This window comes from Elgaria multicarinata, chromosome 2 (assembly GCF_023053635.1).
Source record: "Elgaria multicarinata webbii isolate HBS135686 ecotype San Diego chromosome 2, rElgMul1.1.pri, whole genome shotgun sequence".
Taxonomy (NCBI): Eukaryota; Metazoa; Chordata; class Lepidosauria; order Squamata; family Anguidae; genus Elgaria; species Elgaria multicarinata.
The window spans coordinates 178,412,696-178,534,591 of NC_086172.1; the positions used below are offsets into that span (position 1 = coordinate 178,412,696).

Below are 121,896 nucleotides of genomic sequence, written 5' to 3' on the forward strand. Positions count from 1 at the left end.
CCCACATCCTTTTCTCCTCAAGCACACGGGAAAGGGAAGCGCATGAGAGCGACGCAAGACGCATCGACCGGCCGCTTTTCTCCAAAGACGGTGGAAATCCCAACGTCTAAACATGGAACGTTAAATGAGAACATCTGGAGAGCCGGCAGGCTGTCCGTTGTCGAAGACCCACATCAAAGAGCCTTGGATAACGTGCAAATACGTCCCGGAGGGGACCGCGGCCTTACAGCCCATATGCACCAGGAGACTCGTGATTTAGACGGAAGATAATGCAGCCTCCATCTGTCGGTGAGCCTGACAAGGAGGCCTTGGGAGAGCATTAACACAGAATTAACACGCTGAGTCAAATGCAAAGTGAAGGATTTCTCCCAGCGAGCGCGTGAGGCCCATGATATATCAGTTTGGGAAGTTACAATCCAAGTGGGGCCATGTATCAAAATCGGGGAGTATGAAAACACAGAAATATCAACGCAGGATCCAGTTGCAATGCAAGATAGGATGCCTGGGTTTCTTTGTCTTCTTCTCGCTCTGCCTGCTTCCAGGCAGGTGACCCCTTGGGAGTGGAATCATTGCTTCCACGCTGCAAACTACACCTGGGATTGCAGCTCACTTTCCACACTTATTGGAGATCTTGTACTTTTTCTGTACATGCATCCCGCTATGTTCTGTCTACACCACTGGGCGTGACAAACTAGGGGTGTGCACGGACCCCCCGCTCCGCTTCACTTGCAGATCCGCCATTTTCCAGATCGGGCCGCTCCGCCCCGCCCCCGCTCCGCCCACTTCCGCTCCGCTCCGCTCGGAGCTCCGGATCCGGATCCGGAGCTCCGTTTCCCCCCCCCCATAGGCTTGCATTGAAAGCTAAAAAATTATACAACTTTTTTTCTGTTCAAGTTAGAAACCTCACGTTTGGCACCATGACACCTCATGGGGGTATACACACGCATGCCAAGTTTCAAAGCAATCCCATCATCCCCTGATTTTTGGGGAATTTTTGAAAATCGGGCACCCCATTCACACCCCTTTCCATAGCTCCGTCAATTTGCACGTTAGAAACCTCAAACTCGCCACCATGAAAGCTTATCCAGGGATACATACGCACGCCGAGACTCAAGGCAGTCCCATCATCCCCTGATTTTTGGGGAATTTATGAAAATCCAACACCCCTTTCCATAGCTCCGTCAATTTTGCACGTTAAAAAAGAACCTCAAACTCACCACCATGAAAGCTTATCCAGGGATACATACGCACGCCGAGACTCAAGGCAGTCCCATCATCCCCTGTTTTTTGGCGGGGCTTAAACCTGCAAAATTTGGAACTTCCAAAACTCCAAGTGAGCGCAGGAAGGACTTCTCCCCTGAGTCAAAGCCACACACACACAACATCCCTGCGAGGTGGGCAGGGGAGGAGGGAGGGAAGGCAGGCAGGCATGCAGCTGGCATTTCTGGGGGCATAAGGAAGTGAGCCAAGGATAAGCCAGTAATGCATATAAAATGGAATAAATCAATAAATAAACAAAGGAGGGGTGGAATTAAAAGCAGCAGTGTTGCTCAATAAACAGCAAGAAGATTTTTTTTAAAAAGGCTATATCTGTCTTTTACCAGCAATAGGGGGACGTGCCCGGGGGAGGGGGAAGCAGCTGCCAGTTCAACTCAAGACAGCCACCAACAGCTCTGAGATTAAGAAGTAAACGCTCACTTCAACTCATAACAGGCATCGCTCCACCACTAAAAAGTGAACATTCACTTCAACTCATGATAGGCATTGCTCCACCGTTTTACTCTCTTTGGAAGGCTCTAATGGCCTTCCAGTGCAGGAGAGAGTGGGGGCACGTCCACAATGAGATGCCCTAGGGGAGCTCATCCCCTTGCACCACATCGATTCAGTTGTTCCCCAAAGTTAGGGTGGGTAGCAGTGCTCTCTTATTCTTGGCTTAGTATATGATTTCAGGTTGTGTTTGTGCATTTGGTGGGGCTACTGTGTTAAAAAACACGGGGAAAAGCCCGTTCAGATGAAGAAAGAGAAGTTTCCCAGAATCCCAAGTTACCTGTTTTGCCTATGCCCTCCTCTAACTTTGGGATCATCATGACAGGGAGCTGACTCTGCCCCTCAGCCCTTTGAAAAAGGTATTTTTCCCGCCGATTTTTTAAAAACTTCTAGCGCGCGACCCGTACGATGCAGAAAGTTGAGAGTAGTCTCAAAATGACCCCCATCCACGACTCTCTGTGCACAAGAATTTTCAGAACGATAGCTTAACCCCCCCCAGTTATCCCCGATTCTTTCCCTCAATGCAATCCTATGGGCGAAAAGCCGAAAACGCCGTTTGAGCCGCGCGGTTGACCCGATTTTCAAAAAAATATAGCACGCGACCCACATGACGCAGAGAGGTGAGAGTGGTCTCAAAATGACCCCCATCCACGACTCTCTGAGCACAAGAATTTCCAGAACGATAGCTTCAAAAACAACCTAGTTATGCGCGATTATTTGCCGCAATGCAATCCTATGGCGAAATGTTTTCAAGATGGCGACCGGAGCGCTCCGCCTGAACTAGGAGCTCCGAAAAATGGTCGCTTCTCTTCGCCTTGCTTCTAGGGGTCCGCGGTCCGCTCCTACTCTGCCTCTGGGTAAGGCGGAGCAGGCCAATCCGCTACTGCTTCTACGCTCCTAATCGGAGCGGATCACACCCCTATGACAAACCATATTTTTTCGGTTGTAAGACGCCATCGATTGTAAGACACACACTAATTTCAGTACCACCAACAGGAAAAAAAAAAACCCTAAGACACACCCGCGATTCTAAGAAGCACCCCATTTTTAGAGATGTTTATAGGGGGAAAAAAGTGTGTCTTAGGGCCTTGCTAGACCTACCAGATAATCCGTCTGGGAGGAGGGGTGACGGCGCGCTACAGCTAGCGTGCGCCGTCGCCCTTTTCTAGACGTCAACACGCGACGGGGCAAGGGAAAACCCCGTCGCATGCTCCGGTTTTCCCCCCCTTAAAGGGCCATGTGTGCAGGAGCACACCGCCGAAGAAGGTAGGTTTTTTTTTAAAAAAATAAAGGGTTCCCCGTTCCCCCTGCCCGTCCCCCATCCCTGCTCGCCAGGCCCTGTCCCCCCCATCTGCCAGGGGGGCCCCGGTCCCCGATGCCCGTTGCTGCTTGCCAGGCCCTGTCCCCCCCATCCGCCAGGGGGCCCCCAGTCCCCAATGCCAGTTGCTGCTCGCCAGGCCCTGTCCCCTTCCTTCTTCCCCACCCTGGTCCCTGATGCCCGTCACCGCTCACCAGGCCCTGTCCCCATCCTTATATTTATTTATTTATTTATTTATTTATTACACTTATATACCGCTCCCATAGCCAGGGCTCTCTGGGCAGTTTACAGAAATTCTAAAATTGAGATAAAAACAAGTATACCAAATTTAAAACTCTAAAACACAGAACATACACACATAAAGCATTAAAAACCGATTAAAAACTAAACATGTGGGTAATTAGGATTCCTTCTGCCCCCCCCCGGTCCCCGATGCCCTTCGCCGCTCACCAGGCCCTGTCCCCGTCCTTCTCCCCCCCACCCCCCGGTCCCCGATGCCGTGTCCAACAGGGGTTTACCAGACTCCTCCTTCAGGCTGCTATATAAATAATAATAATAATAATAATAATAATAATAATAATAACAACAACAACAACAACAACAACAACAACAACAACAACAACAACAACTTCTGACCTGTGGCTAGCCTGGTGGAATGCCTCCCTCCCACTTCCTCTCAACTCCGCCTGCTTGACCCTGTGGCAGACTCCTGGGTCTATCAGTTCTGACGTTCCCCCCACCCTGCCCCGGGGAGGAAGATCTCTGAGCTTGGGCCTCCTGTCTGATAAGCTCCTGGGAAGATTACTCCTTGACTCCTGGAGAGTCTTAGAGAATTTCCTTCCCCACTTTCTGTCTTGTCTCTTCTTCTTCTTCTTCTTCTTCTTCTTCTTCTTCTTCTTCTTCTTCTTCTTCTTCTTCTTCTTCTTCTTCTTCTTCTTCCTCCAAGTCTGTTTCATGACACACACCAGGGAGACTGATCCTGATCCTGACAACACCCTGCATTATTCTGATAGATGGGGAACATGGAACAGGGCCCCAAAGTACACGTAAGGGTACGGGCAGCTTCATAGGAGAAGGGACTATAAGGATGGTGGGAGTTTTAGTCCAACACATCTCTATTTAATATATAGACGATCATAGTTTACTTTATCTATGAAATATTAAATGCCACTGGTTATCAGCTATGACTGATTTTAAAATACAGGTGATGAAATACCGCTCCTTCAAATATGAATGATAAATGACTTGATTTCTTTATAATCAATCAATTTCTGTAACTAATTCACTTCTCCATTTTTGTACCCTAATATTTGGCCCTTCTTTTCTTTTTTGGGCAACCCATAAGTGGCCATGCTAACTGAACCGGGGATGCAGGACTTTCTTAAATGGAAAACTGAGAACAGTGATCCGCTACAACACTGTAGCGGGACACACTGTAGCGCAGACATGCCTTGGTGCATCGAGTCACATTCCATGGCAGTTATCGATGCTATACAAATTGGGGGAAGAGCATTACATACAAGCATCTGCAACACAATGGCCTCATCTACACCCAGCAGGATATTCCACTATGAAAGTGGTAGGGTAGTGGTATATAAGAGGCAGGAGCCACACGACTGCTTTATCAGAGAATCAGAGAATAGCAGAGTTGGAAGGGGCCTATAAGGCCATCAAGTCCAACCCCCTGCTCAATGCAGGAATCCACCCTAAAGCATCCCTGACAGATGGTTGTCCAGCTGCCTCTTGAAGGCCTCTAGTGTGGGAGAGCCCACTGTTGGGTTATTGTGCCAGAACTTTTCTCTTTCTGGAACTCTGTTTGTGCTCAGAAAACAAACACACATCACGCAGGTCTTACACAGCAGAGCTGGTTTATTTCCTTCAGGCTTCTGTGCAGTCCAATTCAGATCAGTTCAGATCAGCACACTGAGGCATACACAGAGAGCAGTGATCAGAGAGCAGTGATCAGTAAGCAGTGATCAGTAAGCAGTGATCAGTAAGCAGTGATCAGTTCCATTTTACACAAGTGAGAAACTATATACAGATCTACACAATTCTTATCTACATTACATACAGCTGTGATGAGGCTAACTTAGAATCTTGGCAAGGTTCCCAGAACAGCCTCTATCTCAAGGTAATTGCCCACAGACAGTCTTTCTCTGTTTAACCCTGAGATAGCCATACACACACAATTTTAATGACTAAGCAAGTATTTCTTTTCATATACTTAACAGTCCTCCTCTTGCGCATGTTGTTTAAATTGTGTTACAATCTGAGACCCAGCTTTAAAAGCATCTCTTTGTGTTTTACCATTGATACTGGTTTTGTGAATAAATCAGCCAACATCATTTCAGATGGACAATATTCAAGCTTAATCCAGCCCTTCTGAATTATATCTTTCACATGAGAATAACGAACATCCACATGTTTAGTTCTTGGTTTACACTTTTCAGATGTAGCCATACTAATACATGCCTGATTATCCTCAAATATGGTTACTGGTGTCTCAATTTCCAACCTTAGGTCATCAAATAATTGTTTATACCACTCAATCTCATTACAAGCCAGAGATAAGCTGATATATTCTGTTTCTGCACTAGAGGTTGCTACACAATTTTGTTTTCTTGTAATGTTCCACCTGTCCTTTCTCATTTTGTTTTACTTTGAATACCCATTTACAGGTAATGGCTTTACGACCTTCAGGTAAAGGTACTGGCTCCCACGTTTCATTTTTTTCCATTGCTCTGATTTCCTCTGACATTGCTTCATGCCAGCCCTGAGCTTCTGTAGGTTCCATTTCCTGAATTTCCTCAAATGAAGTTTGTTTGTGTATCATATCCCAACAGTTTACATTCCAAACCTCTTTGAGCTAGTTTTCCTGGTCTGTTTTCTTTCTGAACATGAGCAAAACATTTACTTCCAAAAACCCTTATATGTGACACTCTAGGTTTTCTTTTGTAAAACATTTCATATGGGGTTTTTTCATGTACAGAGTGGTAAAGCCTGTTTAACAAATAATTTGAGGTGGACAAAGCTTCTGCCCAGAACAGATTAGACAATCCTGACTCTTTCAATAGAGCTCTTAACATGTTCTGCAAGGTTCTGTTTTTCCTTTCTGCAACTCCATTTTGAAATGGTGAATATGGAGCAGTAAGGTCATGTTGTATACCCTCATCACTGAGGAATTTTTTAAATTGGTTGCTAAGAAATTCACCTCCCCGGTCCGTTCTTAGATTAGCTATAGGTTCTTTAAATCTATTTTTACTCCACTTAACAAAGGCTTTGAACTTTCCAAAAGTTTCACTCTTCTGTTTTAACACATACACAAATCCAAATCTACTGTAATCATCAACAATAGACAAGAAAAATCTGTTTCCTCCTTGACTTGTCTCAAAAGGACCTGCAAGATCTGCATGAATTAATTCAAAAATTCTTTTTGTTGTTCTCTCACTATGTTTTGGAATGTTTGACTTATGACACTTGGTTTCACTGCATACATTACATTCTACATAGTTAGAACATGGTTTGATTTTCACCCCTTCACACAATTCTGGAATCTTAGAAATTATTTTATAGTTGGCGTGACCAAACCTTTTATGAGTTAAATGGATACACTCTTGGTGTGGTTTGCAATTGGCTATTGTTTTTGTTGTGACTTTGCTGGCTACAACTTCATTTTCTGTACAAGTATTAATTACATACAAAGATTCTTTCATTATTCCCTGCACACACACCTTGTTTCCCTGTTTTATAGTACAATTTTCTTCAGTAAAACAAACCTCATACCCCATTTCTGTTAACTGAAACACACTTAGAAGGTTTGTTTCCAATTCTGGTACATATAAAACACTTTGTAGTTCAACTCCCAGACAATCAAAATATACATTACCCACACCACAAATCTGGATTTTTGTTCCATTTGCAAGGGTAACACACTTTTGCTCTGAAGTAGAAGTTTCCAAGGTTACAAATGAAAGTTTGTCTTTTGCCATACTTATTGAAGCCCCAGAGTCCAAAAACCAAGGATTCATTGTCTCTTTGACTCTTGCTAGAAGACACTTCTTTGTTGATTCAGCTTCATTCATGTTGTTTTCTTCTCTCCACTTTGCTGTCAACAGCTTCTTCTTCTTCTTGTTGCAATCCTGCCTTAAGTGTCCTGTGGAACCACAATTAAAGCATTTCCTTGCCTTTAATGCAGCCACCACGTCAGAAGATTTATGGCTTTGTTGAAATTCAGCCACAGGATGTTTAAAGCTCTGTTGTTTTGAAGCTTGTCTTCTTTCATAGGTTTCCAGTAGTTTTCCAGCTACATACTCGAGGGTTAAATTTTTCTCCTCTTGACTTTCCATCATGGTGACAACCGCGTCGTATGATGAATCAAGACTTGACAAAATCACATAGACTTGGTGTATAGTTGTAAACGCCATCCCTCGTGCCCTGAGTTGATTGAAGATTTCTCTCATGCTTTTCAAATGGTTTGACATAGACTCCCCTGGTTTTAGCTTCATTCCATACAGTTTCCGGGTTAGAATTATTTTACTGCCCGCTGTTTCTCTTTGATATACAGCTTGTAGCGCATTCCAGCACTCTTTTGATGTATTCAAAAACTGAATGAAGGAAATTTGAGAGTCTTCCACAGCTAATGCAATAACTGCCATTGCTTTTGCATCGTCCTTAAACCATTTAGCATTCTGTGGATCTGCTCTATCTGGTGGATCCTCTGTGACTACATACCACAGTTCAGCCTGAATCAGATACATTTGCATTTTGTAAGACCATAATGCATAGTTAGAGTCATTCAGCTTTTCTAACAATTGATGCAAACCAGACATATTAGCTCCTGCCATTTCCTCTGCTTTAGGAATTTGTATCTCACCGTCCTCCTGCTCAGAGTCCTCCTCAGAGTCAGCCGACTGAGATTCTTCCTCACTTTGCAGCACTGGCTTTAGCTTGATGTCTTCCTCCATCAACAGTCTTCTTTTTTTTTTTTTTTTTTTTTTTTTTACCAGACTCCTGGTTCTAGTTCTGATACTGCACCGTTCCCACCAAGTTCTGGTTCTTCTGCCTGGATTAGGCTGGCGTAGGCTGGTCTAGGCTAGACTGGGCCCATAACCTTTGTTGGGTTATTGTGCCAGAACTTTTCTCTTTCTGGAACTCTGTTTGTGCTCAGAAAACAAACACACATCACGCAGGTCTTACACAGCAGAGCTGGTTTATTTCCTTCAGGCTTCTGTGCAGTCCAATTCAGATCAGTTCAGATCAGCACACTGAGGCATACACAGAGAGCAGTGATCAGTAAGCAGTGATCAGTAAGCAGTGATCAGTTCCATTTTACACAAGTGAGAAACTATATACAGATCTACACAATTCTTATCTACATTACATACAGCTGTGATGAGGCTAACTTAGAATCTTGGCAAGGTTCCCAGAACAGCCTCTATCTCAAGGTAATTGCCCACAGACAGTCTTTCTCTGTTTAACCCTGAGATAGCCATACACACACAATTTTAATGACTAAGCAAGTATTTCTTTTCATATACTTAACACCCACCACCTCCCTAGGTAACTGGTTCCACCGTTGCACTGCTCTAACAGTCAGGAAGTTTTTCCTGATGTCCAGCTGGAATCTGGCTTCCTGTAACTTGAGCCCGTTATTCCGTGTCCTGCACTCTGGGAGGATCGAGAAGAGATCCTGGCCCTCCTCTGTGTGACAACATTTTAAGTATTTTTATTCACTCAGTATTTTAATACTTAATTTTAACTTAAATTTAAATTTTACTGTTTTAACTCTGTATTTTAATCTTATATCAACTTTGCTGTGTGGTTTTATCCTGGTTGCGCTTTTTATACTGTATTTCGTAATTGTGTTTTTAACCTGTTGGGTGTTTTATTGTGGTTTTAATTTTTGTGAACCGCCCAGAGAGCTTCAGCTATTGGGCGGTATAAAAATGTAATAAATAAATAAATAAATAAATAAGTATTTGAAGACTGCTCTCATGTCTCCCCTCCATCTTCTCTTCTCCAGGCTAAACAGGCCCAGTTCTTTCAGTCTCTCTTCATAGGGCTTTGTTTCCAGACCCCTGATCATCCTGGTTGCCCTCCTCTGAACCCCCTCCAGCTTGTCTGCGCCCTTCTTGAATTGTGGAGCCCAGAACTGGACACAATACTCTAGATGAGGCCTAACAAAGGCTGAATAGTGGTACTGTTATAGTGGTACTGAAGTGCACTGACAACTGTTGGGGCCCATTGACACATCTACACCCAGCAGGATATTCCACTATGAAAGTGGTATGAAGGTGGTATATGGTCTGTGTCAATGGGCCCTAACAGGTGTCAGTGCACTTCAATACCAGCATAAAGCAGTCGTGTGGCTCCTGCCTTTTATATACCGCTTTCATACTGCTTTCATAGTGGAATATCCTGCTTGGTGTAGATGAGCCCAATGTCATTTGGGCTGGGGAATATTTAAAACACTAAGATTAGGAGGGTACGTGGAGAAAGATGAAATATGTGTGTGTGAAAGTAGCAGGTAGCTTTGCTCCAATAAGGGTTCTGTTACAAATGTCGTAGTGGGTCCTGGTTGGCCTCGCTGGCCCTATAACATTGAGAATGCTCCATGACTTGCCAGGAAAGAGTTCCCCATGTTCCAGAACAGCCTTCTCTGTCCAGCAGAGCCAACACATCCGTAGGGCACCAGCCTTCAGGAAAGCTGTTCTAGAACTTTCACCTTGGGAACACTGGGGAACGCTCCGTGGAGAGCGGCAGAGGAGTCCGCAAAACTGTCTTTAGCAGAAGGAAGAAAACTGGATCTGGGGTCTTTGACAAGCCTAGACCGGTCACTTAACTTTTCATATCGTTAGCACACAGGCACTACTCACAAATGGATACATATATGGATATTTGGGCCATAGCTAGACCTAAGGTTTATCCCTGGATTGTCCAGGGGTCAAACCTGTTCATCTAGGTGACACACAGGGGATCCAGTGCTCAGGCAGGGGCGAACCCTGGATGATCCCAGGAGAAACCTTAGGTCTAGCTGTGGCCTTGGTCCCCTTTTGTTGAAGTTTATTATAATCCACTTTTTATAGAATTTTATAGAATCAGAAGAGCCCTGCTAGATCAGATTGAGGGTCTGTTCACACAGTAGCCAACCAGCTGTTGACCAAGGACCCACAAGCAGGACATGGTGCAACAGCACCCTCCCACCCATGTTCCCCACCAACTGGTGCACACAGGCTTACTGCCTCTGATACTGGCGGTAGCACATAGCCATCAGGGCTAGTAGCCATGGATAGCCTTCTCCTCCAAGAATATATCCAACCCCCTTTGAAAGCCATCCAAATTATTGACCCTTACCACATCTTGTGGTCATGAATTCCATATGCACTGTGTGAAGAAGTCCTTCCTTTTATTTGTCCTGGATTTTCCACCAATCAGCTTCATGGGATGACCACCCCCCCCCCCCATTGGCTTCTAGTATTATGAGAGAGGGAGAAAAATGTCTCCCAATCCACATTCTCCACATCGTGCATGATTTTGTACAAATCTATCATGTCTCCCTTCAGCCTCCCTTTTTCCAAGCTAAACAAGCCTAGATGTTGCAACCTTCTCTCATGTTGCAAACTCCTTATTTATTTATTTATTTATTTATATAGCACCATCAGTGTACATGGTGCTGTACAGAGTAAAACAATAAAATAGCAGAACCCTGCCGCGTAGGCTTACATTCTAATAGAACCATAATAAAACAATAAGAAGGGGAAGAGAATGCACCAAATAGGCACAGGGGAGAGTAAAACTGACAGTATAAAAGTAAGATCAAAATCAAGTTCTAAAAGCTTTAGAAAAAAGAAAAGTTTTTAGCTGAGCTTTAAAAGCTGCGATTGAACTTGTAGTTCTCAAATGTTCTGGAAGAGCGTTCCAGGCGTAAGGGGCAACGGAAGAAAATGGACGAAGCCGAGCAAGGGAAGTAGAGACTAGGGCTGTGCTCCGCTTCTCCTCGGACCGGAGAAGCAGAAGCGGATTGGGGTGCTTCGCCTCCGCTTAAGGCGGAGGCGAAGAGGATCGGGGGAGCAGCGGAGCATCACGGAGCGGATCGAGGTGAAGGCGGATTCTTTGCCTCGATCCGGAGCTCCGCAAAAAAGGTAAGGGGGGTTTACTTGGCCCTGCTGCTGCCGCTGCCGCTCATGTGGCGACAGCAGCAGAGCCAGGTAAGGGAGCAAGGGGGAGGGGGCCTTACCTGCATCCGTCCGTGGTCCCACGGCTGCTTCAACTGAGCCCGAGGACTCAAACAGGAAGACTGCAGCCTGGTCTTCCTGTTTGAGTCCTCGGGCTCAGTTGAAGCAGCCACGGGTCTGCAGACGGACGCAGGTAAGGGGGCAAAGGGGAGGGGGGGTCTTACCTACGTCCGTTGCGGCCCGTCACTGGCTTCACTAGAGTCCGCGGCTAAACCAGTTAGTGTAGGCCGTAAGCGGGGCCTACAGTTCCTGGTTGAGCTGCGGGCTCTAGTGAAGCTGACGATGGGCCAGGATGGACACAGGTAAGGGGGAGGAGGGAGGGGGCCTTACCTGGCACCGCCCCCCACCGCTGCGGAGCTCCAATCCAGAGCTGGAGCTCCGCAGCGGAGCGGAGCGGACCCTAGGCGGATCGAGGCAGGGCAGAGTGGGCCTGATCCACAATTTGCGGATCGGGAGCGGAGAGGATCGGGGGGGGGGGCGTGCACAGCCCTAGTAGAGACCATTGGGTGGGTAAGAAACATGGCATCTGAGGAGCGAAGAGCATGAGCGGGGCAGTAGTGTGAGATGAGAGAGGAAAGATAGGAAGGAGCTAGGTGGTGAAAAGCTGTGTAGGTCAACAGGAGAAGTTTATATTGGATTCTGAGGTGAATTGGAAGCCCATGAAGAGATTTCAGAAGTGGGGTAACATCCTCTGATGCTCCAGCCTCCTGATCATTTTTGTTGCCCTTTTCTGCACTTTTTCCAGAATGCTGTAAAGTTCTGTTTTGTTTTGTTGAAATTTACAAACACACACACACACACACACACTTTTTTCATCAGCTAACATGATCAACTTTTGTGTGGCTTGAATTTTTCAACTGCACAAATGCCTTCCTTTCCTGGAACTGCAATTTTTGTGTCTGCTTGCATGTTTTTATTTTTTATTTTAAAAAGTCCTGCTGAGACCTTATTCATGCCAAGCATGTGCTCAGGTCTTGAGCTGTGTTCCAAGACCAAGTTTGGCTTCAAAACGGCGTCTCATGAACCAGGCCCTTAATCATCCCAGTTGGCAGTGTGGACAGAAAAGGACCTTCCCAAGCTGAAGGTGCCAGGGTGGGTGGACCTCAGAAGTCAGATGCTTACACTGAAGATTAGCAATTCACAATTTTGAGTTGAACATAACTGTTTCAGCAGGATACATATCCTTTCCAAAAACCACACTGATGGTGTAAAAATTCACATTTTTTAAATCCTGTCCTGTCCCAATATTTTCCCTGTCTGCTGCTGCTTCCTCCTTCCTGAAACTGTCACATGGGTGGTCCCACACCATCAGGAATCACATAGTGGATAGCATAACCTCTATCAAAATACTAGAACCCAATGGGGTCATCCCATGAAGCTGATTGGTAGGAGATTCAGAAAGTCCTTTATAGAATAATAGACTCATAGAATAGCAGAGTTGGAAGGGGACTACGAGGCCATCTAGTCCAACCCCCTGCTCAATGCAGGAATCCACCCTAAAGCATCCCTGACAGATGGTTGTCCAGCTGCCTCTTGAAGGCCTCTAGTGTGGGAGAGCCCACAACCTCACCAGGCAACTGATTCCATTGTCATACTGCTCTAACAGTCAGGAAGTTTTTCCTGATGTCCAGCCGGAATCTGGCTTCCTTTCTTCACACAGCGCATAGTTAATTTATGGAATTCACTTCCACAAGGTGTCATCACGGCCACCTATTTGGATGGCTTTAAAAGGGGGGTGGATAAATTCCTGGAGGAGGAGGCTATCAATGGCTACTAGCCCTATGTGCTACCTCCAGTATAAGAGGCAGTAAGCCTGTGTGCACCAGTTGCTGGGGAACATGGGTGGGAGGGTGCTGTCCCTGGTCGACAGCTGGTTGGCCACTCTGTAAACAGTGCTGGACTTGATGGACCCTTGGTCTGATCCAGCACGGCAGTTCTTATGTTCTTAAGTTCATTCTGTCACAACACTAATGACTACAAGCGAAAAACCACACTTGTCCTTAACAGAAAACACTGAATGACTGCAACAGAATTAAGAAAAACAGCATAAATGGCACCAGCAGTTACAAGCAGATTGCTATGTCGACAAATATGTGTACAAAAATATTTATTACATTAAAATAATTAAAAACAAATTACAAGGAGGCCAACAGCGTTTTGACAATTTTGTCTTCCTCAGTGGTCTACAAAGACGCAATAAAATAAAAAACACAATGCCCATTGAAATCAAGGTTTAAACAAAAAGGGTAAGTTTTCATTTGGTCAAAACAGCTATGATAACATGACAAAAGATACACAGATATTGTGTCACTGGTTGTATTTATTTTTTCTTTATCGTTTCATTGTGTCTCTGTAGGCCACTGAGGAAATTTGCAGATGACACAAAATTGGGAGGGATAGCTAATACCCTAGAAGACAGAAGCAAACTTCAACGTGATCTTGATAGGCTGGAGTGCTGGGCTGAAAACAACAGAATGAAATTTAATAGAGATAAATGCCAAGTTCTACACCTAGGAAATAGAAACCAAATGCACAATTACAAGATGGGGGATACTTGGCTCAGCAATACTGCAAATGAGAAGGAATTGGAATTGTTGTAGATCACAAGCTGAATAGGAGCCAACAGTGCGATAGGGCTGCAAGAAAGGCAAATGCTATTTTGGGCTGCATTAATAGAAGTATAGCTTCCAAATCGTGTGAGGTACTTGTTCCTCTCTATTCAGCCCTGGTCAGGCCTCATCTAGAGTATTGCATGCAGTTCTGGGCTCCACAGTTCAAGAAGGATGCAGACAAGCTGGAGCGTGTTCAGAGGAGGGCAACCAGGATGATCAGGGGTCTGGAAACAAAGCCCTATGAAGAGAGACTGAAAGAAATGGGCATGTTTAGCCTGGAGAAGAGAAGATGGAGGGGAGACATGAGAGCACTCTTCAAATACTTAAAAGGTTGTCACACAGAGGAGAGCCAGGATCTCTTCTCGATCCTCCCAGAGTGCAGGACACGGAATAATGGGCTCAAGTAACAGGAAGCCAGTCAGGAAAAACTACCTGACTCTTAGAGCAGTACGACAATGGAATCAGTTACCTAGGGAGGTTGTGGGCTCTCCCACACTAGAGGCCTTCAAGAGGCAGCTGGACAACCTTCCGTCAGGGATGCTTTAGGGTGGATTCCTGCATTGACCAGGGGGTTGGGCTCGATGGCCTTGTAGGCCCCTTCCAACTCTGCTATTGTATGATTCTATGAAGACAAGATTGTCAAAATGCATTTGGCCTCCTTGTGATTTGTTTATCATTCTTTTAATGTAATAAATATTTTTGTACGTGTATTTGGTGACATAATCATCAAGTCGTAACCACTGGTGCCCTTTATGTTGTTTCCACGACACTAACAACTGACTTGATGACATCACTGGAGCTCAGCAAATCAAAGCAGGCGGACCAACGCAACCAATCCAATTTGTCTGCGGGATGCCATCACTTAAGGCAAGTGAGGGCGCTTTAAAAGAACACCTGAACATTTTTTTTCTCCTGAAGAGTGTCAAAAGTCACAGAGAAGGGGGGGGGGAAATGTGTAAGGTGTTTGGGGGCGCTGCCAAGAAATGCGAACGAAAAACATTGAGTGAATTTTGGTTCACTCCTGGTATTGAATCTCCATCTGAAGGAACTCTCCTCCCCTTCCTAACCACCCTGCAGATGTGGCCTCAGCGTTTTATTTGCTGCGTCCCATCTGCTTTATTTCTCTTTGTGTGTGAGCACACGTGCAGCAACCCCCCCAACTGCGCTTTCTCAACGTGGCGCCCAGCCAACGTCTTCCTTTTCGCATCTCGCTTCCAATTTCCATCTTATTAAAGACATGTCCTAACTTTAATGTGTGTAACATAAACAGTATCGCAAAGAGGAAGAATTAAAGCAGGCTGGGGCTGAATGTAGCTGCAAGGGCTGGGAGGGGGGGGGTGGTAGTGGGTAGTGGGGGGGGCGAGGGAAAGGAATTTCACCACATACTTATTTCATGGGGGGGGGGGGGTAATGTTTGAGCAGATCGCCTATGTGATCTTTTCTCCGCGATGCTTTCAGGCCCTTTGGCCCAAGTCGTCGGGGAAATTTTCGCTTTTTGTTATTCTTCTTGGAAAGTTTGCAATATTTATCCAACTGCTTCCCCCACCCCGATAATCCTCCTTGTCAAGTGCGTCTTGTCCATCGAAAGAGAAAGTTGGAGCGGAGCTGTGGCGGACATCTGGAGAAGGTTCATTCACTTGAAACAGCGAGCCTCTCTCCTTAATGTACCCCTGAGAAAGGGCTGACGGGCCCACATATTTCTGCAAGCGTTCCCAGAAAGACCTAATTTCCTGACTTCCATGTGGTGTCAATAATGGAGCCGTAAGATGGTGCAACACTTAGGCGATATTAAATCTCCTCCGTGGACTCAGGTCTACGCAAATTCGGACCACCTGTGAGCAAGGGACCGACCGTGGGTCTTCAGGCTTCGGAAAACCTGTGGCATATTTGACTGATAAGAAATAACCTCCGTCTTTCGGCTCATTTGGCACAAACGCTTCCTGACAGTAGTACGGGAATCTGGGGGGCGTGGGAGGGAGGGGGGCGGGCAGGCTACGCGGGGAACTTTCGAACACATTGCTTCATTTTGAGGATTCAAAGAGTATCACATCACGGACGTTATTAAATTTACTGTCCTTGGCTGCTAAAAGGCCTTATTATTTATCCATCAAGGGGGGAACCAGAAATGACTAGAATTTCATGGCATTCGAATTAGATCACATTGGCCTCCGCCAATAAAAACAGCATCGCACTGTTTTCATGTAATGATTTAATTCGTTCATTGATACTGGAAGGCCAACGCGAAGAGCCCTGCAAAAATGCTTCAACCAGAACTTAAATGACTTGGCTGCCTCAACCTCCTGTGGTACTGCAGACATTACAGGGCTGTGACCTGCAACAGTGGTCTCCGGTTCTCTGTGCATCCATGTTTTTACATTGCAAGACCTGCGATGATGATGATGATGATGATGATGATAATAATAATACATTTGAGAGTTTGCCTAAGCAAATCAGAAAAATGTCTGGATTCTTTTCTGCTGACAAATGTCAGTGGACGCTTGACCTCGGAGTGGATTCCAAGATTGAAGTGTTAATGAACAGGGCGGTTTTACAATTCCAAGCCCAATTTGCAAATATTCGGATGTGTGGGAAAGGCACATCCTGGAAGATGGAGATGCTGACGCAACATTTGGGGGAAATCTTAAGTGCTTAAGAAATGTTAGGAGTCAACCCTGCTTAGCCACAAAGTATCAGGGGATGGAGTTTCCCAGCCAGCTTTGCAACATAACGTGTGCCTTGCTGGATCAGACCAAGTTCAAGCCAGTTCAGTTTTCTGTCTCCGGCAGTGGTCAGCCTTGAGAAGCTGATGGACAGGACAGCTAATTCCATTTGCTTCCCAGCATACAGAAATCAGAGTTAAACAGTGCTTAATTATGGAGGATCTATTTGGCTTTGTTGTAGCCAAGATCTGTTGATAGATATATCTTCCATGAATATTTCTAGTTCTTTTATCTTCCTTTTATTTTATTTTATTTTCTTACTTCTCTGTGGGCATTACTCTATAGAAGTTCTATCTCATTAACCAACTGCTCCTTCCTGAGCTAGCTGAGGTGACCTTGGGGCTCGCACCAGTTCATCCCACACTTCTTGTTCTGAGACATCTCAGGGTTTACTTTAACACCGATCAGTCATGAGACATTCAAGATTTCATGTCCGCCATGTTGGGACAGAAGAACCTATCCAGCTTGGTTTCTCATTTTCCCAATCTTACATTCGGTTCACTTTGAACTTTGAGAATGTTCATAAAGTTCTCGTGAAAATACGCAAGTATTTTTTGTGCACATTTCTCCTGCTACATGCAGTTTTGTATGCCATCAGGGGCAGATCCACACATAGCCTTCGGGACGCCCTGAAGGCGCTTTGGGGCGTCCCGAAATCGATGATGTGTACCCTACCTTAAGCGTCCCAAGAAGAGGCAGAGGAGGAGGAGGAGGAGGAGGAGGAGGAGGGTCGGGATGAAGACTTACTGCGCCCGGCGCCTTCACCAGGCAATCAGCTGCCGGCCTCCTTTTGCCAGCGAAAGAACCACCCGGGCCCACCCGGGTCAGAGAGCTTGGCGGAAGAAGCCGCCTTGAGGCTATGTAGCAGAAAAGCAGGAAAAGAAAAACTCCTTGTGTAGTGCTCGGATCTCAGTTCTGCGAAGGAACCGGAAGTTGATGCAGCCGATTAACAGCTTTGTGCAGAAAAGCAAAAAGCCCGGGTGGCTCTTTCGCCGGCAAAAGGAGGCCGGCGGGTAGGTGGGCGGCAGTGAACATCTCACCCAGGCAAACAGCGGGGGGGGGGCAGCTGATTGCCCGGCGAAGGCGCCGGGCGTGGCAAGTCTTCATCCCGTCCCCGCGAGGAGCCTCCTCCTCCTCCTCCTCCGCCGCCGCCTCTTCTTGGGACGCTTAAGGTAGGGTACACATCATCGATTTCACCTCCAGGGCATCCCGAAGGCTATGTGTGGATCTGCCCCTGCTATATGCTTCTTTTGCAAACAAATTTCCTAATATAATGCATTTTTGAACATTGTTTTCAGAAATATTGCTATTTGTGTGGGCACTTCTGTTAGCAGAACCACCTCCATTTTTAACAGGAAACTGTAAAATCTCCATTGCACTCCAAGCAAAATGTCAAAATGCCCTGTATGAGAATGTCTCCTTGTGTGCGTCCTTGCATCCTTGATTACTAATATAAACAAGAGTCCTGGCTCCAGCTGTCTGTGTTGAAGTTAACTCTCTGTAACTTACTGTCAGGCCAAAGGTATTGTTTACAGGACTGTTTAGCATAATTAGCTATGCCTCAGTGTTATGTTCTGATTGGTTAATGCTGCTACTGGGCCCTGCCCCTTGAAAGCTTTAATACTGTACCATATTCCCTATGTCTTTTGTCTGATTGCTCCCTTTGAAGAGACCAGGCCTTGATTACTAATCAATAAAGCGCTTTTGAACCCTCTGTCGCTGGAATGGTGGAGTCGTGCTTAAGGGCTGTTTGGATCTCGTCCTTGGGTGAAAAGAACATTGATCTAACACTTCCCCCTAACATGTACATATTTGTACACCATTGCAATGTTTGATTGGAGAACTCCCAGCATGCACTGCCTGGGAGGGAAGAACTTACCAGGGCCCGGGAATGGCAGGCGTTTGTGGCTTTGCCACCGCTGCAATCACCCGGCCACTAGTGCGATTGCCCACCTGCCCACATGCTGCAGGATGTGCAAGTCCCTGGATGGGGTGCCAGATGTTCTGCAAATGCACTGCAGCCACTTGCATCCCTTGAGAGCCACCTGCTTGTGTAACGTCTACTCGTGTGCGTTCTATGGGCCTTAATTAGAATAAACTTGCAAAAATATATATATAACTTGAACAAAATGGCCCCGTTCAGAAGACACCTTAAACCACGGCTTTGACAAAGGTTGTTAAGCCAGAAAGCCAGGCTGTGTTCAGAAGATACCTTAAACCAGCCTTCCTCAACCTGGGGCGCTCCAGATGTGTTGGACTACAACTCCCAGAATGCCCCAGCCATTCTGGGAGATGCAGTCCAACACATCTGGAGCGTCCCAGGTTGAGGAAGGCTGCCTTAAACCATGACTGGCCATAGGTGAAGACCTTTTTATTCTCCCAGCATTTTAACAGTCTATAAATAATTTTTAACTTGGTGTTTAAATTCGTAATTTTGCATTGCTGCTGTTTTTATCTGGTTGAGCTTTTAGATTGTATTTTATAGTATGGTTTTATACTGTGGTTTTATACTTTGAATGTTTTTAATTTTTGTGAACCGCCCAGAGAGCTCCGGCTATTGGGCGGTATAGAAATGTAATAAATAAATAAATAAATAAATAAATAAATTTATCCCTGGGCGAACCCCGGGTTCGTCCCTGTGCGTCCACATGACACACAGGGGATCCCCGGATCAGGGAGGGATGATTCCTCCCTTGCCCCGGGATATAGCCCTCCCCTTTGGCTCTGGTTTTTCCGCGGTCCTGGGCTGAGCCCAAGACTGTGGAACGTTTGGCCAGTTGCCGCAGGTTGACCCGGCTCCGCGTGATTCCTCGCGAGGAGCCGGCAGCCGCGCATGGGGTGCAGTGCTCCTCAGGAGCGCTGCACCCATCGGGGGTAGGGTGGGGGAAGCAGAGAAAGTAAGTTAAATTTTAAAAAGGACTTACCTTTTGTGCACGAGCGCTCATGCGCTGCTGGCCCTTTAAAAATAAAAATGGCGGATGCGACGCCTCTCCTTCTGAGGTCATCATGCATCGCGTGTAAACAGAGGAGGGATCTCACGTTAAACACAACGTGAGATCTTCCCTCCTCCATCGCGGGATAGCAGGTAGGTCTAGCTAAGGCCTATAACCATGATGGTTAAAGTCATGGTTTAAGCTGTCTTCTGAACACAGCCTGGCTTTCTGGCTTAACCACTGTGGTTAAAGCCGTGGTTTAAGGTGTCTTCTGAACAGGGCCAATACGTCTTTAGTAAGACCTGTATGCATATTCCATAGGGCATATCTGAGAACAATCAGAGGGTTCAGCAGACAGCTCTCTTAAGGAAACAGTTGATCATTCTAGTCCCTTTACAACTTAGCATGAAAGCCAGGTCTACTCTGTGGCATTGGAAAATATTTGGATAAAAAAAGGCTAACATCTCCTTGACATTAATTGAGAAAATAATGTACTATTTATTAGATATATTTACCCCAGTTCCTAGTTACAAGTTCCTAGGCTGCTTATAAAAGAATATTATAAGAATATTATGTTGAGTTTTATTTGGGTTGTGCTTTTATATTGTTCTTCTGTACTGTGTTTTTATACTTTTGTTTGTTTTATCCTTTGAATTGTCTTCACGGTTTTAATTTTTGTGAACCACCCAGAGAGCTCCTGCTATAGAAATGTAATAAATAAATAAATAAATAAAAATAGTAAGCGTTAGTTTACAGAAATATGCCACAAATTGTCCTTCTATGTGCAAACAAACCAAAAAATACGGCTCTCCTACTTGTAACCCAGTCCCACGTGGTTCCGTATCTCCAGGAGCTGAGTTTTTCTGAAGTCCCTTTTGTAGATTTTTCTTAACTTTAATTTCACAGGGCAATCCCCAATCAGTAACTCAACATTGCAGTTTAAGTATTAGCCCTGCAATACTATAATCAAGACAAATATCAAGGATGCAAAAAAAAAGAAAGAAAGAAAGATTTCCCATCCCCTTGAAATTCTACTGTACACCATTAACAGTTCAATTTACCTTATACAAGGTGATAAGAGCTAGGGCTGTGCTCCGCTTCTCTTCAGATCGGAGAAGCGGAAGCGGATCGGGGTGCTTCACCTCCCCTTAAGGTGGAGGTGAAGAGGATCGGGGGGCAGCGGAGCATCGCGGATCGGATCGAGATGAAGGCGGATCCTTCGCCTCGATCTACAGCTCCGAAAAAAGGTAAGGGGGACTTACCTGGCACTGCTGCTGCCGGTGCGGCGACGGCGGCAGAGCCAGGTAAGGGGGCAGGGGGATCTTACCTGGTCCATTGTGGCCCGTCGCTGGGTTCACTAGAGCCTGTGGCTCAATCCGGAAGTGTAGGCCCCAAGCAGGCTCTAGTGAAGCTGGCGACGGGCCGCGATGGAACAGGTAAGTGGTCCATGCCACTTACCCTGCCACCGCCGCCCGTTACACTTGCACATCCTGGAGCAAATGGGCAGGCCAGCGATTGCACCGGTAGGCGGGCGATCATGGCAGCAAAGAGGCCATGAGTGCCTGCCATTCCTGGGCCCTGGTAAATCCATCCCTCTACTGTGGGGTCCTGGGGCTGTGGTCTAATATGGCAGTTTGGTCAGAAAATGGCCGCCTCGGCTTCGGAAATCCAAAGCCAAAGTTGAGGCTCACACATCCTATTGTGGACCAGTTCTTTTCTCCTTTTTTTTACTTTCTGGAAATACTTCCTTTTATCTGTCCTGAATCTCCCACCAATCAGCTTCATGGGATGAGCCCGTTGAATTCTAGTATTTTGAGAGAGGGAGAAAAGTGTAATTTGTATGTAGTGCACTTTGTCCAGAGATGTGCCACTCAGGGCCTTGCTAGACCTACCTGATAATCCGGTGGGGAGTAGGGGCGATGCAGCGCTACAGCTAGCGCGGGCCATCGCCCTTTTCCACACGTAACACGCGACGGGGTAAGGGAAAGCCCCGTCGTGTCCTCCATTTTTTTTTACTTAATGGGCCATGTGCGCAGGAGCGCACCAACGGAAAGGTAAGTTTTTTTTTTTTAAAAAAAATAAAGGGTTCCCCACTCCCCCTGCCCCTGATTTCCCCCCCCACAATGCCTGATGCCCCCCCGCCCGCTCGCTTGCCCGTCCTCCCCCCCGCTAGCCATGCCCGTCCCCGCTCGCCATGCCCTGGCCCCGTTCTTCTTTCCCCCCCTCCGCCATGTCTGATGCCCCCCCTGCCCACTCGCCAGCCCACTCACCATGCCCACCCGATCACCCACCTGCCATGTCCGATGCCCCCTCTGCGCGCCCCGGTCCGTGATCTCCCCACCCTGGCTCTGCTCTTCCCCCCCACCATCTCTCCTGCCGGGTCCACTCTTTCCCCCAGCCCCCATCTCCCCCCCCTGATTTCCCCCCCCCCAGGCCCGATGGGCACAGCGCTCCTATGGAGTGCTGTGCCCAGTGCACGGCTTCTCCCAGCTACTTGCAAGTAAGCAAGCAGCCAGGAAAAGCCACGGAAATCACTAGACCTTCCGCAGCCCGGGGCTGCGGAAAAACCGGGCCATAAGCGGATCCAGTTATCCTGGGTCAAGGGAGGACTTAGCCCGGCCTGACCCTGGGATCCCCTGTGCGTCATCTGGATGCACAGCAGGGAACCCCAGCCTCACACCGGGCTAACTCCTTTTCTAGCAACGGCCTTATTCAAGTATAGAACTATGGTAACTTCCAGGTAGCAACCCTGAGATCATCATCTCTGCATCTTGATCATGTCAACAATGCCAAGGAGATTGCACTGTCCTCATTGGTCCACTTAGGTAGTTTGAGTAAGGCATGACACCATCACCCATAACACAATCGCACATCTGGATCAGTGTGTGTTTTCAACCTCGGCTGCAATCCTATGTGGACCTACTTGGGAGTAAGCCCTATTGAATCCAGTGAGGCTTTCTTCCACTTAAATATGCATGGGATTGTGCTGGTAGTTTATCTAAGCTGCTAGTCCCTGTGGCAGCACTTTGGCCTGAGAGAGAGAGAGAGAGAGAAAGATGGAGAATTGATTGACACTGCTCATCATGGACCCATTAATCGAGTTAAAGATAAAGAAAGGTATCAAAACAGGTGCTGGGACAGACATTTTCTGGGGAAACACATCCTGATGCCAGGGACACTGATTCCAGGGGCAAAGGAACTGACTGTAGCTACTAAGGGGTGAGTGACCTGCACTCAGCACATGCCCAGGGGCCATCTTTTCTTTACTAGTACATCCTAAAGAACTGTGCCCTGGTGGTTGGGGAGAGAATAGAGCTTTCGGAATGAGAAGAAAAAGCTCTGTGGTTGGAACAAGCCAGAGTTCTATCTAATCCAGCTTAAGAACATCACAATTGCCCAGCTGGATCAGACCAAGGGTCCATCTAGTCCAGCCTTTCTCAACCTGGGGCGCTCCAGATGTGTTGGACTACAACTCCCAGAATGCCCCAGCCTGGGGCATTCTGGGAGATGCAGTCCAACACATCTGGAGTGCCCCAGGTTGAGAACCACTGATCTAGTCCAGTATTCCATTCACACAGCTTGAGGGAAAGCTGGCAAGGAGCAGGGCCGGTGCCAGACGATTTTGCGCCCTAGGCAGGCGAGCTGCTTTCACCCACCTACCCCACCCCCACACCAGTGTACCTGGGCATGGGATGCCATCTCGCCCACCCAGCTGAAACGAAGCCAGGACGCTGGGGCACCCAGCTGGAAGCTGCTCTGGGAGAGCCACTTCCGGGCACGCCGTTTCGAAGCCCCCCACCACAGCGTTCTGGCTTCGCTTCGGTGCCCACCCAGCCAAAGCGAAGCCAGGACGCTGGAGTGGGGGGGCGTGGCTTCACTTTGGCTGGGTGGGTGCCCAGCCAAAGCAAAGCCAGAACAGTGGAGTGGGCGGGCGGCTTCGGAACGGCGCACCTGGAAGCTGCCCTCTCAGAGCCGCTGTGGGAGAGCGGCTTCCGGGTGCAGCGTTCGGCGAACCCCCTTATCTAGGTGCTCTAGGCGGCCGCCTGAGTGGCCTCTATGGTAGCACCAGCCCTGGCAAGGAGGGTTTTTTAAAAAATGTCAATGGCCCTACCTTTTTACGGTTCCCCAGCACCTAGCCATCAGAGGGAAATTGGCTCTGAAAACGGAAGTTCAATAGATCTAGCATGGCCAGAAGCCGCTGATGGACCTCGCGTCCATGAAATTGCAGAATCCCTTTGTAAAGCCAGTTAAGAGGGAAGGAGACATACGGAGCGAGGGAGTTCAGGTTGTCACTGTAGCACTGTGATGGGAGCTGCAATACTGGTGGCAGATCCATTCATTAATTGAAGCCGGCGGTCCAGAATGACCCGAGTTAATTGCAGCCCTCGCAAATCCCTTCCAGCTTTATTCTGGCCTGGCAGCAAGTTGCAGAGAATCTTAAGCATCGTACATAATTTTGCAATACTCTGCATGAAGCTAACAAACGGCTAAAAACATTCAAGTCAGAAGCAAAGGTGCCACTTCAGCTCCTTGCTCCTGTAAGGGCTTTTTTCACACAAGGCTCCTAATTAGGGCTCTTGCATCTTTAACAGTTGCATAGAAAAGGGAATTTCAGCAGGTGTCATTTGTATATATGGAGAACCTGGTGTAATTCCCTCTTCATCACAACAGTTAAAGCTGCAGGAGCCCTGCCCTCTTTTAAATCTGGTCACTCTAGTATAGCTCCTGCAGCTTTAACTGTTGTGATGAAGAGGGGATTTCACCAGGTTCCCCATATACACAAATGACATCTACTGAAATTCCCTTTTCTATGCAACTGTAAAAGATACAGGAGCCCTGCCCTCCTTTTCAGATGGTCACCTTATTCATACTGCTTTCATACCATTTTATAGTGTTATATCCTGCTTGGTGTAGATTAGTTATCCTTAGAAATTTCTCCAATCCAAAAAGCCCCACAAACATACAAAGATGCATATATATATATATATATATACTCTCTCTCTCTCTCTCTCTCTCTCTCTCTCTCTCTATATATATATATATATATATATGCATTTTATTTCTTATTACATTTATCTATTATTTATTTATTTATTTATTTATTACATTTCTATACCGCCCAATAGCCAGAGCTCTCTGGGCGGTTCACAAAAATTAAAAACATTCAAAGTATAAAACCATAATATAAAATACAATCTAAAAGCTCAACCAGATAAAAACAGCAGCAATGCAAAATTACAAATTTAAAACACCAAGCTAAAATTTATTGATAGACTGTTAAAATGCTGGGAGAATAAAAAGGTCTTCACCTGGCATCTAAAGGCATATAATGTAGGTGTCAAACAAACCTCCTTAGGGAGCTCATTCCACAGCCAGGGTGCCACAGCAGAGAAGGCCCTGCTCCTGGTAGCCACCTGCCTCACTTCCTTTGGCAGGGGCTTGTGGAGAAGGACCCCTGTAGATGATCTTAAGGTCCGGGCAGGTACATATGGGAGGAGGCATTCTCCCACCCTTTTTCTCCTCTTGCAAGGAACTCAAGATGGCTTACATCGACCTTCCTCTCCATTTTATCCTCATAATGACCCTGTGAAGTAGGTAAGGCTGAGAGCCAGTGACCAACTCAAAGTCACAAGATGAGCTTCATCACGGTCAAGTTGGGATATGAACTTGGATCTCCCAAGTCTCAAGCCCACATTCTAACCACTACACCACACTTTCTCTTAGATAAAAGAACATTCAAAACCGCATTCTGTTAAGAAAACTGCTCACAAAAATGCATACAGAAATGTATGCATTAGAAGAAACATACAGGAAAATAAATATATGAATTTTAATGCAAACTTTCAAAAAGAACATTCTTAACGTTTGGCTTGCGACTACGCCATACTTTTATCCCGGGATCGTCCCTAGATCGTCCCTTTGTGTCCGAATGATGCACAGGGGATCCCGGAGGCAAGCAGGGATGACCCCTCCATCTTCCTGGGATAACCAAGACCTCGGTAATCCCGATTTTGCCCATGGTCCTGAGACCATGCTGAGGACAGTGGGTGGTGTGGCACCCGCTCCTGGCTTCTCCCTTCCTCCCTGTGAGTAGCGGAGGTGGGCACGGCTCTGTGCCCATGGGGCCCCCAGCAATTTCGCCACCCTTGAGATGGCTAGGTGGGGATGGGCACATTTGTGTTGTTGTTGTTTTACCTTTTTCACCACACAACCAGCTTCTCGTTAAAAAAAAATGGTGGCCGCGACGTCCCTCTTCCCTTCCAGGACGTCGCACGGCCATCTAGATGTTGGGGGAAGATCATGGAAGCTGGTAAGACCATGACCCTCCTCCCTCCCTCTACACCCTTAGGTGTATATGAGCCTTAAGTGTACTTGGGAAAATGAAAAACTGAGAGAAACCAACCCCGATAGGTGTGAAACATGGGTCACCACATTCTGCAATGAGGAACTGCATGAATAAGGAGTTGTTTCTGTTAAAAGGGAGGGGGGGTCTATTAGCTTGAAGCCAGAGCAGAGGGAAGGGGCGCATATTTACAGATCTTTGATACAGACAAATTGGACCCTTCTCAGAACCTGACAACCCGCGACCACGCTTTGCTGCCTTTCAGAGATTTACGACTATATCACCTTCCGTCTGGAATGCCTGCAAAATGCTGACCAAGCGGCTCAAGACATCATCAGGAAGGCGGACGGGAAGACTAACATCAAACTGGCTGTCAATATTTTGGCAGAGGAGATGGTAAAAGAGGTAGGAGCCCATTGCACAGAATGAAGCAACGGTTGGTTCCGAAGCTGTGTTTTGGATTCTTCCGGACTGGAGTTTTCAGTCCCATCTGGACGGACCTCTTTCAGCCCGAGGGCGAAATTCCGTTTTGGAGACGCTCTCGAGGGCTGTACTCCAGTTGTGGGCGGGACCAAAGAGAAATGGGCGGGGACCCAAATACCAGCATCTTTTAGCTTAAAGCTCTTCCTGCTAATGTAAGAGAGGGATTTCAGCCTTTTAGAATGGGAGCAAAAAAACCTGCGCAAAAGGCAGGAACCCACCAAAGGACCAGTGGTTGGGGGGAAAGCAGGTTGGCCCAGGGGATGTGGGTGTGGCCTTCTGAGGGAACCCAGAGGGGTAGATTGGGAACACCCCATCCCAGGCATTCCAGATTGGGGGGGCACCTGAGGTTCTGGGCGTGTTCAGAGGGAGCGTGTTCAGAGGAGGGCAACCAGGATGATCATGGGTCTGGAAACAAAGCCCTATGAAAAGAGACTGAAAGAACTGGGCATGTTTAGCCTGGAGAAGAGAAGATGGAGGGGAGACATGAGAGCACTCTTCAAAGACTTAAAAGGTTGTCACACAGAGGAGGGCCAGGATCTCTTCTCGATCCACCCAGAGTGCAGGACACAGAATAATGGGCTCAAGTTATAAAGGAAGCCAGATTCCAGCTGGACATCAGGAAAAACTCCTGACTGTTAGAGCAGTACGACAATGGAATCAGTGACCTACGGAGGTGGTGGGCTCTCCCGCACTAGAGGCCTTCAAAAGGCAGCTGGACAACCCTCTGTCAGGGATGCTTTAGGGTGGATTCCTGCATTGGGAAGGGGAGTGGACTAGATGGCCTTGTAGGCCCCTTCCAACTCTGCTATTCTATGATTCTACGGGCCCCTCTTGTATAGTTCCATCCTTAGGGCCCTTCTAGCAGGTCTTATTTTTTAAAAAAATATTTATAAAATAATATTCAGGTGATGCAGTTCATACTCCAAAAAAGTATAAGTGGAAAATTATTATTATTATTATTATTATTATTATTATTATTATTATTTATATGCCACCCCATAGTCAAAGCTCTCTGGGCGGTTTACAAAGATTAAAAAACTAAATATTAAAAATCAATATACAAAATTTAAAAACATAAAAACAGCTATCGTTTAAAACAATTTTAAACTCTCAGCCGGACCAAAGGTACTTCTAGAGTCAGTTAACTCAACATATTTATTATTTATTTATTTATTACATTTCTAAACCGCCCAATAGCCGGAGCTCTCTGGGCGGTTCACATATGCTGTTAAATGCCTGGGAGAAAAGAAAAGTCTTGACCTGGCGCTGAAAAGATAACCGTGTTGGCGCCAGGCGAGCCTCGTCGGGGAGATCGTTCGATAATTGGGGGGCCACCACTGAGAATGCCCTCTCCCTTGCTGCTGTGCTCTGAGCTTCCCTTGGAGCAGGCACCGGGAGGAAGACCTTAGATGTTGGCAACTGGTGTTTTTTCGTAAATGTGAACTTGTGGAAATGTCGGCTTCATGTGGTCATTCCACCCATTCCTACTTCAGACTCAATGTGGGAAGGTCAAGGGTGGATATGGTAGAGTTGGGAATGCAGGGGGCAGGCCGCCCATGAGGAAGAACACATGGGAAAAATAAGGCCTAGATATTTATAACAACCAGGTGGAATGAATTGGATTCTGGGAGAAGAGGAGCCAATTGGAGCTGAGCTGATGGAGGGGTTCCAGCTCCCATTCTCCCCCTGTGCTGCAGCCTGATGGAATGGCTGCTGTTAGGTGACAGCTGAGGGAAGGAAGAGTCTGCTGGAGCTGTTCTCTCAGTCCAGTCACTGGAACCTGCTTCCCACCCCACCCTTTGCTGTGGAGATTTGGGATGTGTGAGTGCAAGACAAACTGGAGCGTGTTCAGAGGAGGGCAACCAGGTTGATCAGGGGTCTGGAAACAAAGCCCTATGAAGAGAGACTGAAAGAACTGGGCATGTTTAGCCTGGAGAAGAGAAGATGGAGGGGAGGCATTATAGCACTCTTCAAATACTTAAAAGGTTGTCACACAGAGGAGGGCCAGGATCTCTTCTCGATCCTCCCAGAGTGCAGGACACGGAATAACAGGCTCAAGTTAAAGGAAGCCAGATTCCAGCTGGACATCAGGAAAAACTTCCTGACTGTTAGAGCAGTGCGACAATAGAATCAGTTCCCTAGGGAGGTTGTGGGCTCTCCCATGCTGGAGGAAACTGGACAGCCATCTTTCAGGGATGCTTTAAGGTGGATTCCTGCATTGAGCAGGGAGTTGGACTCGATGGCCTTGTGGGCCCCTTCCAACTCTACTATTCTATGATTCTATTTTTGTTATTTGTGGTCTAAGTGGCCAGCAATAATTTATTTCTATTTAATTACTTCGGGGCAGATATGCTGGTGTCCCTTATCAGGAACGACGGTGCCCCTGTAAGGATATGGAAATGGAGACGATGGAGCATATCCTTCTGTCCTGTAGCTTTTACAATCAGGCCCGCCATCTTATGATCACCCCATTGTTGAGTAAACTGTCTAGAAGTTCAGACAAATTTTATGTTAAGTTTCTGTTGGAAGATCAGTCCTCAAAAGTAACTTTGGCTGTTGCTAAATTTCTTACAGCGGCGGCCAGGATTAGAGCTCTCCGTGTATTAGACGAAAGTTGATAATAGCTCTAACTGTATGATGTTTCATGTTTGATTCCTGTTTTTTCATGGATCTATGGATCGCAATAAAGAAGTATGGTATGGAATAATTTATTTCTACTTTCTGCCTCCTTAGGAAACGCCAGAAAAAACCAGAGTCCAAGCCAGCTCCGTTCTTTTAGCTCTGGGAAACTCTCACTTCAACGACGTGATGTACGAGCTTCAAAGGAATGTCAGGGCTGGGCCCGTCCCTCACCACATGGTGTTTAAGACCCTGGGCAACCTGGCTTCTCACTATGGTATGGCACTCTCCTCCGGTTCTTCTCCCTTCACTGTCGCATGTTTAGGTTCAAGAGAAGAACGGGGCCTCTTCCTTTCTAAGGCAGGGCGCAATCTGGGCAGCGGCTGTGGGGGAAAATGTGTAGTGACATGAGCAGGGCTATGCAAGTTGGATCCAAGGTTTCATTCAACCAGGGCTCATTGGGGTGTAACTTAGGGAAGGGCCACAGTCAGTGGAGGTTGGTGGCCCAGATGTCAGTGGGGTGGTGAATCTGCACCTTGGAGAGCTCCTTTAGAGTTCTGATTAGTTCTGACTGAAACCTGGAGTGAATTCACTGCTTCAGGTTTCAGTAACGTCGGAGTTACCAGCCACCACCGGTCGTAGTTCCGCGGAACCACAAATATTTTGGGTACAAAAAACGTCATTGGAACAAACTAAAGGAAAATGGTTGCGCAAGGTGTGGAAAAGAACAAAACTTCTGAAATTCAATCCTCTTTTGAGAACTCAAGAGGAATTGCCTTTTCAATCTAATATGAAGGCCAGTTGTGCCATAAACTGTAAAAGAAGACAAATTCTTTCAGCGGCCTCATTTATTGTAATGTTTATTTTTATGTTTTGCATCTGAAATTATCCAAGGTTAGCTGTTGATGGGCAGAACGCTGTAAGTAATTTGGAAGTCTTTGCCCTGTTCGTTTTTTGTATGATATTTCTAATTCCTTACACTACTTTGTAGTATCCTTATCACTTTTCATATCCTATTTTCTGTGATTTTTTTTTAAGTCTTAGGTAATGAATTGCCTGACTTCTTGAAGTAGTTATTTATTTCTTTAAAAGGGATCTGTGCATTTCAGCTTCTTCAACATTCTTTTTTTTTAAAAAAAAAAAAACCAAATTCTTTCCTTCCTGTTAATGAAGAAATTTGTATTGGTAAACTCTTATCAAGAACTGAATAAAATTCTCAGCCTTCTGCACAGGTAAAAGTATTCCCAGCATGGAGAGGGCCATGTTGTGCCTGCCTGCCATGTTGACATTAAAGCGGAGACCCCGTCAGAACAAAAAGAGGTAGCAACCCTAATACAGCATTGCAAACATGGTTTATTTATTTATTTATTTATTTGTTGTATTTATATCCCACCTTTTTTCCTCCAAGGAACCCAAGGCGGCATTCTTAATTTTCCTCCTCTTCATTTTTATCCTCACAACAACAACCCTGTGAGGTAGGCTGGGCTGAGAGTCTGTGATTGGCCCAAAGTCCCCCAGTGGGTTTCCATGGCCGAGTGGGGACTAGAACCCGGATCTCCCAACTCCCAGTCCAACACTTTAGCCACTACACCACACTGGTTGAATACAAAGTAATGCAAGCCAGACTTTAAAAAGGTAAGCATTCAAAGCCCTGAGCCAGGATGGAGGACTCTTGTCAGTTTTGATTTCTCCCGCATTCCATTTGTTAAAAACAACATCTTAAATTCTTTCTGTCCCATTTATGAAGAAATGTGTGGATTTTGGTAAGTAATTATATACACCAGCGGTTCCCAATTGGTGGTCCGCAGACCCCAGGGGGTCCACGTAATCCACTCGGGGGGGTCCATGGCACCATTCACATATTAGCTCTGCAAGGTCCGCATTTTAATAATCTGGATCATCGATGTTGATCCAGATTTGAGATTAAAAGTCGGAAATATTGAACCGGATGTGGAAGGGATTGTTCAGGACAAAAAGAGGCATGATTTCTCCCATCACATTTAGGTTTAGTAGCTCCTAGACATGTCATAATTTGTTCAATTGTAAATTAGACGTTAGTAAAATTAAATTCGTCGTTATATTCCTAACTAATATCACAAATATCACAAATTTTAAGGTCTGTTTTTTAGTATACCTAAAATCCTTTGCTTATTAGGGGCCACCCCTTATTTTCTCCAACAAAATTTTCAAAAGTAGAGGGTCCATGGCTTGGCATTTGAAAAACAAGGGGTCTGCAGTACTTAGCTAATTGGGAACCACTGATATTCATGTTTTAGGGTTGTTCCTGTTGGGAAATCACACTCTATTCCAGAGATAAGCAGAATTAGCAGCGGCTCTCAGTATAGGACACAGCAAAGACTCAAAGGAGGCTAAGGATTCTTTGTTGGTTAAAACAAAGCCTTTTACTGGCAGTTGAATAACTTAATTACAGCATACATACTCACAGACATTCATAAAGGTTTTACAGCAGCAGCATTACAGATGGAGAGTGATAAAGATGGAGAAACACAAACATTTATATAGAGGAAAAACTGTACAGTCAGGGAACCACTAATTGATTAATTGAAAAACATCTCCAGCCAATAATTCAATAATTGTCCAGCTGAGACCTTGACATTCAGAAAATACATTTTCTGCTGACTTCTTCATTTTCTTCAAGTCTCCAGGCACTTGAAAAACAGTGGTAAAAGTAAAACTAGATCCAATCCAGGATCCAACAGTGCCAGCCTCAGCTTCAGAAATCCGAAGTCAAGGCGGCCATTTTTTTGACTGAACTGCCATTTTAGACCACAGCCCCAGGACCCCGCAGTGGGAAGAGAGCCTACAACTTCCAGCATGTACTGGCTGGGAGGAATGGACTTGCCAGGGCACACGAATGGCAGGGACTTGTGCCATCGGCTGCCCACCAGTTTGATCACCTGTCTGACCACATGCTCCAGGATGCGCAAGTCCCTGGATGAAGGGCCCCACTTTCCACAAGCGCCCCCTGAGAGCTACCCACCAAGGCTTACACAGCCCTAAATATTTACGGAACAGATCAAAATTCTCACCTATCCATAGGCAGGTAGCAAATGCTGGGGAAAGGCTCCTCCTGAATAACTTGGGCAGATGATACTAGAAAGAATACACATTTCGATGGAACTCCAGCCAGTGCCACCATGTTCAAATCATGCATAATGGAAGCCAGATAATAATTTGGTATCTAACAAACGTTCATATTTGTTTCTTCACTCCTGCAGCCCTGAAGTGTATCCCATTCTTGTCTCTGACCTTTCTATATATAAGAGTGATGATACGGCTGCCCATAATAAGCCACATGAAAGAAGAGATATGTTATGGTGAGTCAGGGCGTTGAGCAAGCATCTCAACCTCCTCTCGTCTCTTTTTCAATTTTGTACAAAGCAAAAATAAGTGGCAGCATCCAGCAAGCACGATGGCTCCACCCCAGGCCAGTGGGTGGGCCCCGGCACGTGCCCCACCAGACTGACCATGGGTGCAGCTGCTAGCTTCAGTTCATAGAATCATAGAATAGTAGAGTTAGAAGGGGCCTATAAGGCCATGGAGTCAAACCCTCCTGCTCAATGCAGGAATCCTCCTCACAGCATCCCTGACAGATGGTTGTTCAGCTGCCTCTTGAAGGCCTCCAGTGTGGGAGAGCCCACCACCTCCCTAGGTCATGGGGTCTATTGTTGTACTGCTCTAACAGTTAGGATTTTTTTCCTGATATCCAGCTGGAATCGGGCTTCCTGTAACTTAGAATCATAGAATAGTAGAGTTGGAAGGGGCTTATAAGGCCATTGAGTCGAACCCCCTGCTCAATGCAGGAATCCACCCTAAAGCATCCCTGACAGATGGTTGTCCAGCTGCCTCTTGAATGCCTCTAGGGAGGGAGAGCCCACAACCTCCCTAGGTCACTGGTTCCATTCTCGCAGTTCAAAAAGGACAAAACGGATCTTTTGTGGGCATAAGAACTGAAAACATAAAATGAAAAACAGCAGAGAAGAAAATGTAAAGGAATAAAAATATTCTGAAAGGGAAAGCAAAGATGTGTTTGATAATTAATGGTGAATAGGGATTTTTAAAATACATTTTTGATCGGGTATTGAACAAGAATAACAGCAATAAAACTGTAACTATTGCAAGACATAGTCAACACCCACAGGCCATCATATTTTGTCAGAGAATGGGTTATGCGTAGGTGAAAATATGGCATTTGTGGTCACCATAGTTTAAAAGATATATATTGTAGAGCTGGAAGGGCAACTAAAATGATGAAGGGGCTGGAGCATCTGCCCTACGAGGGAAGGTTACATCAACTGGGATTGTTTAGCTTGGAAAAAAGGAGGCTGAGGGGAGACAGGAGAGAGGTGGACAAAATTATGCATGGGGTGGAGAATTTATTTATTTATTTATTTATTTATTTATTTATTTATTACATTTTTATACCGCCCAATAGCCGAAGCTCTCTGGGCGGTTCACAAAAATTAAAATCATCATAAAACAACCAACAAGTTAAAAATACAAATACAAAATACAATATAAAAAGCACAACCAGGATAAAACCACGCAGCAAAATTGATATAAGGTTAAAATACAGAGTTAAAACAGTATAATTTAAATTTAAGTTAAAATTAAGTGTTAAAATACTGAGTGAATAAAAAGGTCTTCAGCTGGCGACGAAAGGAGTACAGTGTAGGCGCCAGGCGGACCTCTCTGGGGAGCTCATTCCACAACCGGGGTGCCACAGCGGAGAAAGCCCTCCTCCTAGTAGCCACCTGCCTCACTTCCTTTGGCAGGGGCTCACGGAGAAGGGCCCCTGTAGATGATCTTAAGGTCCGGGTAGGTACATATGGGAGGAGGCGTTCCTTCAAATAACCTGGCCCCAAACCGTTTAGGGCTTTAAATGTCAATACCAGCACTTTGAATCGGGCCCGGACCTGGACTGGCAGCCAATGAAGTTGTAAAAGGACTGGCGTAATGTGATCTCGCCAGCCAGTCCCTGTTAGTAAACGGGCTGCCCTGTTTTGTACCAGCTGAAGCTTCCGGAATGTGGAGAGGGAGACATTTTTCTCCTTCTCCCACAGTGCTAGAACCTGATGGGGGTCATCCATGAAACTGATTGCGGGGGAGATCCAGGACAAATAAAAGGAAGTACTTCTTCACAAAGCGCAGGGTTAAGCTATGGAACTCACTACCACAAGATGTGGGGATGGGCACCAATTTGGATGGCTTTAAAAGGAGGTTGGATAAATTCCTGGAAGAGAAAGCTATCAATGGCTACTATGTGCTACATTAGCAGAAGCAGTAAGCCTGTGTGCACCAATTATTGGGAACATGGGTGGGAGGGTGCTGTTGCACCATGTCTTGCTTGTGGGTCCCTGGTCTACTGCTGGTTGGACACTGTGTGAACAGAGTGCTGGACTAGATAGACCCTTGGTCTGATCCAGCATCAGGGCTCTTCTTATGTTCTTATGACATTCACTTTCACCAACGTGATTGACCTGGTTCAAGATAATCTCTCCTCAGACATTTCTCTCTTTTCTTTTGCAGTTATGGAAAATTTCTGTGCAGCGATAAACTATTACTACAAAAACTGGAGAGTCTGTTCATTCCCAAGAGAGGCTGAATCCCAGCTTTGTAGTCCTGTCATTCCCATCTATCACTGCCTGGTCAGTGACTGGCTGAACGACGAGGAAATGAAAGTGAGAAACATTTTGAACAGAATTGTAGAATAGTAGAGCTGGAAGGGGCCTCTAAGGCCATCGAGTCCAACCCCCTGCTCAATGCAGGAATCCACCCTAAAGAATCCCTGACAGATGGTTGTCCAGCTGCCTCTTGAAGGCCTCTAGTGTGGGAGAGCCCACCACCTCCCTAGGTCTTTGGTTCCATTGTTGGACTACTGTAATGGTCAGGAAGTTTTTCCTGATGTCCAGCTGGAATCTGGCTTCCTGTATCAGCTTTATCTCCGATTCATGATCAATTTTGAGAATGTGTCAGAACTAGGGGGTTGTGTTGATGCCATTACTTCTGTGGTGGGTGCTGAAAAACAGTCAGAAGATAGGACATGGGAGTGAAGGGTGTATGGGAAATCTGTTCCAGTTCATCCTGATCAGCATTTATCCCATTCATAGAATCAGAGAATAGCAGAGTTGGAAGGGGCCTACAAGGCCAGCGAGTCCAACCCCCTGCTCAGTGCAGGAATCCACCCTAAAGCATCCCTGACAGATGGTTCTCCAGCTGCCTCTTGAAGGCCTCTAGTGTGGGAGAGCCCACAACCTCACCAGGCAACTGATTCCATTGTCGTACTGCTCTAACAGTCAGGAAGTTTTTCCTGATGTCCAGCTGGAATCTGGCTTCCTTTAACTTGAGAATTCACACTTCCTGGACCAAACATGGATTACAACACAGTCTGTGGTAGAAGCCTGTACATTTCCAAGCTTGCTGTGTGAGTCGGAGACCAAAATTATTGTGTTCGACAGCATCCACCCATTTGAAAAACGCCCATTAAAATGCGTATTTTGTATTAAATGCAAACACACTTTAATCAGTGCAATTTAGACTTATGCAATTCAAAGATGCACATAATTGATGCATACATTTGGAGAAATATTCCTCAAAATAGGTATGGATTTTCATACAGAAGGGGGAAAAACAGAGCTCACAATCTACACGGGCATGAGTTGGGATGGGCTTCGAGGTGGAATTTGAAGAAATTGGGTGCAACATCACGCCAGTCTTTTTCCAGCTTCATTGGCTGCCAGTCCAGGTCCGGGCCCGATTCAAAGTGCTGGTATTAACATTTAAAGCCCTAAACGACTTGGGGCCAGGTTATCTGAAGGAACGCCTCCTCCCATATGTACCTGCCCGGACCCTAAGGTCATCCTCAGGGGTCCTTCTCTGCGAGCCCCTGCCAAAGCAAGTGAGGCAGGTGGCTACCAGGAGGAGGGCCTTCTCTGCGGTGGCACCCCAGCTGTGGAATGAGCTCCCTAACGAGGTTCGCCTGGCACCTACATTATATGCTTTTAGAGGCCAGGTGAAGACCTTTTTATTCTCCCAGCGTTTTAACAGTCTATAAATAAATTTTAACTTGGTGTTTTAAATTTGTAATTTTGCATTGCTGCTGTTTTTCTCTGGTTGAGCTTTTATATTGTATTTCATAGTATGGTTTTATACTGTTGTTTTATACTTTGAATGTTTTTAATTTTTGTGAACCGCCCAGAGAGCTCCGGCTATTGGGCAGTATAGAAATGTAATTAATAAATATTAATGGCACCTACACTGTACTCCTATCGTCACCAGCTGAATACCTTTTTATTCTCCCAGTATTTTAACACCTAATTTTAACTTAAATTTAAATGTTACTGTTCTAACTCTGTATTTTAATCTTATATCAATTTCTGCTGCGTGGTTTTTATCCTGGTTGTGCTTTTTATACTGTATTTTGTATTTGTGTTTTTAAACTGTCGGTTATTTTTCATTATGGTTTTCATTTTTGTGAACCGCCCAGAGAGCTTCGGCTAGTGGGCGGTATAAAAAATGTAATAAATAAAATAAAATAAATAAATCACAAGAGTTATTTTGGTTATTACAACGAGCACAGCTTTTGCAGACATCTGCGTAGCGGTAAGATATAAGCAGGCTGGCTTGATCTTAGGACCGCACCCTGTTCTTTGCCAGAAGCACGGCAAAAGGACTTGTCCTGCCATAATTCAAGTGGGTTTTTTGGTTATTAAGATTCAGATTTGTGAGGACATGGCCGTTGCACAGCGCTGAATGCGGCCTGAGCTGTAAGGGACGCCCTTCTGTTTCTCTCCATTGCAGGTTAAGGAGGCATCGGTGAAAGCCCAGTGGCCCATGTTGGGGGTTCTTGTTCGCCGTAGGGAGCAGCAAGAGGAAATAATCAGGACGCTCCCAAAGGTCCTCTTAGAGAGCAAGATCCTCGACTCCTACTTTGTCGCCAAAGTAAGGGACTCTCATTAGTGGTGGTTGTTGTTGTTAATACAGTGGTGTTGGACCTCTTTCATTTGGAGGGCCAATTCCACTTTGGAGAAACTCTCAGAGGGCTGCATACCTGGGCCGGATCTACACTAGTCTTATAACGTTGCTAGTGTCCCTTTCTAACGTGGTTCTCTGTATCGGTTCTCTGTATCACGGGGCACACTAGTGTGACTTAAGTTTAGCTGTAACGTTACTGCAGGGCACATTGTTCAATCCTTTCCATTGTTCTCCCTCTTCTCTGAGAGTAGCAGAGCTGCTGGGTTTGCTCTGCCCACTGCCTGCCTCATTCCAGCAGTGCAGGGCAGCAGTGCAGGGCAATAGTCATAAGCACACACACAAATTGCCTCCCAAAACATCTTGATGCAGGTCGCAGGGAATTGCCTGAATGCATAGGAGCCAGCCACTTTGCTGGAGCTAAACTGGGCTGGGTCTGGTCAGGGTTTGGATGGGTGACCAAATTGAAAAGTTTTAACAGCAGCCCCGTTTTGGACTGGGACCAAGAGACCCTTGTTAATTTTCCTGCACGGAGCTACAGCGATCCTTTGAGCGCTCTTCAGCTCCTTTGCAAAGAGGGGGAAAATGTAAAAAAAAAAAAAAATCATAAAAAATCAAGCGATGACCCAATTCGATTCAAATTTGGTATTTGAATTACTGTGCCAGTTTTGGTGTCTTTATCTTTAAAGCTTACGCAGATGTAAGGATTTGTTTAAAATCCTGCTCCTGCACCCACAGCAGCGGCTGGGGCGAATCTTTTGCAAAAGGAGCACAATTAAGGCAGGATGCCTGGGAGTACTTCACAATCAAAGCAGATTCTAAGGTGGAAAACTTCAGAGTCCTTTGCATGCAATTGTCAGTGATTGCACAGTATAAGGCTGGTGTGATTTATCTGCTGTAGCAGATAAGATAGCAAACGGGGTGAAGGAAGGAGAACAGGAAGTGGGCAGAGCAAACCCAGCAGCTCTGCTACTCTCAGAGAAGAGGGAGAGGAAAATTACCAGTAGAACGAGAATTAACGGTAGAATTACACATGAATCTGTAGCCGCGCTGGAACTAAGAAATAGAACCTGCAAGTACAACTCATTTACAACGTTAGAGACCCAGGGTCATATGACGCTGTGCATCACAGTAACCCATTCAAAACATTAGAATAACATCAGTGTAGATTCCCACATGGGGTGGGCAGGGCCTGAGATAGCTGCTCAGCAGCGCCACACTCCACCCAGGGCATATCTCCTCCAGAGTTCCCCTGGGCTTTCAATGCAAGAAGCTCCACTGTGGAAGAATCTGGTATTCCTGACGGCGTTATCCCTGCATCCAGTGGAGGCGTGTGGCTCCAACGTCTGTGGGGCTGCGAATCCCTCCAGGTTTCAATCAGAACCAGCCAGAGACCTAAAGAAGCTATCTGAGGTGCTGAGCCCTATCCCCAAAATAGGTTCAGCACCTTGCATGGCTCCTTAAGAGCTCTAGCTGGCTCTGACTGAAACCCAGGTGGATTCACAGCCCTGCCAAAATGGGGAGTTGCCAGCCTCCACTGCCTGCCCCAAAGGCCACCATGGCAGAACAGAACCTAACTACGCATTACAAGCAAAACTCTTGGCTCTTTGGGGACGATTTGAAGTAGAGGTATGGCACAAGGGGGATCAATATTTCCACCCCAGTTTCCCCCCCACCCCCCGCCCCTGCCCTCACCCACAGGGGGTTCAAGAAACACTTCACAATGTCACATCCTGTTGCTTTTTATATTTTTATGGGAGGAAATACATAGACGTTTTTGTGAAAAACATTTTACTACAATTGCAGAACAGACTGCCTTGACTTTTGTCGGCCGAATGATTCAGGCTAGAGTCTGTCCCCTGCCTTGTGTGGAAGTCCGACTCCAGAGTATAGCTCATGTCATGGCGAAAATTAGGGTGACCATATGAAAAGGAGGACAGGGCTCCTGTATCTTTAATAGTAATGTAGAAAAGGGAATTGCAGCAGGTGTCAATTGAAGTGGGTGAACTTCCCTCTTCATCATAACAGTTAAAGCTACACTAGCTATAGTAGAGTGGCCAGATACAAAAGAGGGCAGGGCTTCTGCAGCTTTAACTGTTGTGATGAAGAGAGAATTTCACCTTCAATTGACACCTGCTGAAATTCCCTTTTCTATATTACTGTTAAGGATACAGGAGCCCTGTCCTCCTTTTCATATGGTCACCCTAGCGAAAATGGGCTTGAGAATGTATGAACCAACCAAGGAAGAGATCTTGGGGTTGTGGTGGACAGGTTGATGAAAATGTCAACCCAGTGTAAAGGAGGCAAACTCCATGTTAGGCATTATTAAATAAAAGGAATTGAGAATAAAACTGCCAGTATCGCACTGCCTTTATACAAATCTATGGTGCGACCACACTTAGAATGCTGTGTGCAGTTCTGGTGGCCACACCTAAAAAAGGATATTATGGAGCTGGAAAAAGTGCAGAAAAGGGCAACTAAAATGATGAAGGGGCTGGAGCATCTCCCCTATGAGGGAAGGTTACATCATCTGGGATTGTTCAGCTTGGAAAAAAGGAGGCTCAGGGGAGACCTGATAGAGGTGTACAAAATTATGCATGGTATAGAGAACGTGGATAGGGAGACATTTATCTCCCTCTTTCCTAATACTAGAATCCAATAAGCTGATTGGTGGGAAATTCAGAACAGATAAAAGGAAATTCTTCACACATTGCATAGTTAAACTATGGAATTCACTACCACAAGATATGGTGATGGCCTCCAACTTGGATGGCTTTAAAAGAGGGTTGGATAATAACTGGAGAAGGCTATCAATGGCTACTAGCCATGAGAGCTATGTGCTACCTACAGTATCAGAGGCAGTAAGCCTGTGTGCACCAGTTGCTGGGGAACATGGGTGGGAGGGTGCTGTTGCACTCATGTCCTGGTCAAAAGTTGGTTGGCTACTGAATGATCAGAATGCTAGACTAGATGGACCTTGGGTCTGATCCAGCAGGGCTCTTCTTATGTTCTTACAAGTGGTGATCAATGGTGCTTCTCAGTCCTGACAGGCATATTCTAAGCCAACTTCCATGCTGCAGCCTTTTGCCTAGAGATCTGTAGACATTTAGTACAAAACCTCTGTAGCCCTGTATCTACTGGAACAAGCAAGAGGGCACTTCTGTATCCTCAGCCAAAAAAGAAAATACATTTAGACGAAAGAGAAAAAAAAACTTTTCTTATTCCCAACACGTTTCAGAAAGGACTTTCCTTCCTCAGGGACCACTTATCTTTCTCCAAATATGTCACACAAAAAATATTTCCAATGCTGCTTCTGTCTTAAAATGCTCACAAGCTTTTGGAGCATTTGGAGACACATAAGTCACCCCTGAGAGACATTCTTTCTAAAACACTTTAAGCATAATAAAAGATTTTTCAGGCACCTGAGAATATTTTCTCTTCTGTTCTGGGCCCTATTTCTACAGCCAATCTTTTACTTAGTTATATCTGATCCCCACCTTTTGATTCATAAGGAACCCCAGAATAGAATATGCTATAATAGAAGGATACTGAAGAACTTCATTTGGTATGCATTTTTTTAGCAAAATGACCTAATTCACACTTCCCCTAACTAATACACAGATAGGAACATAGTTATCCTTTGAATTCTGCATTTCTACAACTTTTACAATGTACTTCTCAGCTCACAAATTGCATATATACATGCATACATTAGAGGAAGGTCTGTACAAAATAGAGCATATTGGGGAAAGGTACATAGAAAAACCCTGATTATTATTATTATTATTATTATTATTATTATTATTATATTTATTTATTTCTTACCCACCTCTCCCTCAGGATCGAGGTAGGGTACAACACCAAATACAAAACACCATAAAATATATATAACTGCTTAAAACCCTATAAAACAAATACATTATTCAAGGGCATCTTAAAATTCAACTGGGTAGGCTTGCCAGAAGAGATCAGTCTTAGGAGAAGATGCATACAAAATTTATATGTAGCATAGAAAAGAAAGGAAAGGAACCTCTCATGCAAGCACTGAGTCATTACTGACTCTTGGAGGGACGCCAGCTTTCGCTGACGTTTTCTTGGCAGGCCTTATAGCGGGGTGGTTTGCCGTTGCCTTCCCCGGCCATTATTACCTTTTCCCCAGCTAACTGGGTACTCATTTTACTGACCTCGGGAGGATGGAAGGCTGAGTCGACCCGAGCCGGCTGCCTGAAACCAGCTTCCACTGGGATCGAACTCAGGCCGTGGGGAGAGTTTCGGCTGCAGAAACTGCTGCTTTACCGCTCTGCGCCACACGAGGCTCTAGCATAGAAAAATACATGCAAATTTTCATGCAGTTTTTTAAAGAAATCACAGAAGGATACATGGAACAAAATGGAGTTATAATTGAATACATATGAAACTGACATGGATCAATTTGTTCATCTCCCTTATGAAAGCAGCGGACCTGCTCCATCCTCTTCTGGCACATGGCATTACTCTGGGATGGCATATCCCCTTTCCTCTCCCCAGGACTTCACTTTTTTAAACTTTTTCTTTTTTACTGGCCAAGGGCAGAGAGTGAGGAGCAAGGCACAGAAGCTGAACCTCTGGGGAGCAGCTGAGTGAGAGCTGTCGGATCTTCCGTTGCACAGAGGTAGCATCAGCACTCTGCTGCATTTCCATTAACAAGGTTTCCATTCATCACTGTGAGCAATCTTTGCATTATTACTTCTGTGCACATCAGCTAATAAGTGTTGATTCCTCATTATAGAGGCTTGGCTTTTTCTTGGACGTCTGTGAAGACTGTAAACCTCCAATACCGAAGAAGACATTCCAGGCCCTTTGTGACTTTGTATTCCAGCAGGTGAGACAATAGTGGCCTTCTGATTTCTTTGATCCAGGTGGACTTTGTAACATCTGTCCCAATTTAAATGAGACACTGCCTGTGATGCGGCTCTGTGTAGTGAGCTGTTTGGGTGAAATTTGAGTACATGGGTGCATTAGTGAGCTCCAGACTGATGCTCTCATAGAATCATAGAATAGTAGAGTTGGAAGGGGCCTATAAGGCCATCGAGTCCAACCCCCTGCTCAGTGCAGGAATCCACCCTAAAGCATCCCTGACAGGTAGTTGTCCAGCTGCCTCTTGAAGGCCTCTAGTGTGGGAGAGCCCACAACCTCCCTAGGTAACTGGTTCCATTGTCGTACTGCTCTAACAGTCAGGAAGTTTTTCCTGATGTCCAGCTGGAATCTGGCTTCCTTTAACTTGAGCCCGTTATTCTGTGTCCTGCACTCTGGGAGGATCGAGAAGAGATCCTGGCCTTCCTCTGTGTGACAACCTTTTAAGTATTTGAAGAGTGCTATCATGTCTCCCCTCCATCTCCTCTTCTCCAGGCTAAACCTGCCCAGTTGTTTCAGTCTCTCTTCATAGGGCTTTGTTTCCAGACCTTTGTTTCTCTGGGAGGGGGCTGCCCTGGGGTTGGCTCAGAAACACCAGCTAGTACAAAACGAAGCAGCTTGGATGCTTTGGGGATAATCCTACTAAGCACATATGACACCAACGCTAAAAGGATTGCACTGGCCGCCTAGTCCCTACCAAGCCAAGCTCAAGGTTTTTTTGATGACTTAGGGCCAGGCTGTCTGAAAAAGTACCTCCTTCCATACAGACCAGCCGATTCACTGAAGTCATTGATGGAAGCCCTCCGAGTTGTGCTTCATTGGTGGAGATACATCCAGTGGAGGCTGATGGCTCCAAAGTCCATGGGGTTGTGAATCTGCTCCAAGTTTCAGTCCGAACCAGTCTGAACTGTGCTTTAGAGTTCTGACTGGTCATGGCTGAATCTCAGAGCAAATCATCAGAGCAACCAACCTCCAGTGGATACACCTTATTGTAACTCCAAAGGAGGGTCTTCTCTGTCATGGCCCCCATATTGTGGAATTAGGGATGGTGAACAAGCAACGTTTGAGCTCAGCAAAGCTGTCTGAATTCCCCCTCAAAGCTCGGTTCGCATTGATCACATTCCTGAACATACGTGCCTTTTTTTTTTTCCAAAGAAAAAAAATGTACTTTTTTAATCAGGAAAAATGCACATTGTAACAAAGTTTGGGACAAAATTCACTCTTTCCTTGAAAGGTTAAAGTGTGGAAATGTAGATGGCTGTGTGTGTGCACACTTGTGAATGTGAATGCAAGCTAAGGAAATTGCAAAAAAAAAAAAAAAAAAATCCAGAGAATTGTGCTCCGGATTGTGTTCATGTTTGGGTTTGCAAACAGGACACGCTTGCATGATCTGCAAATAGGAATGAAATTCTCATCTGTCCTCTCATCCACAGTGGAATGAGATCTTTAGAGATCTGACAGGTGTTCCACTGCTGTTCCATGCACCAGGTGTTCCACTGGTTAGTAAAATATACCTATTCATGCAAGCAATTCCCAGACACCTAGTTTTAGTACTGGCTTTATTGACATTTGGATATTTGTTGTATATACAGGGTGACCCTATGAAAAGGAGGACAGGGCTCCTGTATCTTTTAACAGTTGCATTGAAAAGGGAATTTCAGCAGGTGTCATTTGTATGCATGAAGCACCTGCTGACATTCCCTCTTCATCACAACAGTTAAAGCTGCAGGAGCTATGCTAGAGTGACCAGATTTAAAAGAGGGCAGGGCACCTGCAGCTTTAACTGGTGTGATGAAGAGGGAATTTCACCAGGTTCTCCATATATACAAATGACACCTGCAGAAATTCCCTTTTCAATACAACTGTTAAAGATACAGGAGCCCTGTCCTCCTTTTCATAGGGTCACCCTAGTATATACTACTATTGTTTTATTGTGTTGGTTTTTATCTTGTATCCTGCCTTCTTATCTTTTATGATGAAAGGAGATCTTGATGTTGTGCGGACTTTATACTGTTAGTTTTACCCTACCCTGTGCCTGCTTACCCTACCCTGTGCCTGTTGGCATTCTCTTCCCCTCCTTATTGTTTTACTATGATTTTATTAGATTGTAAGCCTATGCGGCAGGGCCTTGCTATTTACTGTTTTACTCTGTACAGCACCATGTACATTGATGGTGCTATATAAATTAATAATAATAATAATAATAATAATAATAATAATAATAATAATAATTCAGGCCAATTTTATCCACCCCAGACAGCCCTCAAAATATTTGACCTGGATCTACAGCTTTAAAATAGTTTATGATATTGAAGATACAAGGGGAATATTCTATTGAAGAATGGTATAAAGAAGTATGGGATATAGCTATTAATGATAAATTAACAAGTAATATTAAATATTAAATGGGGAAGAGGTATAGCTAAATCAAATGATTTTGAAGGAATTTGGAAACAGTTCCTAATATTTGTATTTTCTAAAGGGAGTGGGAATCCACCAGCAGAAGAAAGTATGAGATTCTGGAATCAGGAATGAGATCCCGTGGTGGGGGATGCACTGTAGGTGTATTGATTATGTTATTAAGATAAGATATTGTATTCAACTGAATTATGTAGTATGTTGTGTGTTTTTTATGTGATGTAATGTGTATGTTTAAGTATTGTAGAAAATAAAAAAAAAATAAAAAAAAATAGTTTATGATAGTTTTGACAACTGTTGGGGGCCGTGACACACTCCGTATACAGTTTTCAAAACGTTTTCAAAGTGTTTTCAAAGTGTTGGTGCAGATCTGGCCTGGGCCTACGGTCCCACTGAATGGCAGCCCAAGAGCTCCCTCTACTGGACACTTTTGTTGTTTATTCGTTCAGTCGTTTCCGACTCTTTGTGACTTCATGGACCAGCCCACGCCAGAGCTTTCTGTCGGCCGTTGTCACCCCCAGCTCCCCCAAGGTCAAGTCTGTCACCTCCAGAATATCATCCCTCCATCTTGCCCTTGGTCGGCCCCTCTTCCTTTTGCCTTCCACTTTCCCTAGCATCAGCCTCTTCTCCAGGGTATCCTGTCTTCTCATTATGTGGCCAAAGTACTTCAGTTTTGCCCTTAATACCATTCCCTCAAGTGAGCAGTCTGGCTTTATTTCCTGGAGTATGGACTGGTTTTATCTTCTTCCTTCTTAATTCAATCCTAACATTTTGAAATGAAGGGCAGGCCATGCAGCCACGTGCTAAAATTAGGACCCGAAACTTAAATGATTGCAAGGAACCTTTAACAACAAAAATAGTCAAGATGCCTTTAAAAACACACACACCAAATGATCATCTAACTTAGGGTGACCCTATGAAAAGGAGGACAGGGGCTCCTGTATCTTTAACAGTTGTATTGAAAAGGGAATTTCAGCAGGTGTCATTTGTATATATGGGGAACCTGGTGAAATTCCCTCTTCATCACAACAGTTAAAGCTGCAGGTGCCCTGCCCTCTTTTAAATCTGGTCACTCTAGTATAGCTCCTGCAGCTTTAACTGTTGTGATGAGGAGGGAATTTCACCAGGTGCTGCATGCAGACAAATGACACTTGCCGAAATTCCCTTTTCCATACAACCATTAAAGATACAGAAGCCCTGTCCTCCTTTACATATGGTCACCCTATCTAACTAATTTCTTTATCTGTTCTAGGTTCTTCCACTTGATACCACAGTACAACGATTAAAGAAGCCCCAGAAGACTGTGGATAGGTTCACATACCAGAGTTGGAAACCAGAAATCGAAGAGACCTCAGTGGAAAGGCAGGTCCACCTAGCAGAATCAGCTACCTCTGACCAGGTAAGGTCCTGCCATGTGTCTCATTTGAGTCAAAACATTAGCCTGATACAAAAACCTAAACCCAAGCAGTGGGCTCAAATGGAAAACACTTGTCCTAAATCAAGTGTTTTAGGTACCGCAGGGCTCAGTCCTGGGCCCAGTGCTCTTCAACATTTTTATTAATGATTTGGATGAGGAGGTGCACGGAACGCTGATCACATTTGCAGATGACACAAAATTGGGTGGGATAGCTAATACCCTGGAAGACCGAAGGAAACTTCAAAGTGATCTTGATAGGCTGGAGTGCTGGGCTGAAAACAACAGAATGAAATTGAATAGGGATAAATGCCAAGTTCTACATTTAGGAAATAGAAACCAAATGCACAGTTACAAGATGGGGGATACTTGGCTCAGCAATACTACAAACGAGAAGCATCTTGGAATTGTTGTAGATAGCAAGCTGAATAGGAGCCAACAGTGCGATATGGCTGCAAGAAAGGCAAATGCTATTTTGGGCTGCAATAGAAGTATAGCTTCCAAATCACGTGAGGTACTGGTTCCTCTCTATTCGGCCCTGGTTAGGCCTCATCTAGGGTATTGTATCCAGTTCTGGGCTCCACAATTCAAGAAAGACGCAGACAAACTGGAGCGTGTTCAGAGGAGGGCAACCAGGATGATCAGGGCTCTGGAAACAAAGCCCTATGAAGAGAGACTGAAAGAACTGGGCCTGTTTAGCCTGGAGAAGAGAAGATGGAGGGGAGACATCATAGCACTCTTCAAATACTTAAAAGGTTGTCCCACAGAGGAGGGCCAGGATCTCTTCTCGATCCTCCCAGAGTGCAGGACACGGAATAACGGACTCAAGTTAAAGGAAGCCAGATTCCAGCTGGACATCAGGAAAAACTTCCTGACTGTTAGAGCAGTATGACAATGGAATCAGTTGCCTGGTGAGGTTGTGGGCTCTCCCACCCTAGAGGCCTTCAAGAGGCAGCTGGACAACCATCTGTCAGGGATGCTTTGGGGTGGATCCCTGCATTGAACAGGGGGTTGGACTCGATGGCCTTGTAGGCCCCTTCCGACTCTGCTATTCTGTGATTCTATGAGTGACAGCAACTCCTAGATCTGTGGTTTCCAACTGGGAGTGGGGCAGCTACATGCTAATTTCCCAGTCTCTCCTGGGTGACTTCAGCCTGTCTCCACTTGCCTCCCCTTGGCCTAAACAGGGTGAGCAGTCTGGCACATAGATGAAACATCCTCAGAAGCACACAGTCATAGAGATTCCAAGCAAGCCTGAAAGACTAGAAGCCCAGCATGCCTAGCAAGAAAAATCTGAGCCCTGAGCAAGCGCAAGGTGATGGGGATTATTTAACGTGGCTGCCTCGTTAGAAAGGAAATTTAGCTGAGAAAAATCAAAAGGCAGCACAGAACGAGGGTTTACCAGTCCCCCATGCATACAAGGTTAAACAGAGAGGCCATGCCCTTCTCTAGGGAAGAAAAGGTTCAATACTGTAGTCACAATTTCTTGCATAAAAATGCAGGTGCAGCATAGAGTTTCAAACTAAGTTTGTTTAGTCCATTTCTCTGTGTGCTATAACATACTGGCAGATGTGTGAGAGAACAAACACAACTCCTCCCAGCAATGGAGGAAGGTCAGAGAGAGGGGGGCAGGGGTTGGGAAGGAAAAGAAAGAGCAGGAAACCACACCATAGGCTACCAAGATCCTAATCCTAGCTGTGCCCAAAATCCCCATGCATTAACTCGCTTCCTGCAACACTGCCCCCTACCTGTAACTCGCAGACGAGGTTGCCATATTGCCAACACTAGAACAAGTCCACGTTTGGCAGTAAGGCAGAGCGTTCCTCCTAGGTGCCCTGCCTCACAGCCTGTCTCTCATCCAGCAGCCTAGGGAATGATCTGCACATGTGTGTCCAGCTCACATGCTCATTATTAGCCTAGGAGGCTATGGGGCTTCCAGGAGTCCAGGACCAACACAGAAGACCCTGTCAAGCACAGAAGCAGGTGTAGCACCCTGCACTTGCTAAGTAACAGGAACCAGAGATTTGTTTGAAGACAGGCAGCGAAGAGGGGAGGAGGCAGGGGGGCACCACGAACGGACTGTGCCCCCCACCACCACGTACACTAGCGTGCTTCTTCATCTGGCAGGGCCCTCTCTCAAAGTACTAGAACCCGGGGGTCATCCCATGAAGCTGATGGGTGGGAGATCCAGGACAGATAAAAGGAAAGACTTCTTCACACAGCGCAGAGTTAAACTATGGCACTCACTACCACAAGATGTAGTGATGGCCACCAATCTGGATGGCTTTAAAAGGGGGTTGGATAAATTCCTGGCGGCAAAGGCTATCCATGGCCACTAGCCCTGAGGAATGGGTGCTATCTCCAGTATCCGAAGCAGTAAGCCTGGGCGCACCAGTTGCTGGGGAACATGGGCGAGAGGGTGCTGTTGCACCATGTCCTGCTTGTTCATCCCTGGCTGATGGCTGGTTGGCCACTGTGTGAACAGAGTGCTGGACTAGATGGACCCTTGGTCTGATCCAGCCTCAGAGCTCTTCATAGAATCATAGAATAGTAGAGTTGGAAGGGGCCTCAAAGGCCATCGAGTCCAACCCCCTGCTCAATGCAGGAATCCACCTTAAAGCATCCCTGACAGATGGTTGTCCAGCTGCCTCTCTTGAAGGCCTTTAGGGTGGGAGAGGCCATGACCTCCCTAGGTAACTGCTTCCATTGTCGCACTGCTCTAACAGTCAGGAAGTTTTTCCTGATGTCCATCCAGAATCTGGCTTCCTGTAACTTGAGCCCATTAGTCCATGTCCTGCACTCTGGGATGATCGAGAAGAGATCCTGGCCCTCCTCTATGTGACAACCTTTTAAATATTAGAAGAGTGCAATCATATCATAGAATCATAGAATAGCAGAGTTGGAAGGGGCCTACAAGGCCATCGAGTCCAACCCCCTGCTCAATGCAGGAATCCACCCTAAAGCATCCCTGACAGATGGTTGTCCAGCTGCCTCTTGAATGCCTCTAGTGTGGGAGAGCCCACAACCTCCCTAGGTAGCTGATTCCATTGTCGCACTGCTCTAACAGTCAGGAAGTTTTTCCTGATGTCCAGCCGGAATCTGGCTTCCTTTAACTTGAGCCCGTTATTCCATGTCCTGCACTCTGGGAGGATCGAGAAGAGATCCTGGCCCACCTCTGTGTGACAACCTTTTAAGTATTTGAAGAGTGCTCTCATGTCTCCCCTCAATCTTCTTATGTTCAGAACCAGCTTGCAGCTGTTAGTTCATGATCTCTAAGTTATTGTGGGAATGAAATGTGGACTGAGGTGTCATCAATATGCGGATGATACCCAGCTCTACATTTCCTTTTCATCAAACCCAGGTGAGGCAGTGGCTGTTCTGAACCAGTGCCTGGGCACGGTGATGGACTGGATGAGGGCTAATAAACTGAAACTCAATCCAGACAAGATGGAGGTACTGTTAGCGGGTGGTTCATCTGTCCGGCGAGGTGATGTTTGCCCTGTCCTGGACGGGGTTGCACTCTCCCTAAAGGATCAGGTCTGTAGTTTGGGGGTGCTCTTGGATCCAGAACTGTCACTTGAGGCACAGGTGAACTCAGTGGCAAAGAGTACCTTTTATAAGCTTAGGCTGATATACCAACTACGCCCTTATCTGGACAGAGATAGCCTAGCTACAGTCATCCATGCTCTGATAACCTCTCGTTTGGATTACTGCAATGCATTACACGTGGGGCTGCCTTTGAAAACGGTCCGGAAACTTCAACTGGTACGAAACAGGGCAGCCCACCTACTAACAGGGACTGGCCGACAAGACCACATCATGCCAGTCCTTCTACAACTTCATTGGCTGCCAGTCCAGGTCCAGGCCCGATTCAAAGGGCTGGTACTAACATTCAAATCCGTAAAACGGCTTGGGGCCAGGTTATTTGAAGGAACGCCTCCTCCCATATGTACCTGCCCAGACCTTAAGATCATCCTCAGGGGGTCCTTCTCCACGAGCCCCTGCCAAAAGAAATGAGGCAGGTGGCTACTAGGAGGAGGGCTTTCTCCGCTGTAGCACCCCGGTTGTGGAATGAGCCCCCCAGAGAGGTCCGCCTGGCGCCTACACTGAATTCCTGCCGTCTCCAGCTGAAGACCTTTTTATTTTCTCAGTATTTTAACACCTATTAACTTAAATTTTAAACTTTGCTGTTTTAATTCCATATTTTAACCAATATCAATTTCTGCTGTGTGGTTTGATCCTGGTTGTGCTTTTTATATTATATTTTGTATTTGTGTCTTTAGACGGTTGGTTGTTTTTATGCTTTTCATGGTTTTAATTTTTGTGAACCGCTCAGAGAGCTTCGGCTATGGGGCGGTATAAAAATGTCATAAATAAATAAATAAATAAATAAATAAATAAATAAATAAAAATAAACCTGTTTGGAGGGCCTTGTTTAAGCCCTCGGTGATCTGGAAAGATGGCTCCTTTGCCCACTGGCTTCTTTCTCCTACTTCTTCCAGTGCGGTTATGAACACCAGCGGCAGCTGTCCAGTGATCAACGCCACTTGCTTATGGAGGCATTCAGCCACTTAGGTAAGGAATGGAGGCTTGAGAGCCGTTCCAATGTGGGTCATTTCCTTCTTGGTTTTCCTCCAAAGTAGCAGGTCTTCAGCACTCGGAAAGCCATTCGTAAAGGAGATTTGACCACTGGGAACTGCAACAATTTTTTGCAGTGCGATATGATCGCTGTACCGATCATCTAGCACTGATCTCCTTCTAAAGGCATTTCTGTACTTCTGCAAATGTGGGAGTGCTCCCGTGCCTGCTGATCCCGTTCTCGTGTGCACAGATGGTGCCATTTTTGCCTTTGTAAGCGCCTGCTCCCGGAGAATTCAGATCGCTTTGGGGATACATGGTGACGTCAATGTCCCTGATGGTGACGAGAGGTTGGAGTTCCCTGAAGACCTCATTTCTTTCCCCACAGTCTGCTGGTGCCCCACGGATGCACTGGACTTCTTGCAAAATCAGATGAAGGACGCTGCCGAACACACCCGCGTGGGAGTCTTAAACAATCTCAGAATGATTGTTGGCAGTGATCAGAGTAAGTAGCATCAGCCACAATCCAGGAGCAGCCGCCTGAGTAGCCTCTATAGTAGCACCGGCCCTGCCGGGAGATCTAAAACGTAACAGAGCCCCACACAAGACGGGTAGTCTGGAAAGGTCTTACTTTAGTAATACTAGCAAGGTGTGGCAGGGCCAGAGTCAAAAGCAAAGTCCAGGCGTGAGCAGGATTCAGAGTCCAGGAGTACACAAAGTCCAAGCCAGAGGCAGAGGCAAAGTCCAGGAATAAGCAGGTTTCAGAAGCCAAGGCAAACCTGAGTTCAAGCAAGGGTCCAAGAGCAGCAGGGGTCCAACAAGGCCAAAAGCAAGGGACGTGGTCACAACAAAACAGCGGTTCAGGCACGGCAGGGTCCGGAGTTGCAGGAACAGGCTACAGCAGTTCCAAGAGAGTGCGTTGCTGAGGAGAAGGCTGGAGTGGAAATGCTGGTCTTATATAGCTCTTTCCCCAGCTGCTCCTAGCTGGTCTATATCAGCCCATCCTGGAGTGATGCTGGCCATGGGCCTGAGTCCTGTGAGTACTCCGCAGCAGGACCGCTCCCAACACTGGGCCTGGCTCCTGCAAGTACTCTGCAGCAGGGCAGTTCCTGACAGAGGGACTGTTGCCCCGGAAGAATAAGTCGTTTCCCCCCTTCCAGTTAGCCACTCTTGCAGGTTTCAGGTTGTTTCATGTGACCTTTGTATGAGGTGCACCAGTAGCTGTTCACGTTAGGGTCCTACTGAAATCCAACGTGTGTCTCCTGTCCCTTCCAGCAGGCAAGACAGGAAATAGGAAGCGCCCCATTGTGGAAGCGGTCAAGTGTCTCCTGGATGACCGCCGTGAAACGGTAAGATTGGGAAGTGTGCGGAAATGAATTCTTTGGAAAGCTGGAATCTCGCTTTCGCGAAACTCAGCTCTTGTTTTAAAACATGTAGGCACACACACAGCTGGCTGCAAGGGGCGCCACTCTATCTTTGTCATACTGTCCTTCAGGGCCAATGCCAACATCTGGCATTCTTGAGAACAGCCAACTATTAATATCTGCCTTAACACACACCCTGTTCCCCACACACACACCAATCTGGCTCCCTGAGCAGCACCAGGTAACTCAATCTAGCCACCATTTTAATTCCCCACCTGATCTAGCTCTGAAGCATTACGGGAAATTAAAAGGGTGGCTAGACCCAGCCATTTTGGAGTGCTTGGAGCATTGCCACCACAGTTGGATAAGGCCACCAGCACCCACGGATGGAGAAGGAGGCCCACCTAGAGATGCCAGAAAAGTGAGTTTAGATTTCTATGACTCTCACCTGTGGATTCTGCAGGTGGAGGTTCACATGGCTCAGTGCTCCACCACACTACCATACTAACATGATCAGGGCGGAGAGTTCTAGACAAGACTTCTCTTCCTCCCGCCCTGCCCATGGATGCTAGTTGTTGTTGCAGGGAATCGAGAAGGGTGGTTTAGAGGAGCGTTCAGGCCGTGGTTCAGGCCGGAGCCAGGTAGACAACTCAATTCATTTAACAGCTTTATCCAACCGATTGTCCTCTAGAAGTGTTGGACTATAACTCCTGCCATCCCCAATGGCCATGCTGGCTGGGGTTGGTAGAGTTATCGTCCAAACCTCTCATGGACAACCTGTTGGGGAAGGCTAATGTAGAACTAGGCTGGAGAGAGACTAGGACAGAGAGACATCAAATCGCACCGTTGGCTTTAGGAGGCATCCCTGGGAGAGACGTTCATTCAAACATTCACGATCTCCCTGATCTTGTGAGCTGTGTCCTCCGGCCTTCAGGAGAGAGGCTGAAGACAGCCAGGCAGTGCAAGGGGGAAATTACAGAGGCTTCTTTGGAATGATGCAGAACTGAAGTGAATGGCCAAGTCACCACAGAAAATAGAAAGCAATGCTCCTGAGTGGTTAGTTGCCCTCTGCTGAACAGATCACTCTGACGGGAATTATTCAACTTTGGGGCGAAGGTTTAAGAAGGCGACTTAGGATGTAACATTTCCCTCTGTGCCAGGTGAGAAAAGCAATCCTGGGCTTCATTAAAGAGCTCCTTCGCTCCCAGAGTGTCGAGGGCTGTGCCGTGTGGGACATGGTTGCCTACGTCTTCCAGCAGTTCAACGTGTCGGTCAGCCAACAGGTGAGTCAGGAGCCACGTCCTTTCGATGCCCTTAGTGTGGCAGCTGCCAAGGGGGGAGACGGTGGACCCTTTTCAGGCCCATGTTACGAACATCTGAAGCAGCCTTTTCCTGAGTCAGGGCCTTGTTCCACGTGGCCCCGTCTGGCCAGGTCTTGTCGAGAAGGCTTGGCAGCCGTGGCTCTCCAGGGTTCCAGGCAGAATTTTTCCCAGCCCTACCTGCAGATGCTGGAGATCGAACCTGGGACCTCCTGCATGAAAAGCAGATGCTCTTCCGCTGAGCCACGGCCCACGCCGGAAGTTGGAGCGCCTGTGGGTCTGCTTATGGCACTGATGCCAGAGTCCTTTTCGGGTCTGAGTTGCTCAGAGAGACCAGGCCCTTCTCTGGCATCCATCAGCCTGCATAAGATGCTGCTCGTCTCTTGCCTGAGGTCCGAAACAGACATTCCTTTAAAGCTGCAAATCATCATCATCATCATAGAATCATAGAATAGCAGAGTTGGAAGGGGTCTACAAGGCCATCAAGTCCAACCCCCTGCTCAATGCAGGAATCCACCCTAAAGCATCCCTGACAGATGCTTGTCCAGCTGCCTCTTGAAGGCCTCTATTATTATTATTATTATTATTATTATTATTATTATTATTATTATTATTATTTGTATCCCGCCTTTTGCCGGGAGAGCCCACAACCTCCCTAGGGAACTGGCTCCATTCATAGAATCATAGAATCATAGAATAGCAGAGTTGGAAGGGGCCTAAAAGGCCATCAAGTCCAACCCCCTGCTCAATGCAGGAATCCACCCTAAAGCATCCCTGACAGATGGTTGTCCAGCTGCCTCTTGAATGCCTCTAGAGCCCACAACCTCCCTAGGTAACTGATTCCATTGTCATACCGCTCTAACAGTCAGGAAGTTTTTCCTGATGTCTAGCTGGAATCTGGCTTCCTTTAACTTGAGCCCATTATTCCGTGACCTGCACTCTGGGAGGATCGAGAAGAGATCCTGGCCCTCCTCTGTGTGACAACCTTTCAAGTATTTGAAGAGTGCTCTCATGTCTCCCCCCAATCTTCTCTTCTCCAGGCTAAACATGCCCAGTTCTTTCAGTCTCTCAACATAGGGCTTTGTTTCCAGACCCCTGATCATCCTGGTTGCCCTCCTCTTAAAACAACAACAACAACAACAACAACAACAACAACAACAACAACAATAATAATAATAATAATAATAATAATAATAATAATAATAATAATTTGTTACCCACCTCTCCCTCTGGGGAGCTACCAGCCATTTTTTTTTTCATTTTTACTTCAGAACAGGCTTAGAAGTCACAATCCAGATCTGGATCTTCATGGGTGGGGGTGCGGGTGGGGCTTTAACTCACCCCCCCTGCTATGGGCTCAATCCAGGCACCTGCCATTTCTATTGCAAAATAGTAATTCATAACGAAAAATGGATTGCAACTTTGCAATAGGGATTGCAGGCATTCCCCCATCCCCGGATCTGGATCAAGCCCATAGCAGGGGAAAAGGGTTAAATCCCACAAACCCCATGCTAGAGTCCCAGTCTGTATCCGTTGCTACCAGGGATGTAAAGTATTGCCTCTTTTCATCCTAAAACAAGAGGCTTCTAGTTATGTTTTTAAAGTAATGTCTCTTCTAAAATCCAAGAAGCAGAGCTCAACCTGAAAAATGTTCCTAACAATTGGAGGGACTAATTTCTACAGTGTTGGGGTGACCATATGGAAAGGAGGACCGGGCTCCTGTATCTTTAACAGTTGTAGAGAAAAGGGAATTTCAGCAGGTGTCATTTGTATACCTGCAGTACCTGGTGAAATTCCTCTTCATCACAACAGTTGCAGCTGCAGGAGCCCTGCCCTCTTTTGTATCTGGTCTCTCTAGTATAAGTCAGTTGGGGAAGGCTTCTCGAAACAGAGATGTTTTCAGGAGGTGCAGAAGCAGCCTAGTGTTGGTGCCTGCCTGACCTCTAAGGGCAGGGAGTTCCACAGAGAAGGGGCCACCACACTGAAGGCTCTTCCCCTGGTGGACTCCAATCAGAGGATGGGTCTTTGTGGAACCACCAGGAGCAGGCCCTCAGATGACCTGGAGCCTGGAGAAGAGAAGATTGACGGGGGACATGATAGCACTCTTCAAATACTTAAAAGGTTGTCACATAGAGGAGGGCCAGGATCTCTTCTTGATCCTCTCAGAGTGCAGGACACGGAATAACGGGCTCAAGTTAAAGGAAGCCAGATTCCGGCTGGACATCAGGAAAAACTTCCTGACTGTTAGAGCAGTACGACAATGGAATCAGTTACCTACGGAGGTGGTGGGCTCTCCCACACTCGAGGCCTTCAAGAGGCAGCTGGACAACCATCTGTCAGGGATGCTTTAGGGTGGATTCCTGCATTGAGCAGGGGGTTGGACTCGATGGCCTTGTAGGCCCCTTCCAATGCTACTATTCTATGATTCTATGATTCTATGACCTCAGTGACCAGGCAGGTTGGTAGGGGAGAAGGCGCTCTCTCAGGCATCCTGGACCCAAGTTGTTTAGGGCTTTGTACACCAGTAAAAGAACCTTAAACCTGGCCCGATAGCGAATAGGCGGCCAGTGCAGTTCCCTCAGTAGAGGAGTTACATGCTGGAAAGGGGCAGCTCCAGAAAACAGCCAAGCTGCTGCGTTCTGCACTAGTTCCAGCTTCCGGAGCAGCTTTAAGGGCAGCCCCACACAGAGCGCATTGCAGTAATCCAATTTGAGGTTACCATTGCCTGTACCACTGTGTCCAAGCTGTCCCTGTCCAGGAGAGGCTGTAGCTGGCGAACCATCCGAAGCTGGTAAAAGGCACTCCAAGCTGCCGTGGCCACTTGAGCCTCCAGTTGTCCAACCCTGACTGAGTGAGTGCAGGGTAGGCTGTGCAGCACCCTCAACTCTTGTCCTCCAACACCCCACTACCTCTCACACACAGCTCTGTCCAGTGCCTTCTCAGTGGCCACGTACATCATGTGAGCAGCCTGTTACACATCCGGTGCCTGAAGAGTGTGCGGCCCAGAATGGCTGCCTCTGTGCTGGCTTGTTCAGCTTGGGATGTGTTGGGCGAAGGCCTCTAGGGGAGGCAGGCGGACTAGCAAAAAGCAAAACGTCAGTGCCTCTGGGCACTGGCACAGGAGGATGGGGGAGAAGACAGGAATAGCTGCCGAGGGGGGGGGGACTGTTGCCGCCGCCACCCAACACCTGCCGCCTGAGGTGGCCATCTCGCACTGCTTAATGGCAGGGCCGGCCCTGACGTGGGATCAGTGCCCCTGATCTGACAGCCATCTGAATTGGAACCGTGCGGGTGTCTCTGAACGGGAGGCAATATTAAAACCGCCTTCGTAAGGATCCTGTAAGTCCACCGTCTTCTTAGCCAAGGCATTCTCTTGCACGTCTTGCCAAAGCAGGGGAAAGACTTCGTTGCTGACCAGAAAGAAAAAGAACGCATTCAAGAAATGTGCATCGACGTCTTGGAGCATTTGAACACCTCTGCAGAAGGGATGAGCAAAGTGAGTGGGCCGGCAGGGATTTGCCCTCGAGAAAATTATGAGCCCTGATGCCGGATCAGCTCACGGATCCATCTGTCCCCATAAGTGGCTACAGTTCCCCTGCCGCGTGCCTTATGGGTGGCCTTCCCACGGGCAGCTGGTGGGGCCCTGTGTGGACGGAGTGCTGGACTAGATGGACCCTTGGTCTGACCCAGCATCAGGGCTCTTCCGATGGTCTTATGTTGCCAGCATCAAGCCCAGTGCTGCCATAGAGGCAACTCAGGCGGCCGCCTAGAGCGCCAAGCAAACGAGGGTGCCGAACAGCGTACCCGGAAGCTGCTCTCCTAGAGCGGCTTCCGGGTGTGCTGTTCCAAAGCCGCCGCCCCAGCCTCCACCCAACCCCAGCGTCCTGGCTCCTTCGAAGCCAGGATGCTGGGGTTGGAGGCGGAGGGAGCAGCAGCAGCAAGGGCAGCCGGGGGGGGGGGGGCGGCCTCAGCGGCTCCTCATGTCTCGGAGGCGGCAGCGGCGGCGGTGGCTGTGAGGGGGTCGGTGGCCGGCCTGTGGCGGCGGCGGCCCCACCCTGCGGCGGCGCCACCGCGCCTCGCCTCGCCCCGGCCCAGCTCTCGCCCCCGACGTGCTCCGGCTCCGCAACCCAAGCGCGCCGCTTCAAAGCCTCTGCCCCACCCCCCAACCCCAGCATCCTGGCTTCAAAGCCGGGAGCGGGAAGGAGTGGGCGGGCGAGTGGGCGGGGGGGAGCAGTGAGCGAGCGAGTGGGGGGGCGGCTTCAGAACGCGCCTGCCTAGGGCGCAATATAGTCTGGCGCAGGCCCTGGCCAGCATTGTACCTTATTCCCAGGTGGTGATGAGGGATGTACCTGTCGTTAGCCGAGCCTCTCCTCCGCCAAGTTTTATTCCGGCTTGTACGGATTAGCAGAAAAGAAAAACAGTTAGCTAGTTAGGGCACTGGCTCAGAGGAAATCAGTGACTGGAGCGAAGTTCCAGCAGTGGCTTGCAGGAAGGTCACCAATCCCAAAAATGGGGGGGGGGGCTGTGCAGTTTCACCTAAGCTGCCTTTTCACTGCTGGGCCCCTGCCTAAACCTTCCCTAGTCCCGTTCAGAGGGAGCCTGGCTTGCAATAGCTCCCAGCTTCTGCGATCGGCGCTCATGGGGCACACGCCACCGATGTGTCCCACAATTAAAGGAGAGCCGTTGTGGGAGAACGTGTGCCCATTACGGCGGTTCCGACTGTGGATCGGCAGAAGTGAGCGGGATTAGGCAGATGGCTACGGGGCATGGGATTCTTTTTTTTTAATAACCACTGAGAGATGCGCACCAGCGCAGACACACAGCAACACAAGGGGAGGGAGGTACTGTGTCGAAAATGCGCTCCTGCGCGGAGATAAGTTTTCGCGAAGTGGGGGCCACACCAGTCACTGACCGGGATTGCAGCAAGAGAGCTGGGGGGGGGGGGACGTGACAAAAGCAGTCAGCGATATTCCTGAATAACGGACGGCTCGACCCGAAATCTCACCGGGATCAGCTTTGCGTCATGTGGCCCAGTAGAGATGACTTTGATATTCTTCTCGAATAAATGGCTGGTGTAGACACGGCCTAAGGGCCTTGCTAGACCTACCTGCAAATCCGTGCGGGAGGAGGGGGCAGCCCATGCTAAAAGTAGCGCGGGCCGTCGCCCCGGTCTATACATAAGATGCTACGGGCTGCAGGAAGGACCTGTCGCGTCCGCCATATTTTTTTTAGCTTAAAGGGGCTGTGTGCGCAGGAGCGCATGAACGAGAAAGGCAGGCTTTTTTTAAAAAAAGGTTCCCTGCTCCCCCCTGCACCCGATTACCCTCCCCCGCGATCTCCGATCCCCCCGCCTGCCCGCCCATGATCTCCGATCCCCAACCCCTCTGGCTCCGTTCCCCCCCCCCATCTCCACCCCTCTGCTTTCTGGCGCCGTCCGCCACTTTTTCCGGCTACTCGTGAGTAAATGCGGTAGCTGGGAAAAGCAGTGTAACAGCCTACATGCCCGAAGTCTCAGGCTGAACTTGAGACCACAGGAAATACCGGGCCAGAAGGGGTGCCGGTTATCCCGGGCCAAGGGAGGGTTACCCCTGCCTGAGCCCGGGATCCCCTGTGCATCATCTGGACGCACAGGGGCCGGCCCGCAGCTCATCCCGGGCTACCCCGTCGTCCAGCAAGGCCCTAAGATAACTAGAGAAATCAAAGGGGGTGTAATACAGAGGGATTTATGAGAAAGGGTTATGCATTGTAGCATATTGGTATAAGAATTCTCCGGAAGCTATTCAACTGTTCCCATTTTGTCTTTGTTGTGAATGATTGTGATTCTTGCATACAGTGAGGTTTTTGTGTATTTTTAGGAACCATGTATATTAAAGCTGTATTTTTGTAATAATATTTTTTTTAATAGAGCAAAAGAAGAAGAGAAATCTTAGTTTTACAATCTTCAGGTTGGCCCTAGAGTGATCCTATGGTAGATATTTGTTCCAGTAAAATAAACCCTGGTGCCAGTGGGATAAGTCTTGAATTACGCCTCCCTCCTCTTCACAGGCTCTGTGGCCAAGGCTGCTACTCTTTGTGGTGCCAGCTCCATACACCCCCACTTTGATCCCCCTCTGCAGATGTTTGAAGGAGCTGGCCCTCATCCGGCAGGATGAATCGGCGCTTTTCCTCGGATCGTGCAAAGGAGGTCTGTTGGTTACGGAGGGCTGGTTCTCAAGCTGGGGCGAAGGGATTGCACTGGGACGGTGATCTGTGCAAGGCAGTGTGAATTCTCCACCCTTCACTCTTCCTCTCAGGAGGTCTCATCAGCTGGGAGTGGGGTTGGGGAAAGCTGGCTGAACTTACTGATGGGGGTGGGCACTGCTCCCAGAGGAGGATGCGACTGTTCTCCCTGACATGCTAGTTTTCTAGATGCAGGATTGCTGGATCTATTTTTGGCCCAGATGAACATTCCATGGTGCGAACCTTCGTGGATAGGGTGACCCAGTCCCTGGCTAAGAAGGCAGAAGTATGAAACAGCAGAGTGCTTTATTCAGCCCCTCTTGCTAAGAAGCTTATGAATAGACTCAGCTACTCCTTCTTTGAGGGCTTTTTCGTTATGCAAATATTGCATAACGAGGGCAGGGCTCCTGCAGCTTTAACTGTTGTGATGAAGAGGGAATTTCATCAGGTGCTGCATGCATAACAATGGCACCTGCTGAAATTCCTTTGTCAATGCAACTGTTAAAGATATAGGAGCCCTGTCCTCCTTTTCATATGGTCACCCTACTCTTGCCTTCAGGCTATTCTGTGGGCCTTCCATGCACCTGTCTTTCCAAGACAGAGTCTCTGAATCCCAGGCAGCATGGTAGTTCATCATTGGCCCTTGCCTGCAGTCTGCAAGAAGAATACATTTAAATGAGCAAGAATATTTGCATAACGAAATCCTCAAAGAAGGAGTAGCTGAGTCTATTCATAAGCTTCTTAGCAAGAGTGGCTAAATAAAGCACTCTGCTGTTTCATACTTCTGCCTTCTTAGCCAGGGTCTATCTATGACTCAGTAAAATTTGTCAACCCTTGACTAATTTTATTGAGTCATAAATAAATTGATAGATAGTCCCCTGGCTAAGCAGCTAGAAGTATAAAATATCAGAGCAAACCAGGCAAGACTTTTGAACAGAATGAAACCACCACTACTACTGAATCTTGTGAACATGCTAGTATTTTTATACACAACTTTTTTCAGCACAAGCTGTAATAGGCACAAGCTCTGATGCAACCAGAGCTGCTAATTAGCTCTGCACTTACTACCTGCTTTTAAAAACCCAAGAACAAATTAATCCTTAGCCATCACTATTCCAACAGTGCTAAATTCTGGGGAGAAATATTCCTTCTTGTTTCTGTTTTTCATCATTATGAAAATGAGGAATTTATTAATATCTATTTTATGGGGATCCAGATGCAGCTAAATATGTAAAACACACTTGTTCACCCAGGCTTTCATTGGGATGTAAGTAAATAAATTATGCCGCTCTATATTACTGCTTTTGATTTTTTTACTGTAGTTGGAAGTGGGTTTTTTTTAATTCTGTGTTTTAATGTCGTGTTTTTAATATTGTACTTTAAGATTGTGAACTGGTGAGTGGCTTTATCATATTCAGCAGTATATAAATGCCACCAATAAATAATAAATATGTATATGTTCACCAGGCACAACAGGTCCAATCAGTTCCTGAAAATGATATCAGCTAATAGGTTTGGAAAGTTTAAAGGGAAGAGTAGATAACCATCCCTCTTCTTCCAAGCCTCCTGTAATGAATTTTTTTCTTATTACTGTTCTCGTTTTAGTCAATCTTCCAAGCGCCCAAGGAATAGTTGCAAGGCTTCTGGTGAGAAATGTTCAGAAAAGCTTTGTTTTCTTGGGGGTAGGAGTATACATTAGATCCCCTTCTACAGAGTGTTTATGGCTTATCGATACTGACCCTGTTCAGATGACATGCTAAGCCACAGTGCTTAATTATTATTATTATTATTATTATTATTATTATTATTATTATTATTATTATTATTAATTTCTTACCCGCCTCTGTCTTATACTTCCATTTAAATTATAGTAATGACTATTTCTAAACCTGCATTTGTATATGTAAATTAGCATATATGCACATCTGTGACCTCCGTTGTCCTCTTTCGTGATGCATTCCCTCCATTTTTAGGCAGTGCAGAAGTGGCCACCCTCACCTGCTGGTCCATTGGGATGGGTTTGTTGGACAGTTCCTTCACGTTTACTCAGGAATAAATCTCACCATAGAATCATAGAACAGTAGAGTTGGAAGGGGCCTAGAAGGCCATCAAGTCCAACCCCCTGCTCAATGCAGGGGGCTTATTCCCTGGTACAGCCTTCCTAACCTGGTGCCCTCCAGATGTTTTGGACTTCAACTCCCATAAGCCCCAGTCAGCATGGACGATGGTCATGAATGCTGAACACTGATGTCCAAAACATCTGGAGGGTATCAAGTTGGGGTAGTCTGCCCTAGGACATAGGAAGCAGGCTTATATGTAGGGTGGCCCTATGGAAAAGAGGACAGGGCTCCTGTATCTTTAACAGTTGCATAGAAAAGGGAATTTCAGTAGGTGTCATTTGTATGCATGCAACACCTAGTGAATTCCGCCTTTGTCATAACAGTTAAAGCTGCAGGAGCCCTGCCCTCTTTTTTATCTGGTAGAGTAACCATATGAAAAGGAGGACAGGGCTCCTGTATCTTTAACAGTTGCATAGAAAAGGGAATTTCAGCAGGAGTCATTTGTATATATGGAGAACCTAGTGAAATTTCCTCTTCATTCCAACAATTAAAGTGCAGGAGCTTTACTTGAGTGACCAGATTTAAAAGAGGGCAGGGCTCCTGCAGCTTTGACTGTTGTGATGAAGAGGAAATTTCACCAGCTTCTCCATATAGGGAGGGTTGAGGGTTTTCATGGAATTGTTTTATATGTTATTGTAAAGCACTTTGGTGCCAGAAATGGTGAGGCGGCGCTATAAAAATGCTTTAAGTAAATAAATAAATAAATATTTACAAATGACACCTGCTGAAATTCCCTTTTCAATACAACTGTTAAAGATACAGGAGCCCTGTCCTCCTTTTCATAGGGTCACCCTACTTATTTGAGATTGCTGTTCCATCTAACTCAGTAGTGGCTGCACTGGCCGGCTCTCCAGAGTTTCAGGTGGGAGTCTTTTTCGGCCTACCTGGCCCTGGAGATGCCAGGGATTGAACCTGGTGCTCTACCATTGAACGGAATGTATTGAACGTTGCAGATTTCATGAATTTCATATATTGGAGGTCATTGATCAGGAGTGGACAACTTGTGGCTTGTATTTTGGCTTATATCGCCCATCAACCCTCGCTAGCATAGATTATGGGAGTTGTGAGTGAGCCCAAACTCCAGGAGGGCCACAAGTTCACACACACCCCAACATGGATGGAAGGTTGCATGTTGGATCTTGCTTCTGGGGTGCTTTCCTCTCCTTCCACCAGGTCTTGGCCTCAAATCCCGGCCCAAGAGGAGCCTGGGCCCTGCAACTGCTACACGCCCTGCACTGCAACATCCACACCGCCATAAGGAAGCTGTGGGCAAAACAACTCCCATTCCTTTTGAAATCCTTCCAAGGTAAGGAGTTTATACAGAGAGGTGACCCTAGCTGTGCATGGCGGAGGAGGGTCCCCTGAGAAATGACTCTTCCAAATCAAGAAGGTGGTACCATTCCCTTTCCTTTTTCACCTAGGAGTAAAGCTGAATTAATGGCTGGCTTGCTCCTATGTGGATTGGATCACCGCCATCTTGATTTTGTTCCACTGAAGGTGTGGACTCCAAGCAACATGCTCTGGAAACATCCGGGGTAGAGCCCCCCCTCCCATGTGCTCTTTACGTAGGGTGACCCTATGAAAAGGAGGACAGGGCTCCTGTATCTAACAGTTGCATGGAAAAGGGAATTTCAGCAGGTGTCATTTGTATGCATGCAGCACCTGAAATTCCCTCTTCATCATAACAGTTAAAACTGCAGGAGCTGTACTAGAGTGACCAGGTTTAAAAGAGGGCAGGGCACCTGCAGATTTAACTGGTGTGATGAAGAGGAAATTTCACCTTGTTCTCCATATATACAAATGGCACCTGCTGAAATTCCCTTTTCAATACAACTATTAAAGATACAGGAGCCCTGTTCTCCTTTCCATAGGGTCACCCTAGTTTTATTGTTGTTGTTCTGTATTGTCTTTGGTTATTTTAATTTTGTGGTGAGTTTAGATGCTCATTGCAAGCAGAAAAGCACAAGGGCCTTTTCATTGATGGATGGATGGATAGATAGATACTGTAGATAGATAGATCACTGTTTTGGCTTACACAGTAAAAACAGGCTTGCTATTGACAGCGAGAGAAGGCTGTAATGGATGTTTCCTTTTGCCTTCTGGAGGGACATCATCATCAAAATCAGTTTATTTCTTACCCTCCTCTCCATTTTGATTGAGGCAGGGAACAACAGTAAATATAAAATACATAAAACCGAATTAAAACATAATATACATTGTTAAAACATCCTAAAACCGTTCTAAAAACATCCTAAAATTCCACTGGATAGGCCTGCCAGAAGAGATCAGGCTTGATAATAAACATGTCTCACATTCAGTCATCCTAATTCATGGGGCAGACTCATTTTCCCTTTTCCCCGCAGGAAGCCCTGAGGTCAGCAGCTATGAATGGGAGCAGAATCTGCTGCAGGTAGGAGTCAGAACATGACTTAATATTGGCCTGTTATGCATTGCGGAGTTATTAAAGAGCATCTGAAACTATTGAGTCAGACCATTATCAGGGTGGCCGTGTGTCCTACTTTGCAGAGAACAGTCCTCTATTTGAAGGGCTGTCACAAGACAGTCCTCTGTTTCAAGGCTATACACTTCCGGTCGGAATTCAAGGTGCTGGTAATGACGTTTAAAGCCCTAAACGGCTTGGGACCTCGATACTTGAGAGAGCGCCTCTCCTTATATATGCCTGCCCGAGACCTCAGATCTGTTGGAGGAGCCCTTCTCCACATCCCACCAATGTAACATATACGCTACGTTGGGACAAGGGAGAGGGCCTTCTCTGTTGTGGCACCCCAACTGTGAAATGCCCTCCCCTTGGAGGCCCGAATGGCACCAACTTTGATTGCATTTCGACGCCAAGTAAAAACATGACTTTTTAACAAAGCCTTTGATGGTTAAACTCACTGGGACATTGTTTTAACTGTTTTAACTGCATCTATTGCTTTTAAATTATATATTGTTTTAACTTGGATCATGGTTTAATTTGTTTTTAACTGTGTATATTTATTGTTTTAAAACTGTATGTTTTTATCTGTATGCCTCCCTGAGATCTTAGTGATATAGGGCGGGATATAAATATTTTGAGGGGACACATGATAGCACTCTTCAAATACTTCAAAGGTTGTCACACAGAGGAGGGCCAGGATCTCTTCTCGATCCTCCCAGAGTGCAGGACACGGAATAACGGGCTCAAGTTAAAGGAAGCCAGATTCCAGCTGGACATCAGGAAAAACTTCCTGACTGTTAGAGCAGTACGACAATGGAATCAGTTGCCTGGTGAGGTTGTGGGCTCTCCCACACTAGAAGCATTCAAGAGGCAGCTGGACAGCCATCTGTTGGGGATGCTTTAGGGTGGATTCCTGCATTGAGCAGGGGGTTGGACTCGATTGCCTTATAGGCCCCTTCCAACTCTGCTATTCTTTGATTCTATGAAATAAATAAATAAATAAATAAATAAATAAATAAATAAATAAGGCCTGTCCAGTCCATGTCTGGTTTAAAGATAAATAATCCTAAGAAGGAAGAGCAGCAGGGCTGGCCTTGAAGTTGCCCACCAGTATTTAGCACCTGGACAGCGGAATGAGCAGGCACACAGGTTGTGTGGTCAGTCTTCCTTATTAGGGTTACATGTATTCTGTTTCTATTTAAATTATAGTAATTGTTTCTAAATTTGCATAATTGTTTATAAACCAGCATATGGAAATTTATAGGCAAATGAGCACCCTCTGTTTTGGCAAAGCATCAGTGACCCACCCTACCATTGGTCCATTTGGCTCTGTACTACCTAATCTGACTGGAAGGGGCTCAAGCCGAAAAGGGTCTTTCTCAGCTTTGCCACTGGAGGTCCCTTTTGGGTGGAGATGCCAGTAAGGATGTCATGGGAAGACATCCCTACTAGAGAGCTTCGGCTATTGGGCAGTATAGAAATGAAATAAATAAATAAATAAAAATAAATAAATAAATAAATGGGAACTCGACCAAGTCTGGGGATCTGACAGACTCTCCCCTGTCCTGCCCCCCGGACCCAACTAGCTCTTGGCAGCCATCCACCCTCATCTGGACCCTCCATTCACATCGTTACTCATGCGTAGACGGGGCCCTTATAGCCGCCATTTACCCAACAGTGGAAATGCGCCATTTCCAGAGCCTCCATTGTGACGCATATTGGAGGCGCGAGACGTTGCACTTTCCCCATGTTGCGTAAATGGCAGCCATAAAGGCCCCGTCTACGCAATTGGGGGGGGGGGGACATAATTTCTGGAGTGAAGGCAGTGAAGGCAGACATAATTTCTGGAGTGCTCGTTGGGCCTTACCGACCCTCAAAAGAAGCTTGTGAGGCCTGATGAGCAGGAGTGGGCGGTGGTGGTGAGGCAAACGTCTGACGAATTGGATCCAGGTGAGTTCGTCCATCCCCAGATCGTGCCAGAAATTTCACGGGAGACCAGGGCCGGCCCTACCATTAGGTAGAGTGAAGCAGCTGCCTCAGGCAGCAGATGTTGAGGGGTAGAGAATGGTGAAGGGTTGGAGAATAGAGCTGTGTGTGCCAGTCCACCATCCCTGTGCTCCCTAAGCTAGCTGTGGCTCTCAAATACAGGGAGGGGTGCTGTCCCGTTGTAAATAGTGAGGTAAGACACAACTGTTAGTACAGTCGTTTTCTGTACATGGAATGGGGTGAGAAAGTCCCGTCCTTCACCTCAAGCAGTGAAAGCTCTGGTGCCAGCCCTCCCTGGGATCTTTACATGCAAAGTGGGTGCTCTGCCACTAAGCTATGGCCCTCTTCTAGACCTGGCATCTCTCACTTAAATCTGATGGATTTGCACAAAAACGATGGGGTTTCGTGTAAAACTCTTTAAATTGCTTCCAGAGTGCTGCCATTAAAAAAGAATAAGGTCTCATGTGACACTTTCCCCAGGAACAATGTTCTCCTGCAGTGGCTTCCAGTTGGCTGTCTAAAGAGTTTTGCATCTTTGGAATCTCTTCTGTGATTATTTCACATTTTAGGGCTGTTTTCTGGCCATTTCACACCCACTTTTCTGGAACAAAAGTAAAAAATGATGCTAAACTACTAGCCAAAGGCAAGGCCCATGTAGTCAATAATATTTTATTATTGAACCTACCCGTACCCTGCGCTCAACATCTAAGGTCCTCCTCCGAGTGCCTACTCCGAGGGAAGCTCGGAGGATGGCAACAAGGGAGAGGGCCTTTTCGGTGGTGGCCCCCCGACTATGGAATGATCTCCCCAATGAGGCTCGCCTGGCGCCAACATTATTATCTTTCAGGCGCCAGGTCAAGACTTTCCTCTTCTCCCAGGCATTGAACGGCATTGAACGCTAAGTCTGTTTTTTAATGGACCCCAGAATTGTTGTTTTAAATGGATGCTGCTGTTTTTATACTGTTGTTTTTATGTCTCTGATGGTTTTTAAATTTTTATGCTTTTAATGTTTACTGTTTTTAGCTTTTGTGAACCGCCCAGAGAGCTTCAGCTGTGGGGTGGTATATAAATGTAATAAAATAAATAAATAAATACATTTTTATTGGTCTCTGTTCTTCTTTTGCCCCCAGTTTCTGAGAAGGTCGCTGGAGACCATTGATGATAGCACTTGGATCCAGAATCTGACCCGAGAATTGGACAACCAGATGGATAGTTATGCTGATCAGTCGACTGAAAAGGTCTGTGCTGAACCCCTTCCTGCCATCAAGACATTTCTCCTATTGTTCATTCGAAATCTACCCTCCTGTTTATTTTTCCTTCAGAGTTTCCTGTATAAATCTTTGGGCATTTCACTGACCAGCTGTGAGGATCAGGTCTTTGTTCAGAGCCGGATTCAGCATTTGGTGGAGAACACCGATTATATGGAAGCAGCAGAGAGAGAGGTGAGCCGCGGGTGACGCTTCAAGTCTTCCTCCTTCTGTTCCCACCGGATCATTTCTGTTTGTTTCATCACTTCATTCTTTTGGCAGAAAGTCGTCGAGATCCTCTCTTTTTCTGCCATCGGCCATTTGGACCTCACGTTGGCCACGCTGCATGAATTTGGAGCTGGGATGTGTCTGAAAATGAAGGTGTCTGCAATCATCAGTCGCTATAAGGTAAAGAAATTTGACAAGTTGGGGGTTGGACTCGACGGCCTTATGGGCCCCTTCCAACTCTACTATTCTATGATTCTATGATTCTAAGTACAATCCTATTCATGTCTACTCAAAAGTATGTCACAGTGAGTTCTGCTCCCAGATATGCATGTATAGGATTTCAGCCTGAGTCATGTTACAAATTACAATCAGGTTTAAGGACCGGCTTCTCCTTTTATGTCATATGCCATTTTATCTCCTTCAGGAATTGATTTGAAACCCATGGAGGGAAAGGACAGTGAACCTTTCTACGCAAGGCTTTTATTGTGTGCTCGTGATTGGTCACTCTCGGTAGTTTGCGGGTCCTTTACATGACATTAGCATCCTCCGGGCCTTTTCCCATGCTTTGCAACCATTATCGCAGGGGTTTCTTTAGATTGAGAAAAAGGCAGTATTTTTCTGAGGTGTTATATTTATAGCATGCCATTGTGCAATTCTACTATACCACAGTGTCATCTAGTGCCTGTATGATGAAACATATAGGAAGGCAGAGAAAGAAATCCCCCCACCCTCTAAAAAAGCACATGTAAAAGAGCCAATCTCAGGCCTTAGCTAGACCAGGCTATATCCCGGCGCGAACCCCAGGATCGTCCCTGTGCGTCCAGATGATGCACAGGGGATTCCGCGATCAGGGAAGGATCATCCCTCCTTTGCTCTGGGAAAGAGCCCTCCACTTTGGGCCTGTTTTTTCCGCAGTCTCGAGACCGCGGACTGTGTGGCCCGTTTCTGCAGGCGTGTGGCCCGTTTCTGCGGGATTACTCGTATGGAGCCAGGCACGGGGCGCAGCGCACCTCAGGAGCGCTGCGCCCATTGAGGGTAGGGTGGGGGGAGTGGGGAAAGTAGTTAAAATTTAAAAAACCTTACCTTTGCGCATGACCATTCAAGTCTCCTTTAAAAAATAAAAAAATAAAATGGCGGGCGCAACGCCTCTCTTCCTGAGGTCATTGCGCCTTACGTGTAAACGGGGGCGTGATCTCGCATTAATCGCAACGCAAGGTCTCCCCTCCTCTCCCCCCGGAACAAAAGGTAGGTCTAGCTAAGGCCTTAGTCACACAAAGAATCTGGAAGCAGAAGCCCCGGTAAAGATGCAAGACAGACGCCTCATATGGAAATGCCCAAAGTCTATCGCAATTATTTCGAAATTATTTTCAGTGAAGGCCACCAAATCTTTGCAAAGGTTTGTGACATCCTGAACCCCTCTCAAATACAGAAGAGTGAGATTGTGCATGTAATCCTTAAAACTAAATGTGACTTTTGTTTAGAGAGAAAGAGGAACTCAATAATTGAAATATGCACACGGAGATAAACACACACACGCATAGAGAAAGTGTGGTAACAGGAAATGAATAATTAAGGCACCATTAAGAGGCTAGCCACAGGCAGTGCAGGTGCCGTGCTGAACAGGAAGCAATAACTCCAGTTGGCTGGATTGGGATGCCTGGCGGGCCACATTTGGCTCCCGGGTATTCCGTATCCCTGCTGTATAGCAACAATTTGGGCGTGGAATCGTCCGGCTTCTCTGTAAAAAGTGAACGAAGAATGGCAATTCCAGATGAAAGCTCAACAGCTAGTCTAGAAGACACCCAGATGGACAGGCGCAGCAGCCGTGCCTAATAATCTTTTATAAGGTATATAACTCCAATTCAACTCTCACATGCAACGACTTCAATCTCCCCGTTGTGTTGGAGAGGATGCAACAAAAAGGACTTTTACTTACATATGTGGTGGGAGTGTAAGGCCCTGAAGCAGTTCTGGGAAACTATCTTCCATATAATTTCTAATTATATTGTATAATCTGATCAGTATAATTACCACTGATCAGATAATCTTGCCAGAACCAAGCCTGGCCCTGCTGTCCCTGCCCAATGCTCTAAACCCCTCCCTTACCCATAAAGAATTGGTATTTATCCTCCTGACGGCAGCTCATTTAGAAATCGCAGAAACCTACTCTTGATAGGCTATCTCTGTCTAACTACCGACCTGTCTCTTTGTTGCCCTTTGTTTCAAAGATCCTGGAGCGGGCGGTCTACTCTCGCTGTCTTGACTTTCTTTCTAGTAACTCTGCGTTGGATCCATTTCAATCTGGATTCCGTCCTCTGCATTCCACCGAAACAGCCCTTACTAAGATCACCAATGATCTCCTTACTGCCAAGTCTAAAGGCCATTATTCTGTTCTTATCCTCCTTGATCTAACTGCAGCCTTTGACACGGTTGATCATGATCTTCTCTTAGATTCCCTTCATGACCTTGGACTTTGTGGCTCTGTCTATAACTGGTTTGCCTCCTATCTAGCGGGTCGCTCTTTCAGCGTGTTGGCTAATGGCAGCTTGTCTTCCTCCTTTCCCCTTTCAGTAGGGGTTCCGCAAGGCTCGGTGCTTGGCCCGTTGTTGTTTTCCTTATACATGTTGCCCTTGGGCAAGCTTATTCAATCTCATGGCCTCCAATATCATCTGTACGCCGATGATATACAACTATATCTGTCATCTCCGGAACTTTCTCCTGATGTTCACGATCGTATCTCGGCATGTCTTTCAGATATCTCAGCTTGGCTGCTTCATCGTCATTTGAAACTCAATATGGCAAAGACTGAATTGCTTGTTTTTCCTCCTAAACCTTCTCCTCATCTCTCATTCTCTCTTACTGTCAATGATGTTACGCTTACTCCAGTCAAGGAAGCTCGTAGCCTTGGCTTTATATTCGACTCCTCGCTCTCCTTTATTCCTCATATTGAGGCAGTAGCTAAATCTTGTCGATTTTTCCTGTATAATATTGCCAGGATTCGATCATTTTTGTCTGTCTCTTCTGCCAAGACTCTTGTTCATGCACTGGTTATTTCACGGTTGGACTACTGCAACCTCCTTCTCTCTGGCCTTCCTTCTTCTCACATCAGTCCGTTCTTTCTGTTCACCACTCTGCCGCAAAGATCATCTTACTGGCTCGCCGCTCTGACCATGTTACTCCGCTTCTGAAATCTCTTCATTGGCTTCCAATTCACTTCAGAATCCAATATAAACTTCTCCTGTTAACCTTCAAAGCTTTTCACGGTCTAGCTCCTTCCTATCTCTCCTCTCTCATCTCACACTATTGCCCCGCTCGTGCTCTCCGCTCCTCTGATGCCATGTTTCTCGCCTGCCCAAGGGCCTCTACTTCCCTTGCTCGGCTCCGTCCATTTTCTTCTGCTGCCCCTTACGCCTGGAACGCTCTTCCAGAACATTTGAGAACTACAAGTTCAATCGCAGCTTTTAAAGCTCAACTAAAAACTTTTCTTTTTCCTAAAGCTTTTAAAACTTGATGTTGTGCAGACTTTATACTGTTAGTTTTACCCTACCCTGTGCCTGCTTACCCTACCCTGTACCTGTTTGCCTTCTCTTCCCCTCCTTATTGTTTTACTATGATTTTATTAGATTGTAAGCCTATGCGGCAGAGTCTTGCTATTTACTGTTTTACTCTGTACAGCACCATGTACATTGATGGTGTTATATAAATAAATAATAATAATAATAATAATCCGAAGGGCCCTACACTCACTGGATGGAAAGGGAAAGTGTGGGATATAGCCTGCTCTGAAAAATTAACCTACCACCGCAGAGTCTCGTCAGGCCAACTTAGCTATGACCCATCCGATGAAATATGGTCTCCTTCTCTTGATTACATCAATGGTACAGATGTGGCATCCAACTCTGGTTTAACAAATCTTCCTCTGACCACAGTAAATTGAAGGAAACAAGCTCGGTTCGGCATCTACAGAAATCGTGTTTGTGTATTTATTAGAAACGCTGTCTGACTTGTATGTTTTTATATATATATTTTAACTTTTTTAACCGCTTTGTTAAATAGAGTTTAATAAAGTAACCAAGGCTATGTGTAAAATAATAATAATAATAATAATAATAATAATAATAATAATAATAATAATCTTTTCTGTTGCCCAGGACTACCACAAAGGCCGACGAGGCCACGTCCACCAAACCCTCATGCTCACCTATGGCAAAGTGGCTCTCCACGCCCCCAAGGAGCTCCTGTTCCTCAGGGTGGAGACCGACATCATGACCAGAGTCCTCTATCATTACCGGAACAGCTGCCAGGCAAGAGCTTTGAAAGGGCGGGTGGGTGGGCGGGCCAGGGCACAGTGCAGAAATAGGCCTTTGGGGCCCTCCCTTTTCTCCCACTTGGGCTCTTTGAAACCTTTAGGGGAGTGTGGCTCAGAGACCGAGCACATGGGCTTTGCCAGCACAATGCCGGCTCAGTCCCTGGGCTCTCCAGTGGAAAGCAACAGGCAGCATAATACCAGGCCAGGTGGGCATCTTGGCATAAGGCAAATTCCTATATTCCTAAAATGCTATCATGCATTTGATATAGGGCTGTGCACCACCTCGGGCCGAAAGCCCAAATCCAAGTCTCTGGTTGGTGGCCCAGCTACGCCCCTATCTGGACAGGGATAACCTGGCTTCAGTTGTCCATGCTCTGGTAACCTCCAAGTTAGATTACTGCAATGCGCTCTACGTAGGGCTGCCTTTGAAGACGGTTCAGAAGCTGCAGCTCGTGCAAAATGCAGCGGCCAGATTGATTTCGGGAACCAGAAGGTTCAACCATATAACACCTGCTCTGGTCTGCTTGCACTGGCTGCCTGTATGTTTCTGAGCCCAATTCAAGGTGCTGGTTTTGACCTATAAAGCCTTGCATGGCTTGGGACCACATTACCTGACGGAACGCCTCTCCCGACGTGATGTCACTACTAGGGTGACCATATGAAAAGGAGGACAGGGCTCCTGTATCTTTAAGAGTTACATAGAAAAGGGAATTTTCGCAGGTGTCATTTGTATATATGGAGAACCTGGTGAAATTCCCTCTTCATCACAACAGTTAAAGGTGCAGGAGCTATACTAGAGTGACCAGATTTAAAAGAGGGCAGGGCACCTGCAGCTTTAACTGTTGTGATGAAGAGGAAATTTCACCAGGTTCCCCATGTATACAAGTGACACCTGCTGAAATTCTCTTTTCAATACAACTGTTAAAGATACAGGAGCCCTGTCCTCCTTTTCATATGGTCAGCCTAGTCACTACGTTCAACATCTAAGGTCCTCCTCCGGGTGCCTACTCGGAGAGAAGCTCGGAGTGTGGCAACGAGGAACAGGGCCTTTTCAGTGGTGGCCCCCAGACTATGGAACGATCTCCCTGACGAGGCTCGCCTGGCGCCAACGCTGCTATCTTTCCGGTGCCAGGTTATGACTTTCCTCTTTCATAGAATCATAGAATCATAGAATAGCAGAGTTGGAAGGGGCCTACAAGGCCATCGAGTCCAACCCCCTGCTCAATGCAGGAATCCACCCTAAAGCATCCCTGACAAATGGTTGTCCAGCTGCCTCTTGAAGGCCTCTAGTGTGGGAGAGCCCACAACCTCCCTAGGTAACTGATTCCACCGTCGCACTGCTCTAACAGTCAGGAAGTTTTTCCTGATGTCCAGCCGGAATCTGGCTTCCTTTAACTTGAGCCCGTTATTCCGTGTCCCAGGCATATGGCAGCACATCTTAATCACCCACATGTTTAGTTTTTTAACTGTTTTTAATGCTTTATGGGTGTATGTTCTGTGTTTTAGAATTTTAAATTTTGCATACTCGTTTTTATCTTAATTTTAGAATTTCTGTAAACCGCCCAGAGAGCCCTGGCTATGGGAGCGGTATATAAGTACAATCAATCAATCAATAAAATAAAATAAATCTAAAGTGATACCTGGTCAGCCCGAGGCATCCCAAGGCTGGTGGATCGGTACTGAAACCTCAGTGATCCTTGGTCTGATTCAGTACATGACAAGCTGCCGAAGAAGCACTATGATGGAGCGCATTCTCATTTATTGATGCCAAAGGCATATCCTGCTCCCAGCCAATAAAAGCCCCCCATCGCCGCAGAGCAGCTCAGCAATGTACTGCTTCATTTTCCATTTCATTTTTCAGGTGCTGGGTGTCAACATTGAAAACAGGGTAAGCTGTACGGATCTACCTTCAGTCAGTGTGGTCATGTCAGAATCGATGATGATGATGATTTTCTTTAAAAGATCGAAATTGTCTAAAATGTATAAACTGCCGTTCATTCGCAAGGGACCCCAGGGCAGTGTGCGCAATATTAAAACAGGCAAATAAATCCAGTATAAAAACAATACGATTTCATATTAAAAAGACAAATGGTTGATTCTTCATCAGCAAGCCAAAGAAAAACACAACGATCAGTTCCGTTTAGAACAGCCTTCCTCAACCTGGGGCGCTCCAGATGTGTTGGACTGCATCTCCCAGAATGCCCCAGCCAGCGGCTGGGGCATTCTGGGAGATGCAGTCCAACACATCTGGAGCGCCCCAGGTTGAGGAAGGCTGGTTTAGGATCAAATTAAATTGTAAATTTCGACATTCTAAAATGTTAAAAATGCTTGAGAAAAATAGGGAAAGTTTTGAGATGGTGCCATAAAGGAAACAAAGTGGATGAGTTCCAGTGGTATCTCTTTTGGGTGATCGATGCAAGACTTCCCTAAGCTGGTGTGGTCCAAAACATCTGGAGTTTGCCTTAGCCGTGTTCTAAGCATAACACCTTCCTGGCTCTTTTGCCAATTCAGGACATGAATCTCAAGCTGGCCCTGGTTCAGAGCACGAGTGACATCTGCCATGCCATCCATGAGACCCGGGATGTCCAGGACTTCAAGTTAACTTGCAAGAAAGAACTTCTTGATATCTTGTTGGTGAGTAATGAGGGTGTCAGGAAGGTACGGGTCTCGTTTCAAACTCAAGCATGTTCACAAGTCACACTATGGGGCCCCGTAAGAACATATGACCAGCTATGCTGGATCAGACCAAGGGTCCATCTAGTCCAGCACCACAGTAACCAACCAGCTGTTGATCAGATCCCCACAAGCAGAACACCCTCCCACCCATATTCCCCAGCAACTGGTGTATATAGGCTTACTGCCTCTGATACTGGAGGTGTCATATAGCCATCAGGATTAGTAGCCTTTGATAGCCTTCTCCTCCAGGAATTTATCCAACCCTCTTTTAAAGCCATCCAAATTGGTGGCCATCACCACATCTTGTGGAAGTGAATTCCATAGCAGAACTTGGCACTGTGTGAAGAAGTCACACAGTGTTCAGAGGAGGGCAACCAGGATGATCAGGGGTCTGGAAACAAAGCCCTATGTAGAGAGACTGAAAGAACTGGGCCTGTTTAGCCTGGAGAAGAGAAGATGGAGGGGAGACATGAGAGCACTTTTCAAATACTTGAAAGGTTGTCACACAGAGGAGGGCCAGGATCTCTTCTCAATCCTCCCAGAGTGCAGGACACGGAATAACAGGCTCAAATTAAAGGAAGCAAGATTCCAGCTGGACATCAGGAAAAACTTCCCGACTGTTAGAGCAGTATGACAATGGAACCAATGACCTAGGGAGGTCGTGGGCTCTCCCACACTAGAGGCCTTCAAGAGGCAGCTGGACAACCCTCTGTCAGGAATGCTTTAGGGTGAATTCCTGCATTGAGCAGGGACTCGATGGCCTTGTAGGCCCCTTCCAACTCTGCTATTCTATGATTCTATAAGTCCTTCCCACCAATCAGCTTTCTGGGATGACCCCGTTGGGTTCTAGTATCATGGGAGGGATCCATTCTGGAGACACCCATTGTGGCCCAGATCCATTCCATCTGCCAGGTGGTTCTGGCAGCCTTGCTTCCCCTGAGAAACTGCACCTGGGCTATCACTGAGGCACCAAGATAGCAACCCTAAAATATCCCCCATAAACTTTATATAACTTTGTCTTGAAATTACTGTTGATCTCTGCTCCCTACAGTAGTTAAAGGGTCAACATTACAGAGGCTTAATCATGACAGAGACCCATCTTCGCCCTTTGTCTGGAGATGTAATGGAGGCGTCCAACCATTAGAAGAGTGGGGTTCTGGCCTAATCTACACCAAGCAGGATATGGCGATATATAAAAAGCAGGAGCCACACTACTGCTTTATACCAGTATTGAAGTGTAGTTTCAACTGTTGGGGCCCATTGACAGACCATTATTATTATTATTATTATTATTTATTTATTTATTTATTTATTTATATAGCACCATCGATGTACATGGTGCTGCACAGACCACACAGTAAATAGCAAAACCCTGCCGCATAGGCTTACAATCTAATAAAGTTGTAGTAAACAATAAGGAGGGAAAGAGAATGCAAACAGGCACAGGGAAGTGTAAACAGGCACCGGGTAGGGTGAAGCTAAACAGTATAGAGTCAGAACAAACTCAGTATTTAAAAGCTATAGGGAAAAGAAAAGTTTTTAGCTGAGTTTTAAAAGCTGTGATTGAGTTGGTAGTTCTCAAGTGTTCTGGAAGAGCGTTCCAGGCATGAGGGGCAGCAGAGGAAAAAGGATGAAGCCGAGTAAGGGAAGTGGAGGTCCTTGGGCAGGCGAGAAGCATGGCATCAGAGGAGCGGAGAGCACGAGCGGGGCAATAGTGTGAGATAAGAGAGGAGAGATAGGCAGGAGCTAGACCGTGAAAAGCTTTGAAGGTCAACAGGAGAAGTTTATATTGGATTCTGGAGTGAGTTGGAAGCCAATGAAGAGATTTCAGAAGCGGAGTGACATGGTCAGAGCGGCGGGCCAAGAAGATGATCTTGGCGGCAGAGCGGTGGACAGAGACCAGCGGACTGATGTGAGACGAAGGAAGGCCAGAGAGAAGGAGGTTGCAGTAGTCCAACCGAGAGATAACCAGTGCGTGAACGAGAGTCTTGGCAGAAGAGACAGACAAAAATGGTCGAATCCTGGCAATATTATATAGACCATAGACCGCTTTCATACCACTTTCATAGTGCAATATCCTGCTCAGTTTAAATTAGGCCAGAATCCCACTCTTCTAATGGTTGGACACTTCCATTAAATCTCCAAACAATGGGCAAAGATGCGCCTAATATTATAAGACAGAGTTCACAGCTCTGTTGCAAACCCAGCTTTCCCACTGAAATGACAAGGCATGGATATCAGCGAATGAATTGCTGGCTCTGCCACACCCCTGACTCTCCCCACATGCTTCAAGGGGGCTAAAAATGTTTGCCTATTTATACGTTCATTCATTCATCCATTGCCTTATTAATTACAGGGGGGGGGGGGGAGATTTATTTTTTAAATGCCAAACTGCGGGGTCAGTTTCCTGATGACATCATGTGGCACTAACCAATCAGTGCTAAGCCCGGCCAGGTTCTCCTTCAAACAGGGAGAGCTGTGTTCTTTTCTGGTGTTTAGCCCTGCAGAAGAAATGCACGGCTGGATTAAATGCAGCGAAGGCTCATCCAGATCGCCCTTATTGCTCTAGAATCATAGAATAGCGAAGTTGGAAGGGGCCTACAAGGCCATCAAGTCCAACCCCCTGCTCAATGCAGGAATCCACCCTAAAGCATCCCTGACAGATGGTTGTCCAGCTGCCTCTTGAAGGCCTCTAGGCTGGGAGAGACCACAACCTCCTTAGGTAACTGGTTCCATTGTCGTACTTCTCTAACCGTCAGGAAGTTTTTCCTGATGTCCAGCCGGAATCTGGCTTCCTTTAACTTGAGCCCGTTATTCCGTGTCCTGCACTCTGGGAGGATGGAGAAGATCATAGAATCATAGAATCGTAGAGTTGGAAGGGACCTACAATGCCATCGAGTCCAACACCCTGCTCAATGCAGGAATCCACCCTAAAGCATCCCTGACAGGTGGTTGTCCAGCTGCCTCTCGAAGGCCTCTAGTGTGGGAGAGCCCACAACCTCCCTAGGTAACTGATTCCACCGTCGCACTGCTCTAACAGTCAGGAAGTTTTTCCTGCTGTCCAGCTGGAATCTGGCTTTCTTTAACTTGAGCCCGTTATTCCGTGTCCTGCACTCTGGGAGGATCGAGAAGATCATAGAATCATAGAACAGCAGAGTTGGAAGGGGCCTACAAGGCCATCGAGTCCAACCCTCTGCTCAATGCAGGAATCCACCCTAAAGTATCCCTGACAGAGGGTTGTCCAGCTGCCTCTTGAAGGCCTCTAGTGTGGGAGAGCCCACAACCTCCCTAGGTCACTGATTCCATTGTCGTACTGCTCTAACAGTCAGGAAGTTTTTCCTGATGTCCAGCTGGAATCTGGCTTCCTTTAACTTAAGCCCGTTATTCCATGTCCTGCACTCTGGGAGGATCGAGAAGAGATCCTGGCCCTCCTCTGTGTGACAACCTTTTAAGTATTTGAAGAGTGTATTTAATTTTGTTATTTTCAGCCCAACCCTCTTGAAGGCCTCTAGGGTGGGAGAGCCCACAACCTCCCTAGGTAACTGGTTCCATTGTCGTAGTACTCTAACAGTCAGGAAGTTTATGTTTATCTTCTTGACTCTTGAAGACATTCTTCACCCAGAGCCTTTATGGCAGCCTTACCCATGCCTGGTTCCCCCGGCCAGATATTTTGGACTTCACCTCCGATCAGCCCTGGCCAGCATGGCCAATGATTAAGAACAGTGGAGGCTGGTGGCTCCGGAGTCAGTAGCGCCGTGAATCTGCTCCGGGTTTCAGTCAGAACCAATCAGAACTCTAAAGGAGCAATCCAAGGTGGTTCTGGTTCCACAGCTTCATTAAAGCCCTGACTGGTTCTGACTGAAACCCGGAGTGGATCCACTGCCCCACTGGCATCAGAGCCACCAGCCTCCACTGGTGAGGCATGCTGAGCGTTGTAGTCCAAAACATCTGGAGGGCCCCAGATAAGGGAAGGCAGCTTTATGTTGTGTTTCACCCTGTCTTGTTATCCGTTTGTGATTTTTAATGCTATGTTGCGTCGCTGGAGGAAAGTTCTCTCTCCCTCAATGTATTTCCCCCCCCCTCATTTGTTTTGTCCCCTTTCCTGCCTTGTTCCATCAGGATTTCATCAGGGAGGAGCCACTGGTGTCTCTCGAGAGCCCGCTTCGTTCCAAAGCCATCACGGCCATTGCGTCCCTAAGGTGGGCCATTTCCAGACTTGTTCACGGTACTTGCCGCCATTGAAGCATTTTGGATTACTTGCCGGAGATTCAGAAACAACCTCTTTTTGAGGGCTTAAACCAGCTTTTCTCAACCTGGGGCGCTCCAGATGTGTTGGACTACAACTCCCAGAATGCCCCAGCCAGCTGAGGCATTCTGGGAGATGCAGTCCAACACATCTGGAGCGCCCCAGGTTGAGGAAGGCTGGCTTAAACTAAAAAAAAACCAGGACGGAAGGACTATTTAAAGTTTGCAAACTCCTATACCCCCGCAGTATTGCTCGGTCATGGCGACAACGGAACTGTTTTTCTGATGAAGTCAAAACGTATGACGAAACAGGACAGTAACCGGATGCCTGTAATCTGACTTGTCTAAAACAATCTGACTTGTACTATAACATGTTTCATGCAGTTGTGTACTCTTTAGCGTTGTTTTGTTTTGTTTCTGTTCGACTGCTGCCTGCTTTGGTTTGTTCTTCAATTTCCAGACCCGTCAGCCATTTCCTGGCCCTGGCAGGTCCGCGTGCCGATGACCACCTTTATGTGATGTCATGAAATCCTCATGGTTTGGGTCCTGTGGCACTTTCTGAGTAGGGTGACCCTATGAAAAGGAGGTCCTCACCCAGAGGGCTCCTGTATCTTTGACAGTTGTTTAGAAAAGAGAATTTCAGCAGGGCCAAATCTATACCGAGCAGGATATGACACTTTGAAAATGTTTTGAAAACTGTCTACGGCGTGTGTGTCCTGGGCCCCAACAGTTGTCACTACTGTTATAAACCGTTTTAAAGCTGTAGTGCAGATCCTGCCCCGGTGTGATTTAAATGCATACAGCACCTGGTGAAATCCCCTCTTCATCACAACAGTTAAAGCTGCAGGAGCCCTGCCCTCTTTGGTATCTAGTCAAGAGGACAGGGCTCCTGTAACTTTAACTATTGTGATGAAGAAGGAGTTTCACCAGGTGCTGCGTGCCTACAAATGACACCTGCTGAACTTTACTTTTCTATACAACTGTTAAAGACGCAGCAGCCCTGTCCTCTTTTCCACATGGTCACCCTACTTTCTGCAAAAGGAGCTGAGTATGTTTCGGATCAGGATGTTTCCTGACCAGCTGTGGTGGCAGGTGGCCAGTTTGACTGGTGGGTCAGAGGATGGGTCTGTGGAGGCGGAGCCAAGGGCACAGGGCACCATCTTGTCCCCAGTGTTATTCAGTATCTATATGAAGCTTTGGGGAGTGGTCATCAGGAGATTTGGGGTAAGGTGTCACCAGTATGCTGATGACACCTCGCTCTATTTCTCTGGAACATCTGAATCAGGAGAGGCCGTGCACCATCTGAACCGGTGCCTCCACAAACACACACACACTGACCAGAAGATAGCAGCCAATGAGGAATGGTGGATACAGCCAGACATTTATTTTTTTTCGGTGAGACTAGAATTCGCAGAGCAGGAGGGAATCTACACGTCGTTGTGAGGGCGCTTACATGCGCCCCCAGTGCGCCCCCACAACGACTGTGTAGACCGAGAAAGAAGAGACGGAGGAGGAGGAGGAGGAGGAGGAGGCTGGGGAACCGGCCGCGTCCTTGCCGCCGCCGCCTCCCCGACGGCCTCCTGCTGCCGGGATAAGAGCCACCCAGGTCGGAGAGCTCGGCGGAAGCGGAAGCTGAGATCTCCGATCCGGGTGGCTCTTACCCCGGCAGCAGGAGGCCGGCGGGGAGGCAGCGGCGGCGGTGGCGGTGGCAAGGACGCGGCCGGTTCCCCAGCCGCCACCTCCTCCGCCTCTTCCTCCGTCTCTTCTTTCTTGGTCTACACAGTCGTTGTGGGGGCGCACTGGGGGCGCATGTAAGCGCCCTCACAACGACGTGTAGATTCCCTCCAGGTCTTGAACAGTTCACACAACCCTACAGCAGAGGCTCCAGTTGCTATTCTCTCTGGGACGTCAGTGTGAGCCTCTGATCCGTGACTTTCTCCCCGCAGCAAACTGAAGCCACAGTTGACCATGGAGGACATTCGCAACCTCCTCGATCAAAGCATCAAAAGTCTGTTCCCGCTTCCATCCCTGGAGCAGCTGAAAGAGAAAGGGGAGACAGAGAGCGATGCTCTGTGCATAGAGGTATGTGGGGGGAATATTTTTCTGGGTCCTCTTTTTCTAATCTGTTCTTGGGCTCCCTGGAAGACTCTGGCTGGCCACGATGCTGAGCAAGACGGGCCTTTGGCTTGCATCCAGCAAGGCTGCTCTTACACCCTTCAGTCAGCTTTCCACCCCGGACAGTCTTGATGGCTGAGGTTTTGACATGGGGCCCACATGGGCACCAGTGTGTTGGCGCACATCTGTCTGGCTGCTCCTCTTGATTTTATTTTTATTTTTTAAACTGCGACGCTGGCAGGCAGCAGAGCGAAGTGATGGCGTCCAGCACCATCTTCCTTTCCAGGAATGCCTCTGTGACTAACAGTGTTTGGCAGCTGCAGCTCAGTGCTTTGTCCCAAAGCATGCCCCAGACACTCAGAAAAAAGATAAAGGCGAGACATGAGAGCACTCTTCAAATACTTGAAAGGTTGTCCCACAGAGGAAGGCCAAGATCTCTTCTAGATACTCCCAGAGTGCAGGACACGGAATAACGGGCTCAAATGACAGGAAGCCAGATTCTGGCTGGACATCAGGAAAAACTTCCTGACTGTTAGAGCAGTACGACAATGGAACCAGTTACATAGGGAGGTTGTGGGCTCTCCCACACTAGAGGCCTTTAAGAGGGTTGGGCTGAAAACAACAAAATTAAATTGAATAGGGATGAATGCCAAGTTCTTCATCTAGAAAATAGAAACCAAATGTACAGTTACAAGATGGGGGATACTTGGCTCAGCAATACTACAAACGAGAAGGATCTTGGAATTGTTGTAGATCGCAAGCTGAATAGGAGCCAACAGTGCGATATGGCTGCAAGAAAGGCAAATGCTATTTTGGGCTGCATTAATAGAAGTATAGCTTCCAAATCACAGGAGGTACTGGTTCCTCTCTATTCGGCCCTGGTTAGGCCTCATCTAGAGTATTGCGTCCAGTTCTGGGCTCCACAGTTCAAGAAGGACGCAGACAAGCTGGAGTGTGTTCAGAGGAGGGCAACCAGGGGGGAATCTGCACGTCGTACCGAGACCGCTTCTAAGCGACCCCAGTGCGGCCCCAAAGCGATCCTGTAACTTGCCTGGAGAAGAGACGAGAAAGAGGTGTCCTTGCCGCCGCCACCCACAGACCTCTTCGCCCGCCGGCGAGGAGAGCTCGGCTGAAGAAGGCGGAGTGGAGAGCGGAAGAAGCTCTCCACCCCGCCTTCTTCCCCCGAGCTCTCCGTCCCAGCCAGCGAGGAGGTCTGTGGGTGGCGGCGGCAGCAAGGACGCCTCTTTCTCGTCTCTTCTTCAGGCAAGTTACACGATCGCTTTGGGGCCGCACTGGGGTCACTTAGAAGTGGTCTCGGTACGACGTGTGGATTCCCCCCAGGATGATCAGGGGTCTGGAAACAAAGCCCTATGAAGAGAGACAGAAAGAACTGGGCCTGTTTAGCTTGAAGAAGAGAAGACTGAGGGGAGACATTATAGCACCCTTCAAATACTCAAAAGGTCGTCACACAGAGGAGGGCCAGGATCTCTTCTCGATCCTCCCAGAGTGCAGGACACGGAATAACGGGCTCAAGTTAAAGGAAGCCAGATTCCGGCTGGACATCAGGAAAAACTTCCTGACTGTTAGAGCAGTGTGACAGTGGAATCAGCTACCTAGGGAGGTTGTGGGCTTTCCCACACTAGAGGCCTTCAAGAGGCGGGTGGACAACCACCTGTCAGGGATGCTTTAGGGTGGATTCCTGCACTGAACAGGGGGTTGGACTCAGAGGCCTTACAGGCCCCTTCCAACTCTACAATTCTATGATTCTCTGACTACATTGGGTGGAGTGGAAAGAGGGGAGGAGGTCTTTGCATGCGCAGTGTACCTGTGTTTCTTTGAGCATCACAGTTTGCCTTCTGCGAATTGGGCGTTGGTACAGAACACTGTGGGTGCAAGAGTTCTTTTGTGTTTTGGAACTCAGACCCCTCACACTTCTGCCTCGTATTTAGGTTCTTAGACAAGTTACTCTTTTTTTTTTTTAGGCTTCTAGGAACTGGGTGTTTGGGGGGCCTTCCCCCAGACCACCCACTCCGAGATCACATTTTTTGAAAGTCCACATTTTTTTCCACACGCATTTTCTGACCACTTTTTTCCAGTTTGTTTGTTCTGCCAATCGCATTGCAAGCTCGGAAATGCATGGACTTCGATCCCAGATTGCAACACGGGTGGGTAAATTCTGATCAAAAACAAATTGAACTTAAGTGCTCATACATCCCTACTATATAAAAAAAAACAACCCGGGAGGACCAGTCCTTGACCTCCTGACGTCATGTCTAACTTGGCCCTCCAGCCTCACTGCTTGGGTTCTGGTTTCAGTCGCTGTACACTTGCTCCATGGATGCCTTTGGGAAACTCATCAAGAGCATCACTGAAGAACACCCAACCTCTGAGCTGTTGGACGAAATGTTCCAGGTGAGCAGCCGGTGTGGGTGCCCAGCAGAAAATCTGATTGTTGGGGTTCAATAGTCCGGAACAGACCATCCATTGAGTGGATCTGAGTTTCTACTAGGGCTGTGCTCCGCTCCATTTCAGTTCATAGAAGCGGGAGCGGAGCAGCCCAATTCGCCTCCGCCAAAGGCAGAGCCGAATCGGGTCAGTGGAGCTGTGGTTCGAGATGAAGCAGGTCAAGACAAAGCGAATCTCGATCCAACCCTTCGGATCTCGCTCCGGGATCACATCCGGAATGGGTCGGGGGAGGGTCGGATCAACCCGAACCAGTTTCGGCCCGATCCGAAAGTTCTGGATCGGGCCACAAAGTGGTTCTGGGGACTGGTGAACAGCCCTGGTTTCCACACTTTCTCCCCAATTCGACATGTTCCAATCAGGCCACGGGCGTTCCGTGAGCAGTTGAGCTACGGTGGCCACTCATGCTTTGCAGAATATAGGCAAGGCTGGCTCTACCACTAGGCAGATTGAGGCAACCATCTCAGGCAGCAGATGTTGTGGGCAGCGGGGCAACAGCTCCCCAGCTAGTCCTCCTGAGACAACGCCAAGGCATTTCTTTCTGCTGGAGGAAAATGCTGGATGTGACACCCAACGTGCCCTGCACCCCTATTCTGCTGCCCTCAGGTGCAGTGAAGGACACTGTCCCATCACCAGGGCTGAAATCAAATGGCCAGTCCAGTTTAGGGTGACCAGGGGGGGATCTACACTACTGCTTTTAAAGTGCTTTGAAAACGTTTTGAAAACTGTATCTGCAGTGTGTCCTGGGCCCCAACTGTTGTCAAAACTGTTATAAAGTGCTTTAAAGCAGTAGTGTAGATCCTGCCCATATGAAAAGGAGGACAGGGCTCCTGTATCCAGGGCCGATGCCAGACTATTTTGCGCCCTAGGCAGGTGAGCTGCTTTCACCCACCTACCCCACCCCCACCCCAGTGTACCTGGGCATGGGGCGCCATCTCGCCCACCCAGCCGAAGCGAAGCCAGGACACTGGGGCGCCCAGCCGGAAGCTGCTCTGGGAGAGCCACTTCCGGGCGCGCTGTTTCGAAGCCCCCCACCCCAGCGTTCTGGCTTTGCTTCAGTGCCCACCCAGCCGAAGCGAAGCCAGGACGCTGGAGTGGGGGGCGGGGGGGCGTGGCTTCACTTTGGCTGGGTGGGCGCCCAGCCAAAGCAAAGCCAGAACAGTGGAGTGGGAGGGCGCATTCGGAACAGCGTGCCTGGAAGCTGACCTCTCAGAGCCGCTGTGGGAGAGCGGCTTCCGGGTGCAGTGTTTGGCGCCCCCACTTACCTTGGCGCTCTAGGCGGCCGCCTGAGTGGCCTCTATGGTAGCACCGGCCCTGCCTGTATCTTTAACAGTTGTATTGAAAAGGGAATTTCTGCAGGTGTCATTTGTATATATGGGGAACCTGGTGAAATTTCCTCTTCATCTCCACAGTTAAAGCTGCAGGAGCCCTGCCCTCTTTTAAATCTGCTCAACTCTACTATAGCTCCTGCAGCTTTAACTGTGGTGATGAAGAGGGAATTTCACCAGGTTCCCCATATATACAAATGGCACCTGCTGAAATTCCCTTTTCTATCCAACTGTTAAAGATACAGGAGCCCTGTCCTCCTTTCCATAGGGTCACCCTAGTCCAGTGAGCTTCTGTGCTGGGAATTAGGCAGAGAGATGCCATCTTTGTCCTTCGCCTCAGGCAACAAGGTCTCTTGGGCCAGCCCTGACTATAGCATTCTGATCCAACTTTTATACTGCTAGTTTTACTCTCCCCTGTGCCTGCTTGGTGCATTCTCTTCCCCTTCTCATTGTTTTATTTTGATTCTATTAGAATGTAAGCCTATGTGGCAGGGCCTTGCTATTTACTGTTTTACTCTGTACAGCACCATGTACATTGATGGTGATATATTAATTAATAATAATAATAATAATAATAATAATAATAATAATAATAATAAAGCTGCAGGAGCCCTGCCGTCTTTTAAATCTGGTCACTCTAGTATAGCTCCTGCAGCTTTAACTGTGGTGATGAAGAGGGAATTTCACCAGGTTCCCCATATATACAAATGGCACCTGCTGAAACTCCCTTTTCTATGCAACTGTTAAAGATACAGGAGCCCTGTCCTCCTTTCCATAGGGTCACCCTAGTCCAGTGCCATCTTTGTCCTTTGCCTCAGGCAACAAGGCCTCTTGGGCCAGCCCTGACTATAGCATTCTGATCCAACTTTTATACTGCTAGTTTTACTCTCCCCTGTGCCTGCTTGGTGCATTCTCTTCCCCTTCTTATTGTTTTATTTTGATTCTATTAGAATGTAAGCCTATGCAGCAGGGTTTTGCTATTTTATTGTTTTACTCTGTACAGCACCATGTACACCGATGGTGTTGTATAAATAAATAATAACAATAATTAAAAGGACAAGAGAGAGAGAGAGGCAGTGTAGTGTAGTGGTTAGAGTGTTGGACTGGGACTAGTGTAGACCTGGGTTCTAATTCCCACATGGCCATGAAGCTCCCTAGGTGACTTTCAACCAGTTCCTGACTCTCATCCTAACCTACCTCACAGAGTTGTTGTGCAGATAAAATGGAGAGGCGGAGGACGACTGTGTAAGCCACCTTGAGTTCCTTTCAAGATGGGGAAAAAGCTGGAGAGAGAGAGAGAGAGAGAGAGAGAGAGAGAGAGAGAGAGAGAGAGAGAGATAATAGGTGCACTTTTTCCCAGTCAAAATACATGCAAGTATAAACCTCCCCCTGGAAATCCCCCCCCCCAAAAAAAATTAGATTACTATCGGCTTTCAAAACCTGAATTAAAGTGATAAAGGGAATAATGATATGCATGTTTAGACAGAGAAAATCCCTACGAAAAGCCCGCCTTCCCCACAGGCATAGCATTATGCCCTAACTATTTTATTTTGTTGGTTTGCCCTTCTGGGAGGTTTTGGGAGGTTTTGGGAATTCGCCCTGCTGGGAGGTTTTCGAATACCATCCTTGCTTGTCTTCTTGCTCTGCCCACAGCTGATAGACCCCTGGTTTACCGAAACTGAATGCAGCAGAGAGAGAGCTCTGCAGGCCACCTTCCAGGTACTCGCTGCCTTTCAAGAGAATGTCCACCTCTCTGTGAGTTTCCAGTCCTTCTTCTTTGATGGCGCTGTGCTACCTCCGGTATCAGAGGCAGTAAAGCCTATATGCACCAGTTGCTGGGGAACATGGGCAGGAGGGTGCTGCTGCACTCATGTCTTGATTGTGGATTTCCCATGGACAGTTGGTTGGCCACTGTGTGAACAGAATGCTGGACTAGATGGACCCTTGCTGTGATCTAGCATGGGTCTGCATATGTTCTGATGTTCTGGAATACACAGAAATGTCTTGCAACTAACCCACATCTTTTCCTCCTCCTCCTCCTCCTCCTTGCCTTGGGTCAGTTAATCTAGATCCGCCTTTCTCAACCTGGGGCGCTCCAGATGTGTTGGACTACAACTCCCAGAATGCCCCAGCCAGCTCTGCTGGCTGGGGCATTCTGGGAGATGCAGTCCAACACATCTGGAGTGCCCCAGGTTGAGAACCACTGATCTAGATCAACCTTCCCCAACCTGGCCCCACTTTCTCTTGTCACTGTCGGCAAAGTTGTTTTCAACAGATAAAGCCTTACAAAACTCACAATAAATTGAAACAAGGCCACAAGACCAGGTGGGAGGGTGCTGTCGCACCATGTCCTTCTTTGTTGGTCCCTGGTCAACAGCTCGTTGGCCATTGTGTGAACGGAATGCTGGACTTGATGGACCCTTGGTCTGATCCAGCAGGGCTCTTCTGATGTTCTTATGTAGCCATTAAAGCCATAAACCAACAGAGACAAATAGACATAAAATCAACTCATAAAAGTCGACATTGCAGGTTATCCTTAAAAGCCTTGGTAAAAACGCAAAAGCCCTCTCAGCCTGTCCATTCGCTGAGATCTACTGATCATGGTTTCCTGTCCTGTTGCCTGCACAATATTGTGTGCACAATTTTTCCTGTATAATGTTGCCAGGATTCGATCATTTTTGTCTGTCTCTTCTGCCAAGACTCTTGTTCACGCATTGGTTATTTCTCGGTTGGACTACTGCAACCTTCTTCTCACTGGCCTTCCTTCTTCTCACATCAGTCCGTTGGTTTCTGTCCACCACTCTGCTGCTAAGATCATCTTCTTGGCTCGCCACTCTGACCATGTTACTCCACTTCTGAAATCTCTTCATTGGCTTCCAATTCACTTCAGAATCCAATATAAACTTCTCCTGTTGACCTACAAAGCTTTTCACTGTCTAGCTCCTTCCTATCTTTCCTCTCTCATCTCACACTATTGCCCCGCTCGAGCTCTTCGCTCCTCTGATACCACGTTTCTCACCTGCCCAAGGGTCTCTACTTCCCTTGCTCGGCTTCGTCCATTTTCTTCTGCTGCCCCTTATGCCTGGAACGCTCTTCCAGAACATTTGAGAACTACAAGTTCAATCACAGCTTTTAAAGCTCAGCTAAAAACTTTTCTTTTTCCTAAAGCTTTTAAAACTTGATTTTGTTCTGACTTTTATGCTGTTAGTTTTACCCTACCCTGTGCCTGTTTGGTGCATTCTCTTCCCCTCCTTATTGTTTTATTATGATTTTATTAGAATGTAAGCCTATGCGGCAGGGTCTTGCTATTTACTGTTTTACTCTGTACAGCACCATGTACATTGATGGCACTATATAAACTAATAATAATAATAATAATAATAATAATAATAATAATAATAATAGGTACATATGATGGCGTCCAGGAGAACGGCCTTTTTGGTTGAGGCATCCCACCTTTGGAATTCTCTCCCTATGTGTGACCGGTGCCATCCTTGGATCGTATTGAGGCACCTGTTGAAAGCTGATCTGTATACAGGGCCATTTGCTTATTTTAATACCTACCTCGGTTAGATTCTCTCGCTCTCTCTTTGATCTTTTGATTTGATTTTAAATAGCATTTCAATGAATGTTGTTGACCACCCTGTGATTTGATAACGGGCAAGTATATAAATAAAATAAATAAATTGGATAATGTTTAGTTGGCTCCTGAATGAGGGCACCTCCCTTGCTTGCCTGGGAAGGGTGTTCCATGAGCCTGGCACCACCACCGAAAAGGCCCTCTCCTGCATCACCACCCAAATCACCTGCAACAAGAGGGGCACCCAGAAAAGAGACTCTGTGGCAGGCAGGCTGGTGTGGGAGAAGGCAGTTCTTCAAATACTCGGTTCCCACCCAGGCCAGTTTAATTCATCTTTTCTTTTTTGGCAGGATGGAGAAAATTTTCAACAGTTTGGGTCTCGGGTTGCGTTCCTTGCCCCGTACACCTGTGATGATTCCATCAGATGTCGGAAATGGGCGGCCCAGTGTATCATTTGCCTTATGCACATACAAGGTGAGGACATCGTGAGCGGGGGCAGCGTGAGCCCCCAATCATTCTTAGAATCATAGAATAGCAGAGTTGGAAGGGGTCTACAAGGCCATCGAGTCCAACGCCCTGCTCAATGCAGGAATCCACCCTAAAGCATCCTTGACAGAGGGTTGTCCAGCTGCCTCTTGAAGGCCTCCAGGGTGGGAGAGACCACAACTTCCCTAGGTAACTGATTCCATTGTCGCACTGTTCCGTGTCCTGCACTCTGGGAGGATCGAGAAGAGATCCTGGCCCTCCTCTGTGACAACCTTTTAAGTATTTGAAGAGTGCTCTCATGTCTCCCCTCCATCTTCTCCTCTCCAGGCTAAACATGCCCAGTTCTTTCAGTCTCTCTTCATAAGACTTTGTTTCCAGACTTTGTTTCTTCACCTCCACCTTTCCAAAGACAAATGACCTAAAGCCCAATAAATGATTGTGTGGTTGCTCCTCAATTCTCCAAGCGCCGACTTTCCAGGGGTAATCACTATCTGGGTTTGATTTCTTTTGGATGAGAGAATACTGGAGACTTATAGCATCTTGTAACACCTGCTTCTTTTACAAAGCAACAGCTAGAACACCTGTGGTGATGGAGGGGACTTCTATAATCTCTTCACTGGCTGCCAATTAGTTTCGAAGCAAACTATAAAGTGTTGGTTATCACCTTTAAAGCCCTACATGGTTTGAGTCCAGGCTACCTGCGGGATCACCTTCCCCCGTACAATCCACCCCCCACACTCAGGTCCTCTGGGAAGAACTTACTCCAGACAGCTAAAACTAGGCTGACAGGTATTACTCAGAGGACCTTCTCTTCTGCTGCTCCCAGACTGTGGAATGGCCTGCCGGAGGAGACTCGTCAACTTTAGGGTGACCATATTTGGGAAACCAAAAAAGAGGACACCTAGTGTGTGTGTGGGGAAGCAGCTTTCTGAGTCCTGCAGAAAGTACGTTATTCCCCCGCCACCTTAAAGAACCCAATTGGAGTGGAGGAAAGGAAAGAATTTCATTCTGCATCACCACCATCCACTCCAATTGGGGCCTTTTCTACAATGTCCACAAATGACCCACTTTCCCCTTTAAGACCTCAGTTGGAGCTCGGGGTGGGGGAATGATGTGCCTCAAGAAAGCATGTCACTCCCTCCTGCCATGCTAATGGCAGCCTTAAAGGGGAAGGTGTGTCATTCCAGGACATTATTGAAAATTATAGAAAATCCCCCCTGACACCATGGAAAGAACAAAAACCAGGACAAATCTGGGGAAATCCTGACAGTTGGTCACCCTAGTCAACTTAACAGTCTACTAGCATTCAAGAAAGCTATAAGGACTGATCTCTTCCGGCAGGCCTATCCAGTGGAATTTTAAGATGTTTTAGAATGTTTTTTAAGATGTTTTAACAATGTATATTATGTTTTTATTTAGTTTTATGTATTTTACCATTTATTGTTGTTCCCCACCTCAATCAAAATGGAGAGGCGGGTAAGAAATAAATATTATGATTATGATTATGATTATGGTTATTCAACAGATTACATTACATCCTCAGTAAGAGACCCTGGTCCCTCAAAATCTGTCCATCAGCCAAGTCACATCTCTCTCTCTCTCCCTCTCTCTCTTTCTCTCTCTGTGTGTTTGTGTGTGTGTTTCAAAACTGCAAAAAGCCTACATAGTAGGCATTTTTTCAAATAGAGACCCCTCCCCTCATCTGGGTGGGCAAGTTGTCACCTTCCAAGAAAGCAAACGACCCTGAGGGTACAAGAGAAAGAGCATTATTTCTGTGACCTGTCTTAGCTTTTTTCCCCCTCCGCATTTTAATGCACAAGATTGCTCCTGAAGAAGGACCTTATTTTGAAATGCATTGGGTTGTGTTACCTGTTCGTCTTTCACACCTTTGAGAACTTGTTTCTCTTTTTGTGGTATACTGTTCCTTTAAGAAAATTGTAGCAAATGTGCATTGCGGATGATAAAACCCATTCTTCCCCACCCTGGAACTCGTTCCTTGTTTCAGGAGCCCTGCCCTCTTGACTAGATACCAAAGCGGGCAGGGCTCCAGCAGCTTTAACTGTTGGGATGAACAGGGAATTTCACCAGGTGTTGCATGCGTACAAGTGGCACCTGCTGAAATTCCCTTTTCTATACAACTGTTAAAGATACAGGAGCCCTGTCCTCCTTTCCATAGGGTCACTCTATTAGTGCCTATCGTTTGGTTTTCGTTGGGTCATCTCCTCACAAAGCTTCAGAATCTGATTCAAACTCGCAGAAAGAGACAGATCCTCAGCTATCTCCTAACAATAAGCTCCCATTGAAGAAACATCAAACAACCCTTCTGCCTAACAAAAGAATGGCGAATGAGAGCTTTGAATATTGGGCAGTATAAAAATGCAATAAATAAATAAAAAAATAAATAAAGCCATAGCAATATTTAGGCACTTCTTTTTTGGGGGGGGGAATCTGCTGAGCAAGACATGACATGGTTAGAAAATAGTTTGGTAACTCATCTCTCATTTTTCCTTTCAGCTCAGGCAAGAATCACAAGTGTAGAAGAAAAAGAAATGTCATCTGTCTGTACCGATCTACAGACTGACGTTCCTGGTGATCTCTTCAGAGCATCATCCAGAATGGCCAAGGTGAGGGGGTCTGGAAGCAAAGCCCTATGAGGAGAGACTGAAAGAACTGGGCCTGTTTAGCCTGGAGAAGAGAAGATGGAGGGGAGACATGATTGTTGTTTATTCGTTCAGTCGCTTCCGACTCTTCGTGACGTCATGGACCAGCCCACGCCAGAGCTTTCTGTCGGCTGTTGCCACCCCCAGCTCCCCCAAGGTCAAGTCTGTCACCTCCAGAATATCATCCATCCATCTTGCCCTTGGTCGGCCCCTCTTCCTTTTGCCTTCCACTTACCCTAGCATCAGCCTCTTCTCCAGGGTGTCCTGTCTTCTCATTATGTGGCCAAAGTACTTCAGTTTTGCCTTTAATACCATTCCCACAAGTGAGCAGTCTGGAGACATGATAGCACTCTTCAAATACTGAAAAGGTTGTCCCACAGAGGAGGGCCAGGATCTCTTCTCGATCCTCCCAGAGTTCAGGACACGGAATAACGGACTCAAGTTAAAGGAAGCCAGATTCCAGCTGGACATCAGGAAAAACTTCCTAACTGTTAGAGCAGTACGGCAATGGAACCAGTTACCTAGGGAGGTTGTGGGCTCTCCCACTCTAGAGGCCTTCAAGAGGCAGCTGGACAACCATCTGTCAGGGATACATTAAGGTGCATTCCTGCATTGAACGGGGGGGTTGGACTCGATGGCCTTATAGACCCCATCCAACTCTACTATTCCATGATAAGATTTGAACTATACTCACAATGCAGTCTTTTCAGTCAAATGAATTCTGGCCCCTTGGCCAGCCAGCTCCAGAACTTAAAATAGCAGCTCTGAGCTTGTGGAATATGGCTCAGTATTGTCTATTCAAGCCAGGGCCGGCGCTGCCATAGGGGCAGCTCAGCCTAGAGCGCCAAGGTAAGGGGGGCGCTGAACGGCGCACCCGGAAGCTGCTCTTCCACAGCAGCTCTGAGAGGGAGGCTTCTGGGCGTGCCATTCGAAAGCCACCCCCCCGCCCCAGCGTCCTGGCTTTGAAGCCAGGAGCGGCTTCCGGCCAGGCCGCTGGCTTCGAAGCCAAGACGCTGGGGTGGGGGAGTGGGCGGGTGGCTTCCAGGCGTGCGTTTCTGAAGCCGGCCAGCCGGCCGACCCCACCCCTACCCCAGCGTCCTGGGGTGGGGGCACGCTGGGGTGGGGTGGGGGGTAATCAGCTCACCTGCCTAGGGCGCAAAATAGTCTGGCACCGGCCCTGATTCAAGCCTCCCACAAGTGCAAAAGCAAGGAAAACCCCGTGGGGTAGTAAAAAGAAGCCAAAGGCAAAGGTAGAACCAGGCAATCTTCAAAACGGAATATTTACAAAAGTTTATTTACAGTGCCAAGCTGCCGCCTACGCGTTTCGAACGCAAACTGCGCTCTTCCTCAGGGCTGTTATAGAGTTCGTTAAGTTGTCTGCAAAACGCTGCTAGCCTCAAGCCACCCACAGCCTGCTACCTTCTAGATGCTTCTGACTATTGCTTCCACTTCCCTGGGCCATTGCTGGTTGAGGTTGATGGGGGCTGTGGTCCAGACACAGCTAGGAGGCTCCAGGTGCTCTCTGAGGTCTCTGGGAAATTCCCATGTTCATTGAACTGGAGATGCCAGGCATCGAACCCTGGACCTTGGTGTGCAAAGCATGTGCTATGTTGTAGGAGAAGGCATGTTCTCTGCCACTGAGCTATAAGCCTCCCATCAGATCCTTTGTTTGTGATGTGCTTACAGATGGTCAGTGCCTATTTCCCACCAGACCAAGCCCTGGACTTCATCGAGGCCATCTTAGAAGACCTGGTGTCCGGAAACGAAAAGTGTGCCATTGCTGCTGGCCGCTGGCTACTCACCCTCCTCCAAGACTGTGGTAAAGCGTTGGAAGCACAGGTGATCACTGGCCACAACGGGGGTCTTTTGGAGCTTCGTCTGATGGATATCGAACAGATCTTGGAAGGCAGTTCTGGAATTATTTGTTTTTATTTGCTCTTGGATCCAGAACTGTCACTTGAGGCACAGGTGAACTCAGTGGCAAAGAGCACCTTTTATCAGCTTAGGCTGATATATGAACTACGCCCTTATCTGGACAGAGATAGCCTAGCTACAGGTATCCATGCTCTGATAACCTCTCGTTTGGATTACTGCAGTGCGTTATACGTGGGGCTGCCTTTGAAAATGGTCCAGAAACTTCAACTGGTACAAAACAGGGCAGCACGTTTACTAACAGGGACTGGCTGACAAGAACACATTACGCCAGTCCTTTTACAACTTCATTGGCTGCCAGTCCAGGTCTGGGCCCGATTCAAAGTGCTGGTATTAACATTTAAAGCCCTTAATGGCTTGGGGCCAGGCTATCTGAAGGAATGCCTCCTCCCGTATGTACCTGCCCGGACCCTAAGGTCATCCTCAGGGGTCCTTCTCAGTGAGCCCCTGCCAAAGGAAGTGAGGCAGGTGGCTAACAGGAGGAGGGCCTTCTCTGCTGTTGCACCCCGGCTGTGGAATGAGCTCCCTAAGGAGGTTCGCTTGGCACCTACATGATATGCTTTTAGATGCCAGGTGAAGACCTTTTTATTCTCCCAGCATTTTAACTGTCTATAAATAAATTTTAACTTGGTGTTTTAAATTTGTAATTTTGCATTGCTGCTGTTTTTATCTGGTTGAGCTTTTATATTGTATTTTATATTATGGTTTTATACTGTTGTTTTATACTTTGAATGTTTTTAATTTTTGTGAACCGCCCAGAGAGCTCCGGCTATTGGGTGGGTATAGAAATGTAATAAATAAATAAATAAAGTAAAATTTGGATACAGCGGCATGGTTTCAGCTTCAGAGCTTGACCCACTAATCCTAAAACCGTCCACTAGCCATTTATGGTGGCCCACTGAGGCCTTGATTGTGGTCCTGGTTTTGCTGCCTCCCTTGGCCTACAAAAAAAAGGGAGTTGCCGAATGCCCCGCACAGAGCAGGCTGGTGGACCGAGATTAAACATACATAGGATTGTGCCCTGGGTTGAATAGAAGGGAGAATTCTGTCATGTGCCTCTTCTCATGGAGCTTGTAGTCTTCCTGAGGCATGCTGGAAATTGTAGGACTTTTTTCTGTCTAAATATTTTCATCTCATGTTCTCTCTCTCTCTCTCTCTCTCTCTCTCTCTCTCTCTCTCTCTCTCTCTCTGTGTGTGTGTGTGTGTGTGTGTGTGTGTGTGTGTGTGTGGTTAAACTTTCAATTTTGATCTCCTCTGAGCAAGAAGATGCCCCGACCCCATGTACATTGGCAGCATTGTGTAAATCAGCCTTCCTCAACCTGGGGCGCTCCAGATGTGTTGGACTGCATCTCCCAGAATGCCCCAGCCAGCTGGCTGGGGCATTCTGGGAGCTGTAGTCCAACACATCTGGAGCGCCCCAGGTTGAGGAAGGCTGGTGTAAATAGACAGACCATAATTGTTTTTTTAAAAAAAAAAAAAAAGCCACAACAAATGGTTTTAAAGAGACGAACGCTGCACGCTGTCAAAACGTTAGGAGGTTATTTGGATTCTTTATTTCATTTGCTAAAATGATAGAGGACGGCTGCTAACAACAGATACCGATATCGTTCCTTCCAGATATCGGCGATCCTGGATATATTCTACAGCCGCTTGCCTACCATCAAGCAGGACGATTTGCGGCAGGTCCTGGTGGGCGCTGTGTCCATCGTGGCCCATTATCACTTGGAGGCCGTATTCAACAGCCTCCTAGGCCGGCGCCTTCCAATGGACAGGTGCGTGCTGGAGTTGAACGGAGGCGTTTAGCCGTTTGGGGAGCAGGTGCCCAACGACAGGGATAGTTGGGCACCTGCCAAGTGCCTGCCTCCCAAGAGGGGCCCACTGGGTGCTCCTCTTCACCATGGCAACCTGCTTGTGCAATGGCCTCTTGTTCTAGCCCAGAAGGAGAAGCAGGAAGACTCATGGCTGACGTGCTCCCTGGCTTTCTTCCTGTCAAGCAAGCAAGCAAGTGGGAGCAAGATGAGGAGCAATGGTGGCAAGAAGGCAGACTCACTGAGGGAGGGGGGCATTAGAGGTGTCCTGCCCTCCGAAACCTGGAGCCAGCACTGTTGGGGATGACCCTTCCTCCATGAAAGAACTGGGCATGTTTAGCCTGGAGAAGAGAAGATGGAGGGGAGACATGAAAACACTCTTCAAATACTTAAAAGGTTGTCACACAGAGGAGGGCCAGGATCTCTTCTCGATCCTCCCAGAGTGCAGGACACGGAATAACGGGCTCAAGTTAAAGGAAGCCAGATTCCAGCTGGACATCAGGAAAAACTTCCTGACTGTTAGAGCAGTATGACAATGGAATCAGTTGCCAGGTGAAGTTGTGGGCTCTCCCACACTAGAGGCCTTCAAGAGGCAGCTGGACAACCCTCTGTCAGGGATGCTTTAGGGTGGATTCCTGCATTGAGCAGGGGGTTGGACTCGATGGCCTTGTAGGCCCCTTCCAACTCTGCTATTCTATGATTCTATGTTGGAATTGGAGGCCCTCATAGAATCATAGAATAGTAGAGTTGGAAGGGGCCTGTAAGGTAGGGTGACCATATGAAAAGGAGGACAGGGCTCCTATGTCTTTAACAGTTGCATAGAAAATGGCATTTCAGCAGGTGTCATTTGCAGGCATGTCGCACCTGGTGAAATTTCCTCTTCATCACAACAGTTAAAGCTGCAGGAGCTATACTGCAGCTATAATGTGACCAGATTTAAAAGAGGGCAGGGCACCTGCAGCTTTAACTGTTGTGATGAAGAGGGAATTTCACCAGGTTCCCCATATATACAAATATATACAGAGAGCTTCGGCTATTGGGCGGTATAAAAATGTAATAAATAAATAAATAAATAAATAAATAAATAAATAAATAAATAAATGACCCCTGCTGAAATTCCCTTTTCAGTACAACTGTTAAAGATACAAGAGCCCTGTCCTCCTTTTCATAGGGTCACCCTATGTAAGGCCATTGAGTCCAGCCCCCTGCTCAATGCAGGAAACTGGTCCCTTTGGTAAGGTGACCCTATGAAAAGCAAGGCAGGGCTCCTGTATCTTTAACAGTTGCATAGAAAAGGGAATTTCAGCAGGTGTCATTTGTAAGCATGCAGCACCTGGTGAAATTTCCTATTCGTAACAACAATTAAAGCGGCAGGAGTCCTGTGCTCTTTTGTACCTGGTCCCTCTAGAGCTTTAACTGTTGTGAATGCCAAGAGTGTCGGAGAAAGCCTGTAACATCAGCATTATTGAATTACAGTGAGACGGGTGAACTCTGGAGGTCTCTCGGCAGTAGTGACCCTTCCTTGGCCTCGTTCATCCTCCACAAGTTGGCAGCCAGGATAACACAGCCCACCATCCTCAGCACCCCTTCGCAGACCAGCATGGAAGAGACTGAGGAGTTGGCTGATGAAGAACCCCTCATAGTAAGCCAGAAGCCTCAGGGTCTGTTTTTTCTGCAAATCCTTTTAAGATGGAATTCTTGAGTGCCCCGCATCTGTTTCTTTCTCCATGTAGTCTGGTTTTCTCATCACATCCGCTTATTATTAGCAAACACCCTACAACCCCACCAAAGAGTGGTAAAACAACTGTACTCTTCAAATACTTGAAAGGTTGTCATACAGAGGAGGGCCGGGATCTCTTCTCCATCCTCCCAGAGTGCAGGACTCGGAATAACGGGCTCAAGTTAAAGGAAGCCAGATTCCAGCTGGACATCAGGAAAAACGTCCCAACTGTTAGAGCAGTACGACAATGGAATCAGTTACCTAGGGAGGTGGTGGGCTCTCCCACCCTAGAGGCCTTCAAGAGGCAGCTGGACAACCATCTGTCAGGGATGCTTTAGGGCGGATTCCTGCACTGAGCAGGGAAATTTATTTATTTATTTATTTATTTATTTATTTATTTATTTATTTATTTATATACCGCCCAAGAGCCAAAGCTCTCTGGGCAGTTTACAAAACTTAAAACCATGAAAACCATTCAAAATTTAAAACAAACAGTGTAAGAGCATTAGGACCCTTCTTCAACTCCCAAAGTGTGTCCCTAATTCTTTACTTTTGTTGGAAACCGGGGAAAGCTCTCTTTTGCTTAGGGCTTGGTGGTCTGCCTTAAAATTTTGGATGGAAGTTAGTCTTTTTGGGAGGGGCTCAGGTCTGCTTCCGTGTCTGGCTCAGGACAACTAAGTGAACAGCTGGTCCAAGCTTCTTGCCAGGAAGGCAGCTTCAATCGGTCTCTCCTCTTCCCTCCTCCTTAACCTGGGCTTGAATTTTGCTTTGAAATCTGTTAAACAAAGACTGTGGGACATAGCCTTCTGCGACTTACGCACTCGCTCTTATGTTTCCTGGTCTCCCAGTGCATTGCACGTTCATTACGTTGGGCCTCTTCAGCTGGCCGACTATTTAAAGAACCTGTCGGTGGCTAAATAGTGTATTGCTTTCTCCAAGGCCAGATGCAATGTTTATTCTATTGAATTACTTCGTGGCTGATATGCTGGTGTACCTTATCAGGAACGACGGTGCCCCTGTAGGAATATGGAAGTGGAGACGATGGCGCATAGCCTTCTGTCCTGTAGCTTTTATAATCAGGCCCGTCATCTTATCATAGAATCATAGAATAGCAGAGTTGGAAGGCGCCTACAAGGCCATTGAGTCCAACCCCCTGCTCAATGCAGGAATCCACCCTAAAGCATCCCCGACAGAGGGTTGTCCAGCTGCCTCTTGAAGGCCTCTAGTGTGGGAGAGCCCACAACCTCCCTAGGGAACTGGTTCCATTGTCGTACTGCTCTAACAGTCAGGAAGTTTTTCCTGATGTCCAGCTGGAATCTGGCTTCCTTTAACTTCAGCCCGTTATTCCGTGTCTTGCACTCTGGGAGGATCGAGAAAAGATCCTGGCCCTTCTCTGTGTGACAACCTTTTAAGTATTTGAAGAGTGCTCTCATGTCTCCCCTCAATCTTCTCTTTTCCAGGCTAAACATGCCCAGTTCTTTCCGTCTCTCTTCATAGGGCTTTGTTTCCAGACCCCTGGTCATCCTGGTTGCCCTCCTCTGAACCCGCTCCAGCTTGTCTGCATCAAATAGATGTTGCTGGGAATGATGGCAGCCCCTTCATACATTGAGTAGCCATCTTAAGATGGGACAAGAGGGCCCCTGCGTCAAAATATTGCAGTATATCCCCATCCACTACCAGGAGTGCTTCTGTTCAGGGTTCCAACCAAACTGGGCCTTGCAGGGGACAACCTGCAACCTGCGGTTTTTGTGAACCGCCCAGAGAGCTTTGGCTATTGGGCGGTATAAAAATGTAATAAATAAATAAATAAATAAAAACCAGAACAAAGTTTTGGGTTGGAGATGGACCCCATTTCAGGACCAGTGGTGGCATTGTCAGGGACCCAGTGGGGTTTGGTGTTCCAAGTTCACTTCTGAGCCTGGTGTGGGATGTTTGCCTGTCACTACCCAGAGTTCCCGTCTGCTTTGCTTGCTAGAGCAGCGTTCCTCAACCTAGTGCCCGTCAGATATTTTGGGACTAGTGCTCCCAGCATTCCTGACCATTGGCCACACTTGCTGGGTCTGATGGGAGTTGAAGTCCAAAACATCGGAGGGGGTAAGCAGGTTCGAGAAGGCGGTTAACAGAATGGCCTTCTCAATAGGTGGAGCCCACCTCAAAGAAAACCCCTCCAGATTTCTGCTTCCTCTGCATCAGGGTGGGGGCCGGATTCCAGTGGTGAGCAAGGAGAACAGCAAAAGGGGGGATGCAAAAAAATCCACAAACACCATATTGCAGCTTAAAGCTCTTACTGCCAGTAACGAAGCCGTGAGGTTTTCAGCCTATTAGAATGGGGAGGAAAATTGCTCAAAAGTCAGAAACCACCAATCAATTTATAGTTGTGGGGGAAGGAGGGGAAGGGAAGGGAAGGGAAGGGGGGCCCTACCCACCCTAGGGTAGGGTGACCCTATGAAAATGAGGACAGGGCTCCTGTATCTTTAACAGTTGCATAGAAAAGGGCATTTCAGCAGGTGTCATTGGTATGCAGGCAGCACCTGGTGAAGTTCCCTCTTCATCACAACAGTTAAAGCTGCAGGTGCCCTGCCCTCTTTTAAATCTGGTCACTCTAGTATAGCTCCTGCAGCTTTAACTGTTGTGATGAAGAGGGAATTTCACCAGGTGCTGCATCTATACAAATGACCCCTGCTGAAATTCCCTTTTCTATGCAACTGTTAAAGATACAGGAGCCCTGTCCTCCTTTCCATAGGGTCACCCTAGCATCTGGGGGGACCTCAGAGGGCCAGTTTTGGCCCTTGGGTTTGAGGGCTTGCACCTATGCGCTACATCTCTAACAGGGATAGGACTTTTTGAAAGAAAGTCTCTCTCTCTCTGTGTCTCTCTCTTCCTCCCTCTTTCTCTCAACCTCCTACTCCCTTTTTCAGGCCACTTGTGCCGTCTACGAAGTCCTGTCTGTGGTGAAAGTTGAGAAAGTCATTGAGGAGGAGTTCCCAGAGCTGTTTTGTGCCCTCCTGTGGCAGGTCAGCAAAACGCTGGGACAGAAGATGCCATTTCACGAGGGCCGCCGGAGGCTCTTCCTAAGAGAACAGCGTGTGTCTGAGGGCAACCCTTGCAGGTCAGCCTCCCTCACACAGAAACACACAAATGAACGGCGTGGAGCTGGTTTTCCTCGTTACAGAGGAAGTGTCTCTTCTTTAAAAGTCCGTTTGCCTCCACACAGAAGTTCACATACAGCAATTCATATAGTTTCTCTACAGGAATGATTTATTGCACGCTCGTGATTCCTCACTCACGGAAGTTTGCGGGTCCTTTTCATGACGTCATCAACCTCCGACGCCTCTTTTGCCGTTTTCAAGCGGGATTCCGCCATTTTATTAAAAAAACCAAATATGCTGTAATAAATCAAAATCTCGCAATAAAGCAGCGCCATCTGCTGGCAGTATAAATGAAACATATGGGAAGGAACTGGGGAAAACACGGGAGCGGGGGGAGTGCGTGTATTGTGCTTAGTGTTAAACCTGTGAAGACTCCGGACGACAAAGCCCGGTAAGGCTGTGGGACTTTTGCAAACTCTTGAGAAGCTCTAAGTCCCATCCCACAGCATCACCATGGCAGTGTTCTGTGCCCGGTTTGGAGCTCCCTCTTAGCCAGCCACACTTTCAGACCCCTTCTTTTAGATACCCTTCCAGGCAAAACAGTTCATTAGCTTAGGACTTGTCTAAGCTATTTGCCAGCTGTGCCTCTAGCGTTCCATTGGTTCTGTTCCTCTGGTATGGATGCTATTTCTGTGTCCTTCTCCTACGGCAGACTTTCTGTGGCAAGCCTGAAGGCTCTGGTGTTGAAGGTTACCTGTGACCCGTCACTAGCGGAAATTGGAGACGTGAATACCTGGGCTTTACTCAGGGATCCCAGAGCCCACCAGAAAGGTGTTTGTCTGCTGACCAGGTAAGCAGCTTATCAACTGCTACTAGTCTTAATGGATATTGGCTACTTCTAGGTTCAGAGTGAAGGTTGCATCAACTGGGATTGTTTAGCTTGGAAAAAAGGAGGCTAAGGGGAGACATGATAGAGGTGGACAAAATTATGCATGGTGTGGAGAATGTGGACAGGGAGACATTTTTCTCCCTCTCTCAAAATACTAGAACCCAAAGGGGTCATGCCATGAAGCTGATTGGTGGGACATCCAGGACAAATAATAGGAAGGACTTCTTCACACAGCACATAGTTAAATTATGGAACTCACTACCACAAGATGTAGTGATGGCCACCAATCTGGGTGGCTTCAAATGGAGGTTGGATAAATTCCTGGAGGCCAAGGCTATCCATGGCTACCAACCCTGATGGTTGTGTGCTATCTCCAGTATTCGAAGCAGTAAGCCTGGGTGCACCAGTTGCTGGGGAACCTGGGCGGGAGGGTGCTGTTGCACCAGGTCCTGCTTGTTCATCCCTGGCCGATGGCTGGTTGGCCACTGTGTGAACAGAGTGCTGGACTAGATGGACCCTTGGTCTGATCCAGCATCAGGGCTCTTCTTATGTTCAGAACCAGCTTGCAGCTGCCAGTTCATAATCTCTAAGGTATTGTGGGAATGAAATGTGGACTGAGGTGTCATCAATATGCGGATGATACCCAGATCTACCTTTCCTTTTCATCAAACTTTCCTTTCCTTTCATAGACCTTTGGTCTGAACCAGCAGGGCACTTCTGATGTTCTTATGTTCTTATGCTGGGGAGTAGGGATGTGCTCCGCTTCTCTTCGGTTCAGAGAAGCAGGAGCGAAGCGGCCTAATTCGCCTCCGGAAAAGGCGGAGGCGAAGAGAGTCAGGGGGGCTGCGGATCGAGGCGAAGAGGATCGCCTCAATCCGGAGCTTCGCCTGCAGGTAAGTGGGGGGGAGGGGGACTAATCTGGCGCTGCCAGCACCGCCATCCATGCAGCGGCAGCGGCAGCAGCACCAGGTAAGGGAGCAGGGAGGAGGGAAGCTTACCTTCTTCCGCCGCGGGCTTCAGTTGAGGCCCCGGTTGAAGCCAGAAGCCTCTTCCAACTTCAACCGGGGCCTCAATTGAAGCCCGCGACGGAGGAAGGTAAAGGGGCGGGGTGGGTGGGTGGGTGGCTTATCTTGCGCCGCCGCTGCCGCCTCCGTACATATAGTGACGGCGACGAAGCCAGATCTCGCTCTGCGGAGCAGAGCTGGAGACGGGCGGAGCGGCGCGAAGGGGATCGGGCCCGATCCAGATTTTTCCGGATCAGGCCACGAAGAGGATTGGGGGGTCCGTGCACACCCCTACTGGGGAGAAGGAACAACAGCACAAGAGGCCTCTTGCACCCATTTTTGTTTGCTTGCTTATTTATTATTACATTTACAATATATCCCACCTTTTTGCCTCTCGCAAAGAATCCAAGGCAACTCACGTGGTCCAACAACCCTGGTCCAAAGTCATCCGGTGAGCTTCATGGTCAAATGGAAACTAGAATTTGGGTCCCTCCAAGTCCCAGTTCAGCGCTCTAACCACTGCCCCACACCAGTCCTAGGGGACAGGCAGCTGTGGAGGTGGGTGTCTTTGGTGTCACACCGTCGTCCCTTTTCTCTTCCAGCCATTTGCTTCAGAATAGATGTCTTGGCCACGGGATCACGCAGACCATCCTCCCCTGGATGACTTCAGGGTCAAAGAAGCTTCAACTAACAGGAATCGCCTTCTTTACTGAGGTAAGACACGGTGACGGGAATGTTCCACTGGCATTTCAGAGAACTGTGTGATATCGTTGCGGAATGAATCTGTCTCAATCCATAGAAGAGAAAGACGACCTTCTAACATATGAGCCTTACCAGGTTTAAAGCTCTTTGGGGGAAGCCATTTTCCACAGTAGAGGCTGATGGCTCCAATGTCATTGGGGTGGATAATCCACTCCAGGTTTCAGTCAGAACTCTAAAGGAGCCCTTTTGCAACTCCCACTGATTCTCGGTGTGGGTCTACACTTCTGTTTATATCGATTTTTTGAGCCTTTGTAACATTGTAATTTGTATCGCTACCTTGCATACCGTTGCTCAGTAGCGTTACTTACCTTTTCTTGTAACGTTGTTGCAGAGCACACTGTTCCTTGCCCCGTCGTCTGTGTTACTTCTTCTCGTTTCTGTGATCCTTCCAATTCCCAGACTGTCCTTTCTCTGCACCTCCCACTTCCTTGTTTTTGTATTTTCCGCACCTCTCTAGCTAACATTCCTTTATGCTCATGCTCTTAATTTCAAATCTTTGTGGCAGGAGTTCTTCAGAGAGAGTGGTTTGTGGATTGTCGGAGTTGTCTGTCTCTTGAGGAAAGTGTAGGGATGCCTGGTGAACAGAATGTGTTAAATGTTTCTTATTTTTTAAACATTATTTCCGTGGCATTACATGCAACCTACCTCGGGTAAAAACTTTTTCTAAAAAAAAAAGGGTTTTATTAAAGGATGCCTATCTTCAAAAAGGGCAAAAAGGAGGAACCTGGGAACTACAGACCAGTCAGTCTGACATCCATCCCTGGGAAAATTCTGGAGCAGATTATAAAGAAGTCAATCTGTAAACACCTTGAAATCAATGCGGTGATCACTAGAAGCCAACATGGATTTGTCAGGAACAAGTCCTGTCAGACTAATTTGATCTCATTTTTTGATCGGGTAACCTCCCTTGTGGACTGTGGGAATGCTGTGGACGTCATATATCTTGACTTCAGCAAAGCTTTTGACAAAGTGCCCCATGATATTCTGATTAACAAACTAGCTAAAAGTGGGCTAGATGGAACAACTATTAGGTGGATCCACAGTTGGCTACAGAATCGGACTCAAAGAGTACTTATCAATGGAACCTTCTCAAACTGGGGAGAGGCAATGAGTGGGGTACCGCAGGGCTCAGTCCTGGGCCCAGTGCTCTTCAACATTTTTATTAATGATTGGATGAGGAGGTGCAGGGAACGCTTATCAAATTTGCAGATGACACAAAATTGGGTGGGATAGCTAATACCCTGTAAGACAGAAACAAACTTCAAAGTGATCTTGATAGGCTGGAGTGCTGGGCTGAAAACAACAGAATGAAATTTAATAGGGATAAATACCAAGTTCTACATTTAGGAAATAGAAACCAAAGGTACAGTTACAAGATGGGGGATACTTGGCTCAGCAATACTACAAACGAGAAGGATCTTGGAATTGTTGTAGATCGCAAGCTGAATAGGAGCCAACAGTGCGATAGGGCTGCAAGAAAGGCAAATGCTATTTTGGGCTGCATTAATAGAAGTATAGCTTCCAAATCACGTGAGGTCCTGGTTCCTCTCTATTCGGCCCTGGTTAGGCCTCATCTAGAGTATTGCATCCAGTTCTGGGCTCCACAATTCAAGAAGGATGCAGACAAGCTGGAGCGTGTTCAGAGGAGGGCAACCAGGATGATCAGGGATCTGGAAACAAAGCCCTATGAAGAGAGACTGAAAGAACTGGGCCTGTTTAGCCTGGAGAAGAGAAGATGGAGGGGAGACATGATAGCACTCTTCAAATACTTAAAAGGTTGTCACAGAGGAGGGCCAGGATCTCTTCTCGATCCTCCCAGAGTGCAGGACACAGAATAACGGGCTCAAGTTACAGGAAGCCAGATTCCAGCTGGACATCAGGAAAAACTTCCTGACTGTTAGAGCAGTACGACAATGGAACCAGTTACCTAGGGAGGTTGTGGGTTCTCCCACATGAGAGGCCTTCAAGAGGCAGCTGGACTACCATCTGTCAGGGATGCTTTAGGGTGGATTCCTGCATTGAGTAGGGGGTTGGACTCGATGGCCTTGATCATCTGAGCCATGATCGAATGGACCTCTGGAATTTTTGTTAGCACCACGAGGGGATCTCCTGATGAGACCAAATGATATATGTCTCCTCTTCTTCCCAGTTTAATCTGAAGAAATAAAAAATAGCGCCGCATGAGCAGCAGATAAGAAAGCAATAACAATGCTAACCAACTTGGAAGGTTATTGTGAGAGTTAAATGGAGGAGGATCATGTAAACCACGATTTTGATGATGATGGACGTTTCAGATTTGTCATGGCTCAACAGAATTTATAGAAGTGGAAGTGTCTGTCTTCCTGAGTTCCCCTTGGTTGGGTAGAACCATCGGCCCATTTCCTGTATTATAAGCTATGTTGCTGTCACTTCACTCCCATATGGTAAGGAGACTGAGTTTTAGACATACGAAATCCAATTGTACATATAACAATGAATGCATTGAATTGCTGCAGGTGATTCATGATCCCATGTTCGGGGAGAGGGAGCAGCTGAAATCTTTCCTTCCTATCCTGATGGAGAGAGCAGGAGACCAGCACCATGGCATCCGGCAGATGGCAATAAAAGCCCTTGGGAACGTTCTCCTCGCGGCTCCTGACAAGGTCAGACCTCGCTCATTAAACCTGATGCTGAAGAATGTGCGTGGAATATGCTGAAGACTAGGGCTGTGCTCCGCTTCTCCTGGGACCGGAGAAGCAGAAGCGGATCGGGGGGCTTCGCCTCCCCTTATGGCAGAGGCGAAGAGGATCGGGGGATCAGCGGAGTGTCGCGGAGTGGATCGAGGTGAAGGCAGATCCTTCGCCTCGATCCAGAGCTCCGCAAAAAAGGTAAGGGGGGTTTACTTGGCCGCCGCCACCTGTGCAGCAACAGCGGCAGAGCCAGGTAAGGGGGCAAGGGGGAGGGGGCTCTTATCTGCATCCAGCTGCGGCCCCGCAGCTGCTTCAACTGGCCCTGCCGCCGCCACCGCCACCCGTGCAGCAACAGCGGCAGAGCCAGGTAAGGGGGCAAGGGGGAGGGGCTCTTATCTGCATCCAGCTGCGGCCCCGCAGCTGCTTCAACTGAGCCCGAGGACTCCTGTTCAAGTCCTCGGGCTCAGTTGAAGCAGCTGCGGTACCGCGGACAGACGCAGGTAAGGGGGAGGAAGGGGGGTTTACCTGGCCCTGCTGCCGCCGCCTGTGCAGCGACAGTAGCAGAGCCAGGTAAGGGGGAGGGGGGGTCTTACCTGCGTCCATCGTGGCCCATCGCCGGCTTCACTAGAGCTCGCGGCTCAACCCGGAAGTGTAGGCCGCAAGCGGGGCCTACAGTTCCTGGTTGAGCTGTGGGCTCTAGTGAAGCTGGCAGCAGGCCAGGACGGAAGCAAGTAAGGGGGAGGAGGGAGGGGGCCTTACCTGGCGCCGCCCCCCGCTGCTACAGAGCTCCGATTCAGAGCCGGTGCTCCGCAGCGGAGTGGAGCAGACCCTAAGCAGATCAAGGCGGAGCGGGCCCGATCCACAATTTGCGGATCAGGAGCGGGGCGGAGCGGGGGGTCCGTACACAGCCCTACTGAAGACCCTCCACGTTCAATTCAGTGGACTAGGTGGCAGCCACTGAAAGCCTCCGGGCCAAAATCAGCCCTGGAAGACTTCCGTGGCCCTCCAGTTGCTGAACAACTGGCAAGAAGGATATGTATTGTGAACCTGGTGTTGACAACGGGATATGCTGTTCATTGACTTTGCAGAATGGAGTAGGCCCAGTTCTACCATCTCCTCCTCCAAGTGGCCACCCTGTAAAACTAGTTGCCGACCAGAGCAGGTTACCAACTCTACGGCTCAGTTCAGACAAAACTCCACTTAAGAGTAGGGTTTGTAAGGGGTATATTTACCATACAACATGTCCTGTGGAGTTGAGTAAGTCAACGTGACATTTGATTGACAGTTCCTCCCCCCTCTCTCCTCCCCCCCTCAGTCCTCCTGATGGTATCCCATCAGCCATTGCTGCAAAAAAACAAAAAAAAACCAATACCGGCAGCTCTCCTAGAGCAGCCCTCACTCCTTTGTAGCCACTGGGGAAAATCAACTCAACACAACAGAAAACTCCACAGAGCCCTCCACACCACACACAACACAATGGTTGTGCAGGAATTCTCCTCTGCTCAGCGTGGATGTTCAGCGTGGAGTTTTCTCTCCAGATTTCTCAACGGTGGTGTAAAAACTCCACCGTGGAGTTCTAAAACCACCCTTGAGAAGTGTGTTGTCTGAACTGAGCCTACCTCTGTGAGGCAAGACAGACAGCAATCTACAATCCCCCACAGAAGCTGGCACATTAACTCTTACAGTTACTTCTCTAGTTACAGGCACACTTTAAGTCTAAATGACATTTCCAGCTGAGAAAAGGCTTTACTGCTGGTGGTCTCTGAAAATTAAAGGACTCTAGCTTAAACTACTCTGTGACATGAATAGGAATCAATCTTTCTCTCTCTCTCTGTCTCTCTCTCTCTCTCTCATGTGGGTACGTGTGTAAGATGGGGATGTTCATCTCTGGGGCTCATTGGACTTCTTGCTTTTGCAAGCCTCGCCTCGTGGTTTCCGCAAGTTCCAGGGGGTCTCAACGCATATTTTTTTGGTCTCAGCCGTGATTTTCACAAATAGACACTTGCACAAATTACGGCTGCAAATTTCACCAATGTGCATAATTTGCACTCATTTTGGCTGTAGATAGATTACACACATTCGCATAATTTGCACAAATGCCAGCCGTAAATCATGCTCATTTGCTCGACGTGCACACATTTTGGCTACAAATGGCGCAAATTTGCCTCAGATGCACGAATTAGGGTTGCAATTTGCACAAATGATGGAGCCAAAATTTGCACAAATGTTTTTTTTTATGGAAAACAACAACTACAGAAATTTTGCCAGCTGGCCCGACACGTTGCGCACTAAGTTGGGCCAGCTGGCAGAAGACAGAGCAGAGACCGGGGGGGGGGGGGCAGGCAAGTCAACAAAAGCCCCCAACCGAATTCCTCCAAAATCCCTAGCATAAGACCATTCCATCATGTCAGTTTCCACTTGCAGTCTGAAATGTTACAAGCCAGACGTGGACCGTTGCCTCTGTGAGAACGAACCCTTCCGCTAGAGACAGGCGATAGTCTTCTAAGCAAGTGGAAGACGCTCATACCGCAGCGTCAGCAGCACCTTTCTCCAACCACTTTCAGCTCTTTGAAAAAGACTGTTTCTCTGCCTCCAGCGTCACAGGTGCTTCTCCTGTGTCCTTCCAGGTGAAAGAGAAGAAGAAGGCCATCGCGGCTATTTTCCTTGGTGCTTTGTACGACGCCCACATAGCGCTAGAGGGTCTCACCATGCTTGCTCAGGTTTTTCCTTTCCTGAAGGGGAAGGACGTGGGGTTCCTCTTCAACGACATCTCCATGAAGACCATCACTTACCTGGCTGATGTAAGCTAACAAGAGAAATCCCTCCCTGCAAACTGTCTAGTTCATGGGTTCTCAACAAGGGGGGAATTCCCCCCCGGGGGGGAATTTTAGGGTTCCGGAGGGGGGAGGGAATTGGGACCACTATTCAGCAAAGTATGATGTCCTGTAGATTATGTCTACAGAACTGGGCATGTTTAGCCTGGAGAAGAGAAGATTGAGGGGAGACATAGAGTCATAGAATCATAGAATAGCAGAGTTGGAAGGGGCCTACAAGGCCATCGAGTCCAACCCCCTGCTCAATACAGGAATCCACCCTAAAGCATCCCTGACAGATGGTTGTCCAGCTGCCTCTTGAAGGCCTCTAGTGTGGGAGAGGCCACAACCTCCCTAGGTAACTGATTCCATTGTCGTACCGCTCTAGCAGTCAGGAAGTTTTTCCTGCTGTCCAGCCGGAATCTGGCTTCCTGTAACTTGAGCCCGTTATTCCGTGTCCTGCACTCTGGGAGGATCGAGAAGAGATCCTGGCCCTCTTCTGAGTGACAACCTTTTAAGTATTTGAAGAGTGCTATCATGTCTCCCCTCAATCTTCTCTTCTCCAGGCTAAACATGCCCAGTTCTTTCAGATAGATGGGGCAGCCTTTGAAGACGGTTCAGAAGCTGCAGCTTGTGCAAAATGCGGCGGCCAGATTGATAGCTGGAACAGGGAGGTTTGAGCATATAACACCGATTCATATAACACGTATAAGCAGCCCGCTTGCATTGGCTGCCTATACGTTTCCGAGCCCAATTCAAGGTGCTGGTTTTAACCTATAAAGCCCTACATGGCTTGGGACCACAATACCTGATGGAACGCCTCTCCCGACATGAACCTACCTGTACACTGCGCTCAACATCTAAGGTCCTCCTCCGAATGCCTACTCCGAGGGAAGCTCAGAGGATGGCAACAAGAGAGGGGGCCTTTTTGGTGGTGGCCCCTTGACTGTGGAATGATCTCCCTGATGAGGCTCGCCTGGCGCCAACGCTGTTATCTTTCAGGCACCAAGTTAAGACTTTTCTCTTCTCCCAGGCATTTAACAGCATTTAACAACGCTAAGTTTGTTTTTAACAGACCCCAGAACTGTTGTTTTTAAATGGATACTGTTGTTTTTATACTGTTGTTTTTATGTTTCTGGTGGTTTTTAAATTTTGTATCCTTTTTAATGTTTACTGTTTTTAACTTTTGTAAACCACCCAGAGAGCTTCGGCTATGGGGCGGTATATAAATGTAATAAATAAATAAATAAATAAATAACCTCTTGCAATGCCCTATATATACATCCCCTAGACATGTATATGTGGGGCTCGCAAAAGCAAGAAGTTGATTACATTCTTTGTTATCTTTCTGACTGATCTTATCTTGAGGAATTATAGAATCATAGAACAGTAGAGGTGGAAGGGGCCTCTAAGGCCGTCAAGTCCAACCCCCTGCTCAATGCAGGAATCCACCCTAAAGCATCCCTGACAGAGGGTTGTCCAGCTGTATATTGCTGGCTGGCAATAATGTATTTATTACTGATCTGGTTGCAAAATTCTCCTTAGCTGCAAGTAAGTTGAGAGCTAGGCACCAAGATTCCCAATGGAGAGCCGGAGATTTCGTTCCTGTATATGTACTGTGCTAGTTCCCCACTCGCGAGTTCTTAATGTATATTAATTTGATTTTTTATCTTTATATTCCATTTGTGTTCATTATTTTTTATTTTACTTTAAATTATCCATTTTGAACTTATTTATTTTAGCTCATCTTTTTACTTGTTTCTATTATGTCGAATTGTGATGGCTTATCGCTTTTAGCAATAAAGATTTCATTCGTTCATTCACTAGCAAGTCAGGGAGAAGATGGGGCTACAAGGGTTCTCCCTGACCTCCTAGCTTTCTATGTGCAACTTCGATCAAACCACCTCATCTGCTGTTTGTGAACTCCAAGGCCATCGCTAGACCTAAGGTTTATCCCTGGATCGTCCAGGGGTCAAACCTGTTCACCTAGGTGACACACAGGGGATCCAGTGCTCAGGCAGGGGCGAACCCTGGATGATCCCAGGATAAACCTTAGGTCTAGCTGTGGCCTAAGCCTCCATGTTGCCAGTCAAAATTTATCTCTGCAGGCAGTGGGGTTTAAGTGCAATTTCTAATATGAGGTATGTCACAATGTAAGAGCTGTTCTGCTGAATCAGACCAACAACGTACCCATAGGAAGCCCATAAGCAGGATATGAGTGCTACAGCACCCTCCCACCCATGTTCCCCAGTGACTGATATTCAGTAACTAATCCTGGAGGTAGCAAAAAGCCATTGTGACTAGTAGCAGTTGATAGCCCTATTCCCCATAGATTTATCTAACCCCCTTTTAAAGCCATCTTAGCCAACACCATATCAAGATCGATGCCATGCCAACGTCACAGCCCATGAGTTGTAGCGGTTAGAGTGTTGGACTGGGATTTGGGAGATCCAGGTTCTAGTCCCCGTTTGAGCCATGGAAGCTCAGTGGGTGACTTTGGACCATCACTGCCTATTTATTTGTTTATTTATTTATTACATTTCTATACCGCCCAATAGCCGGAGCTCTCTGGGCGGTTCACAAAAATTAAAAACATTCAAAGTATAAAACAACAGTATAAAACCATAATAATAAAATACAGTATAAAAGCTCAACCAGATAAAAAGAGCAGCAATGCAAAATTACGAATTTAAAACACCAAGTTAAAATTTATTTATAGACTGTTAAAATGCTGGGAGAATAAAAAGGTCTTCACCTGGCGTCTAAAAGCATATCATGTAGGTGCCAAGCGAACCTCCTTAGGGAGCTCATTCCACAGCCGGGGTGCCACAGCAGAGAAGGCCCTCCTCCTGGTAGCCACCTGCCTCACTTCCTTTGGCAGGGGCTCACGGAGAAGGACCCCTGAGGATGACGTTAGGGTCCAGGCAGGTACATACGGGAGGAGGCGTTCCTTCAGATAGCCTGTCCCCAAGCCATTTAGGGCTTTAAATGTTAATACCAGCACTTTGAATCGGGCCCGGACCTGGACTGGCAGCCAATGAAGTTGTAAAAGGATTGGCGTAATGTGATCTCGCCGGCCAGTCCCTGTTAGTAACCGTGTGCCCTGTTTTGTACCAGCTGAAGCTTCCGGACCATTTTCAAAGGCAGCCCCACGTATAACGTATTGCAGTAATCCAAACGAGAGGTTATCAGAGCATGGATCACTGTACTAGGCTATCTCTGTCCAGATAAGGGTGCAGCTGGTATATCAGCCTAAGCTGATAAAAGGTGCTCTTTGCCACTGAGTTCACCTGTGCCTCCAGTGACAGTTCTGGATCCAAGAGCACCCCCAAACTATGGACCTGATCCTTTAGGGAGAGTGTGACCCCGTCCAGGACAGGGCAAACATCAGCCTATCAGCCTATCCTACCTCACAGGGTTGTTATGAGGATAAAATGGAGAGGAGGAGATTACATGAGCCATCTGGGGTTCTTTGCAAGAGGAAAAAAGGTGGATGTAGATGTAATAATAAATAAATGATATATATTCAACGCCATTTTCAGGCTAAGCGGCCTTTTCTACAGTATTATTACAAACCCATCTGTATCATAAGAACCTAAGAAGAGCCCTGATGCTGGATCAGACCAAGGGTCCATCTAGTCCAGTACTCTGTTCACACAGGGGCCAACCAGCCGTCGGCCAGGGATGAACAAGCAGGACATGGTGCAACAGCACCATCCCACCCATCTTCCCCAGCAAATGGTGCACACAGGCTTACTGCCTCGAATACTGGAGACAGCACACAACCATCAGGGCTAGTAGCCATGGATAGCCTTCACCTCCAGGAATCTATCCAACCCCCTTTTAAAGCCATCCAGATTGGTGGCCATCACTACATCATGCATCTCCGTTGTCTGTTTATTTGGGGTTCTTTTCCATAGGACAATTCCGAGCTTCGCGGAGCTGCACTGCGTCTCTTTGGCATCCTGGCTGGTTGGACAACGTTCAGATACAAAGCCTTTTTCGGTGAGCAAGTCAAGAAGAATTTGGTGCCACTTCTCATTCATCAACATGACCCCAGTCCCAAAGTGTCTGAGGTAAGTCCCAGAACTGATTTCCTACTCGGTGGTCCCACAAAACCACAGGAATGGGACCACCCCTTGGCTGGGCATCCCTTCTCTCCTAGAGGACCACATCTCTCTCCATCACGTAGATGACCCATCCCTTGTTCAGCGCTGGACCCTGCTCCTTGCACATTCATAGAATCATAGAATAGCAGAGCTGGAAGGGGCCTACAAGGCCATCGAGTCCAACCCTCTGCTCAATGCAGGAATCCACCCAAAAGCATCCCTGACAGATGGTTGTCCAACTGCCTCTTGAAGGCCTCTAGTGTGGGAGAGCCCACCACCTCACCAGGCAACTGATTCCATTGTTGTACTGCTCTAACAGTCAGGAAGTTTTTCCTGATGTCCAGCTGGAATCTGGCTTCCTTTAACTTGAGCCGATTAACTGTTGGCGCATAATGCTGGTTAAACTAGAGAAGTTTGAAGGGTTCGTTCATTCTTTGCGAATTCCACTGACCAGATCTCAACCCGCTAGACCAGAGTTAGGCAACCTTTTGGGGCCATGAACATGTTTGGCAATATGAAAAATCTGTCCTGGGGCTTCTCTATACACTCTATATACCCTGTCGCGGCTGCGCCATTGCGCCCCGTTGTTTATATGATGCAGCCACCGACTCGCAGTCACGTCGGGCTTTTCCTCGTGAAACTGTGCTGTTCCCAAGTGTTGTTTTCCCATGAGTTTTTCCATTGCTCTGATGTCACCATAGTCATTTCTTCATCTATCATCGGTTCAGGTTAAGAAAGTGGGCGTAGCTCGGGGCAGATCCCAGTGCAAGCTAAGTGTGGGAATGCAGGGCAGCAGGCAAGGGATGGGGCTGACAAGCCTAGGAACAGCCGCCCTGACAATGTTAAACTCCAGGGAATGAAAGCAAGGGGATTTATGACATATGAAGCAGAAATTAACAAACCGTAGTAGCGCATCTGCACTGCTACAGGTTTTCAAAGTTGCGCAGAGTGGCCAGAAAAGAAACAAAAACGGTTTTCTCCGTTTTATTTATGTATTTATTTATTTATTACATTTATATACCGCCCCATAGCCGAAGCTCTCTGGTCGGTTTACAAAAGTTAAAAACAGTAAACATTTAAGAAGCATACAAAATTTTAAAACCATCAGAAACATAAAAACGACAGTATCCATCCGTTTTCCAGTCCCTCGATCTTTGCTCTCGATTCCCGCCTTCTGACAATGGTGCTGCGATTTCCCCTGCCCGGAAGCCTGCGCTCACTCCTGCCATGCACCTGCGTTGATTCTGCTTCGCAGCGGCGCTGCTGCGGGGTTTGAGGAGAATCAGGTAGCGAAGCAGGGTGGTATAGATGCCCCTCTGGGCATCACTACAAAATGGGAGGGCTAGTGACCGGGGAGGCATGGCCAAGAATAAATTATAAGTGTATAAATTAGAGTCCTTTGAAACCTAGAGTTTTCAGCAGCAACAGAAACCTATTTCACAGCAATTCCAGCAGCTGGTAAAAAAAAAATATGTTAATTTTTTAAAAGTGCAAGGGCTATTGCACCTCGGTGTGCAACATCAAAGGTGTCCAAGGGGACATCTGTGCCCCTAGTTACCATGTTGCCTAACTCTGTCCTAGACTAGTGATCCTTTGGTCTGATCCAGCTTGGCTCTTATGGTTATGTTTTTCCGTTCAGTGCAGCACAGTTCAATGCACACTCAGCCTGTGTCTTGTTGGAAGGGGCCTATAAGGCCATCAAGTCCAACCCCCTGCTCAGTGCAAGAATCCACTCTAAAGCGTACCTGACAGGTGGCTGTCCAGCTGCTTCTTGAAGGCCTCTAGTGTGGGAGAGCCCACAACCTCCCTAGGTAACTGCTTCCATTGTCGTACTGCTCTAACAGTCAGGATGTTTTTCCTGATGTCCAGCTGGAATGTGGCTTCCTGTAACTTAGAATCATAGAATAGTAGAGTTGGAAGGGGCCTCTAAGGCCATCGAGTCCAACCCCCTGCTCAATGCAGGAATCCACCCTAAAGCATCCCTGACAGATGGCTGTCCAGCTGCCTCTTGACTGCCTCCAGTGTGGGACAGCCCTTGGATGCATTGCACCCCTGGATTCTAAGCAATCCTCTTATTCAGCACTCTTAAAATTAGGCATTGAGGATCCACACTGGGGAAGAGCAGGTACTCCAAGGTTCTGGGCCCGGATGGACACTGGGAATTCTCGAGATCCCCAACAAGAGCTAGCAGCAGTTTTTTCTTACTGGAGAGGAGAACTTTGAAATCTGTCATTTCTTGGGATATGGTTGGATGCGTGGATAGCTGGAGAGGTGATCGTGTAAATTAAAGGGATTTTTATCTTTTAATTCCTGCAATTATTTCACTGCCCGGCTTCTCAATTCTCTGCAACAGAGAATTAAAACGGTGTTTGTAAACCGCCCAGAGAGCTTCGGCTATAGGGTGGGATGTAAATAATAATAATAATAATAATAATAATAATAATAATAATAATAATAGCAACAACAACAACAACAACCTTCTGATACGTTCCGAAACAGCGCCGTTTTCTTTTCTTTTTCTCAGGCGTGCAGAGCTGCCTTTCTGCAGTCGGTGAGGTTTTTGGCAAAGAAGAAACTGAGGGTCCATATTGAAGAACTGTACCGTTCCACCAGCCTGAGCCTCCCAAATCTGCACATGCACCTGTGCAGGCAGCTGGTGAGAGAGCAGGGCTGTGGGGCGGGGGCTTGAATGAGCAGGCGCCAAGTGCAGCATCATTGCGGCCGAAGGAGAGTGGAAGAGGAAGGGCTGTAGATGATTGGCTAGACCGCGGCCGGCCTGGCCGCGAAGTCATCATCGAACCTCCGATGGCCTTGCCAACTGTACATCGAGATTGGCAGCCCATGCCAACCACCGTTGTTCGCACAGAATGAAAAGGCACATTGGCTAAAGTGGAAGGAGATAATGGTGCTCCACCCGGTCGTGGCCGCCTGCCCCAATTTGGCTCTGTCCAGATGTGTCGGATTTCAACCCCCTTATCCCAAGACAGCATGGCCGTGGGCCATAACATAGGAAGGGCTGTGCTGGATCAGTCCCAAGGCCTGTCTGTTCCAGCCATTGGCCATGCTGACTGGGGATGTTGGGAGTTGTAGTTGGGAGTTGGGAGTTGATGAATTGATCTGAAAGAATCATAGAATAGTAGAGTTGGAAGGGGCCTACAAGGCCATTGAGTCCAACCCCCTGCTCAATGCCGGAATCCACCCTAAAGCATCCCTGACAGATGGTTGTCCAGCGGCCTCTTGAAGGCCTCTAGGGTGGGAGAGACCACCACCTCCATAGGTCATTGGTTCCATTGTCGCACTGCTCTAACAGTCAGGAAGCTCAAACATCTAAGGTCCTCCTCCAGGTTCCTACTATGAGGGAGGCTCAGAAGATGTCAACAAGGGATAGGGCCCTCTCTGTGGTGGCCCCCCTATTAGGGAATGATTTCACCCACAAGGCCCACCTGGCACCAACATTGCTATCTTTTTGGCGCCAGCTCAAGACTTTTCTCTTTTCCCAGGCATTTAGCAGCATGTGGTGAGATTTTAATCAATCCCAGCTCTGTGTTTTTAGGTATGGCTGATAGCTCAAAGGTGGTTTTAGATGTATGTTGCCTTTGTGTATATTGTCTGTTGTATGTTTTTATGTTTTTAAATTTTGTATATGTTTTATAATGTTTTAATCTTTAGTAAACTGCCCAGAGAGCTTTGGCTTTAGGGTGGTATAGAAATGCAATAAATGATGGAGGAGGAGGAGGAGGAGGAGGAGGAGGAGGAGGAGGAGGAGGAGGAGGAGGAGGAGGAGGAGGATTGATGATACCCCAGAAAACTCAACTGAGTCTTACGGTTGCTACGTTTTAGGTTAATATCAACCCAGAGATGAAAGCAGAGCTGCTGAACAAGGCAGTGACGTATTTCCAAAGCAGCTGTGAAGAGATCCGAACAAGAGCTCTTGAATTATCAGGTAGGAGGCAAAGGAGTGGTGGTGAGGAGACGTGTGAGCCACAAGGAAGTTTCAGAGCTTCCAAAAGATGTTTTCAAAAATAAGGACTTCTGGCCCGAAACGTTTCAGCAGCTCCTCACCCATGTCTCTGACCCAGGTCATAGAATCATAGAATCATAGAATAGCAGAGTTGGAAGGGGCCTACAAGGCCATCGAGTCCAACCCCCTGCTCAATGTAGGAATCCACCCTAAAGCATCCCTGACAGATGGTTGTCCAGCTGCCTCTTGTCCAGCTGTCCCAAGGAGGAGAACATTATAATTATTTCCAGTGGAGTAGCCATGTTAGTCTGTTGCAGCAAAAACAACTAATAGCCTTGTGGTATCCCTAAGTCTGCAATTTGAGGTTAACACTTCCAGCAGGTGGGCATTGTGGGGAAGCAGATTTCAGCTAAACATTAGGAGAAAGTCTCCAATGGGAGGTGGGAGGTGGTGGGTTCTCCTTTGCTGGAGGCATTCAAGCAGAGGTCCTGGTGGCCTTCTGTCAGGGATGCTGTAGCTGCCCTGCAGAGCAAAGCCTGCCTTGAGCAGGGGTGGGGTTGGACTAGATGAGGTCTGAGGTCCCTTCCAAATCTAGGATTCAATGAACCGGGCAGTGTCCATAAAGGCTTATGACAGGATAGATTTGTCAGTCTTTAAGCAGCGGAGGCTGGTGGCTCCTATGTCAGTGGGATGGTGAATCCACTCCAGGTTTCAGTTGGATCCAGCCAGAACTCTAAAGGAGCTTTCCAAGGTGCAAAGCAGTGTGATGGGCTGTGAAGCACCTTAGATCGCTTCTTTAGAGTTCTGACTAGTTCCGACTGAAACTCAGCAGATGCACCACCCACCTGGCATCAGAGCCACCAGCCTACACTGGCTTCACGGTACCACCACATTCTTTAAAGTTGTGATAGTTGTCTGCACAGCAAGCAGGAATGTCCTGACTTCCCCAGCCTCAGTGCTTTGCAAATGTTTTGAAGCGGGGCCCTTCTGTAAACTTACACATGAGTAAATATCCCCCCACCTCACCCTGTGACACTCCACCATCTAAACACTCTGGCCTTTCCTTGCTTAACGCGTCTTTTCTTCAGGAATAATTCTGGAAAGCATGCAGATTGCAGACCTCGATGAAGCCACGCGTCAACTTCTGCTGACCTGTAAGTAACAAAAATGCACCTCTATACTGTTTCCGAGGAGAGCAGCAGCTCTGGCCGTTTGACCGAGCAAAATGACGTCTTCCTCTTCCTCCCCTCGTCCCGCCACCAAGCTGGGTTTTAACGGCACAAGTAGAGAACTGGCCAGAAAATGGGCACGGACTCGAGTTTCTGGGCCTCTTCACACATAAGGCTCAGAGCAGCTTCGTCACACAAATATAAAAATCTGCGCCAGCCGCAAGGCTCACCTGCACGACAAGTGCCTCTCCTCCACTTTCTCTCAAGCATGAGCAAAAAGCTCAAAAACAGGTTTTTTTGCCTCATGGGCACAAATGCTCTTTGCGATATGGGAATGACTGGGAGCACACCAGTTCCCCTCGTAGAAGGACCAGTGTGAGTGGTCAACAGGGTCACGCAGTTGCTAAGGCCAAGGTGAAGATGGAGTTGACCAAGGGCCACTCAGAATCAAGCTATGGCCAGTTGCGAAGGAGAAGAGTATGGTACAGTGGGTGGAGTTTCAGACTTGGACTGAAGACCTGGGTGCTAATCCCCATGAAACAAACTGGGCGGCTCTGGGTCCGTCATTATCTCTCAACCTAGCCTACCTCATAGAGGGTCTGTGAAGATAAAATAGAGGTACAGCATTCATGTCCCTTTGAGCTCCTTGGACGAAAGTGAGATTAAAAGGGAATAAATAGCATGGCCATTCTTGTCAGCTGGATCAAAGGTCTCTAGATCCACATGTCGTGGCTGATGCAAACTTTAAACTTTAGCCTTCCTGCTAAAAGATCTAGAGAATTCTAGATCTAGTTCTCTAGAAACTAGATCTCTAGAATGAATAGGTTGAATCAGATATCTAGATCTAGATATAAAGTGCTCGCATTTCGTGATGCCAACAGAAGGCTCCTGGTCACAAAGTCGTTCTTTCATCCTCAAATTGCCAGTTTCCAAAGCCAATTAAATTCATCAGTTTACTGAGCTTTTTCATGCCAGACTGAAGCTAGATCCAAAAACTGAGCTCTTGCTTAGGCTGTTTAAAGAGTTGGTCCATTGGCATATGGCCCATATTGACATTGGCCCATAGAGTTGGAAGAGCTGAAGATGGTAGTGCATCTGCTGGTAACTTCAAGGCTCGACTTCTGCAATGCACTCTATGTAGGGCTACCTTTGAGCCTAGTGCGGAAACTTTAACTAGTGCAAAATATGGCAGCCAGGCTGGTACATCCATGGGTGACCATATTACGCCAGCTTTAAAATCACTACACTGGCTGCCAATTAGTTTCAGGGCAAAGTATAATAAAGTGTTGGTTATCATCTTTAAACCCCTACATGGTTTGGGTCCAGGTTACCTGCGGGATCGCCTTCTCCCGTACAATCCGCCCCGCACACTCAGGTCCTCTGGGAAGAATTGACTCCAGCCAGCCAAAACTAGATTAACAACTGTTACCCAGAGGACCTTCTCCACTGCCGCTCCCAAACTGTGGAATGGCCTGCCGGGAGAGATCCACCAACTCAATAGACTTTCTGAATATAAAAAAGCAATAAAGACTGATCAATTCCGGCAGACCTACCCAGTCGAATTTTAAGACGTCTGGCTGGCTGTTATTTTAATAATGTTTTTACGTTTTAATCAGTTTTATGTATTTTATAATATTTTGTATTCCATGTTGTTTCTCCACCTCGATCCAGAGGGAGAGGCGGGTAATAAATAAATAAATAAATTTATTATTATTATTATTATTATTATTATTATTATTATTATTGTTATTTGTTATTTCAGCTCTTGAGAGGCTTCAGGAGGACCCCAGCAATGGCCTTCAACAGGCAGCTGCTGATTTGAAAACCTATGTCTTCAAGAAGTGGGGCAGAGAACTACCTAGAAGAAAAGAAGCCCTTATCGGTGATCCCACCAACGCAACTCAAATGCTTGGCCCATACTGCGTGCCCCGACCTGGCACAATCCTGGAAGCCACATCCGTCCAGGACTTGTATGAGTAACATTTCCCCTGTGAGTATCGTTGCCACGTCCAAGACTAATAAATGGCCTAGAATTCCGGATTTTGGTTTTTCTTAAGGAGACCTTGCAGTTCCTCCAGTGTGGACGATTTGCTCAAAGCCTTTGTCAAATTCTAACCATCAAGGATTTATTTATTTTAATTAGGGCTGGATGTGTACATACTTCTGGTGCAGGGCCCAGTCGCCTGCTTGAAGTTTCACCCTAACTAGTGATGTTCGGATTTTGTTAAATCCATTCCGTCTGTCTTTCACAGATGTTTGGGCACCTTTCGTCCTGTCATCTGATCATTGACAGAATCGGATTTTTTAAAAAAACAGAATTTCATTCCACTTGTGCTAATGCACATTATTTAATGCACATTAGCGCATATCCCACCCACACCAGTGAAAACCAGGCCACAAGTCTGTGGAATCCACGTGGGATAGCTAATACCCTGGAAGACAGAAACAAACCTCAAAGTGATCTTGATAGGCTGGAGTGTTGGGCTGAAAACAAAAAAATTAAATTGAATAGGGATAAATGCCAAGTTCTACATCTAGGAAATAGAAACCAAATGCAGTTACAAGATGGGGGATACTTGGCTCAGCAACACTACAAACGAGAAGGATCTTGGAATTGTTGTAGATCACAAGCTGAATAGGAGCCAACAGTGTGATATGTCTGCAAGAAAGGCAAATGCTCTTTTGGGCTGCATTAATAGAAGTATAGCTTCCAAATCACGTGAGGTCCTGGTTCCTCTCTATTCGGCCCTGGTTAGGCCTCATCTAGAGTATTGCGTCCAGTTCTGGGCTCCACAATTCAAGAAGGACGCAGACAAGCTGGAGCGTGTTCAGAGGAGGGCAACCAGGATGATCAGGGGTCTGGAAACAAAGCCCTATGAAGAGAGGCTGAAAGAACTGGGTATGTTTAGTCTAGAGAAGAGAAGACTGAGGGGAGACATGATAGCACTCTTCAAATACTTCAAAGGTTGTCACACAGAGGAGGGCCAGGATCTCTTCTCGATCCTCCCAGAGTGCAGGACACGGAATAACGGGCTCAAGTTAAAGGAAGCCAGATTCCAGATGGACATCAGGAAAAACCTCCTGACTGTTAGAGCAGTACGACAATGGAATCAGTTACCTAGGGAGGTTGTGGGCTCTCCCACCCTAGAGGCCTTCAAGAGGCAGCTGGACAACCATCTGTCAGGGATGCTTTAGGGTGGATTCCTGTATTGAGCAGGGGGTTGGACTCGATGGCCTTGTAGGCCCCTTCCAACTCTGCTATTCCATGATAAGATTTGAACTATTTTCAGATGATCAGCTTCCTTTCCGAAGCATCTGTAACCAAGGCAGCCAGAACTGGCTTAGGCCCAGTAGGGCTTCTGGCCTACTTAGTTACATTATAACCTCACTCGGAGGACACTGGCGCAATACAAACACCACGATACCTAAACAAACAGACAAAAATATAACATTTCTTCACAGGGTTTCCAGCTGGGGAAACCAAAATATTTAGATAGGCTGGGGGGGGTGGACATTGGAAGGGGATGGGATGTTCCCACCTGCCAAGTCTGGTCCGCAACAGTCAGAGCTAAAAGAAGGCGAGAGGCAATAAGCTCAGCTAGCTTCTCGCCAAAGGCTTCTCAGAGGAATCCTCCTTGAAGTTAAAGGGACATGAGGAAAAGACTGGGCAGCCACGGATTTTCGCGGGTCCCCCTCACAACATTGTCTACCTTCTGCACCCTTTTAACCTTCTTCACGTGACAAAAAAACCCTCCAATAAGTCCGACTTATTTTTAAAGAAGGAAGTTGCCGCCATCTCCTGCTGCGCGCAGGAGAAGCAGCGGGATCAGAACAGCCCACTGAATGGGCCATGTGCAAAAGAGAAAGAAATAAGGGACCTTGGACAGCTGCTTTAGAGTTCTGAATCATAGAATAGTAGAGTTGGAAGGGGTCTCTAAGGCCATGGAGTCCAACCCCCTGCTCAATGCAGGAATCCACCCTAAAGCATCCCTGACAGAGGGTTGTCCAGCTGCCTCTTGAAGGCCTCTGGTGTGGGAGAGCCCACCACCTCCCTAGGTCACTGGTTCCATTGTCATACTGCTCTAACAGTCAGGAAGTTTTTCCTGACGTCCAGCTGGAATCTGGCTTCCTTTAACTTGAGCCCGTTATTCCGTGTCCTGCACTCTGGGAGGATTGAGAAGAGATCCTGGCCCTCCTCTGTGTGACAACCTTTGAAGTATTTGAAGAGTGCTACCATGTCTCCCCTCAATCTTCTCTTCTCCAGGCTAAACATGCCCAGTTCTTTCCGTCTCTCTTCATAGGGCTTTGTTTCCAGACCCCTGATCATCCTGGTTGCCCTCCTCTGAACACGCTCCAGCTTGTCTGCGTCCTTCTTGAACTGTGGTGCCCAGAACTGGACGCATTCAGGATGGTTCTGAATGAAACCCAAATAGCTCCTTTAGAGTTTTGACTGAAACCCAGATCATCTCTTTAGAGTTCTGATTGGTTCTGACTGAAACCAGGAGCGAATACACTGCCCCACTGACTTCAGGGCCACCAGCCTCCACTGTGGTAAACTAAGATCTCTGCCAGTGAACTACGGGCCCTTTCCTATACCCCAGATCCTAAACTCTATTTGGGTATTAAAGGTTAGAACTGGTACTCTGAATTCAGCCAGAAATACATCAGAAGCTAGTGCAGTTTTTTCAAATATCAGTGTCACGTGCTTCTTGCAGCTTCAACAGTTTATAATCCAGAACATCTGAGATCCACAAGTTCAATCGCAGCTTTTAAAGCTCAGCTAAAAACTTTTCTTTTTCCTAAAGCTTTTAAAACTTGATGTTGTTTGGACTTTACACTGTTAGTTTTACCCTACCCAGTGC

General features: G+C 47.2%; 1 protein-coding gene across 1 annotated transcript; it reads left to right on the top strand.

The window, feature by feature from the left end:
- Positions 1–22,667: 22,667 nt before the first annotated feature.
- MROH2B (maestro heat like repeat family member 2B) lies at positions 22,668–119,067 on the top strand. Its single transcript, XM_063118171.1, has 42 exons — positions 22,668–22,701; positions 26,193–26,332; positions 29,144–29,306; positions 32,269–32,367; positions 34,580–34,731; positions 36,851–36,991; positions 41,790–41,882; positions 45,585–45,731; positions 50,249–50,321; positions 50,713–50,829; positions 51,600–51,673; positions 52,849–52,971; positions 56,402–56,503; positions 59,053–59,191; positions 60,832–60,872; positions 62,520–62,659; positions 63,714–63,756; positions 66,903–67,010; positions 67,095–67,214; positions 67,302–67,427; positions 71,399–71,551; positions 73,418–73,444; positions 74,068–74,190; positions 78,352–78,431; positions 80,424–80,559; positions 82,909–83,004; positions 86,037–86,138; positions 88,314–88,437; positions 90,964–91,073; positions 92,796–92,948; positions 94,659–94,813; positions 96,326–96,491; positions 99,488–99,678; positions 100,371–100,508; positions 102,154–102,265; positions 104,809–104,955; positions 107,610–107,783; positions 111,716–111,871; positions 114,429–114,560; positions 115,745–115,847; positions 116,954–117,019; positions 118,797–119,067. Exons 1-42 carry the CDS (start codon positions 22,668–22,670, stop codon positions 119,012–119,014), a joined length of 5,037 nt encoding a protein of 1,678 aa, XP_062974241.1. The 3' UTR covers positions 119,015–119,067.
- Positions 119,068–121,896: the final 2,829 nt, after the last annotated feature.

Bases quoted from the DNA above. Each gene is read 5' to 3' on its own strand.
- MROH2B (XM_063118171.1), top strand. From the start codon at position 22,668: ATGGACCCATTAATCGAGTTAAAGATAAAGAAAG. The intron at 86,139-88,313 runs GTGAGTTTCCAG...CTTTTTTGGCAG, and splicing joins AAGAGAATGTCCACCTCTCT to GATGGAGAAAATTTTCAACA. The intron at 91,074-92,795 runs GTGAGGGGGTCT...ATGTGCTTACAG, and splicing joins CATCATCCAGAATGGCCAAG to ATGGTCAGTGCCTATTTCCC.